Source organism: Ranitomeya variabilis, chromosome 4 (assembly GCF_051348905.1).
Source record: "Ranitomeya variabilis isolate aRanVar5 chromosome 4, aRanVar5.hap1, whole genome shotgun sequence".
NCBI lineage: Eukaryota > Metazoa > Chordata > Amphibia > Anura > Dendrobatidae > Ranitomeya > Ranitomeya variabilis.
In genome coordinates, this window is record NC_135235.1 from 390685528 (window position 1) to 390825366 (window position 139839).

At 45.1% G+C, this 139839-nt stretch overlaps 1 protein-coding gene across 6 annotated transcripts; it reads left to right on the plus strand.

The window, feature by feature from the left end:
• The first annotated feature begins 14424 nt into the window (after positions 1 to 14424).
• Positions 14425 to 97980, plus strand: LOC143767172 (gastrula zinc finger protein XlCGF66.1-like). 6 transcript variants are annotated; one of them, XR_013213677.1, is made up of 8 exons: positions 14425 to 14546; positions 29990 to 30110; positions 30215 to 30403; positions 75525 to 75648; positions 75721 to 75809; positions 75922 to 76030; positions 95082 to 96783; positions 97489 to 97980. XR_013213677.1 is itself a non-coding variant. In XM_077255258.1 (8 exons), the coding sequence occupies exons 1-8, from the start codon at positions 14518 to 14520 to the stop codon at positions 95834 to 95836; spliced, it is 1494 nt and encodes a 497-aa protein (XP_077111373.1). In that variant the 5' UTR covers positions 14425 to 14517; the 3' UTR covers positions 95837 to 97005. The 6 variants fall into 6 exon arrangements, 5 of the variants coding, with proteins under 5 accessions (XP_077111373.1, XP_077111375.1, XP_077111372.1 ...); XM_077255258.1 differs by lacking the exon at positions 97489 to 97980 and adding an exon at positions 89548 to 89625 and having other exon boundaries at positions 95082 to 97005; XM_077255257.1 differs by lacking the exon at positions 97489 to 97980 and adding an exon at positions 89548 to 89625 and having other exon boundaries at positions 14439 to 14546; positions 30212 to 30403; positions 95082 to 97005.
• Positions 97981 to 139839: the final 41859 nt, after the last annotated feature.

Here is a 139839-nt window from a genome sequence, read left to right on the forward strand (position 1 = left end):
GACTTTCGCTGCCCCATTGTAATGTCCGGGGAGGAGGGGGCGGAGTAGATGTAACTTTTTTTGTGCCAACGGTCCGCCAAAACACGACGTACCCCTCGCACGACGGATGCGACGTGTGACCATACTGTACGTCGCAATGCGTCACAAATGCAAGCCTATGGATAAAAACGCATCCTGCGGGCAACTTTGCAGGATGCGTTTTTTCTCCAAAACGACGCATTCCGACGTACAGCAAACAATGCTAGTGTGAAAGTAGCCTTAATGTTTTCGCCGACTGATCTAAGATCTAAGCTGTGTTACCACCTTCATCATGGAGTTTATATGCTCCTGCATGTCTTTCCTTGAACTTAATCTCATCTTGAAAAGTTTTCTTAGCAGGAATAGATTGTGATTTAAGCCAGCTTTCATGTAGCTTTCTCAATGCTTCCCACATTCCCTTTGATGTATTCCCTCATTCCTTATGTGGATTAACTGATCATCCTCAACTAATAAGCTGATAGTAGCTCTTGCTTGTCTGTTTTTCTTATCCCATATCTGATTATCATTGGGTCTATCTTTAGTGATTAATTCCCATAAATCATTTTTAGACAATAACATCTCCACTTTGAACTTCCATAACTGATAGTTCTCATTGTTCAGCTCAGCTACTGTAAGTCTCAGCTCTGAACTGCTGCTCATCTTTTACTTATCTTACTTGTTTGGAGAGAATTGCTCTTAAGTATTCTTTTGCATTCACCAAGTCCTTTTTGTCTTCCATGCTGGGCCCATAATCTGATGCATAGTTTGGTTGCAGAAGAAACTTGTGAGAGAAAATTATATGGGGTAATTCAACTTTTATCTTCACAGAACATGAGGTACATGCATCAGCGTCATAATACAGCATAACAGAAAGTCTAAAGGACCTCTTACCAGAGAGAAAGTAAAAGAAAAGTACAACAAGTGTATGCATTACGTTCAACAAAGCATATAACAGTAACAACATCGCCATCTAGTGTCAGAAAAGTGTAAACTCCTGCACAAAAATAAGTATCTTTTGCATATCTGCCAACACAGACTAGATTTTTGACTGCAGGCTGAAGACATCCCTCTAAGGCTACGTTCACATTTGCGGTCAGCGCCGCAGCGTCGGGCGCCGCAGCGGCGCCGCATGCGTCATGCGCCCCTATATTTAACATGGGGGCGCATGGACATGCGTTGTGCTGCGTTTTGCGCCGCATGGCCGCAAGCGTTGGACGCAAGAAACGCATCAAGTTGCATTTTTTTTGCGTCCAACTTTCGGCCAAAAAGGACGCATGCGGCGCAAAACGCAGCGTTTTAGCGTGCGTTTTGCCGCGTTTTTGTTTGCGTTGTGCGCTGCGGCGCCGACGCTGCGGCGCACAACGCAAATGTGAACGTAGCCTAGAAGCTCCATTATACCCAGCTCCGTATTGTACAGACTAGATTATTGACTACAGGCGGAGGACGTCCCTCTAAAAACTCCATTATACCCTGCTATATACTGTACAGACTAGATTACTGACTGCAGGCGGAGGACGTCCCTCTAATGACTCCATTATACCATGCTATATACTGTACAGACTAGATTGATGGCTGCAGGCAGAGGACGTCCCTCTAATAACTCCATTATCCCTGCTCTGTACTCTACAGCCTAGATTACTGACTGCAAGCAGATGACCTCCCTCTAATAAATCCATTGTACCCTGCTCTGTACTGCACAGACTAGATTACTGACTGCAGGCAGAGAACGTCCCTCTAATAGCTCCATTGTACCCTGCTCTGTACTGTACAGACTAGATTACTAACTACAGGCAGAGGACGTCCCTCTAATAACTCCATTATACCCTGCTATATACTGTACAGACTAGATTACTGACTACAGGTGGAAGACATCCATCTAATAACTCCATTATACCCTGCTATATACTGTACAGACTAGATTACTGACTGCAGGCGGAGGACGTCCCTCTAATAACTCCATTACACCCTGCTATATACTGTACAGACTAGATTACTGACTACAGGCGGAGGACCACCCTCTAATAACTCCATTATACCCTGCTATATACTGTACAGACTAGATTACTGACTGCAGGCGGAGGACCTCCCTCTAATAGCTCCATCGTACCCTGCTCTGTACTGTACAGACTAGATTACTGAATACAGGCGGAGGACCTCCCTCTAATAACTGCATTATACCCTGCTCTGTACTGTACAGACTATATTACTGACTACAGGCGGAGGACCTCCCTCTAATAACTCCATTATACCCTTCTATATACTGTACAGACTAGATTACTGACTGCAGGCGGAGGACCTCCCTCTAATAACTCCATTATGCCCTGCTATATACTGTACAGACTAGATTACTGACTAGAGGCGGAGGACGTCCCTCTAATAACTCCATTATACCCTGCTATATACTGTACAGACTAGATTACTGACTGCAGGCGGAGGACCTCCCTCTAATAACTCCATTATACCCTGCTATATACTGTACAGACTAGATTACTGACTGCAGGCGGAGGACCTCCCTCTAATAACTCCATTATACCCTGCTCTGTACTGTACAGACTAGATTACTGACTACAGGCGGAGGACCTCCCTCTAATAACTCCATTATACCCTGCTATATACTGTACAGACTAGATTACTGACTGCAGACGGAGGACCTCCCTCTAATAAGTCCATTATACCCTGCTATATACTGTACAGACTAGATTACTGACTGCAGGCGGAGGACGTCCCTCTAATAACTCCATTATGCCCTGCTATATACTGTACAGACTATTTTACTTACTGCAGGCGGAGGACGTCCCTCTAATACCTCCATTATACCCTGCTATATACTGTACAGACTAGATTACTGACTGCAGGCGGAGGACGTCCTTCTAATAACTCCATTATACCCTGCTATATACTGTACAGACTAGATTACTGACTACAGGCGGAGGACGTCCCTCTAATAACTCCATTATGCCCTGCTATATACTGTACAGACTATTTTACTTACTGCAGGCGGAGGACGTCCCTCTAATACCTCCATTATACCCTGCTATATACTGTACAGACTAGATTACTGACTGCAGGCGGAGGACGTCCTTCTAATAACTCCATTATACCCTGCTATATACTGTACAGACTAGATTTCTGACTGCAGGCGGAGGACGTCCCTCTAATAACTCCATTATACCCTGCTATATACTGTACAGACTAGATTACTGACTGCAGGCGGAGGACGTCCCTCTAATAACTCCATTATACCCTGCTATATACTTCACAGACTAGATTACTGACTGCAGGCGGAGGACGTCCCTCTAATAACTCCATTATACCCTGCTATATACTGTACAGACTAGATTACTGACTGCAAGCAGATGACCTCCCTCTAATAAATCCATTGTACCCTGCTCTGTACTGTACAGACTAGATTACTGACTGCAGGCGGAGGACCTCCCTCTAATAACTCCATTATACCCTGATATATACTGTACAGACTAGATTACTGACTGCAGGCGGAGGACCTCCCTCTAATAACTCCATTATACCCTGCTATATACTGTACAGACTAGATTACTGACTGCAGGCGGAGGACCTCCCTCTAATAACTCCATTATACCCTGTTCTGTACTGTACAGACTAGATTACTGACTACAGGCAGAGGACCTCCCTCTAATAACTCCATTATACCCTGCTATATACTGTACAGACTAGATTACTGACTACAGGCGGAGGACGTCCCTCTAATAACTCCATTATGCCCTGCTATATACTGTACAGACTTTTTTACTTACTGCAGGCGGAGGACGTCCCTCTAATAACTCCATTACACCCTGCTATATACTGTACAGACTAGATTACTGACTACAGGCGGAGGACCTCCCTCTAATAACTCCATTATACCCTGCTATATACTGTACAGACTATTTTACTTACTGCAGGCGGAGGACCTCCCTCTAATAACTCCATTATACCCTGCTATATACTGTACAGAATAGATTACTGACTACAGGCGGAGGACGTCCCTCTAATAACTCCATTATACCCTGCTATATACTGTACAGACTAGATTACTGACTGCAGGCGGAGGACCTCCCTCTAATAACTCCATTATACCCTGCTATATACTGTACAGACTATTTTACTTACTGCAGGCGGAGGACCTCCCTCTAATAACTCCATTATACCCTGCTATATACTGTACAGACTATATTACTGACTACAGGCGGAGGACCTCCCTCTAATAACTCCATTTTACCCTGCTATATACTGTACAGACTAGATTACTGACTGCAGGCGGAGGACCTCCCTCTAATAACTCCATTATACCCTGCTATATACTGTACAGACTATTTTACTTACTGCAGGCGGAGGACCTCCCTCTAATAACTCCATTATACCCTGCTATATACTGTACAGACTAGATTACTGACTACAGGCGGAGGACCTCCCTCTAATAACTCCATTATACCCTGCTCTGTACTGTACAGACTAGATTACTGACTACAGGTGGAGGACCTCCCTCTAATAACTCCATTATACCCTGCTATATACTGTACAGACTAGATTACTGACTGCAGGCGGAGGACCTCCCTCTAATAACTCCATTATACCCTGCTATATACTGTACAGACTAGATTACTGACTGCAGGCGGAGGACGTCCCTCTAATAACTCCATTATACCCTGCTATATACTGTACAGACTAGATTACTGACTACAGGCGGAGGACCTCCCTCTAATAACTCCATTATACCCTGCTATATACTGTACAGACTAGATTACTGACTACAGGCGGAGGACGTCCCTCTAATAACTCCATTATACTCTGCTATATACTGTACAGACTAGATTACTGACTACAGGCGGAGGTCCTCCCTCTAATAACTCCATTATACCCTGCTATATACTGTACAGACTAGATTACTGACTACAGGCGGAGGACGTCCCTCTAATAACTCCATTATACCCTGCTATATACTGTACAGACTAGATTACTGACTGCAGGCGGAGGACGTCCCTCTAATAACTCCATTATACCCTGCTATATACTGTACAGACTAGATTACTGACTGCAGACGGAGGACGTCCCTCTAATAACTCCATTATACCCTGCTATATACTGTACAGACTATTTTACTTACTGCAGGCGGAGGACCTCCCTCTAATAACTCCATTATACCCTGCTATATACTGTACAGACTAGATTACTGACTGCAGGCGGAGGACGTCCTTCTAATAACTCCATTATACCCTGCTATATACTGTACAGACTAGATTTCTGACTGCAGGCGGAGGACGTCCCTCTAATAACTCCATTATACCCTGCTATATACTGTACAGACTAGATTACTGACTGCAGGCGGAGGACCTCCCTCTAATAACTCCATTATACCCTGCTATATACTTCACAGACTAGATTACTGACTGCAGGCGGAGGACCTCCCTCTAATAACTCCATTATACCCTGCTCTGTACTGTACAGACTAGATTACTGACTACAGGTGGAGGACCTCCCTCTAATAACTCCATTATACCCTGCTATATACTGTACAGACTAGATTACTGACTGCAGGCGGAGGACCTCCCTCTAATAACTCCATTATACCCTGCTATATACTGTACAGACTAGATTACTGACTGCAGGCGGAGGACGTCCCTCTAATAACTCCATTATACCCTGCTATATACTGTACAGACTAGATTACTGACTACAGGCGGAGGACCTCCCTCTAATAACTCCATTATACCCTGCTATATACTGTACAGACTAGATTACTGACTACAGGCGGAGGACGTCCCTCTAATAACTCCATTATACTCTGCTATATACTGTACAGACTAGATTACTGACTACAGGCGGAGGACCTCCCTCTAATAACTCCATTATACCCTGCTATATACTGTACAGACTAGATTACTGACTACAGGCGGAGGACGTCCCTCTAAGAACTCCATTATACCCTGCTATATACTGTACAGACTAGATTACTGACTGCAGACGGAGGACGTCCCTCTAATAACTCCATTATACCCTGCTATATACTGTACAGACTATTTTACTTACTGCAGGCGGAGGACGTCCCTCTAATAACTCCATTATACCCTGCTCTGTACTGTACAGACTAGATTACTGACTACAGGCGGAGGACCTCCCTCTAATAACTCCATTATACCCTGCTATATACTGTACAGACTAGATTACTGACTACAGGCGGAGGACGTCCCTCTAATAACTCCATTATACCCTGCTATATACTGTACAGACTAGATTACTGACTACAGGCGGAGGACGTCCCTCTAATAACTCCATTATACCCTGCTATATACTGTACAGACTAGATTACTGACTGCAGGCGGAGGACGTCCCTCTAATAACTCCATTATACCCTGCTATATACTGTACAGACTAGATTACTGACTGCAGACGGAGGACGTCCCTCTAATAACTCCATTATACCCTGCTATATACTGTACAGACTAGATTACTGACTACAGGCGGAGGACCTCCCTCTAATAACTCCATTATACCCTGCTATATACTGTACAGACTAGATTACTGACTGCAGGCGGAGGACGTCCCTCTAATAACTCCATTATACCCTGCTATATACTGTACAGACTAGATTACTGACTACAGGCGGAGGACCTCCCTCTAATAACTCCATTATACCCTGCTATATACTGTACAGACTATTTTACTTACTGCAGGCGGAGGACCTCCCTCTAATAACTCCATTATACCCTGCTATATACTGTACAGACTAGATTACTGACTGCAGGCGGAGGACCTCCCTCTAATAACTCCATTATACCCTGCTATATACTGTACAGACTAGATTACTGACTGCAGGCGGAGGACTTCCCTCTAATAACTCCATTATACCCTGCTATATACTGTACAGACTAGATTACTGACTGCAGGCGGAGGACCTCCCTCTAATAACTCCATTATACCCTGCTCTGTACTGTACAGACTAGATTACTGACTACAGGCGGAGGACCTCCCTCTAATAACTCCATTATACCCTGCTATATACTGTACAGACTAGATTACTGACTGCAGACAGAGGACCTCCCTCTAATAACTCCATTATACCCTGCTCTGTACTGTACAGACTAGATTACTGACTACAGGTGGAGGACCTCCCTCTAATAACTCCATTATGCCCTGCTATATACTGTACAGACTAGATTACTGACTGCAGGCGGAGGACCTCCCTCTAATAACTCCATTATACCCTGCTCTGTACTGTACAGACTAGATTACTGACTACAGGTGGAGGACCTCCCTCTAATAACTCCATTATGCCCTGCTATATACTGTACAGACTAGATTACTGACTACAGGCGGAGGACCTCCCTCTAATAACTCCATTATACCCTGCTATATACTGTACAGACTAGATTACTGACTGTAGGCGGAGGAAGCCCTCTAATAACTCCATTATACCCTGCTATATACTGTACAGACTAGATTACTGACTGCAGGCGGAGGACGTCCCTCTAATAACTCCATTATGCCCTGCTATATACTGTACAGACTAGATTACTGACTACAGGCGGAGGACCTCCCTCTAATAACTCCATTATACCCTGCTATATACTGTACAGACTAGATTACTGACTGCAGGCGGAGGACGTCCCTCTAATAACTCCATTATGCCCTGCTATATACTGTACAGACTAGATTACTGACTACAGGCGGAGGACCTCCCTCTAATAACTCCATTATACCCTGCTATATACTGTACAGACTAGATTACTGACTGCAGGCGGAGGACGTCCCTCTAATAACTCCATTATGCCCTGCTATATACTGTACAGACTAGATTACTGACTACAGGCGGAGGACCTCCCTCTAATAACTCCATTATACCCTGCTATATACTGTACAGACTAGATTACTGACTGCAGGCGGAGGACCTCCCTCTAATAACTCCATTATACCCTGCTATATACTGTACAGACTAGATTACTGACTGCAGGCGGAGGACCTCCCTCTAATAACTCCATTATACCCTGCTATATACTGTACAGACTAGATTACTGACTACAGGTGGAGGACCTCCCTCTAATAACTCCATTATGCCCTGCTATATACTGTACAGACTAGATTACTGACTGCAGGCGGAGGACGTCCCTCTAATAACTCCATTATACCCTGCTATATACTGTACAGACTAGATTACTGACTGCAGGCGGAGGACCTCCCTCTAATAACTCCATTATGCCCTGCTATATACTGTACAGACTAGATTACTGACTGCAGGCGGAGGACGTCCCTCTAATAACTCCATTATACCCTGCTATATACTGTACAGACTACATTACTGACTGCAGGCGGAGGACGTCCCTCTAATAACTCCATTATACCCTGCTATATACTGTACAGACTAGATTACTGACTACAGGCGGAGGACGTCCCTCTAAGAACTCCATTATACCCTGCTATATACTGTACAGACTAGATTACTGACTGCAGGCGGAGGACCTCCCTCTAATAACTCCATTATGCCCTGCTATATACTGTACAGACTAGATTACTGACTGCAGGCGGAGGACGTCCCTCTAATGACTCCATTATACCCTGCTATATACTGTACAGACTAGATTACTGACTGCAGGCGGAGGACGTCCCTCTAATAACTCCATTATACCCAGCTATATACTGTACAGACTAGATTACTGACTACAGGTGGAGGACCTCCCTCTAATAACTCCATTATACCCTGCTCTGTACTGTACAGACTAGATTACTGACTGCAGGCGGAGGACCTCCCTCTAATAACTCCATTATACCCTGCTATATACTGTACAGACTACATTACTGACTGCAGGCGGAGGACGTCCTTCTAATAACTCCATTATACCCTGCTATATACTGTACAGACTAGATTACTGACTGCAGGCGGAGGACCTCCCTCTAATAACTCCATTATGCCCTGCTATATACTGTACAGACTAGATTACTGACTGCAGGCGGAGGACCTCCCTCTAATAACTCCATTATGCCCTGCTATATACTGTACAGACTAGATTACTGACTGCAGGCGGAGGACCTCCCTCTAATAACTCCATTATGCCCTGCTATATACTGTACAGACTAGATTACTGACTGCAGGCGGAGGACCTCCCTCTAATAACTCCATTATGCCCTGCTATATACTGTACAGACTAGATTACTGACTGCAGGCGGAGGACCTCCCTCTAATAACTCCATTATGCCCTGCTATATACTGTACAGACTAGATTACTGACTACAGGCGGAGGACGTCCCTCTAATAACTCCATTATACCCTGCTATATACTGTACAGACTAGATTACTGACTACAGGCGGAGGACGTCCCTCTAATAACTCCATTATGCCCTGCTATATACTGTTTAGCAGAACGGAGAAAAATAGAGTCAAAATACCAATAATTGCAAAATTTAGTAGAAACTTTATTAAATAATTGATACAAACATAAAATCAATGTTGTGCACACAATGTGCACATAGCCGTGAGCAATACAGTAATAATGTAACACCTATAAAGTGATAAAAACGACACTCCAAGGAAAAGAGAGCAAACGGTACACCTAGTCAGTATATATGGGTTCTATTGTAAATATGGCTTCTGTATATATATATATATGTATCCAACTTAGGGCACACAAAATAAATAGGGCGCTACATGGGATTAGTAAGTGGTTGTATATAGGGCAGGCTATGCTACAAGACAATGTACTGGTTGATCACATATAATAATAGCCTAGCACCTGCCACTGACAGCCAGATGGATACACTGGCCAGAGACCTACAACCAATACACACAGTAGCTAATGAGTAATCCCCTAGGTGCCAAAATGGAACAATGCTAAACAATAGAGTGAAGTAAACAAAGCCTAACACAAATATTTACCCTTGATGTGTCATAGACCGGCGCAGCCGTGCTCTCACCCCTACGCACGTTTCGGTGCGGGATCACCTTCTTCAGGGGGCGTGGTTTTACTTGTAGGAAGTACCCACCTTATATGTCCGGTGTAGCGAATCACCTGACATAAATATACCAATGGGGAAGAGTCCACGGCACAAGCGCTCCTGCCGGTGTCCAGATCGCAAAATCCCCTCCATAGCCCCACCTCCCAGTGATAGTCACGTGGTGCGGCCGGCGCCAGCTCGCACACGCAGCAAGACACAGCAGGAGGGGCATCGGAACAGGAGCGATCATCTGATGTAGCAAGGACACAGGCACATAAGTAACCCAGAAACGGAAAAGAAAAGGCTATAGACATTTAAAGTGGCATATGCGGATGATACAATATACTTCTAAAAATAACAAATAACACATATACAGAAATAACCAATACAATCAAAAAATAACCAGAAAATACATAGTACATAACATACAGATTTGTGTGCATGATAAACTCTACCCAATAGAAAGGATGCCCCTGACATATCTAGGTCCCGCAGTCAGTCCAACAGACAGTGGCCGGCGCCAGGTCACCGCTGCAGACAGACAATCAAGACACATGATAGCAAGGGCATACATAAACTATGGGGATATAGGCCGCCAAATACATTAGTGCCTGCACAATGATTAGTAAATGTAGCCCAAAAGTAAACAAAAACTACAAAGTGCATTATATAGAGGGCAAACATTGTACAGGCACCCAGGCGCATGGATAATATGCACAATGTATGTACGCAAAATATACAAGATCACTACTGTATTTATGCTAAAAATCAGCAAGTATAGAGTCTTAAACCTAGTAAATATCCACCCAGAAGGGTAGGAAAGATTTTCCATATATGTCACACAAACACATTTTTTCTCTCTCTCTTCTTCCTTCTCTGGATACTGGATATCTTCCATGGAAATAGAACGAGGATATGCGAGCAGTTACTTATGGATAGATGCTAGGAGAGCGATGGACATAGCTCCTCCACACGAAACCACCGGTACAAAAAACGGGAAAGGGTACATCACTATATTACATGTAATCACTATAAATACAAAAAAGAGATAAAAACAGTAAGTAAACAGCACTTTAAGACAACAGATAAAACCAACTAAAACATCAGACAGCGATAGCAGATAATCGGGATAGCATGGTACAACTAAAAGACGCTCAAGGTCAGAGGAAAGATGCAAACCCCTGTGACTCATTGAGTCCGTGGGGGGACATGGTGCCCAGGATAGTGATCCATCTACATTCCTTCTGGGCCAACACCCGCTTAATGTCCCCACCACGGATCCCAAGCTGGATATGCTGGATACCCCTGACCATAAACGTCCTTGGATCACTTTGATGAAATACTCTAAAGTGCCTAGGTATGGTCTTAAGCAGAGACAGGTCTTCCACCGAGGCTGCAGCTAGTATATCCCGCACGTGCTCTCGAGTGCGTATTCTCAGCTGGCGTGATGTCAAGCCTATATAGATTTTGTGACAGCCGCAGGTAGCATAATAAATAACCTGTGTAGTTGCACAGGTTATGTATTGCCTGATACTAAAACTACGCATACCGTCCGAGGTGACAAAGGTAGATGTTCTTAGTGTGTTCCTACAGGACAAACACTTCCCACAGGGAAAACAACCCTGTGGTGGTCCACGGGAGTTAAAGGGATTACTCATTTCAGGAACGTAATGACTACGCACAAGCATATCTCCCAGATTTTGACTTTTTCTCGCTGTCATAAGTGGGTCTTTGGGTAGATGTTTTGACAGGGCAGGATCCGTTTGTAGCACATTCCAGTGTCGTTTAAGGATTTCCCTCATCTGTGCCCAACGGCTGTTGTAAGTAGAAATAAATCTAATCTGATCACTACTCTGTCTAATTTTAGCTTGGCCATGTAGCAAAGATGGACGACTATTACTCTTTGCCCGCAGATAGCCCCGTTTTATGCAGCGTTCGCTGTATCCGCGCATCCGAAACCTGTCACGGAGGTCCGCCGCCTGAACTTCGAAGAATTCCTCAGATGAGCAAATACGCCTCATTCTGAGGAATTGGCCCACTGGGATGGCCCTAATGGTGGATCCAGGATGGCTCGAACTCGCATGCAGCAGTGCATTGACCGAGGTGGGCTTTCGGTAGACGTCCGTCTGTAGATGTAAATTTCCATCAACCGATATTTTGACGTCCAGGAAGTCCACCTCGGTCCTGCTGTATTTATACGTAAGTCTGATGTTAAAATGGTTCGAGTTCAACCCATCCATAAAATTCCGGAGCTGCTCCTCACTATGCTATATACTGTACAGACTAGATTACTGACTACAGGCGGAGGACCTCCCTCTAATAACTCCATTATACCCTGCTCTATACTGTACAGACTAGATTACTGACTGCAGGCGGAGGACGTCCCTCTAATAACTCCATTATGCCCTGCTATATACTGTACAGACTAGATTACTGACTACAGGCGGAGGACCTCCCTCTAATAACTCCATTATACCCTGCTATATACTGTACAGACTAGATTACTGACTGCAGGCGGAGGACCTCCCTCTAATAACTCCATTATACCCTGCTATATACTGTACAGACTAGATTACTGACTGCAGGCGGAGGACCTCCCTCTAATAACTCCATTATGCCCTGCTATATACTGTACAGACTAGATTACTGACTACAGGTGGAGGACCTCCCTCTAATAACTCCATTATGCCCTGCTATATACTGTACAGACTAGATTACTGACTGCAGGCGGAGGACGTCCCTCTAATAACTCCATTATACCCTGCTATATACTGTACAGACTACATTACTGACTGCAGGCGGAGGACGTCCCTCTAAGAACTCCATTATACCCTGCTATATACTGTACAGACTAGATTACTGACTGCAGGCGGAGGACCTCCCTCTAATAACTCCATTATGCCCTGCTATATACTGTACAGACTAGATTACTGACTGCAGGCGGAGGACGTCCCTCTAATGACTCCATTATACCCTGCTATATACTGTACAGACTAGATTACTGACTGCAGGCGGAGGACGTCCCTCTAATAACTCCATTATACCCAGCTATATACTGTACAGACTAGATTACTGACTACAGGCGGAGGACCTCCCTCTAATACCTCCATTATACCCTGCTATATACTGTACAGACTAGATTACTGACTGCAGACGGAGGACCTCCCTCTAATAACTCCATTATACCCTGCTATATACTGTACAGACTAGATTACTGACTACAGGTGGAGGACCTCCCTCTAATAACTCCATTATACCCTGCTCTGTACTGTACAGACTAGATTACTGACTGCAGGCGGAGGACCTCCCTCTAATAACTCCATTATACCCTGCTCTGTACTGTACAGACTAGATTACTGACTACAGGTGGAGGACCTCCCTCTAATAACTCCATTATACCCAGCTATATACTGTACAGACTAGATTACTGACTACAGGTGGAGGACGTCCCTCTAATAACTCCATTATACCCTGCTATATACTGTACAGACTAGATTACTGACTGCAGGCGGAGGACGTCCCTCTAATAACTCCATTATACCCTGCTATATACTGTACAGACTAGATTACTGACTGCAGGCGGAGGACCTCCCTCTAATAACTCCATTATACCCTGCTCTGTACTGTACAGACTAGATTACTGACTACAGGTGGAGGACCTCCCTCTAATAACTCCATTATACCCTGCTATATACTGTACAGACTAGATTACTGACTGCAGGCGGAGGACGTCCCTCTAATAACTCCATTATACCCTGCTATATACTGTACAGACTAGATTACTGACTGCAGGCGGAGGACGTCCCTCTAATAACTCCATTATACCCTGCTATATACTGTACAGACTAGATTACTGACTGCAGGCGGAGGACCTCCCTCTAATAACTCCATTATACCCTGCTATATACTGTACAGACTAGATTACTGACTGCAGGCGGAGGACGTCCCTCTAATAACTCCATTATACCCTGCTATATACTGTACAGACTAGATTACTGACTGCAGGCGGAGGACGTCCCTCTAATAACTCCATTATACCCTGCTATATACTGTACAGACTAGATTACTGACTGCAGGCGGAGGACGTCCCTCTAATAACTCCATTATACCCAGCTATATACTGTACAGACTAGATTACTGACTGCAGGCGGAGGACGTCCCTCTAATAACTCCATTATACCCTGCTATATACTGTACAGACTACATTACTGACTACAGGCGGAGGACCTCCCTCTAATAACTCCATTATACCCTGCTATATACTGTACAGACTAGATTACTGACTACAGGCGGAGGACGTCCCTCTAATAACTCCATTATACCCTGCTATATACTGTACAGACTACATTACTGACTGCAGGCGGAGGACGTCCCTCTAATAACTCCTAACTATGATCATTTGTGTTGTTGGAGCTTTGTGTAGTTGATAACTGTAGGACCTTTGGCGATGTCATGTGATCAGTCACATGTGGGAGGGGAAGCCATCTGTGCTGTGGGAGATTTGTGCAGTGTGTGCTGTGCCTGCAGGACCTGTTGTGATGTCATGTGCTGAGTCACATGTCTGGAGCTCGGAGGCTTAAGATCAGGTAGTGTAAAGGTACCGTCACACTAAACGACTTTATAACGATATCGCTAGCGATCCGTGACGTTGCAGCGTCCTCGCTAGCGATATCGTTTAGTTTGACACGCAGCAGCGATCAGGATCCTGCTGTGATGTCGCTGGTCGCTGAATAAAGTCCAGAACTTTATTTGGTCGTTTGATCGCTGTGTATCGTTGTGTTTGACACCAAATGCAACGATACCAGCGATATTTTACACTGGTAACCAGGGTAAACATCGGGTAACTAAGCGCGGGGCCGCGCTTAGTAACCCGATGTTTACCCTGGTTACTAGCGTAAAATGTAAAAAAAACAAACAGCACATACTCACATTGCGTCCCCCTGCAGTCTGCTTCCTCCTCTGACTCAGCGCCGCAAAGTGAAAGTGAAAGCAGCACAGCGGTGACGTCACCGCTCTGCTCTCACTGTACGGCGCTCAGTCAGTCAGGAAGTGGACGCAGGGGGACGTGAATGTAAGTATGTGCTGTTTGTTTTTTTTACATTTTACGCTGGTAACCAGGGTAAACATCGGGTTACTAAGCGCGGCCCTGCGCTTAGTTACCCGATGTTTACCCTGGTTACCAGGGGACCTCGGCATCGTTGATCGCTGGAGAGCGGTCTGTGTGACAGCTCTCCAGCGATCAAACAGCGACGCTGCAGCGATCGGCATCGTTGTCGTTATCGCTGCAGCGTCGCTTAATGTGACGGTACCTTAAGGCTTCTAGTGCGGTGTTAGTGACTGTTCATCTGTAGGGCTGAGTGTCTGTGCATCTGTAGGGCTGAGTGTCTGTGCTGCGGGTCGGGGCCTGCTGTGGGGACAGTGTGGCTGTGCTGGCATCCCTGCATGGCATCACCATCATCAGTCATCTTTCCCATTGTCTGTTCCTCATGTCGTAGTATTGTGGCTGCTTTCTGTGGTCAGTGAACCCTTCCTCTATAGGAATAATCCCTGTCATCCACCACTGCTTGGATTTGTTCTCCGTACGGTTCCCTGAGGCCATAGAATAGATTATTGAAAACTACTTTGATTTTATAATAAGTTTCTCAACTGTTTTTCACATATTTAACTCTTTAACATCGAGCTTGTTTTCACCTTCCTGACCAGGTCAAATTTTACAATTCTGACCACTGTCACTTTATGAGGTAATAATTCTGGAATGCTTCAACGGATCCCACGTATCCAACGTAGTGTTAAAATTTCTTCCTTATGACTTGTGTTTATTTGTGAAAAAAATGGAAATGTAGCAAAAATTAAAAAAAATTTAAATCTCTTAACTTTTATGCCATTAAATCAGAGACATATGTCCCACAAAATAGTTATAAATAACATTTCCCACATGTCTACTTTACATCAGCCCAATTTTGGAAACATAATTTTTTTTGCTAGGAAGATATAAGGGTTAAAAGTTGATCTGTGATTTCTAATTTTTCCAACAAAATTTACAAAACAATTTTTTTAAGGACCACTTCACATTTGAAATTACTTTGAGGAGCCTATATGACAGAAAATGCCCAACAGTGACACCATTCTAAAAACTGCACTCCTCAAGGTGCTCAAATCCACATTCAAGAGGTTTATTAACCCTTCAAGTGCTTCACAGCAGCAGAAGCAACATGGAAGGAAAAAATTAAGTTTTGACTTTTTTTCTCTAAAATTTTAAATTAGATTCAATTTTTTTTTTATTTTCACAAGGGTAACAGGAAAAAATGGACCCCAAAATTTGTTGTGCATTTTCTGAAGAGTGCGTTGATATCCCACATATGGGGAAAAAACTACTGTTTTGGTGCATGACAGGGCTTGAAAGGGAAGGAGCAACGTTGAACTTTTGGAGCACAAAATTTCCTTGAATCATTGTCACACGCCATCTCGCATTTGCAGAGCCCCTGATGTGCCTAAACAGTGGAAACCCCCCACAAATGACCCCATTTTGGAAGCTAGACAACTCATGGAATGTATTTAGATGTGTAGTGAACACCTTGAACCCCCAGGGGCTTAACAGAAGTTTATAACGTAGAGCCATGAAAATAAAAAATCTGCTTTTTTTTCCACAAAAATGTTCTTTTAGCCCAAATTTTTTTATTTTCATAAGGATAGCAGGATAAAGTTGATTCCAAAATATGCTGTGAAATTTCTTCTCACTATGCAGATAACCCATATGAGGTCGAAAACTACTTTTGAAGCACAGGGCAAAGCTCAAAAGGGAAGGAGCACCATATTACAATGCAGGTTTTCCTGTATTGGTTTGAGGAGGCCATGTCACATTGGCAGAGCCCCTGAGGTGCCAGAACAGCAGAAATCTCCCATAAGTGACCCCATTTTACAAAGTACACCTCTCAATGAATTCATCTAGGGGTGTAGTGATCATATTGACTCCACCTGTGCCTCACATAATTTTATACCATTGGACAGTGAAGAATGAATACATTTTTACCACTAAAATGTTGTTTTAGCCCCAAATTTTTAATTTTTTTAAGAGCTAATAGGAAAAAATGGATCTCAGTTGTAAAAATTTCTCCTGATTTTGCCAATACCCTACATGTAATCGGGAAATACTTTTTAGGCACAGTGCACAGCTCAGAAGGGAAGGAGCTCCATATTATAGTGCAGATTTTACTGTTATGGTTTGCAGATGCCATGACACACTGGGAGAGCCCCTGAGGTGCCAGAACAGCAGAACCCCCCAAACGTGTAAACTAACTTCATCTAAGATTACAGTGCTCATATTGACACCACATGTGTCACAGAATTTTATACCATTGGGCAGTGAAGAAAAAATAATTACATTTTTAACATCAAAATTGTGGTTTAGCCCCAGATTTTACATTTTCACACTGGGAAATTGGTAAAAATGGCACAAAAATGTGTCCCACAATTTCTGCTGAATGTAGCAATACCCCATATGTGGCTGTACAGTACTGCTTAGCCATACAGAGAGACTCGGGAGTAACGGAGCGCTATTTGCCTCCTGCAGCACAGATTTTCCTAGAATAGTTTGCGGACTCCATATAAAGGGCCCTTAAGAGCTAGAAGAGCAGAATCCCCCTCAAATGACCGCATTTTGGAAATTATACGTTATATAGTACGTTGTAGAGACCAGCTCATACTTCTGTAGACATGTACTCGTAAATTATGCAGGCTCTCATCATTACAGAAATGCCAAACACGTGGACACTAAATGTGATTTAGGCACACTGGGGCTCAGAAGGGAGGAGGGCCATTTGGATTTGGGAGCGCAGAATTTACTAAATTTCTTTTAGAGGTTGAGGAGCCATTTTATTTTCCAGAGCCTATATACTACCATTAATGTGGAGGCTCCCTATATTGGACCTGAGTGGGGACTTATTTTTTTGTGGGTTGATTTGAAGCTTTTATTGGGAATATTTTACATAATATTTTGGATCACATTTATCCTGCACTCTATGTTAAGCACTTACATCAGGGTTTCCGTGTTTATCTCCGAGTGAGGTGACTCATAACCCCTGAGGGATCCATTCACTATAATGAGGCAGCAAAGTTACTTTGGCCTCTATTTAGCAGTGTCCTTTTTAGAAGTGCAGAAAACGGTGATCGACCGTGCTTTTATGCATGCCTAAAAAGATGGACACCTGCCGGATCATAGGCCAGACGGTGGCCACAGTGCCTCCATCTGCCTCACTAGGGAATCTTTTTCTGGAGGTCCCATCTGAATCGCGAATTTCAGAGAGTTACACCGAAACCATGGTGTAAACGCTCAGCGCAGAATAAACGTGAGCCAAGCCTTACTGTGATCTGTGGGAGGCAGAATGAACAAATCAACAGTACGTGAATAATTGTGTTAAGAAAATATATAATCAATAAGGGAAATCATAATAGCAGTAGAGTTACATTTAGTTGACAAAAGGGTGATACTGGAAATAGTACTGTAAGCACAAAGGGGCTTTTGCTGGAGGTGGCATACCTTTCACCTTAGCATCTATATTCTGAGCTTCAGAAGGATTAGCAAATGGTCTGTACTTGGCACAATATTTCCTATTGTCTGTATTGGGGGGACACATGATATTTGAAATGCCACAGCTTAGCCAGTCGTCCACTCACAAACAGCATCTTTTAAAAGGGCCAATCCAGGTCATCCTGGAAATATGAGCCTATGGTCAGGAATATAAAAATCTGGATGACACAAAAAGAAGTGTTCATATGTGAGGTCCTCATATACGGATGTGCTCCATAATTCACTTCTCCTTTCCTCAAGGAAACCACGATAACTGCAGGCGGAAATGTTAAGATATTTCTGTTCTTTCTCCCTTTTTATTTTATAACTGTTTTGCATATATGTGTGTTGTTTTTTTTAATCTTTTATATATTTATATTTTAAGCACTGTAAATTTTATTTTAAAGCTAAAATCTTTAATAAGTTTGATGCTTGTATGCCCTAAAATAATCTATAGCCCTTTTAGAGAGCCTTTTAGAGCCCTTTTGATTGACAGTAGCATATTTTGGGGACTCATCACCTCGTGTGTTTGATCAGTGGTTGCAGCGTTACATAATTGGAGTGTGACTTATGCTCATTTTATAGCCTAAAACAGATGTTGAGAGCTGGATTGAGTGAGAGGAGATAAATTAACCTGTGCAAGCGCACTCCGCGTGCTGCGAAGTGTGTGCGTGACAAATTGGTTTTATTTTTTATGCTATGTCTCAAAATGGTGTCGGCTGCACCTGGGCAGAAGCAGCTATTGGCAATCTGATACATGCTACTGCACAGGTGTCGGTGGCGCCCTCTTGCTAGAGAAAAAAATTGTCTCCACTAAGATGGCTCTGGCCGCGCCTGCGCAGTAGCATCTATCGGTGATCGCCGATAGCTGCTACTACTCAGATGCAGGCAGCGTCATCTTGGAGGAGGCAATTTTCTTTGTTCTCTAGCAAAATGGTGCAGCTGGTTCCTGCGCAGTAGCAGCTATCGGATCGCCGATAGCTGCTACTGTGAAGGTGCAGCCGCCACCATTTTGAGACCCTTTTTTTTAAATTAATTTATTTATAGTATCAGGTAAAATAATTAACTGCACATTACACATGCAATCATGCTGCATCGCCGCTGCCTGCCTGCTGCAGGTCATTTTTTTTTTCTCAATATATGTAATATTTATTATGTAAACTAGGGGGCAGGTCACTGAGGGATCAGTGACCTGTCAGAAGCTATACAGATGAATAGCTGAGCAGAGCACCACATGATCCCCCCCACAGGCCGCCCCGGAGCATGAGCATATCTTTAACTCAAAACTGAAAATAAAGATTAAACAACAACCACAAGACAGATTTCATCACCCAAGGTATCATTTTAATCAGTATAACGGCGCCAACCTGACACTGTCTGTAGGTTACTCAGCACAATCCTGCTGATAGTTTCCCTTTATTCTAGTTGGAGATGAAATGATTAGTGTTGCGCTAATGTGCTCAGATAATGTCTTATCCAAGCATGCTCAGGTGTTATCCGAGTATCTTGTAGTGCTTGTACATTATGTTCGCATCCCCATGGTTACATGGTTTGCAGCTGTTAGACAGCCTCAACACATGCAGAGATTTGCCTGTTTGTTAGGGTATCCCCACGTGTTGAGGGTTAATGGGCAGATGCAAAAATGTTGACAGCTTGCATGGTTAGTATCTAGTAGCACTACATTTTGATAGTATTATTGCATGTAAAACCTTTTTTGTAGTGAGACATGAGTCTTTCAATTCTTATTTGAGGGATTTTCATCCATTCTTCCTTGGAAAATTCTTCTCTTTATTCAGAACAGGGGACTGTGAGGGCCATTGTAAAACCTTCAACTTGCACCTTGTGAGCTAGTCTATTGTGGATTTTGACGTGTGTTTGGGATAATTATCCAATTGTAGAAGCCATCCTCTTTTCAACCATTTTTTTTTACTGATGGTGTTATGTTTGCATCAGTAATTTGTTGAAATTTCATTGAATCCATTCTTCCCTCTACCCGTGAAATGTTCCCAATACCATTGGCTGCAACACAACCCCAAAGCATGATTGATCCACCCCCATGTTTAATGCTTGTCGAGATGTTCTTTTCCTGAAATTCTGTGCCCTTTTTTCTCCACAAATATCTTTGATCATTGTGGCCATAGAGTTCTATTTTAACCTCATCGTTTCATAAGACTTGTTTTGAAAATGCATCAGGCTTGTTTAGATGTTCTTTTACATACTTCTGATGCTGCATTTTATGGTGAGCACGCAGGAGAGGTTTTCTTCTGATTACTTTTCCATGATGGCCATATTTGTGTAGGTGTCTCTGAACAGTAGAACAATGTACTACAACTCCAGAATCTGCTAAATCTTTCAGAAGGTCTTTTTCAGTCAAGTGTGGGTTATGATTTGCCTCTCTAGCAATCCTACAAGCAGCTCACTGAAATTTTGCTTGGTTTTCCAGATCTTATCTAGACCTTCATTGTTCCTATTAACTGCCTTTACCCAATCAAATTTAGAACTGAGGAAAGGGGAACTTGAAACCGCTTTGCTATCTTTCTATAGCCTTCTCCTCCTTTGTGGGCCTCCATCATTTTCATTTTCAAAGTGCTAGGCAGCTGCTTAGAAGAACCCATGGCTGCTATTTTTTGGCAAAAGGTTAGAGGAGGTTGGGTTTTTATAACACTGGGAAATTTGCATCACCTGGCCTTTCCCAACGATGATTGTGAACAAGCCATAACCCTAACAGGCTAATTAAAGTTTGAAACCTTGGTCAAAGCTACCTGAGCATACAAATCTCCAAACTTTTGCTTCAGCCCATTTTCTTTTTTGTAACTTTTAAATTGTAAAAGATAAAATATATATATATTTATTTATACATTACAGAGTATACAGTACAGAGCAAAGTTTGGACACACCTTCTCATTTAAAGATTTTTCTGTGTTTTCATGACTATGAAAATTGTAAATTCACACTGAAGGCATCAAAACTATGGATTAACATGTGGAATTATATACTTAGCAAAAAAGTGTGAAGCAACTGAAAATATGTCTTATATTCTAGGTTCTTCAAAGTAGCCACCTTTTGCTTTGAAGACTGCTTTGCACACTCTTGGCATTCTCTTGATGAGCTTCAAGTGGTAGTCACCGGAAATGGTTTTCACTTCACAGGTGTGCCCTGTCAGGTTTAATAAGTAGGATTTCTTGCCTTATAAATGGTGTTGGGACCATCAGTTGTGTTGTGCAGAAGTCTGGTGGATACACAGCTGATAGTCCTACTAAATAGACTGATAGAATTTGTATTATGGCAAGAAAAAAGCTAAGTAATGAAAAAGGATTGGCCATCATTACTTTAAGAAATGAAGGTCAGTCAGTCCGAAAAATTAGGAAAACTTTGAAAGTGTCCCCAAGTGCAGTTGCAAAAACCATCAAGTACTACAAAGAAACTGGCTCACATGAGGACCGCCCAGGAAAGGAAGACCAAGAGTCACCTCTGCTTCTGAGGATAAGTTTATCCGAGTCACCAGCCTCAGAAATCGCAGGTTAACAGCAGCTCAGATTAGAGACCCAGTCAATGCCACACAGAGTTGTAACAGCAGACACATCTCTACAATAACTGTTAAGAGGAGACTTTGTGCAGCAGGCCTTCATGGTAAAATAACTGCTAGGAAACCACTGCTAAGGACAAGCAACAAGCAGAAGAGACTTGTTTGGGCTAAAGAACACAAGGAATGGACATTAGACCAGTGGAAATCTGTGCTTTGGTCTGATGAGTCCAAATTTGAGATCTTTGGTTCCAACCACCGTGTTTTTGTGTGACGCAGAAAAGGTAAACGGATGGACTCTACATGCCTGGTTCCCACCGTGAAGCATGGAGGAGGAGGTGTGATGGTGTGGGGGTGCTTTGCTGGTGATACTGTTGGGGATTTATTCAAAATTGAAGGCATACTGAACCAGCATGGCTACCACAGCAACTTGCAGCAGCATGCTATTCCATCCAGTTTGCGTTTAGTTGGACCATCATTTATTTTTCAACAGGACAATGACCCCAAACACACCTCCAGGCTGTGTAAGGGCTATTTGACCAAGAAGGAGAGTGATGGGGTGCTACGCCAGATGACCTGGCCTCCACAGTCACCAGACCTGAACCAAGCCAAGATGAGATGGTTTGGGGTGAGCTGGACCGCAGAGTGAAGGCAAAAGGCTCAACATGTACTAAGCATCTCTGGGAACTCCTTCAAGATTGTTGGAAGACCATTTCCGGTGACTACTTCTTGAAGCTCAAGAGAATGCCAAGAGTGTGCAAAGCAGTCATTAAAGCAAAAGGTGGCTACTTTGAAGAACCTAGAATATAAGACATATTTTCAGTTGTTTCACACTTTTTTGTTAAGTATATAATTCCACATGTGTTAATTCATAGTTTTGATGCCTTCAGTGTGAATTTACAATTTTCATAGTCATGAAAATACAGAAAAATCTTTAAATGAGAAGGTGTGTCCAAACTTTTGCTCTGTACTGTATATGTATATATATTATTATTATTTATTATAGCGCCATTTATTCCATGGCGCTTTATATGTGAGGAGGGGTGTACATAATAAAAACAGCTGCAATAATCTTGAACAATACAAGTCACAACTGGTACAGGAGGAGAGAGGACCCTGCCCACGAGGGCTCACAATCTACAAGGGATGGGTGAGGATACAGTAGGTGAGGATAGAGCTGGTCGTGCAGTGGCTTGGTCGATCGGTGGTTACTGCAGGTTGTAGGCTTGCCAGAAGAGGTAGGTCTTCAGGTTCTTTTTGAAGGTTTCGATGATAGGTGAGAGTCTGATATGTTGTGGTAGAGAGTTCCAGAGTAGGGGTGATGCGCGAGAGAAATCTTGTATGCGATTGTGGGAAGAGGAGATAAGAGGAGAGTTGAGAAGGAGATCTTGTGAGGATCGGAGGTTGTGTGCTGGAAAGTACCGGGAGACGAGGTCACAGATGTATGGAGGAGACAGGTTGTGGATGGCTTTGTATGTTATGGTTAGGCTTTTGTACTGGAGTCTCTGGGTAATGGGGAGCCAATGAAGGGATTGACAGAGGGGAGAGGCCGGGGGAAAGACAATGAATTCTGTTTTGTCCATGTTAAGTTTTAGAAATCTAGCGGAGAAGAAGGATGAAATAGCGGATAGACATTGAGGGATTCTGGTTAGTAGGGTGGTGATATCTGGTCCAGAGATGTAGATCTGTGTGTCGTCAGCATAGAGATGATACTGAAAACCGTGAGCTTCTATGAGCTGTCCCAGGCCAAAAGTGTAAATGGAGAAGAGCAGGGGCCCTAGAACTGAACCTTGCGGGACTCTGACACATAGGGGGCGAGGTGAGGAGGTGGTGTGTGAATGGGAGATGCTGAATGTTCGGTCAGTTAGGTATGACGAGAACCAGGATAGGGCCAAGTCTGTGATGCCAAGGGATGAGAGGGTCTGTAGTAATAGGGAATGGTCCACTGTGTCAAAGGCAGAGGACAGGTCCAGGAGGAGGAGGACAGAGTAGTGTCGCTTGCTCTTAGCGGTTAATAGGTCATTGGTGACCTTAGTTAGGGCAGTTTCAGTGGAGTGGTGTGACCGGAAGCCTGATTGTAAGCGGTTGAAGAGGGAGCAGGAAGATAGATGGGAGGACAGTTCAAGATGGACGTGTTGTTCCAGTAGTTTTGAGGCATAGGGGAGGAGTGATATAGGGCGATAGCTAGATACGGAGGATGGGTCAAGAGAGGGCTTTTTGAGGATAGGTGTGATTGAGGCATGTTTAAATCTTGAGGGGAAAACACCAGTTGTTAGTGATAGGTTGAAGAGATGAGTTAGAGTTGGGATGAAGACTGTGGCGAGGTTTGGGATGAAGTGGGAAGGGATCGGGTCAAGTGCACAGGGGGGTGAGATGCTATCTTGAGAGTAGGGTGGAGAGTCCATCTTCTGTAATGGTGGAGAAGTTGGTTTTGGAGGTGGAGGGCTGGGTAGTTGGGAGGAAGGGCTCTGGGGGTTGTCCACTAAAACTGTCTCTGATGTTCTCAATCTTCTGCTTGAAAAATGAGGCAAAGTCTTCAGCTGAGATGAGTGGGGAGGGAGGAGGTGCTGGGGGATGGAGGAGAGAGTTGAAGGTGTTGAATAACTGTTTAGGGTTGTGAGACAGTGAGGATATGAGAGATGAGAAGTAGGTTTGTTTTGCTGTGGCGAGTGTGGTCTTGAAAGTAGTGAGGGACTGTTTGAATGCGATGAAGTGCTCGTTGGAGTTGGATCTTTTCCATCTCCGCTCAGCAGCCCTAGAAGCTCGCCTCAGTTCTTTGATCAGGCTGGTGTGCCAGGGCTGTCTGTTGATTTTGCGAGCTTTGGTATGTGTGAGAGGGGCAAGAGATTCCAAAGCTGCAGCTATTGTGGTTTTATATAGAGCGGCAGCGTCATCCGCATTGTGTAGGGAACTTATGTCTGTGAGAGGGAGGAAGGATTCAGAGAGTGAATGTAGATCAATGTGTTTAAGATTTCTGCGAGGGTGTGCAAGTTTGTGGGGTGGGGATTGTAGACAAGGAGTGGAGAGGGAAGAGAATGTGAGTAGATTGTGGATATCTATATAATTGTCTAAGGGGTACTTCCGTCTGTTTGTCTGTCTGTTGCGGAAATCCCGCGTCGCTGAGTCCGGCCACAAATTGGCCCCTCCCTACCCTCCTCAAGTCAGTGCCCCCTCCCTGCTCCCCTCCAGTCAGTGCCAGTGTGTCGCCCCATCCCGGACCAACTTTTTATTATTGATGCTGCCTGTGCAGCATCAATAGTAAAAAGATATAATGTTAAAAATAATAATAAAAAAAAAATTGTGCTATTCTCACCTTCTGCTGTCCACTGATGCGCGTGATGCTGTCGCCAGCTTCCGTTCCCAGTGATGCATTGCGAAATTACCCAGATGACTTAGCGGTCTCGCGAGACCGCTAAGTCATCTGGGTAATTTCGCAATGCATCATTGGGAACGGAAGCTGGCAGCAGCATCGTTCGCATTGAGACAGCTTTGGTGGACTCCGGAGGGTGAGTAATAGTATATAACTATTTTTTATTTAAATTTTTTTTTAACAGGGATATGGTGCCCACCCTGCTATATACTACGTGGGCTGTGTTATATACTGCGTGGGCTGTTATATACTGCGTGGCCTGTTATATACTACGTGAGCTGTGCTATGTATTACATGGGCTGTGTTATATACTGCCTGGCTGCTTTATACTACGTGGGCAGTGTTATATACTGCGTGGGCTGTTTTATATACTATGTGGCCTGTGTTATATACTGCGTGGGCTGTGCTATATATTACTTGGGCTGTGCTATATATTACGTGGGCTGTGTTATATACTATGTGGCTGCTATATACTATGTGGCTGTTATACTACTTGGCTGTGTTATATACTACGTGGCTGTGCTATATACTACGTGGCTGTGCTAAGCGCGACGTACATACATACATATTCTAGAATATCCGATGCATTAGAATCGGGCCACTTTCTAGTATATATATATATATATATATATATATACAGTATATACACATATTTTACTTAAAATACAAAGGAAATGTGTAATTTTTAACTTTAGCCCTTTTAGAGATCATTTCATCTTCAACTTGCTTAACTGTTAACATTAATTTTGACCAGGGGTGCCCAAACGTTTGCATGCCACTGTATGTGTAATAATAAGAAATGACACAGGGAAAAAGTATTGAACACATGAAGAAAGAGAGTTGCAAAAAACCATGTCACTAGCTGAAATCTATCGGTAATTAGAAAGCAATCCTGCCACACTTAGTTAAAAATAGTATCAGCTAGGGATGAGCGAGCAATAAAATGCTCAGATACTCATTACTCGAACCAAGCAATTCTTAATGCTTGGATGCTTACTTCGAGTAACAAGTATAATGGCAGTCAATGGGAAATCCAAGCATTTTTCCAGCAGACTCGTCAAGGAGGTCTGGGGGGTAATGAAAATGTAGAAATGGATGGAAAATGTGCTGAATACAAGGAGAACAGCATGGGGAAGACCCCTGGAAGCATCTCTGACTCCAAGTTCGCTACTGAGAATAATGGTGTCACACTTTTACTCCACTTTAAGGACTGACAATAAAACTTTCAAAATCGAAGAGAAATTGGAGTTTACAGGAAAAAAATGTTAAGAAACCTTTCCTGTATAATGACTTGCAGATAAAGCAACATTTAAAAGGGATTTTAAAAAATAATTAAGTAAACAAAAATTGAAATTTTTATTAAAAAAATAGAAGAGGGACTCAGATACACCCTGTATTAGACTTAGAGGGCCTCATACACATTCCGTTGAAAATGTCATGTAGTGGTACTCATAGACTCCTAAAGGTTATGCACTAATTACAAAGCCTGACAAAAATTGCGAGCACGGTCATCCATACACCCTTCAAGGCACCAACTGTAGTACCTCATTCAAATATTATGAATATTGTATAGTTGTGGTACTTCTACACTCATAAAAGCTCTGCACAGAGTGCAAAGCCTGCCAAAAGTTGCAAGCAGGGTCATCCATACACCCTTCAGGGCACCAACTGGAGTACCTCATTCAAATATTGTGAGCAAAGTACAGTTGTGGTACTCCTACACTCATAAAAGCTCTGCACAGAGTGCAAAGCCTGCCAAAAATTGCAAGCAGGGTCATCCATACACCCTTCAGGGCACCAACTGGAGTACCTCATTCAAATAATGTGAACAAAAGTGTAGTAGTGGTATTCCTACACTCTTAAAAGCATTGGCGTGTTGGAGTTGGTATTCCTCAACTGGCCTCTGCTGCTCACAAAGCCTTGCCAGCATGTGCAGTGTGGAGTTCCACCGCAGTCGGTGAGATGGCATTTGCATGCGCTGTAGCTGTCTGGCGAAAATGGATGCTAACGTGACGTACCTTGACCAGAAGCTCTGGCAAATCTAGGTAGGTTTTCAGAAACAGCTGAACTACCAAGTTAAGAATGTGGGCCAAGCTTGGTACGTGTGTGAGCTTGCCAAGCTTCACAGCCACTACCATCTTACGGCCATTATCACACATGACCATGCCTGGTTGTAAGTTCAGCGGCGTGAGCCACAGATCTGTCTGGTCTGTTATTCCTTTCAATAACTCTGCCTCGGTATTCAGTTTGTCTCCTTGACAAATTGGCTTCAGGAGAACCTGTTGCTGCTTCGATGAGGCAGTATGGCAGAGTTTCCAGCTGATGTGGACTACGTACACTGACATAACACATCAGAGATGGATGATGAGGGGGTGCAAGAACTAGTGTAGGAGGTGGAGGAAACCCTGATAGAATTAGGGCCAGAAATCTTTGGCGTCGGTAGCATATGTGCCATGCCAGGGTGGGACTCTGCCCCGGCCTCCACAATGTTCACATAGTATGCCGTTAGAGAAATGCGCGTCCCTGGTCAGAAGCACTTCTCCATGTGTTGGTAGTTAAGTGGACAGTCCCAGTAAGTACGTTGGTAAGGGCATGGGTAATGTTCCGGGACACGTGCTGGCGCAATGCGGGGTTGCCACTTCGTGAGAAATAGTGGTGACTGGAGACCGAGGGACGGTTTCCGCCATGTGTCGGCAGAATTCCTCCATGTCTACAAGCCTAAACGGCATCAGTTCCATGGCACGCATCCTGGAAATGTGCCCGTTTAGCATTTGGGCCTGTGGGTGGATAGTTGGGAACTTTCGTTTTTGTTCCAAGGCCTGGGGTAAGGACCACTGAATGCTGTGCTGCGACAAGGATTTGGAAGTGGCTGATGATCGTGCCTCAGAATGTACAAGGACAGGTGCAGAACGGTAGGCATCTGCACCAGTGTCATGGACAGGGGATTGACAAGCACTAGCACAGGGGAAGAGGCAGTGGTGTCACCCGCTGGCACCAACTGTGAACCCAGGTGTTCGGCACACCAAGTCGGGTGCTTAGATTACATGTGCCTGATCAGGCGGGTGGTGGTTAGGCTCTTAGTGGTCAGGCCCCTCCTGATCTTGGCATGGCATAGGTTGCAAATTATCTTTTATCTATATATTTTTTTGTCTCAGAACTCTCTTTAAAAAAATGTCCCAGACCGGGGAACACCTAACTTTTTGACAGAGAAATTCAGAAGTGTCTATGCTCTGTGGAACAGTTGCCCCACTTCTCCCTCTGGCCACCCCACTGCCTCTTCTTGCCTGTTTCGGTGCTGCCGATATCTCCCCCTCAGCGCTGCTGGCCTCGCTCTGCATGCTAGCTTCCCAGGTTGGGTCAGTGTACTTCGTTATCCACCACCTTGTCTTCCACCACCTCATTCTGGACCTCCTGACTTGGTGATTTAACAACAAACTAACTTATCGGCAACTGTGTCTCATCATCATCTACCTCCTTAGACAAAATTTGCCATTCCTCACCGTAATCTTCTTGTGACTGGGGCTGCACAAAGTTTTGTGCATCACTAAACAGCATGTCCTCCTATCCCTCTTGGAACATGCAGGATGAGAGGCCACAATCAAGAAGTGATGATATAAAGAGCTCCACAGAGTGTGCTAGCAGGGTCGGACTGGCCCACTGGAGAACCGGAGGATGCTGGTACCCTGTGTTAGGGGCAGATAGACTAGGCAGCTGCCTAGGGCCCACGCTGCCCCCAGCCAGTGGTGCGTCACTAATAACAGAACACCATGCAGCCGCAATGTGGCCCGTGAGTCAGGGTGCCAGCGGAGCAGCAGCGGATGACAGGAAGCAGGAGCCAGCTGCTGTGGCTAAAGCCTGTGCTTGCTGCTAAAGAGAAATTAAGAGATGTGTCTTAATCTTAAGAAATTATGAAATTCACAGCTTTTACGATATCGTTGCCCCTTAGAATCACAGGCACGAGATCTCACTATCATCTTTCCTATCATGATCATATTTGTTCATAGATGACAATATCTATGCCACGTCTCCTACCTGGCCGAAATACATTTGGCGGCATGCCAGCCAGCGACGTGAAGCCATGCTTTGAGTTCACCATTTCATCACTTTTACAAAAACATGACTTTCCTTGCCCGACATTCACGAAGATCACTTGACCTGCCCCATTCACTATTATTTGTACAAGTGCCATGGGTGAAGATCGAAAAAAATGGCCATGTGAATTAACCCGAAAGGAGCAAGAGGATGAGAATTTAATTATCTAATCTTTGTCGACTCCATGACAGAGAAATGTATCAGAAATGTATTCACTCATCTGTTTTTTTTTTTAATTTTGTGAAGATAAGCTAAAAATTGCCAATGTCAGCAATCACTTCACACATCTTGAACTTTTATATTCTGTCTATTTATGTATATAATTTTTCTAATTAGACCACAATATTGCATAAAGTTTGGGTGGCATTGTCAAAATTTGCCAGGTGCTTACATTCAGGAAATATCTGGGTGTAGTGATATGATTATTCTTTTGGTTTTTTTTTCCTCGTGTTCTTTTAACAAATTATTCTCTCCACAGAAAACTTCTTTACAAAACGATGGTGGCCTCCTTGACTGGTGAACTAGATACAGGAGGATGCAAGATGGCTGAAAACATATTAAAACTCACTCTGGAGATTATTTACTTGCTGACTGGAGAGGTGAGGGATTCTGGGGCAATGTAACAAGAAAGTAGAGGGACACGACTAGATAGGTGAAGGATTCTGCCCATCTGGTATTTATTACTGTCTCCCTTCATAAGCAGGATTATATTGTAGTGAAAAATACACCTGGTGAGGGTGTGACCTCTACAAAGCATCCCTATGTGACAGAAATATGGAACGGGACCCAAACCCCCCATCCGGGGTCTACATGTCACCCACTGATAAATGAGAACAAGATCCAAAACATCCTAGAACTCACCAACAAGATTATTCAGCTGTTGACCAGAGAGGTGAGTGCTTCTGGAAGTATTGGGATATTATAAAAGAAAGTGGAGGTGTGTATAGTTGCCCACAATTCTTGATTTGGCATGATTTCCCCATTTTTTGTAATGTTTATCCTGAGCAATGTCTTGTAAAAGCTGCTGTTATGTCTGTCAGAGGCCACAAGCTCAAAAAGGCTACCATGGACAGACTAGGCACAAGTCACTCCTTCTGACAGATACCAGAGGAATCCAGGCCTTCAACCTTTAACATCTGTACAGGCATCTGGTCTTACAACACTAGATTGCTTCCAAAGAAGGGCTGCTGTCCAGAGGAACAAACCAGGGCAAGAGAATGGTCTGGTAGCCAGGTCAGAACCAGGAGGTGGGTATAGGGAGAAAATCATAAAGCAGGAGAATAGTCAATTAACGAGCTGAGGTAAAAAATCAGGAATATACACTGGGAATATAGGAAGACACAAGTAAGTCATATTATGACTGGCAGTAGAGCGCAACGAAAACGCTGTGCCACCCGGTGTCAGACAGGAAGGGCAAGCACTGATACATTGCCTAAAAGTAGTATTCAACCCCCTGCAGATTTAGCAGGTTTAATAAGATGCAAATAAGTTAGAGCCTTCAAACTTCAAACAAGAGCAGGATTTATTAACAGATGCATAAATCTTACAAACCAAAAAGTTTTGTTGCTCAGTTAAATTTTTATAAATTTTAAACATAAAAGTGTGGGTCAATTATTATTCAACCCCTAGGTTTAATTTTTTGTGGAATAACCTTTGTTTGCAATTACAGCTAATAATCGGCTTTTATAAGACCTGATCAGGCCGGCACAGGTCTCTGGAGTTATCTTGGCCCACTCCTCCATGCAGATCTTCTCCGAGTTATCTCGGTTCTTTGGGTGTCTCATGTGGACTTTAATCTTGAGCTCCTTCCACAAGTTTTCAATTGTGTTAAGGTCAGGAGACTGACTAGGCCACTGCAACACCTTGATTTTTTGCCTCTTGAACCAGGCCTTGGTTTTCTTGGCTGTGTGCTTTGGGTCGTTGTCTTGTTGGAAGATGAAATGACGACCCATCTTAAGATCCTTGATGGAGGAGCGGAGGTTCTTGGCCAAAATCTCCAGGTAGGCCGTGCTATCCATCTTCCCATGGATGCGGACCAGATGGCCAGGCCCCTTGGCTGAGAAACAGCCCCACAGCATGATGCTGCCACCACCATGCTTGACTGTAGGGATGGTATTCTTGGGGTCGTATGCAGTGCCATCCAGTCTCCAAACGTCACGTGTGTGGTTGGCACCAAAGATCTCGATCTTGGTCTCATCAGACCACAGAACCTTGAACCAGTCAGTCTCAGAGTCCTCCAAGTGATCATGAGCAAACTGTAGACGAGCCTTGACATGACGCTTTGAAAGTAAAGGTACCTTACGGGCTCGTCTGGAACGGAGACCATTGCGGTGGAGTACGTTACTTATGGTATTGACTGAAACCAATGTCCCCACTGCCATGAGATCTTCCCGGAGCTCCTTCCTTGTTGTCCTTGGGTTAGCCTTGACTCTTCGGACAAGCCTGGCCTCGGCACGGGAGGAAACTTTCAAAGGCTGTCCAGGCCGTGGAAGGCTAACAGTAGTTCCATAAGCCTTCCACTTCCGGATGATGCTCCCAACAGTGGAGACAGGTAGGCCCAACTCCTTGGAAAGGGTTTTGTACCCCTTGCCAGCCTTGTGACCCTCCACGATCTTGTCTCTGATGGCCTTGGAATGCTCCTTTGTCTTTCCCATGTTGACCATGTTTGAGTGCTGTTCACAAGTTTGGGGAGGGTCTTAAATAGTCAGAAAAGGCTGGAAAAAGAGATAATTAATCCAAACATGTGAAGCTCATTGTTCTTTGTGCCTGAACTACTTCTTAATACTTTAGGGGAACCAAACAGAATTCTGGTGGGTTGAGGGGTTGAATAATAAATGACCCTCTGAAAAAACTTTTCCCAATTTTACAAAAAAATAAACAAAGAATTAACATTCTTTTTTGCTGCAGTGCATTTCACACTTCCAGGCTGATCTACAGTCCAAATGTCACAATGCCAAGTTAATTCCAAATGTGTAAACCTGCTAAATCTGCAGGGGGTTGAATACTACTTGTAGGCACTGTACATATGACACAGCTACACCTAACTTAACTACCCCAGAATCTCTTATTAAACCTGATTGCAAATAGCTGATGTTACATCCTAATTATAGCTTCCAGCTTTAGGCACAAGCTCACACTTTGAGGGAGATTTATTGACGCTGTCTTCTTAATATACAGTGGGGCAAAAAAGTATTTAGTCATTCAGCAATAGTGCAAGTTCCACCACTTAAAAAGATGAGAGGCGTCTGTAATTTACATCATAGGTAGACCTCAACTATGGGAGACAAACTGAGAAAAAAAAATCCAGAAAATCACATTGTCTGTTTTTTTTATCATTTTATTTGCATATTATGGTGGAAAATAAGTATTTGGTCAGAAACAAAATTTCATCTCAATACTTTGTAATATATCCTTTGTTGGCAATGACAGAGGTCAAACGTTTTCTGTAAGTCTTCACAAGGTTGCTACACACTGTTGTTGGTATGTTGGCCCATTCCTCCATGCAGATCTCCTCTAGAGCAGTGATGTTTTTGGCTTTTCGCTTGGCAACACGGACTTTCAACTCCCTCCAAAGGTTTTCTATAGGGTTGAGATCTGGAGACTGGCTAGGCCACTCCAGGACCTTGAAATGCTTCTTACGAAGCCACTCCTTCGTTGCCCTGGCGGTGTGCTTTGGATCATTGTCATGTTGAAAGACCCAGCCACGTTTCATCTTCAATGCCCTTGCTGATGGAAGGAGGTTTGCACTCAAAATCTCACGATACATGGCCCCATTTATTCTTTCATGTACCCGGATCAGTCGTCCTGGCCCATTTGCAGAGAAACAGCCCCAAAGCATGATGTTTCCACCACCATGCTTTACAGTAGGTATGGTGTTTGATGGATGCAACTCAGTATTCTTTTTCCTCCAAACACGACAAGTTGTGTTTCTACCAAACAGTTCCAGTTTGGTTTCATCAGACCATAGGACATTCTCCCAAAACTCCTCTGGATCATCCAAATGCTCTCTAGCAAACTTCAGACGGGCCCGGACATGTACTGGCTTAAGCAGTGGGACCCGTCTGGCACTGCAGGATCTGAGTCCATGGTGGCGTAGTGTGTTACTTATGGTAGGCCTTGTTACATTGGTCCCAGCTCTCTGCAGTTCATTCACTAGGTCCCCCCGCGTGGTTCTGGGATTTTTACTCACCGTTCTTGTGATCATTCTGACCCCACGGGGTGGGATTTTGCGTGGAGCCCCAGATCGAGGGAGATTATCAGTGGTCTTGAATGTCTTCCATTTTCTAATTATTGCTCCCACTGTTGATTTCTTCACTCCAAGCTGGTTGGCTATTGCAGATTCAGTCTTCCCAGCCTGGTGCAGGGCTACAATTTTGTTTCTGGTGTCCTTTGACAGCTCTTTGGTCTTCACCATAGTGGAGTTTGGAGTCAGACTGTTTGAGGGTGTGCACAGGTGTCTTTTTATACTGATAACAAGTTTAAACAGGTGCCATTACTACAGGTAATGAGTGGAGGAAAGAGGAGACTCTTAAAGAAGAAGTTACAGGTCTGTGAGAGCCAGAAATCTTGATCGTTTGTTTCTGACCAAATACTTATTTTCCACCATAATATGCAAATAAAATGATAAAAAAACAGACAATGTGATTTTCTGGATTTTTTTTTCTCCGTTTGTCTCCCATAGTTGAGGTCTACCTATGATGTAAATTACAGACGCCTCTCATCTTTTTAAGTGGTGGAACTTGCACTATTGCTGAATGACTAAATACTTTTTTGCCCCACTGTATACCGTACTTGCCTTGTAATGTCTTCACATCCTGTTCCGTCCAGATGTGTGCGGATCCCAGTATTCCAAGCGGCGGAAGTTCACTGACTGCCATATTGGGACACCCAAGTGATGGGTGTCTCAATATGGAAACTGCTGGTGGTACCAGCCTCTTGCGCGGTACCACCAGCGGAACACCGTTGCGAACACGCTCCCGCCGGGATCAGCCGAATGATTTACTGACCGCTGCCATCTTTGTACAGGAGGAGTGCATACGCAGTTTTAATGTAACCGCCGCTATCTGTCTGCACAGAGATGGCAGCAGTCTGATTTACTGCGCCTGCTTGAATTCCGCGCAGGCGCAGTGAATCATTCGGCTGATCCCGGCAGCAGATGCGCGACGTATCTACAGGCAGAGGAAGCCGGTCACATTAAAGGGGATGTTCCCACTAACAAAAGTTAATTTTAAAAATTGTCTGTGTCTGAGCGTGTACGGAGCTTACCACATCTCCTTGGCAGGGGAGGAAGCAAAAGACAATACTGACATTACAGCAGGGGATCACAGAGGATTCATTTTATTAGGTAAAATATTTCACTGACTGTTTTTAAACAATATTTTACCTCACAAAATGTATCCTTTGCGATCTCCTGCTGTAATGTCAGTATTGTCTTTTGCTTCCTCCCCTGCCCAGGAGCTGTGGTATGTTCTGAACACGGTCAGTTTAAAAAAAAATGTACGTGGTCGACATGACCCAGGTGATGCGTTTCGACTGCACTAGGCAGTCTTACTCATGACTGAGTCATGAGTAAGGCTTCTTTCACACTTCCGTCGGGACTCTCCCGTCCTGCTGCGTCGCCGAGACGTAGCGACGGACATGTGTCAAAACGTATGTGACGGGTGCACTGGGCCCGTCTTTCTGATGGACCCGTCGAGGCTATGTGCACCTGTTGTGTGCGTCTTCGCAGCGGTTTTCCGCTGCGAAAACGCATACACAACACAAACCAGGTTAAAAATAATAATAATAAAAAAAAATCGCAATATTCTCACCTACCGCGAGACCGCGACTTCTCGCGAGATTTCGCAATGTATTACTAGGTAACCTGCGCGGGACGCTGGTAGGTGAGAATATTGCGATTTTTTTATTTTTGTTTATTATTTTTAACATTATATCTTGTTACTATTGATGCTGCATAGGCAGCATCAATAGTAAAAAGAGAAAGAGAGCGAGAGAGAATTTCCCTGACGGGAAATTCTTCCACGCATGCTCAGTTTGAAAAGACGGGACCCGCCCATAGGCTTCCATTGTAGCTAGTGACAGGCAGCGCAGGATGCGTCGCTGACCGATTTTCCGACGTGCAGAAAAAACGTTCCTCTGAACGTTTTCTCTGTCCGACGGACCGTTTTTTTACGCAGGATCCAGTGCACAACGGATGAAACGGATGGCCATCCGTCACAATCCGTCGCTAATACAAGTCTATGAGAAAATGCAGGATCCTGCAATTTTTTTTGCAGGATCCTGCATTCTCAAAAATCGACGTATCTCGACGGGAGCTGAAAGACGGAAGTGTGAAAGAGGCCTAAGACTGCCTAGTGCAGTCGAAACGCATCGACTGGGTCATGTCAACCATGTAAATTTTTCTTTTGTACGCACCATATTTTCTTTTGAAAAATAAAAAGAAAAGGAAAAGCCAGTCCTGTTGAGCTGGACTCCAATTTTTTCTATTTTTCTTGATGTGAGACCAGGGCGAGGCCGGTGTCTGAGCCCCAGGTGGATGAGCATAGAGCAACTGGGTGAGCTGGAATCAGGTTTTTATAATTAAAATTGTAACACCAAAAAGGAAAAGTTGTGGAATTATGGAAATCACAGGATGGACAGTTGCGTTAGTGATAGGGAAATGGGAAAAATGGAGACAAAATTTTCAAAACATCTTGATTTATTCAGTATCGCGTATAAGTGCCACATGCAGAAATTCTCGCACTTGCTCACATTTACTGCTATCAATTAGGTTACAAATGGTTGTCTGAGGGATTTTCTGCCACGCTGAATGCACTTAGGCATATCATCATCAAGATCCACTGCTGGCAGCTCCCCTCACAATTGTCTACCAATGAGATCCGACATGTGCTCACTGGAAGATGAGTCTGGGGACATTGCAGGCCATGGTGGCTGGTATAGGCCATGCAGACTGTTCACTGTAATGCGAGCATCATGCAACCTGGAACAGTTTCATGTTCCCTCGTGAAGGCTTCTTCATGGCAATCTCCATATGATCTCTAGAACAATCTACAGCTATTATTACATCCATGACAAAAGTGGGACTCATCGCTGAAGAGAACAGACCTGCCATATTGCACTGCACTCTGATAGCTTTTGAGAGCGGTTGCGTGAGGTCAATGTAACATCTGTAGCTGGACATCTGGCTCATAGGCCAATGTCGTGCAAAAGCCATCTTCTGTTTTATGTAGACACTAACACCTTAGGCTTGGTATGATATCTAATTTAATTTGCAGTAAAAGAATGGATCACTAAGTGCCATTCTTTGAATCTGATGAGACCATGTGGGGAACAAAGTGGTGTGAAGAGGACACGAATCTTACTCCCACAATTATAGTGTAGGGTGGCACAGTGTTCATTAACCAGACTCCTCTAGTTTTTATTCCAGGTAAAACATCTTGGTGTTATGTTTGATTTGAGTTGGTGGTGGAACCAGTGATGCGGTCATTTTTTCAGAGTGTCCCTGGAGCCATTATTCAACAAAACAATGTCAGACCACATGTTGCTTGTGCTACAGTTAGCAGTTTGTGTGGCCTAAATGTCTTACCATGGCCTCTGTAATTCTCTCCCGTTGAGCACATCTGGGTTGTCATTGCAAATGGAGCTGCCAGCAGTGGATCTTGATGATTTTACCAGATGCTTTCAGCGTGACATTCCTCAGACACCCTTCGCACTTTTGCACCATAGTCTGTTTTCGCATTCCTGCCCAGGCCAGTTTTTTCAATACTGACCAGTGTCACTTTACGAGGTAATATCTCTATAATACTTCAATATATTGCAGTGATTCTGAGATTTTTTATTTTTTTTTATGACACGTTGTACTTCATGTTAGTAGTAAGTTGTAGTTTATACGATTTGCGTTTATTTTTTAAAATATTACAAAAATTTGCAATTTTAAAATTTTGGAAATTTTTTTGCCCTTTACCACCTTGGGATTTTCCATTTTTCTGTTTTCATTTTTTGCTCCCCTTCTTCACAGAGCCATAACTTTTTTTTATTTTTCCATCAATATGTACTTTTGAACAACACCATTGATTTTACCGCATAGTGTACCGGAAAACGTGGAAAAGTGCGTTGAAATAATTAAAAAAAAGAAAAGTGCAATTCCATAATTGTTAATTATTTTTTCAACATGTTCACTAAATGCTAAAACTGACGTACCTTTATGATTCTCCAGATCATTATGAGTTTGTAGATATCAAGCATGTCTAGGTTCTTTATTATTTATCTGGTGAAAAAAAAAAAACATTCCAAAACGCAATTTTTCCCGAGAAGCCATAGCATATTCATTTTTCATGATCTGGGGCTGGGTGAGGGCTTATTTTTGGTGCCGAGCTGATGTTTCTGTTAATACCATTTGGGCGTAGATTCGATGTTTTGATCTTCCATTATTGCATTTTATTGCAATGTTGAGGTGACAAAAAAGCGTAATTTTGCAGTTTCGATTTTTTTTTTCCTCATTATACTGTTTACCGATCAGATTAATTATTTTTATATTTTGATGGATCGGGCATGTCTTAATGCGGCTATACTAGATATGTGCATTTTTTTATTTTGTTTTTATTGCCGGCATCACGTGTCAGCTGCGGTCTATCAGTGGGCGCTGGTCGGCTACAGCCTTCACATGAAACTGATTGAACTGTGAGGGTATGTGCACACGTCAGGATTTCTTGCAGAAATTTCCTGAAGAAAACCGGAAATTTTCTGCAAGAAATCCGCATGTTTCGTTTTGCGTTTTTTTTGCGTTTTTTTTAGCATTTTGCAAGCGTAATTAGCTTGCAGAATGCTAAAGTTTTCCAAGCGATCTGTAGCAACGCTTGGAAAACTGATTGACAGGTTGGTCACACTTGTCAAACATAGTGTTTGACAAGTGTGACCAACTTTTTACTATAGATGCAGCCTATGCAGCATCAATAGTAAAAGATAGAATGTTAAAAATAATAAAAAAAAATAAAAAAAATGGTTATACTCACCTTCTGCAGACAGCCGATCTCCTCAGCGGCTTCCGTTCCTATAGATGGTGTGTGCAGGACCTTCGATGACGTAGTGGTCACGTGACCGCGACGTTATCGCGGTCATGTGACCGCGACGTCATCGTAGGTCCTTCACACACACCATTGATAGGAACAGAAGCAGCAGCGTGCACCGCTGAGGCGGGAAGACTGCGGGGGCCATCGAAGGTGAGTATATGACTATTTTTTATTTTAATTCTTTTTTTTTTACCAATTATACGGTGCCCAGTCCGTGGAGGAGAGTCTCCTCTCCTCCACCCTGGGTACCAACCGCACATGATCTGCTTACTTCCCGCATGGTGGGCATAGCCACATGCGGAAAGTAAGCAGATCAGTGCATTCCTAGGTGTGCGGAATCCCCGCAATTCCGCAAATTTAATGAACATGTTGCTTTTTTTTCGCGGAAAAAAAGGCAACATTTGCACAAGATATGCGGAATACACTGAAAATAATGAGAGGCATATGTAAGCGTTTTTTCGCGTTTTTTTCGCGTTTTTATAGCGAAAAAACGCAAAAAAAATGCAAAAAATACTGAACGTGTGAATGCCGCAGCCCGTATTAGCACACGCTGATTGGCTCCAGCTGTCATGTGACATCAATATATATGTATCAGTATATATATATATATATATATATATGTATATATAATATATATCAGTATATATGCATGGTATGTGTATCTAGGTATGCATGGTATATGTGTATGTATGTATGCATGGTATATGTATATGTATGTATGCATGGTATATGTATATGTATGTATGCATGGTATATGTATGTATGTATGCATGATATATGTATGTATGCATGGAATATTTATATGAATTGTGATGCAGTAACCCCTGTTACAGGTAGGGGGTACTGCATGGTCTTCCCAAAAAACACATGGAGGCGTATTGAGGCCACAGCAATGTATGGCAAGTACAGGCATAGCTGTGGTGATGAGTCAAAGTCTGGCATTATTGTGAATGGCCGGTATGTGTGTTGCAGAGGAAGATAATCAGCCTGAAGTAAGGGTGTTCTGGGACCTGTAGTCCCACAAGTAATTATGTTGTTTTAGAGGGAGGCTGGCAGGGCTAGTTCTGAGAGCTGGGCGGGTTGAACTAGCCACACACACACACCACCCATCTATGGGAGTGGTTACAGCTTGATAATGTGACCAGGGTGTGGGTCACATGGCTTTAATGTGTATGGTTCCTGTGTAAGGACATGAATGCTTCTGGGCTGGAAGGTCCTGTGTAAGGAAAGATATGGGTGTTGGGAGGTCCAGAGTGGGGACCAGATCCCTAAATAGCACCTGGTGAGGCCGTGATCTTGAGTGGCCTGGGTGATAGGAGGTCCAGAGTGGGGACCGGATCCCTGAATAGCACCTGGTGAGGCCGTGATCCTGAGTGGCCTCTGTGTTAGGAGGTCCTGGGTGTAGGACTGGATCCCTAAAGAGCATGAGGAGAGGCCATGGATCTACAGAGCCGGTGATGGCTACTGTGTGGGGGAAGCTGCCGTCCTTCGGTGGGTCTGGAACCGACTAGTGTATGTCTGTCAGGCAAGTTGGAGATCCCCGTTAGGCAGCTTCTCCAGGGGATATAATGAACTGTTCGGCATGTGGTCTCTTGCGGAAACTGGGCAGAGAAGTCTGGCGTATTTAGAGACCCCGTATTAACCCCTTCCCGACCGGTGACGCCACGTAGGCATCATGAAAGTCGCTTCCAATCCGACCTGTGACGCCTATGTGGCCTCATGGAGGGATCGCTGTTGTGAATTCTGCTTTTGGGCTCCCACCGGTGGTTGTAGGTGGTAATGCAGTTGCCCCTGAGTTGCAGTCCTGGTCAGGTGTATCTGCTGATTGCAGTTCTGACTGGGGTATTTAGGCGTGCAGGATTCATTAGTCCTTGCCAGTTGTCAATTGTTGTTGGGAGGTGTAGGACCTCTGCCTGGTTCCTCCTGCCTTTCTGCCAAATCAGCAAAGATAAGTGTCTGTTTTTTTTTTCCTGTGGCACACATGTTGTGTGCTTCACAATTCAGTGCTATTCTTTGTGTTTTCTTTTCCAGCTTAGATTGTGTCAGTATTTTCTCAGTCTTGTTGGATTCTCTGGAGTGGCAGATATACATTCCATGTCTTTAGTTAGATTGTGGAACTTTTTGTATTATCTGCTGTGGATATTTTTGGAAGGGTTTTAATACTGACCGCCTAGTAATCTGTCCTATCCTTTCCTATTTAGCTAGAGTGGCCTCTTTTGCTAAATCCTGTTTTCTACCTGCGTGTGTCTATTCTTCTCCTACTCACAGTCATTATTCGTGCGGGGCTGCCTATCCTTTGGGGGTCTGCTCTGAGGCAAGGTAGCATTCCTATTTCCATCTTTAGGGGTATTTAGTCCTCCGGCTGTGTCGAGGTGTCTAGGGTATGTTAGGCACACCCCACGGCTACTTCTAGTTGCGGTGTTAGTTCAGGATTTGCGGTCAGTATAGGTTCCACCGACTCCAGAGAAAGTTTCATGCGGCTCCAAGGTCACCAGATCATAACAGTACAACTGGCCCATAATGAGTTAAATGCATCTCAGAAGAAGGGAAGAAAGGTGTTGAGCCATTTTTTTTTCTGCAGTCTGTTTTGTCTTTTTTTCCCTCTTTATTTATGGGTGGCTGAGGAGTCTTGTGCCAGCATGGATGTTCAGGAATTAGCTTCTCGTGTAGACCAGCTTGCTGCTAGGGTACAGGGTATTTCTGATTATATTGTTCAGACTCCTGCTTTAGAGCCGAAGATTCCTACTCCTGATTTGTTTTTTGGTGATAGGTCCAAATTTTCAAAAATAATTGTAAACTGTTTTTTGCTCTGAGACCGCGATCCTCCGGTGATTCCATTCAGCAGGTTAAAATTGTCATCTCCCTGCTGCGTGGCGATCCACAGGATTGGGCATTTTCCCTGGAATCTGGGAATCCGGCCTTGCTTAATGTAGATTCCTTTTTTCAGGCTTTAGGATTATTATATGATGAACCGAATTCTGTGGATCAAGCGGAGAAAACCTTGTTGGCCCTGTCTCAGTGTCAAGAGGCGGCAGAATTGTTTTGTCAGAAATTTAGAAAATGGTCTGTGTTGACTAAATGGAATGATGATGCTTTGGCGGCAGTTTTCAGAAAGGGTCTTTCTGAATCCGTTAAAGATGTTATGGTGGGGTTTCCCACGCCTTCCGGTCTGAGTGATTCTATGTCTCTGGCCATTCAGATTGATTGGCGCTTGCGGGAGCGTCAAACTGTACGCGCTGTGGTGTCGTCCTTAGAGCAAAGTCATTGTGGCGACGCTTCTCATGTCATTTCAGTCTGCCCTAAGCGGACAAAAAGGATCGCTAGTTCATTTACTATCAGTACTGTACAACCTAAATTTCTGTTATCGGTGTCCTTGATCTGCTCATTGTCATCATTTTCTGTCATGGCGTTTGTGGATTCAGGCGCCGCCTTGAACTTAATGGATTTTGAGTTTGCCAGGCGCTGTGATTTTCCCTTGCAGCCTTTGCAGAACCCTATTCCTTTAAGGGGGATTGATGCTACACCTTTGGCTAAAAATAAGCCCCAGTTTTGGACACAGGTGACCATGCACATGGCGCCAGCCCATCAGGAAGATTGTCGATTTCTGGTGTTGCATAATTTGCATGATGTTATCGTGCTGGGTTTCCTGTGGTTGCAGGTACATAATCCTGTGTTGGATTGGAAATCTATGTCTGTGACTAGTTGGGGTTGTCAGGGGGTTCATAATGATGTTCCTTTGATGTCAATCTCCTCTTCTTCCTCTTCTGAAATTCCAGAGTTTTTGTCTGATTTTCAGGATGTATTGGATGAGCCCAAGTCCAGTTCCCTTCCACCGCACAGGGACTGTGATTGTGCGATTGACTTGCTTCCAGGCAGTAAGTTTCCTAAGGGCCGACTTTTCAACCTGTCTGTGCCTGAACATACCGCCATGCGGAGTTATGTTAAGGAGTCTTTGGAGAAAGGGCATATTCGGCCATCTTCTTCACCGTTGGGAGCAGGTTTTTTTTTTTGTTGCTAAGAAGGATGGCTCCTTGAGACCTTGTATTGATTATCGCCTCTTGAATAAGATCACGGTCAAGTTTCAATACCCTTTACCTTTGCTTTCCGATTTGTTTGCTAGGATTAAGGGGGCTAGTTGGTTTACGAAGATTGACCTTCGGGGGGCATATAATCTTGTTCGTATTAAACAGGGTGATGAATGGAAAACTGCTTTTAATACGCCCGAAGGCCATTTTGAATACCTTGTGATGCAATTCGGGCTCACTAACGCTCCATCTGTTTTTCAATCCTTCATGCATGATATCTTCCGGACTTATATTGATAAATTCTTGATTGTATATTTGGACGATATTTTGATTTTTTCCGATGATTGGAAGTCTCATGTGGAACAGGTCAGGATGGTATTTCAGATCCTTCATGACAATGCTTTGTTTGTGAAGGGGTCTAAGTGTCTCTTTGGGGTGCAGAAGGTTTCTCTTTTGGGCTTTATTTTTTCTCCCTCATCTATGGCGATGGATCCGGTTAAGGTTCAGGCCATTCATGATTGGATTCAACCCACATCCGTGAAGAGCCTTCAGAAATTTTTGGGTTTTGCAAACTTTTATCGCCGTTTCATTGCTAACTTCTCCAGCATGGTTAAACCCTTGACTGATTTGACGAAAAAAGGCGCTGATGTGGCGAATTGGTCCTCTGCGGCTGTCTCTGCCTTTCAGGAGCTTAAACGCCGATTTACTTCTGCTCCGGTGTTGCGCCAACCAGATGTTTCTCTTCCGTTTCAGGTTGAGATTGATGCTTCTGAGATTGGGGCAGGGGCCGTTTTGTCTCAGAGGGATTCTGTTGGTTCTTTGATGAAACCGTGTGCCTTCTTCTCCCGCAAGTTTTCGCCTGATGATCGCAATTATGATGTCGGCAATCGGGAGTTGTTGGCTATGAAGTGGGCGTTTGAGGAGTGGTGACATTGGCTTGAGGGAGCTAAGCACCGTATTGTGGTCCTGACCGATCATAAGAATTTGATTTACCTTGAGTCTGCCAAACGGCTGAGTCCTAGACAGGCTCGATGGTCCTTGTTTTTTTCCCGTTTTGATTTCGTGGTCTCGTATCTTCCGGGTTCTAAGAATATTAAGGCTGATGCCCTTTCTAGGAGTTTTTTGCCTGATTCTCCTGAGGTCCTTGAACCGGTCGGCATTCTGAAAGAAGGGGTGGTCCTTTCTGCCATTTCCCCTGATTTACGGCGGGTTCTTCAGGAATTTCAGGCTGATAGACCTGACCGCTGTCCTGTGGGGAAATTGTTTGTTCCTGACAGATGGACTAGTAGAGTGATTTCTGAGGTTCACTGTTCTGTGTTGGCTGGTCATCCTGGTATTTTTGGTACCAGAGATTTGGTTGGTAGGTCCTTTTGGTGGCCTTCGTTGTCACGTGATGTGCGTTCTTTTGTGCAGTCCTGTGGGACTTGTGCGCGGGCCAAGCCTTGTTGTTCCCGTGCTAGTGGGTTACTTTTGCCATTGCCGGTCCCTGAGAGGCCCTGGACGCATATTTCTATGGATTTTATTTCTGATCTTCCGGTTTCCCAGAGGATGTCGGTTATCTGGGTTGTTTGTGACCGGTTTTCTAAGATGGTTCATTTGGTGCCTTTGCCTAAATTGCCTTCCTCTTCAGAGTTGGTTCCATTGTTTTTTCAGCATGTGGTTCGTTTGCATGGTATTCCGGAGAATATTGTGTCCGACAGAGGTTCCCAGTTTGTTTCTAGGTTTTGGCGGGCCTTTTGTGCTAGGCTGGGCATTGATTTGTCTTTTTCTTCTGCATTTCATCCTCAGACAAATGGGCAGACCGAGCGAACTAATCAGACTTTGGAGACTTATTTGAGATGCTTTGTGTCTGCCGATCAGGATGATTGGGTGGCCTTTTTGCCATTGGCCGAGTTTGCCCTTAATAATCGGGCTAGTTCGGCTACTTTTGGTTTCGCCTTTTTTTTGTAATTTTGGTTTTCATCCTCGTTTTTCTTCTGGGCAGGTTGAGCCTTCTGACTGTCCTGGTGTGGATTCTGTGGTTGACAGGTTGCAGCAGATTTGGGCTCATGTGGTGGACAATTTGGTGTTGTCTCAGGAGGAGGCTCAACGTTTTGCTAACCGTCATCGGTGTGTTGGTTCCCGGCTTCGGGTTGGGGATTTGGTTTGGTTGTCTTCCCGTCATGTTCCTATGAAGGTCTCTTCCCCTAAGTTTAAGCCTCGGTTTATTGGTCCTTATAGGATTTCTGAGATTATTAATCCGGTGTCTTTTCGATTGGCGCTTCCGGCCTCTTTTGCTATCCATAATGTCTTCCATAGATCTTTATTGCGGAAATATGTGGTGCCCGTTGTTCCCTCTGTTGATCCTCCGGCCCCTGTTTTGGTTGATGGGGAGTTGGAGTATGTGGTTGAGAAGATTTTGGATTCTCGTTTTTCGAGGCGGAGGCTTCAGTACCTTGTCAAATGGAAGGGTTATGGCCAGGAGGATAATTCTTGGGTTTTTGCTTCTGATGTCCATGCTGCTGATTTGGTTCATGCTTTTCATCTGGCTCGTCCCGATCGGCCTGGGGGCTCTGGGGAGGGTTCGGTGACCCCTCCTCAAGGGGGGGGTACTGTTGTGAATTCTGCTTTTGGGCTCCCACCGGTGGTTGTAGGTGGTAATGCAGTTGCCCCTGAGTTGCAGTCCTGGTCAGGTGTATCTGCTGATTGCAGTTCTGACTGGGGTATTTAGGCGTGCAGGATTCATTAGTCCTTGCCAGTTGTCAATTGTTGTTGGGAGGTGTAGGACCTCTGCCTAGTTCCTCCTGCCTTTCTGCCAAATCAGCAAAGATAAGTGTCTGTTTTTTTTTTCCTGTGGCACACATGTTGTGTGCTTCACAATTCAGTGCTATTATTTGTGTTTTCTTGTCCAGCTTAGATTGTGTCAGTATTTTCTCAGTCTTGTTGGATTCTCTGGAGTGGCAGATATACATTCCATGTCTTTAGTTAGATTGTGGAACTTTTTGTATTATCTGCTGTGGATATTTTTGGAAGGGTTTTAATACTGACCGCCTAGTAATCTGTCCTATCCTTTCCTATTTAGCTAGAGTGGCCTCTTTTGCTAAATCCTGTTTTCTACCTGCGTGTGTCTATTCTTCTCCTACTCACAGTCATTATTCGTGGGGGGCTGCCTATCCTTTGGGGGTCTGCTCTGAGGCAAGGTAGCATTCCTATTTCCATCTTTAGGGGTATTTAGTCCTCCGGCTGTATCGAGGTGTCTAGGGTATGTTAGGCACACCCCACGGCTACTTCTAGTTGCGGTGTTAGTTCAGGATTTGCGGTCAGTATAGGTTCCACCGACTCCAGAGAAAGTTTAATGCGGCTCCAAGGTCACCAGATCATAACAGATCGCGTCCCTGCAGATCGGATGAAAGGGTTAACTCCAATTTCACCGGATCTGCAGGGACAGGGGGAGTGGTACTTCAGCCCAGGGGGGGTGGCTTCACCCCCTCGTGTGTTATGACCTGGTGGTTAAGAGGCCACACTGATATGACCTGGTGGCTAAAACGCAACATGGGACGAGCTCTGAGAAGGTGGTATCTCTACTGACCGCAGTCCCTAATCCTAACAACAACACTAGTAATAGCCGTGGGATGTTCCTGACTCTCCCTAGACACCTCTTCACAGCCTAAGAACTAACTACCCCTAAAGAAGGAAATAGAAAGCTATCTTGCCTCAGAGAAAACCCCAAAAGGAAAGACAGCCCCCCACAAATATTGACTGTGAGTGAAGAGGGAAATGACGTACACAGAAATGAAATCAGATTTCAGCAAAGGAGGCCAATACTAAACTTGATAGACAGAGAGAAAAGGATACTGTGCGGTCAGTATTAAAAACTACAAAATCCACGCAGAGTTTACAAAAATGAACTCCACACCGACTCACGGTGTGGAGGGGCAAATCTGCTTCCCAGAGCTTCCAGCTAGCCTGAATATGACATAGTGACAAGCTGGACAAAAAGAGACATATTTGCAGAGCAATAGAGTCCAGGAAAATGGACAAACAAAACTAGCAAAAACTTATCTTTTGCTGACAAGGACAGGCCATATGAGAAATCCAAGGAGAGAACCAAATCCAACCAAGAACATTGACAGCTGGCATGAACTAAAGCCCAGAGCAGGTTTAAATAACAAACCCAGGCAAGGCGATTAGTGAAGGCAGCTACCACAGCTACCTAAAGGAGCAGCAGTTCCACTCGAAACCACCAGAGGGAGCCCAAGGGCAGAACTCACAAAAATACCATTAGCAACCACAGGAGGGAGCTTCAGAACGGAATTCACAACAGTACCCCCCCACCCTTGAGGAGGGGTCACCGAACCCTCACCAGAGCTCCCAGGCCGATCAGGACGAGCCAAATGGAAAGCACGAACCAAATCGGCAGCATGAACATCGGAGTCAACAACCCAAGAATTATCCTCCTGGCCATAACTCTTCCACTTGACCAGATACTGAAGCTTCCACCTCGAAAAACGAGAATCCAAAATCTTCTCCACCACATATTCCAATTCCCCCTCAACCAACACCGGAGCAGGAGGATCAACGGAGGGAACCATAGGTACCAAATATCTCCGCAACAAGGATCTATGGAACACATTATGAATGGAAAAGGAAGCTGGAAGGGCCAAAGAAAAAGACACCGTATTGATAATTTCAGAAATCTTATAAGGCCCAATAAAGCGAGGCTTGAACTTAGGGGAAGAAACCTTCATAGGAACATGACGAGAAGACAACCAAACCAAATCCCCAACACGAAGCCGGGGACCAACACACCGACGACGGTTAGCAAAACGTTGAGCCTTTTCCTGAGACAACGTCAAATTGTCCACCACATGAGTCCAAATTTGCTGCAACCTGTCCACCACAGAATCCACACCAGGACAGTCAGAAGGCTCAAGCTGCCCCGAAGAAAAACGAGGATGAAAACCAAAATTACAAAAGAAAGGCGAAACCAAGGTAGCCGAACTAGCCCGATTATTAAGGGCAAACTCGGCCAACGGCAAAAAGGTCACCCAATCATCCTGATCAGCAGACACGAAGCATCTCAAATAGGTTTCCAAGGTCTGATTGGTTCGCTCCGTTTGGCCATTTGTCTGAGGATGGAATGCTGAAGAAAAAGACAGATCAATGCCCATTCTAGCACAAAAGGACCACCAAAACCTAGAAACGAACTGGGAACCTCTGTCAGACACAATATTCTCCGGAATACCATGCAAACGAACCACATGCTGAAAAAATAATGGAACCAAATCAGAGGAGGAAGGCAACTTAGGCAACGGTACCAAATGGACCATCTTAGAAAACCGGTCACAGACCACCCAGATGACAGACATCTTCTGAGAAACAGGAAGATCAGAAATAAAATCCATGGAAATATGCGTCCAGGGCCTCTCAGGAATAGGCAAAGGCAAAAGCAACCCACTGGCACGGGAACAGCAAGGCTTAGCCCGAGCACAGGTCCCACAGGACTGCACAAACGAACGCACATCCCGCGACAAGGAAGGCCACCAAAAGGACCTAGCCACCAAATCTCTGATACCGAAAATCCCAGGGTGACCAGCCAACACCGAACAATGAACCTCAGAAATTACCCTGCTAGTCCATCTATCAGGAACAAACAGTTTCCCCACAGGACAGCGGTCAGGTTTATCAGCCTGAAACTCCTGAAGTACCCGCCGCAAATCAGGGGAGATGGCAGAAAGAATCACCCCCTCCTTGAGGATCCCAGCCGGCTCAAGAACTCCCGGAGAATCAGGCAAAAAACTCCTAGAAAGGGCATCAGCCTTCACATTCTTAGATCCCAGAATATACGAGACCACAAAATCAAAACGTGAGAAAAACAGAGACCACCGAGCTTGTCTAGGATTCAACCGCTTAGCAGACTCGAGGTAAATCAGATTCTTATGATCAGTCAAGACCACCACGCGATGCTTGGCTCCCTCAAGCCAATGTCACCACTCCTCAAATGCCCACTTCATAGCCAACAACTCCCGATTGCCAACATCATAATTACGCTCAGCAGGCGAAAACTTTCTGGAGAAGAAAGCACATGGTTTCATCAAAGAGCCATCAGAATTTCTCTGAGATAAAACGGCCCCTGCCCCAATCTCAGAAGCATCAACCTCAACCTGAAAAGGGAGAGAAACATCTGGCTGACGCAACACAGGGGCAGAAGTAAAACGACGTTTAAGCTCCTGAAAGGCCTCAACAGCCGCAGAGGACCAATTCATCACATCAGCACCCTTCCTCATCAAATCGGTCAGAGGCTTCACCACACTAGAAAAATTAGCAATAAAGCGGCGATAAAAATTGGCAAAGCCCAAAAATTTCTGAAGGCTCTTTACAGATGTAGGTTGAGTCCAATCTTGAATGGCCTGGACTTTAACAGGGTCCATTTCAATAGCCGAGGGAGAAAAAATGAAACCCAATAAAGAAACCTTCTGAACTCCAAAGAGGCACTTAGACTCCTTCACAAACAACGCATTAGCACGAAGGACCTGAATTACCATCCTAACCTGCTTCACATGAGACTCCCAATCATCGGAGAAAACCAAAATATCATCCAAATACACAATCATGAATTTATCCAGATAATTCCGGAAGATATCATGCATAAAGGACTGAAATACCGATGGAGCATTAGAGAGCCTGAATGGCATCACAAGATATTCAAAATGGCCTTCGGGCGTATTAAATGCTGTTTTCCATTCATCACCTTGTTTAATACGCACGAGATTATACGCCCCTCGAAGGTCGATTTTAGTAAACCAACTGGCACCCCTAATCCGAGCAAACAAATCAGAAAGTAAAGGTAAAGGGTACTGGAATTTGACAGTGTTCTTATTGAGAAGGCGATAATCTATACAGGGTCTCAAGGAGCCATCCTTCTTTGCAACAAAAAAAAATCCCGCTCCCCACGGTGACGAAGACGGGCGAATATGTCCCTTCTCCAAGGACTCCTTTACATAACTCCGCATAGCGGCATGCTCTGGCACAGACAGATTGAAAAGTCGGCCCTTAGGGAACTTACAGCCAGGAATCAAATTAATTTGAAAAAACTGACCGTCACATCCAAACATAGATCAAGTGTGAACAGGTGCTGAACCTTAGAGTCACCAACTCCTATACAGTCAAGCAAAAAAGAGAGATGTCGTAAAGTGGCTACCAGGTACACATAAAATTGGCCTTTTTAATGCGCTAAACGCTCTCATTTTTCATATTTTTAGTGCAGTAATGCAGTTCAATTTCTGTGTTTCATTTTTGCATGTGTTAGCGCTGCAGTGTGCTGCCTTTTTTGCTTGACTGTATAGGAGTTGGTGACTCTAAGGTTCAGCACCTGTTCACACTTGATCTATGTTTGAATGTGACGGTCAGTTTTTTCAAATGTATTGTCTAGCCTTCTGACCGAGCACTCCGCCTCCTAGTCACAAGTGTCTTAATTGCAGCAGGTCCAGTACCCCTCCACAGAGAAAGAGAATGTTAGTCTCATGAGAGGTTTTCATAGGTGCCCATTCACATGGAGACGTTTATTCTCAGCGAGGAAGGATAGCGCAGGACCTGGTATAAGAGAGATGCCGTAAAGTGGCTACCAGGTACACATAAAATTGGCCTTTTTTATGCGCTAAACGCTCTCATTTTTCATATTTTTAGTGCAGTAATGCAGTTCAATTTCTGTGTTTCATTTTTGCATGTGTTAGCGCTGCAGTGTGCTGCCTTTTTTGCTTGACTGTAGAGGAATCAAATTAATGGCACAATCGCAGTCCCTATGAGGAGGCAGGGAACTGGACTTGGGCTCATCAAATATATCCTGGAAATCCAACAAAAACTCAGGAACTTCAGAAGAAGGGGACGAGGAAATGGACATCAAAGGAATATCACTATATATCCCCTGACAACCCCAACCAGTTACAGACATAGATCTCCAATCCAGCACTGGATTATGTACCTGTAACCATGGAAAACCCAGCACAACAACATCATGCAAATTATGCAACACCAAAAAGCGAATATTTTCCTGATGTGCTGTAGCCATGTACATGGTTAACTGTGTCCAGTACTGAGGTTTATTCTTGGCCAATGGCGTAGCATCAATCCCCCTTAAGGGAATAGGGCTCTGCAAAGGCTCCAAGGAAAAACCACAGCGCTTGGCAAATTCTAAGTCCATTAAGTTCAGGGCAGCGCCAGAATCCACAAATGCCATAACAGAAAAGGGCGACAATGAGCAAATCAGGGTAACAGACAAGAGAAATTTAGGCTGTACAGTACTAATGGTAACAGACCTAGGGACCCTCTTAGTACGCTTAGGGCAATCAGAAATAGCATGAGCAGAATCACCACAGTAAAAACACAGGCCATTCTGACGTCTGAATTTCTGCCTTTCTGCTCTAGTCAAAATCCTATCACATTGCATAGGCTCAGGACTCTGCTCAGAGGACACTGCCATGTGGTGCACCACCTTGCGCTCGCGCAAGCGCCGATCAATCTGAATGGCCTAAGACATTGACTCATTCAGACCAGAAGGCGTAGGAAACCCCACCATAACATCTTTAAGGGCTTCAGAAAGACCCTTTCTGAAAATCGCTGCCAGGGCATACTCATTCCATTTTGTGAGCACAGACCACTTTCTAAATTTCTGGCAGTATACTTCTGCTGCTTCCTGACCCTGACACAGAGCCAGCAAAGTTTTTTCTGCCTGATCCACAGAATTTAGTTATATAACAACAGTCGCACTCAAAGAAAGATTTTCAAAGATATTAACTGAACAAACGTGGTTTTCTTTATTACTAACACCAAAATAAAGTATCACCGCAGTGTTTCAAGGTAGGTAACGTTTCGACCCACAGGGTCTTTTTCAAACCTTAATGAAACAAATAAAAATACAAGGTATCACTAAATCAAAATATACAATATTTACAAAAATGTACAGTAAATTATAACAAATAAATAAACAAAAAATCCCTATAAATTAGAGGTACAAGCTATGTCATTTTGAGCAGACTCTAAGACAAGGCGACCTACTAGGACTAGAGGGGTGTACAGGTGTATAGCTTCAGGATAAACCTAGACCAATGGTCTAGGGATGAGATAACATAAATAGATAATCGAAAGGCGGAGGGCTGTAGGAGTGAGATACGTCATGGCGGCACTGGCGTAAGGAAGCAGGAGTTAAAATAAAGTATATCCGGATATCACATAGCACAGCAAATAGATAATGTACAGCATAATACATAAACATGATAAATTGGTACAGTTTTGTAGAATGACAAATGAGACTGAACTACCCAGGTGGTGGACTTTCTAAGAGGCAGACGACTAACCTTTAGACTGTAGGAGCAGAGTGAAGGGTAAAGGTCCCTGGATCAGTGCAGGAGTCCCGTTTGGGGCTATGAAAAAAAGAGAGAGGAGGAGGGGCCACCGCATTAAGATGGCAGCGTGGAAATACAGAAGGCTCATGAGGACAAGAAAAAGACAGCGGTACTGTATATTTACCTATGGCAGCGGAGGAACTGGTGTCTGCGGTGGTGGTGTGTGGAGAGCCAGGGAAATGAGCGCCCTTAAATGCAGGGCGACAGGAAGTGGAAAATGCGCAGATGCCTGGAGTGTGCGGCAAGGACGAGGTGTGGAACGCATGGAGCCAGGTGGCGCAGGCGCGGTGTATACGGCATAGAAGAGCCGAGAAGAGCGCCTGAAGCAGTGAGCAGGGTGGGAGCGCCGAGAGCCGTGCCGCGCATGCGCACTGAGGGAAGAGCTGCGTTGAAGGAGTAGGGACAGGAAAAGTAATCTGCACTAGAGCAGGAGGCACAGAGGAGTCTAGGGGAGAGCCCTGAAATTCAAGTGTGGGCTGGAGTATGTGAGAAATACTTGTATGGGTAAAGGGAAGGGACAAACTGGGGGCCCGGTGGGGGCTCAGTTAATGACATGGTATATGGTCCAAATGAAGGGCTGAAATGCTAGAAGGTAACATTGTGCATAAATTAAAAAGAATAAATCCTGAGATAAGTACCACAGTAAAAGGATTGTGAGAACTTAAATATAAAAATATGAAAAATAAAAATAAAAGTAAAATGGAATGATGAGTGGAACATGAAGATTCAACGAAAATGTGAAAATAAATAAATGAATAATGAAAAAATGCAAAAATGAAGACAATTAAATGAACTAAATGGAAAAAAGGAAAATTGATTAAAATGAAAAAATTTATGAAATGAAATAAATAAAAATGAATAAAAAAATGAAGTAAAAATTAAGTAAAAATTAAGAATAATAATAAAATAAAATAATAAAATAAAATTAAAATAAAAATAAATATAAATGGAATGAAAAAATAAATGAAATAAAAAGATGAAAAAATCAAAAAATAAAAATAAAATGAATGAATGGAAAAAATGAAATGAATGAAATAAAAAAATTAAAATTGAAAAATGAAAAAATTAATTGCACAATGTACCATACTCACCCCCCGGGCAGGCAAAGGGCTAATGTGTCTGAAAGAATAAAGTATTAGTTAGTAGGGTAGAAAATACAAATCCACCACCTAAATGGGTAGAAAACAAGGGTTATATGCATATAATCATTTTCTGACACACAAGATAGGTATATGATTACTTGAATGTGAGATCCAGTTCTCTGTTAAGGCCTCGTGGGGCCAATGTTTGGAGGGTGTAGATCCAATAGGCCTCTCTCTCCTTCAATAGTTTGATGTGATTTCCGCCTCTTCGGGGCCTCTCGACCTGTTCAATCACTTGCACTCTCAGTTGCGATACACTGTGGTTCGCACTGACGAAGTGGTGTGGAACTGGTAACCAAGTCTTCTTGCAGCGTATGGTGGACTTGTGACTGGACACTCTGTCGCGTAAATGCTGGGTGGTTTCTCCCACATAGAGTAAGCCGCATGGGCATTTCAGGAGATATACTGCATAGTTGGTATCGCATGTGTAGAAGCCTTTAATGTTGTAATGTTTTCCCGAGTGGGGATGAGTGATTCTATCACCCTTGATAATGTTGGAGCAACATGCGCAGCTGAGGCACGGGAATGTGCCTCTGCGTTCCGTGCCGAGGAAGGTCTGTTTAGGGATCCTGGAGAGACTCCCTATGTCTGCTCTGACTAGGCTATCTCTGATGTTCTGTGGGCGTCGTTTGCACATAAGTGCTGGAGTCTTGAAGGCCTCAATATTGGGGTAGGATTTGGTCAAGATGGACCAATGTTTATGAATGGTAGTGTAGATCGCGGGCATTATCGGATGGTGTGTGTGGACGAACGTAACCCTCTCTCTAGCGGGGGTAGTAGGTGTTTGCAGGGGTTCCAAGGCCCTGGCTTTCTCCTTAACAAGGAGTTCCTGGGGGTATCGTCTGTTTTTAAATTTATTGGCCATCTCGTCAAGGCGAGTGGGGACAAGGTTCCTGTCGGATACTATCCTCTTGATGCGTGCGAACTGGGAGCGGGGTAAACTGTTTTTAGTTGAAGCAGGATGGCAGCTGGTATAGTGGAGTAGATTGTTGGTATCAGTGGGTTTTGTAAATATGTCAGTAGAGAGGGTACCCATGTCATTCTTAATCACCAGGGTGTCTAAGAACGAGATTTGTGTCATATGCCAATTTAGTGTGAATTGTAATTCTGGTCTGACGGAGTTGAGGACCTCGGTGAAAGAGACCAGGTCCTCCGGGGACCCTACCCATAGGCAAAAAATGTCATCAATAAAACGTAGCCAGCACTTGCTGAACTGTTGGAAAAGAGTGTTGGTGTAAACATGGGAACGTTCAAAATTGTCCATATAAATATTAGCATAGGCGGGCGCCATGTTTGCGCCCATAGCGGTCCCGCGTATCTGCCGGTAAAATTGATCCCCAAACAGGAAGTAGTTCTCCCTCAGTACAGTAGACAGGAGATCAAGGCACAATTGGGTGGAGTTACTGCTGAGGTGTGATGACCGAAGAAACTCAGTAACTGCATTGATGCCTAAATCGTGTTCTATTGAGGTATATAAACTCTTCACATCGAAAGTTGCCAAAATACAATTAGAGGGGATGTTAGTAATCTGACTGATAGAGTGGAGGAAATGGCCTGTGTCCAAAATGAATGATTGGGTTTTTTTGGTTAGGGGTGTCAGTATTTTCTCCAAAAAAACGGAAAGTGGGGCTAAAATGGAATCAGTGGAAGCCACAATTGGACGGCCTGGAGGGTTAGTTAGGGATTTGTGAACTTTAGGCAGGGTGTAAAAAACTGGGGTGACAGGGTTCTGGTTAACTAAGAATGTGGCAGTTTTGGAATCAATGGTATTCAAGGCTATGTATTTAGAGAGCATCTGTTGTATTTTAGATTTTATAGTAAGCACCGGGTCTTGGGGGATGGGTAAGTATGTGGTGGTATCAGACAGTTGGCGACGGATTTCATTGGTGTAGTCAATGTGGTTCTGAATTACAATGGCACCGCCTTTGTCCGCAGGTTTTATGACTATATGTTTATTATCTTTGAGTGATTTAATGGCCTGCTTCTCAATGGGTGAAATGTTGTTGCTTGTAGGTAGGCGGCCCTTTTGGTGTTGGTCTAGAACCTTATTGATATCTCTCTGGACTAAATCAATAAATGCTTCTGTAGCATTAAATGATCGGGGTGGACAAAAATTGCTTGGGTTTCGTAGACCCAGCTCCGTAATGGATAGATCGGGGATAGGATTCCCAGTGAGAGGAGGGACTCCATTCCCTCTGGAATCTTGTTCTTGTCCAAAGTACGTTTTTAGACGAATATTTCTATAGAAGTGTTCTAGGTCTTGGGATAATTGGAATTTATCCCATGGGGGGGTGGGGCAGAACGACAGCCCTCGTTGCAGGATAGCTAGTTCAGTCGGGCTGAGTGTGTATGTAGAGATGTTGAGAATGGAGGTAGAGGGATTACCTGTGATCTGGTCGTCATCCGATCTGCGGTGTTTGGGGGCGGACCTCCTTGTGCGTCTCCTCCTGTCTGTCGACCACGAGCTTTTGTGGGGGGTCGCTTCTGAAAAAAACGGTTCTGCGAAAAAGTGCCAGTGGAGCTGTCGCTGTCCGTACTGTGTGAACCGGTGAATCTTGGATTGTAGCTGTAATTTCGTCGCCAGGAGCCCGTATTGGTTGAATCTTTCCATCTGTATACCCGGTCTTGAATATAATCGTCGGAGTCTCTTTGGAATTTAGATCTTTTCTTGTCCTGTAGGGCCTTACGGTGGTCCTCGATGATTTTGTCTGTTTTGGATTTTAGATTTTGCCAGTCAGTGCCAGAGAGGGTGGAGCAAAGTTGTTCCTCAATAGAAGTGATTTTCTGTGATGATTCAGTAATAGCAGTCTGGAGGGCTTCTATGGTAAGTAATATGATATCCAGTGAACACTTGTTGAGTATTGACTGGAATTTCTCGCAGAATTCTGGTTTATCTGAAAACAAGGTGGGTCTCAGGTGGCACCGCAAGCCTCGTGGTATTCTGCTGAGCTTGTGGTATTCAGCTAGGGTAGTAGCGTGTAGATCGTATGAAGTCAGCCGTTTCCGTTCTCTCTCATAGTCCCTGGTCCGTACTTCTTGTGCAGGAGTTTTCAAGAAATCACCTGATGTAGTAATTTTAGAGAGTATCCTAGATGCTGTCGTCTCATCAAAGGCGAAGGTATTAGTCGTCATCGAGGGGGCGGGTGCAGTCGTCAACTCAGAATCAAGTTTAAAGAACAAGACGAGCACTCTCGCTAATGGTGGTGCAGACTGTACATGGAGGGATACTCCAGACTGTAGTTATATAACAACAGTCGCACTCAAAGAAAGATTTTCAAAGATATTAACTGAACAAACGTGGTTTTCTTTATTACAAACACCAAAATAAAGTATCACCGCAGTGTTTCAAGGTAGGTAACGTTTCGACCCACAGGGTCTTTTTCAAACCTTAATGAAACAAATAAAAAAACACAGTACCGCTGTCTTTTTCTTGTCCTCATGAGCCTTCTGTATTTCCACGCTGCCATCTTAATGCGGTGGCCCCTCCTCCTCTCTCTTTTTTTCATAGCCCCAAACGGGACTCCTGCACTGATCCAGGGACCTTTACCCTTCACTCTGCTCCTACAGTCTAAAGGTTAGTCGTCTGCCTCTTAGAAAGTCCACCACCTGGGTAGTTCAGTCTCATTTGTCATTCTACAAAACTGTACCAATTTATCATGTTTATGTATTATGCTGTACATTATCTATTTGCTGTGCTATGTGATATCCGGATATACTTTATTTTAACTCCTGCTTCCTTACGCCAGTGCCGCCATGACGTATCTCACTCCTACAGCCCTCCGCCTTTCGATTATCTATTTATGTTATCTCATCCCTAGACCATTGGTCTAGGTTTATCCTGAAGCTATACACCTGTACACCCCTCTAGTCCTAGTAGGTCGCCTTGTCTTAGAGTCTGCTCAAAATGACATAGCTTGTACCTCTAATTTATAGGGATTTTTTGTTTATTTATTTGTTATAATTTACTGTACATTTTTGTAAATATTGTATATTTTGATTTAGTGATACCTTGTATTTTTATTTGTTTCATTAAGGTTTGAAAAAGACCCTGTGGGTCGAAACGTTACCTACCTTGAAACACTGCGGTGATACTTTATTTTGGTGTTTGTAATAAAGAAAACCACGTTTGTTCAGTTAATATCTTTGAAAATCTTTCTTTGAGTGCGACTGTTGTTATATAACTACAGTCTGGAGTATCCCTCCATGTACAGTCTGCACCACCATTAGCGAGAGTGCTCATCTTGTTCTTTAAACTTGATCCACAGAATTAGGCTCGTCATACAGCAATCCGAGCGCTTGAAAAAATGCGTCAATATTGAGCAATGCAGGAATTCCTGGCTCAAGGGAGAATTCCCAGTCCTGCGGGTCGCCACGCAGCAAAGAAATAACAATCTTCACCTGCTGAATGGGGTCACCAGAGGAACGGGGTCTCAGAGCAAAAAACAATCTGCAATTATTTTTAAAGTTCAAAAATCTAGATCTATCCCCAGAAAATAAATCAGGAATAGGAATTCTAGGCTCTAATACCGGAGTCTGGACAACATAATCTTGGATACTCTGTACCCTTGCAGCGAGTTGATCCACATGCAAGGACAGACCCTGAACCTCCATATCAGCACCAAAATCCTGAACCACCCAGAGATTAAGGGGAAAAAAAAAGACAAAACAAGCTACAAAGGAAAAAAAAAAGACTCATAACTTTCTTTTCCCTCTTTTGAGATGCATTTAACACATTGTGGGCCAGCTGTACTGTTATGACCTGGTGGTTAAGAGGCCACACTGATATGACCTGGTGGCTAAAACGCAACATGGGACGAGCTCTGAGAAGGTGGTATCTCTACTGACCGCAGTCCCTAATCCTAACAACAACACTAGTAATAGCCGTGGGGTGTTCCTGACTCTCCCTAGACACCTCTTCACAGCCTAAGAACTAACTACCCCTAAAGAAGGAAATAGAAAGCTATCTTGCCTCAGAGAAAACCCCAAAAGGAAAGACAGCCCCCCACAAATATTGACTGTGAGTGAAGAGGGAAATGACGTACACAGAAATGAAATCAGATTTCAGCAAAGGAGGCCAATACTAAACTTGATAGACAGAGAGAAAAGGATACTGTGCGGTCAGTATTAAAAACTACAAAATCCACGCAGAGTTTACAAAAATGAACTCCACACGACTCACGGTGTGGAGGGGCAAATCTGCTTCCCAGAGCTTCCAGCTAGCCTGAATATGACATAGTGACAAGCTGGACAAAAAGAGACATATTTGCAGAGCAATAGGGTCCAGGAAAATGGACAAACAAAACTAGCAAAAACTTATCTTTTGCTGACAAGGACAGGCCATATGAGAAATCCAAGGAGAGAACCAAATCCAACCAAGAACATTGACAGCTGGCATGAACTAAAGCCCAGAGCAGGTTTAAATAACAAACCCAGGCAAGGCGATTAGTGAAGGCAGCTGCCACAGCTACGTAAGGAGCAGCAGTTCCACTCGAAACCACCAGAGGGAGCCCAAGGGCAGAACTCACAAAAATACCATTAGCAACCACAGGAGGGAGCTTCAGAACAGAATTCACAACACTTGTGGCTACGATCGCTCTGATTGGCTGTTGAAAGTGAAACAGCCAATCAGAGCGATTTGTAATATTTCACCTATGAAAATGGTGAAATATTACAATTGCAATATCATCGGCCATGGCTGGAAACCCTGATCTGCCCCCCCCCACCGCCACCAATCGCCTCCCCAGTCCTCCGTCCTGTGCTCTGCTCCCCTCCGTCCGCCTGTCCGCTTCCTCGTCCTCCTGGCCGCTCCCCCCGTGCTCCGATCCCCCCCCCCCCCCCGTGGTCCGATCCCCCCCGTGCTCTGATCCCCCCCCCCCCCTCATACTTACCGAGCCTCCCGGTGTCCGTCCGTCTGCTCCATGCGCAGTGCGCCCGCCGAATCTGCCGGCTGGCACATTTGTTTACAGGTACATTTTGATCACTGTGATAAAACCTATCACAGTGATCAAAATAAAAAAAATAGTAAATGAACCTCCCCTTTATCACCCCCATAGGTAGGGACATTAATAAAAATAAAGAAAATATATTTACTTTTATTTTTACACTAAGGTTAGGGTTAGAACTAGGGTTAGGGCTAGGGTTAGAATTAGGGTTAGAATTAGGGTATGTGCACACGCTGCGGATTTCGCAGCAGAACCGCAGCGTTTCCCATAAGTTTACAGTACAATGTAAACCTATGGGAAACTAAATCCGCAGTGCACATGCTGTGGAAAAAACCGCGCGGAAACGCAGCAGTTTATATTCCGCAGCATGTCAATTCTTTGTGCGGATTCCGCTGCGGGTTTACACCTGCTCCAATAGAAAACTGCAGGTGTAAACCCGCGGCGGAAACCGCACTAGAAACCGCGATAAATCCACAGTAAAAACCGCAGCGGTTTTGCACTGCGGATTTATCAATTCCGCTGCGGAAAATTCTGCAATGGAATCCGCAGTGTGGGCACATACCCTAAGGCTATGTGCACACGGTGCAGATTTGGCTGCGGATCCGCGGCGGATTGGCCGCTGCAGATTCGTAGCAGTTTTCCATCAGGTTTACAGTACCATGTAAACCTATGGAAAACCAAATCCGCTGTGCCCATGGTGCGGAAAATACCGCGCGGAAATGCTGCATTGTATTTTCCGCAGCATGTCAATTCTTTGTGCTGATTCCGCAGCGTTTTACACCTGTTCCTCAACAGGAATCCGCAGGTGAAATCCGCACAAAAAAACGCTGGAAATCCGCGGTAAATCCGCAGGTAAAACGCAGTGAATTTTACATGCGGATTTTTCAAAAATGGTGGGGAAAAATCTCACACGAATCCGCAACGTGGGCACATAGCCTTAGGGTTAGGGTTGGAATTAGAGTTAGGGTTGGAATTAGGGCTAGGGTTGGAAATAAGGTTAAGATTAGGCTTGTGGTTAGGGTTAGGGGTGTGTTGAGGTTAGGGTTGTGGTTAGGGTTGGGATTAGGGTTAGGGGTGTGTCGGGGTTAGGGTTGTGGTTAGGGGTGTGTTCGGGTTAGGGTTGTGGTTAGGGTTATGGCTAGAGTTGGGATTAGGGTTAGGGGTGTGTTGGGGTTAGTGTTGGAGTTAGAATTGAGGGGTTTCCACTGTTTAGGCACATCAGGGGTCTCCAAACGCAACATGGCGCCACCATTGATTCCAGCCAATCTTGCGTTCAAAAAGTCAAATGGTGCTCCCTCCCTTCCGAGCCCTGACGTGCGCCCAAACAGTGGTTTACCCCCATGTCACGGGTTCCTTCTCCGGTATCACACAATCAACAGAGCCAGCGAAGAGTGAACAATCCCAAGACATTTATTTAGGCAAAACATGAAAGGTCCATATATACGATCCATCACACAAAGGATAAAATATTCCAGAACACAAATGCATTTCAGTAACAGGATAAAAGTCCAACAATCCAGCACAGAGGATAACAGTCCATATTCTCTTCTTTCTCTCTGATATGCTCTTCACATCATGGTTCCACATCAGACTGATCTCTGTGTCTCACCTCCCTGATATTATTTACAAGTCTCCCCCCTCATTCACAGGCCAGGAGGGGGAAGGTCTCAGGGGCTCATTGTTTCAACAAGCTAGGTCAACATGTCATTAGCATAATAGCAAACAACATTATTCACTGACACTGTGGAGAGATAACAATACAGAACTGTGGGGAGAATATCAGATGGCAAATAACAACTCATCCTACAAGATACAGTACCACCATGATAATCAGTAAAATAGAAATATACACAAAAATGATACCCACATAGCATATCACCCCATCACAACCTCTCCCCCCTCATAGTAAGTGAGCACGCCATTAGGTCTACACAGACCTCTGTCCTGCTCACTTTAGTCCACTTTGCTTCACTGTTTATAGTGCCTTGTACAGTGGCAGGGGTTGCAATAATCATGAGCACTTGTCCATAAATTCCCGGGTCCTGGCTTTATGGTCATACCAGGCTTTTTGACTGGGCTGGGCCTTTCGCTGATGTTCATTAGCCAAGGTAGCTAGCTGGGCGAGACAGTCTCTGAACTTTAGATCGTAGGGAATGATGGGCGTTACGGTATCTGCGATATCTCCCTCCAATTGTTCTTTCAGAAGAAGGAGAGGCCCACGGACCTTCTGCTCCCACAAAATGACTTGGCAACTCCCCAATGACATTTCCAAGGAGGATATCTGCAGGAAGTCCTCCCGTAACGCCAATCCAACACAGTTTTTCTCCAAAACCGAAATCCAAACGTACCAAAGCTCTCTGTATATATTTGTGGACACCCCCGCCAGGACAATGGGAATTCCCGGGCCATGGTGAATTGCCTCGGGTCGAACCACACAGGGGTTAGCGATAGTCAGGAATGCCCCTGTGTCTCTAAATCCCGACACTTTGTATCCATCAATTAAGACATCCTGCAGGTGGCAATGCCGTTGCTGTGTATTTCTGATGGAGAAAGGTCGGAGTCCGTACACTCCAGGAGGGGTATCTATGGTGTCGTGGTCGGTGGTCCACTCTGGTGGGGGGGTTCCTCTTCCTCAGGGGGGATGGAGTGCACAAGATGCACTGGACGAGGTGGGGCTGCGTGGGGCTCCCTCCGAATCCTTGAGGGACAGCCAGACTGCAAATGTCCAGGTTGCCCACACCCGTAACATCTCCTCTCTGTGATACCCCCAGGTTGTGGTTGGAACTGTTGGGGCCCAGGATTGTGAGCTGTGATTGTCATCGGCCTGCGGCTGGTGGAGGGGCAGATATAATCGGAGGGGGATGGGGCGCGGTCGAAGGCCGTGGTTCATTGTCCAGAAGCCTCCTCCATTGCGGTCGGATAGTAAGGGCTTCATCGGCCAGGGCTGCAGCTCTATCCACTGTGCACGGCGTGCGCTCTGGACCCATTCCCGTACCTCTGCGGGGCAATGGCAAGAAATTGTTCTATAAGGAACGCCTGTATAACATCTTCCACAGTAAAGGCATTTTCTGCTTCCAGCCATCTCCGACATGCCTGGGACATCTCATGTGCATACATCCTAAACGACCCCCCCGTAGTGCATGGGAGGTCTCGGAACTTGGCCCTATATGAGTCTGGGGTGATAGCATGGTAATCCAGGATATTCTGCTTTACAATGTTATAATCCCGATTCCGCTGTGAGTCAATGGTTCGGTAAGCCTCCGCCAGGCTACCGTTCAGGAGTCCCACTAACAAACGCATCCAGCCAGAGTGGGGCACCTCCATCACAGCACACTGCTGCTCAAAGTCCTTGAAGAACCCCTCCACATCTCCGGAAGCCTCATCAAATGGCTTAAACTCTGTCCGGGTGATCCGTACAGGCTCCCGGATCGTTGGGTTTACATTCCACATTGCGTTACTCCCTCTTTCAAGCTCCATTGCTTCTTGTCTCCGCTGTGCCCAGCAGGCAGCCTCCTCCTTGTACTCCTGAGAGAGGCCTGGGCCCAGAACCGCCATCTCTTCTTTGTACCACACCACCCACTGGCTTTTTGGGGTGGGGGTCCTCGTCTCCAGTGCTCGTCCTTCAGACATATGGAAGTAGGTGGTCTGGCTAGCACCCACCAGTAGATCGATTGAGGCCTCTTTAGTCAGTCCCTGGTAGTTCAGGCCCAGGTCTCTGGCTCTCTCCTCTAAACTGGATACAGTCCAATTTCTGTACTCACTCTGTGTGTGGTTCTCCATTAGGTTACGCTCTGTTGATTCCGCTGCTTGCCACCAGTTGTCACAGGTTCCTTCTCCGGTATCACACAATCAACAGAGCCAGCGAAGAGTGAACAATCCCAAGACCTTTATTTAGGCAAAACATGAAAGGTCCATATATATGATCCATCACACAAAGGATACAATATTCCAGAACACAAATGCATTTCAGTCACAGGATAAAAGTCCAACAATCCAGCACAGAGGATAACAGTCCATATTCCCTTCTTTCTCTCTGATATGCTCTTCACATCATGGTTCCACATCAGACTGATCTCTGTGTCTCACCTCCCTGATATTATTTACAAGTCTCCCCCCCTCATTCACAGGCCAGGAGGGGGAAGGTCTCAGGGGCTCATTGTTTCAACAAGCTAGGTCAACATGTCATTAGCATAATTAGCAAACAACATTATTCACTGACCCTGTGGAGAGATAACAATACAGAACTGTGGGGAGAATATCAGATGGCAAATAACAACTCATCCTACAAGATACAGTAACACCATGATAATCAGTAAAATAGAAATACAGTATACACAAAAATGATACCCACATAGCATATCACACCCCACATATGGGGTACCAGCATACTCAGGACAAACTGGGCATCAACTATTGGGGTCCAATTTCTCCTGTTACCCTTGCGAAAATAAAAAATTGCTTGCTAAAACATAATTTTTGAGGAAAGAAAAATGATTTTTTATTTTCATGGCTCTGCGTTATAAACTTCTGTGAAGCACTTGGGGGTTCAAAGTGCTCACCACACATCTGGATAAGTTTCTTGGGGGTTCTAGTTTCCAAAATAGGGTCACTTGTGGGGGGTTTCTACTGTTTAGGCACATCAGGGGCTCTGCAAACGCAACGTGACGCCCGCAGACCAATCCATCAAAGTCTGCATTTCAAAACGTCACTACTTCCCTTCTGAGCCCCGACGTGTGCCCAAACAGTGGTTTACCCCCACATGTGGGGTACCAGCATACTCAGGACAAACTGAGCAACTATTGTGGTCTAATTTCTCCTGTTACCCTTGTGAAAATAAAAAATTGCTTGCTGAGGAAAGAAAAATGATTTTTTATTTTCACGGCTTTGCGTTATAAACTTCTGTGAAGCACTTGGGGGTTTAAAGTGGTCACCGCACATCTAGATTAGTTCCATAGGAGGTCTAGTTTCCAAAATGGGGTCACATGTGGGGGAGCTCCAATGTTTAGGCACACAGGAGGGGCTCTCCAAACACGACATGGTGTCCGCTCACGATTGGAGCTAATTTTTCATTCAAAAGTCAAATGGCGCTCCTTCCCTTCCGAGCCCTGTTGTGCGCCCAAACAGTGGTTCCCCCCCATATGGGGTATCGGCGTACTCAGGACATATTGTACAATAACTTTTGGGTTCCAGTTTCTCTTTTTACCCTTGGGAAAATAAAAAAAATTGTTGCTAAAAGATCATTTTTGTGACTAAAAAGTTAAATGTTCATTTTTTCCTTCCATGTTGCTTCTGCTGCTGTGAAGCACTTGAAGGGTTAATAAACTTTTTGAATGTGGTTTTGAGCACCTTGAGGGGTGCAGTTTTTAGAATGGTGTCACTTTTGGGTATTTTCAGCCATATAGACCCTTCAAACTGACTTCAAATGTGAGGTGGTCCCTAAAAAAAATGGTTTTGTAAATTTCGCTGAAAGAATGAGAAATCGCTGGTCAAATTTTAACCCTTATAACTTCCTAGCAAAAAAAATGTTTCCAAAATTGTGCTGATGGAAAGTAGACATGTGGTTAATGTTATTTATTAACTATTTTGTGTCACATAACTCTCTTGTTTAACAGAATAAAAATTCAAAATTTGAAAATTGCGAAATTTTCAAAATTTTCACTAAATTTCCATTTTTTTCACAAATAAATGCAAAAATTATCGACCTAAATTTACCACAAACATGAAGCCCAATATGTCATGAAAAAACAATCTCAGAACCGCTAGGATCCGTTGAAGCGTTCCTGAGTTATTACCTCATAAAGGGACAATGGTCTAAATTGCAAAAAAGGCTAGGTCATTAAGGTCAAAATAGGCTGGGTCATGAAGGGGTTAAAGCCGAGTACTAAGAAGCGTTATGAACTGTGCTTTACAGTTCACATTTTACAGTTACATTTTAATGTAATGTCCTGATACAGTGTGTAATGGACTGTTTGTGGTACGGTTTATGACTTGATAATAAACCGCATAGACTGTTATGTGCAAAAAGTGTTCCTGTGTACCTTGAATCCCATTGCTAAGCGAGTATTGCCTTACCCGTTAGTGATCGCAACGTTACATATGGTGCTAAACTGCGAGCAACGGTCCAGGGAGCACGTGTGGACGTAATTGCTGTGGCTCGGCAGGGCCACGAAGATTGCAAGCGTCTGGCTGTGGCTCGGCGGGGTTACGAACTTTTGCTGTGGATCAGCGGGTCCACGAAGCCTGCGGTGGAGCCATGCAGAGCCTTGCGGACTGTACCTGCAGTCGCAGCAAGAGGTTCTGCAGCAGCCGGAGCTGCAGTGGCAGCAGCAGCGGCTTGTGATCGTCAGCCGCTGACATTGTGGTCCAGGTCGTACAAACTCTTAAAGGGCCAGTGCAAGCCCAGAAACATAGTGTTGTACTGTGTGAACTGGGGCCTGAGGGCACCGTGGGGGAGTCCACGGGGTGTACCCCAGGGAAAGGGTGGTGTCCCTAAAAGAGGTGGTATCCCCAAAAGGGGTGGAGACCCAAAAGGGGGCGATAACCCGAACAGGGATAATTGCCAAAAAGGGGTGGAATCCCAAAAGAGGGTGGTAACCCAAACAGGGATAGTGGTCCAAAAGGGGGTGGAGTCCTGGGGAATAGTATTTTCCCAAAAGGGGCGGAGTGTCCTGAAGGGATGCCGCAGACTAACTGTTGCCCAGGGCAAATGAATTATGTGTGTCCAGTCTGCTATGTGAGCTATCCACCCGGCGAGAGTTTACGGGGGTGTGCCCTGCTTATGCATGAGAAAGAAATGTGCGGACTGGTCGATTCTGGGAGCCCGGTGACTCTAGTGAGGGTTGCACCCAAGGGATTTGAAATACCCAATAGGAGGGTCAGGGTCACCTGCATCCATGGGCGCACAAAGGACTATCCAGTGGCCAGGGTGGTCCTCGAGACAGCCAGGGACAGTGCAATCCATGATGTCGCCATAGTCTTAAACTTACCCTGTCTGGTGATAATAGGCCGGGACTCTGGGCTGTTCACAGACCTGTGGGACAGACCTGTCTACAGCAGGAGAATGGAGGGCTCTCTACTGATGGGGATGCGTACTATAAGGCGGTAATGCCTCCCAAAATTGACAGGTCAGATGTCGGGTTGACCAGTGGGAAGGGGTCCTCTGCCCAACTTACGGACCTGATTTCACCAGACGTGTACCCCAAAATGACTGTTAGTGATGTCATAATTAAAACCTGTGGAGCTGACACCCGGTTAGAAAGCAACTGGAGGGTTCACCGTGTTAGGGGTGTGACACAGACTCCGGGGGTTACTGTCACATGTCATTGCCAGTAGCAACCGCTAGAGCTGAGTACGATGTTGTGCTGTCAGAAATACTGACACAGGGGAACGACAGCGCTCCACAAGGTGAAGTCAGGAAGGCGGGGGCAGCCATATCAGAAAATATGACCTGTTTACATGGGGACTGCTAGTTCCAGGATGACCGATTGGGTGGTGGTGACTCCCATTCAGATGATGACACCAGTGGAAAAGAGTGCAGTAAGGCTGACTCGGGTACAAACGGCAAGTCTTCCTCCCATCGCCGTAGACGTAAAAGAGGCAAAGGGGCTGAACCAGTTGCACCTTGTGAAGATTTCAATAAAGGTGAGGTGATGGAAGATGGTGAAGGCTCCAGAAAACCTGATGCTGAGGACCTGGAGTGTGTGAGGTACTCTAAATCCCAGAGAAATGGGACAAAGCTAAGAATGTCGCCGCTGAAACCCAAGCGAGGGCTGAAGGTGACAGTGCTGAGTCCAAGGGTGCAGAGGTGAAGGAAACCACCAAAGGTGTGGGGCCTGAGGCAGATACCTTCTTGCATAATGAAAACTCAACCCAACCAGAGGGTGAAAGAAGTGAGTTAAGGAGAATCCAGGAGGCAGTAGAAGCCCGGCTGAAGAAAGAGGAGCTTCGGAAACAGGCTGCTGAGTGCCGAGTGGGTGCCTTGGAGAAAGAGGTGGGGGAGCTCAGAGGTCACCTGTCAACATGGCAAACTGTGACCAAGGCCCTAAAGGAAGACGTGGAAGTGCTCAGAGAAGCACTAAAAGGCCCTCTACAAGAGAAAGAGGTGGTGGTCACAGACTTCTCGTGCCGGTACCAGAGTGGTAACGAGGTGAAGCTGCTAATGCAAATCTTGGCCAGGGGTCTGGAAGAGTGTAAAGTGGAGGAAGAATTGGAATTAAAACAGAACAAGAGTCACCCGATCGTGGCAGATGTCTTGATGAAAAGGTCCATGGTAAAGCAGGAGCCGTCCGTCCATGAAGAGACTGAGACCCCGCTTTTCAAGAGCATAATAGAGGTACCTGAAGACATGCGAGAAGCATGTGCTAGTAAGGATGTGCATGAGGCCTTTAGAAGGGCAATAGAGGCGTGTAGCGTGTACTGGGCCCCAGAGACTCAGCAGTTGGTCATACTGTCGACTAGGGAAGTCACAGTGAAGCAGGTGGCGGTCGTGAGTGACATGCACCTATACTTCCTCCGCACAAAACAGAGGATCATGTTGAGGAATAAGGAAGCCGCTCGACGTTTGGAGCGTGCAAGGAAAGCTCAAAGTCGACTGGGCTTAGTGGAAGACATAATCCAAGTACCCAAAGTTCTGGTGGCGAAAGTCATTGGGAGACTTGGAAAAGTGATGGAGGAAATCGTGAGTAAATTCGGTGTGGCGACGGTTAGGATTCCGGCTGATGATGAGCCCAAGTAGAGGGTGTAGATGGGATGGTTCCATTCTTCGTGGTCGGGTCAACTGAGAGCCTTAAGAATATCTGCATGCTCCTAGAATATCGCATGGCGTACCTAAGAGAGGTAGAGCAGCTGAGACTTGAGGGACTGCAAGTTAATAAACAGCTGCAGGAAAGGCGAAGAAGATGGCTGCCACTTTTGACCCGAAATGTGGACTAACAAAGGGGTGGAAGTACCCAGCCTGAAGATAAATGGAATGACTGCTCTCTGGGTAACAAAGACAATAAAAGAGATTGCCAACAGAGAGACAACCGAAGGTGGCCTGATGAAAAAGTTAGAAGTAGTGACTCCTCAGTTAGCTCAGTGCTGAGTGACCAAGGCGGGAGACCTTGTAGCAAATATAGTGACAAACGGTCAAACTCCGACCAGACAGTAGCCTCAACTGTAAGTGGGTCTCATGACCGCACCAACCGTGGGTGGCGGCCATGGAGAGAAAGGTTGGGTAAAGGGACATACTGGGAAAATGTGGTGACTAAAGGTCTGTTGACACAGACAGGTGGTGACTTGAAAACTAAAATTCAAGACCTACATGTTGACCGCTGGAGGCGGGAAAAACCTAACAAGGGTGTGATGATGAGGGGTGCTCAAACCTGACTGAGAGGGCCCGCTCAACTAGTAGGGCAAGGTGACTTAGGTACCCGGTCTCAAGACCCCTGGTGTGTGACAAATGTTCAACCCCACAGGATTGAACAGGGGGGGGGGGGATATGTGATGCAGTGACCTCTGTTACAGGTAGGGGGCGCTGCATGGTCTTCCCAGAATACGCATGGAGGTGTATTGAGGCCACAGGAATGCATGGCAAGCACAGGCATAGCTGTCAGGGCTAGTTCTGAGAGCTGGGCAGGTCGAACTAGCCGCACACACACCACCCATCTATGGGAGTGGTCGCAGCTTGATAATGTGACCAGGGTGTGGGTCGCATGGCTTTAATGTGTATGGTTCCTGTGTATGGATCTGAATGCTTCTGGGCTGGAAGGTCCTGTGAAAGGAAAGGCCTGGGTGTTGGGAGGTCCAGAGTGGGGACCGGATCCCTAAATAGCACCTGGTGAGGCTGTGATCCTGAGTGGCCTGGGTGTTGGGAGGTCCAGAGTGGGGACCGGATCCCTGAATAGCACCTGGTGAGGCCGTGATCCTGAGTGGCCTCTGTGTTGGAAGGTCCTGGGAGTAGGACTGGATCCCTGAAGAGCACAAGGTGAGGCCACGGATCTACAGAGCCGGTGACGGCTATTGTGTGGGGGAAGCTACCGTCCTTCAGTGGGTCTGGAATCGACTAGTGTATGTCAGCTTCTCCAGTGGATATAATGAACTGTTCGGCGTGTGGTCTCCTGCGGAAACTGGGCAGAGAAGTCTGGCGTATTTAGAGACCCTGTATTAAACCTGAGTACTAAGAAGCGTTATGAACTGTGTGGTCACCCATGGTAACTAGACGGACTGAGGTCCAGCATGATTAGTGACCGCAACTTAATGTGATGTGTGGTACGGTTTTTGACTTGATAATAAACTGCATAGACTGTTATGTGCAAAAAGTGTTCCTGTGTACCTTGAATCCCGTTGCTAAGCGAATATTCTACCCGTTAGTGAGCGCAACGTTACAGTATGTACAGTGGGGCAAAAAAGTATTTAGTCAGTCAGCAATAGTGCAAGTTCCACCACTTAAAAAGATGAGAGGAGTCTGTAATTTACATCATAGGTAGACCTCAACTATGGGAGACAAACTGAGAAAAAAAAATCCAGAAAATCACATTGTCTGTTTTTTTATCATTTTATTTGCATATTATGGTGGAAAATAAGTATTTGGTCAGAAACAAAATTTCATCTCAATACTTTGTAATATATCCTTTGTTGGCAATGACAGAGGTCAAACGTTTTCTGTAAGTCTTCACAAGGTTGCCACACACTGTTGTTGGTATGTTGGCCCATTCCTCCATGCAGATCTCCTCTAGAGCAGTGATGTTTTTGGCTTTTCGCTTGGCAATACGGACTTTCAACTCCCTCCAAAGGTTTTCTATAGGGTTGAGATCTGGAGACTGGCTAGGCCACTCCAGGACCTTGAAATGCTTCTTACGAAGCCACTCCTTCGTTGCCCTGGCGGTGTGCTTTGGATCATTGTCATGTTGAAAGACCCAGCCACGTTTCATCTTCAATGCCCTTGCTGATGGAAGGAGGTTTGCACTCAAAATCTCACGATACATGGCCCCATTCATTCTTTCATGTACCCGGATCAGTCGTCCTGGCCCCTTTGCAGAGAAACAGCCCCAAAGCATGATGTTTCCACCACCATGCTTTACAGTAGGTATGGTGTTTGATGGATGCAACTCAGTATTCTTTTTCCTCCAAACACGACAAGTTGTGTTTCTACCAAACAGTTCCAGTTTGGTTTCATCAGACCATAGGACATTCTCCCAAAACTCCTCTGGATCATCCAAATGCTCTCTAGCAAACTTCAGACGGGCCCGGACATGTACTGGCTTAAGCAGTGGGACCCGTCTGGCACTGCAGGATCTGAGTCCATGGTGGCGTAGTGTGTTACTTATGGTAGGCCTTGTTACATTGGTCCCAGCTCTCTGCAGTTCATTCACTAGGTCCCCCCGCGTGGTTCTGGGATTTTTGCTCACCGTTCTTGTGATCATTCTGACCCCACGGGGTGGAATTTTGCGTGGAGCCCCAGATCGAGGGAGATTATCAGTGGTCTTGAATGTCTTCCATTTTCTAATTATTGCTCCCACTGTTGATTTCTTCACTCCAAGCTACTTGCCTATTGCAGATTCAGTCTTCCCAGCCTGGTGCAGGGCTACAATTTTGTTTCTGGTGTCCTTTGACAGCTCTTTGGTCTTCACCATAGTGGAGTTTGGAGTCAGACTGTTTGAGGGTGTGCACAGGTGTCTTTTTATACTGATAACAAGTTTAAACAGGTGCCATTACTACAGGTAATGAGTGGAGGAAAGAGGAGACTCTTGAAGAAGTTACAGGTCTGTGAGAGCCAGAAATCTTGATTGTTTGTTTCTGACCAAATACTTATTTTCCACCATAATATGCAAATAAAATGATAAAAAAACAGACAATGTGATTTTCTGGATTTTTTTTTCTCAGTTTGTCTCCCATAGTTGAGGTCTACCTATGATGTAAATTACAGACGCCTCTCATCTTTTTAAGTGGTGGAACTTGCACTATTGCTGACTGACTAAATACTTTTTTGCCCCACTGTATGCATGGTATATGTATGTATGTATGCATGGTATATGTATATGTGTATATGGTATAACTGTATGTATGTGTATGTATATGTGCGTGCGCGTATGTCTAAGTGTGCATGTCTGTGTATGCATTTCTGTGTCTGTATGCACATGTCTGTGTTTACATATGCATTTTTGTGTGTATGTCTTTGGGTGTCTGCATGTGATTGTCTGTGTAAGTGTGCGTGTCTCCCTGGGTGTGCTTGTACGAGTCTGTGTGCATTTCTGTGCAGATGTGTCTTCACACGTGTGTGTTTGTGGACGCATGCTTCCCTGTGTGTATGTGCGTGCGTGCGTGTCCACATTTCTGTGTGTGTGATTCTCTGAGCATGAATTTCCGTGTGCATATCTGTGTGTATGAGCATCACTGCGTGTTTTCTGCGTGTGTGCAATCTGCAAGTGTGTGTGTGTCTGCTAGTGCATATCTGTACGCACGTGTGTGTGTGTCTTCGTGTGTGTGTATGTGTGCTTCTGACTGTCTGTGTGCTTCTGACTGTCTGTGTATGTCTTTGTGCTCTTCCAAAGATTTATTATAGTTGGGGAGGAGAAATTTTAGGAGACAGTATGGGGAGAATGTGTGAAGAAACAGCATGGTGAACGAGGGGAGTGGGGAATGGGTGTGTGAACAGAAGGGGGATGTATGAAGAGACATTATGGAGAGTAGGAGGAATGTGAGAGGAGACAGCATGGGAAGAGAAAAGTGTGAGAGGACACAGAACAGAGACTACATAGTGTGGGGGATGTATATAGATGCGGCAGTATGGGGGACAGGGTGAGGGCACAGCAAGGTGGAAATAGTATGCTGATGAGAGGTAGTGTGATGAGGGGGCACAGTTTAGAAACTGGGCAGTGTAGGGGGGACACCATGTGAGCGTACAGTGTGAAGAAGAGACCCCCTATAGAAAAGAGAGGACAGTGTGGAGGGCATGTACCATAAGAGGGACAGTGTGGGTCATATTTTTTCAGGGAGCATTGTGAGAGTAATAAGTGTATATAGGGGCTTAGCGTGGGCAGATATTTCTGTTCAGGAGCATTATAATGACACTGCTATCTTTAAGGCTATGTGCACACGTCCGGAATTGCCACGGAAATTTCCGCTGCAATTCCGCAACTGTGTCGCTGATAAAACGTATGCGGAATTGGCATGCATATTCCCGCTAAACACTAGCGTTTTGCAAGCGTAATTAGCTTGCAGAATGCTAGCATTTTCCAAGCGATCTGCAGCCTCGCTTGGAAAACTGATTGACAGGTTGGTCACACTTGTCAAACATAGTGTTTGACAAGTGTGACCAACTTTTTACTATTGATGCTGCCTATGCAGTTAAAAATAATAAAAAAAATAAAAAATCGTGATATTCTCACCTTCCGGCGTCCACTGCAGCCTTCCCGATCCTCACGATGCTCCCGTTCCCAATAATGCCTAGCAGCAATGACCTCAGATGACGTAGCAGTCTCGTGAGACTGCTACGTCATCACAGGTCATTGCCGCAAGGCATCCCTGGGAACGGAAGCATCGTGAGGAGCGGGAAGGCTGCGGGGGTTGCCAGAAGGTGAGAATATCACAATTTTTTATTTTAATTCTTTTTTTTTTTTACAGGTATATGGTTCCCAGGGCCTGGAGGAGAGTCTCCTCTCCTCCACCCTGGTTACCAACCGCACATAATCTGCTTACTTCCCGCATGGTGGGCATAGCCACATGCGGAAAGTAAGCGGATCAATGCATTCCTATGTGTGCGGAATCCCCGCGATTCCGCACAAAGAATGAACATGCTGCATTTTTTTTCCGGAATGCAATTCCGCCGCGGAAAAAAACGCAACATATGCACAAAAATTGCAGATTGCATTCTAATAATAGGATGCTTAATGTATGTGGGTTTTTTTCACGGTTTTATTGAGTTTTTATAGCAAAAAACCATGAAAAAAATCGAAAAATCCTGAACGTGTCATGTGGGGATGTGCTGCAGAAGACCGGAGAAGATGGAAGTCGGCGGAGAACAGCTGTGGATGAGAAGAGTCATCGTGGAGTCTGGACAAGATGGAGATGAAAAGGAAGAGAAAGGTATATGGGGCTGACCTGACATTACAATTGAGGAATCATGTGCTGATGGTGGTTCAGATGATGTATTCATGTAGTAGCATGTTTGTGCCTGTCTGCATGTTCGTGTGTGTCTGCCTGTGTCTGTGTATCTGGAATTATATGTATTTTTGTAAGATGCATATGTAACAATGTATTGTGGTGTATAAAAACATTCATATATTTGGGCAGATTACTAAAGCTATTAGGGTTCTTTCACATGTGTTAGGGAATTCCATTTGTCTTTCCATGTTTAGAAACAGCCAAGTGACATTTTCTAACCCTGACATAACTGTCACCTGAGGGATGTGCTTGTATGGAGCAGGTTCAGGAGCTGAGTCTGCTCCATACCAGGCACATGTCAGCTGTGATACATAGCCGGCATCTGCCTGTAATAGCAGTGATCTGAGCCCGCCTTGATTGTTGCTGTTTTAATTATTTAAGTGCCCTTGTCAATGACTGACAGCGGCATTTAGATGACACGATGGCCGGTGCCTGCACTCACCTGCACCCATCAGCCTCCTGTGATGGTGCAGTTGTAGGTTGCTGATGGTTGCCATGTGTTGCTGCCATGTTAGTCATTCCGTGAAGCCCAGCCTGAGGATGGGCTCCCTGGACGCTGTCGCCATCACAGTGTTGGGACGTTATTACAGCGCGCTCACTTTGTAGTTAGTGGTGACTGTAATTTCTCCCTCCTTCCACTGACCCCATCATAGGAAACGACTGGCGGAAGGGAGAATAAAGCTTAATTTTCTCCCTGCAGCCAACGCTTTCCTATTAAGCCAGGTAACCAGGCTTTAAACCCCATTTACCTGCAGATTAACCCTATATCTGCAGATAATTAGCATTTCTCAAAGTGACAAGTTACCCTTAAAGGGTCTCTGTCAGTACAGAATGACTGTTCAAGCTAAGTCCTGCCGCTCGGTCCTTCACCTTCCCGCCTCTTTGTATTCCATCATTCTCCACCTCCACTAATTTAATTGACAGCTCTGGCTTCTTAAAGTCAGAGAAGGATGGACATGGATGGAAAACAAACAGGTGGGAAGGTGTATATAAATGATTGGCCACCATGATGGTCTGAGCGCTTCCGCTTGGTTTGAACAGTCACTTTATTTTCCTAATGAGGTTTATTACAAATACATTTAACATTCCTGTTCTTATATAATCTAAAAAAAGTTTATAGTAGCTGCAGAGTGGGCCCCTAGAGTTAATGACCCTGGTGGGCCCTAGGCACCCCAGTCCGACCCTGCATGTATTCATGCATGACACCTGTCAGCTTTACATTGGCAGATCTCCTGTTAGACCCTGCGTCTGGCAGAGTGTAACATACCAGCATAGCTGGAAGACCCGTAGGTCATCATTGACCATAAGCTGCCATGACAGCCTTTGGTTCCCCTGTGATCAAGTCGCACGGGTGCCGGAGATGTGAGGGAGGAAGCCCACTCTCTCTCACAATCTCTTAAATGCTGCAGTCGCTATTGATTGCGACATCTAGAGGATAAAACATGGTTAACATCATCAGGACCTGAGCCAACCAGATGCCGATGATGTCGCCAGTCAGAGCTATCACTCTGCATCGGAATCCCAGTGCTTGCAGCACTCTGGGGGGTCCCTTGCTCTGCAAGACCGCTGACTGTAGAGAGACATATTGGCACTGCACAGAGCCCAGCAAGCGCCGATGTTTATTTAATGTCACCGATCAGAAGCAGGGTAATAAGCTCACTGATAGTAGCCATCATTTACATAGAAGTAACATATCTATCCCTCAATCTACAACTTTTCCTTCTTGGTGTTGTAAATTCATGGTTGAGGAATTTAGATGAGAGAGGCAAAAGCTGCTCTAAATTTATCATAATTGCACTCCTAGTTTAAAGCCTCTTGCAAGACGTGTTGCACACTATTGGGGCATGTTACATTAATGAGGTGGAAAACTTATCATAAACACAAATCTGGCATTTGTAAAGGGTTTTTTGTGCAAATTTCTGGCTCATTTTGCTTGGTAAATCTCAACCAATATTCTGATGCTGAATGTCATTTGGACTCTGTGGCAGCCTCCAATCTGATGAGGAGTCTAGAGCAAGACGTGAGTAATAACAGGCGTCTGAAATTTGGCATCTGGCCTGTAGTCTAAAACATCAAGTCTGAATTTTTGGGGTCTGATTTGGCTTAAATGGGTTATCTAGGCTTCATAAAAAATGGTAGCTTGAACAACAAATGATCTCTAAGGTGGCTGTCGTCCATTTGTACTATACGTTTTCATTGTTTTATCTTCTGAAAAATTAATATTTTAACAATCTATGAAAAGCTAAAGTGTTCATATCACAAAATTCTAAATATTGGCATGAATGATTTATGGCTGTAATGTTTTCTGTGTCAGGTTCCTATAAGGTGTCAGGATGTCGCAGTCTATTTCTCCATGGAGGAGTGGGACTACATAGAAGGACACAAGGATCTGTACAAAGGAGTCATGATGAATAATCACCAGTCGCTCACATCACCAGGTAAGAGGAGACTTTCATCAATTGCAAAGTGCATATAATCTTATTTAACCACTGATTTGTCTCCTCCATTAGACGAATGCAGTAAGAAAAATCTAACCGCGAAGTGTCGTCATCATCGCAGTTGTCAAGAGGAAAATCATTACGTCAAAATGGATCATCAGGTACACTATGGCTATGTAAATCCTCTATATCATGCAATAAGAGTAAAACTTTCTACCGGACTTCTCCAGCAGCCTTCTCAGTTTTTATTACTTGTTCTGCATGTTGAATCAGAGTGAAGATCTCATTAATTTTAACATTGACGTTATAAATGAAGAGGAAATCTATAAGTGGGGAAATCAACAGTATAAGGAGGAAGAAAAGTATGTAAACTCCAGTCTCGGTAAGTACTGATCACTGCAATATACTTTATGCATTAAGCTCATTAATGTGCCTACTATGGTGCCGCCAACTAGAGAGATCAACTGCTTAAAGGGAATCTGTCAGCATGTTTTTTGCTAGGTTATCTGGCAGCAGTATAATATAGAGACAGAGACCCTGATTCCAGTTATGTATCACTCAGTTTACTGGGTGCAGCAGTTGTCAGAATCAGAGTTTTCTCCTGCAGATCTAGCAGTGCTCAGAATGCTGAGCTGCGTATAACCCCGCACTCACTGTATATTAACACAAAGCTGCTAATCAGTGCTGGGAGCAAGGTTGCGCAAGGAGGCAATAGGCAACTTGTCTTGTAGTGATAACGTCCTATTGATAAGACACTGATTGTATTGAAACAGCGAAACACAGTTCTGTAAGTGACACATCACTAGAATCAGGGTCTCTGCTACTACATCATTTTGCTTTTAGATTACTTGGCAAAAACTGGTGACTGTTTCCCTTCAAATCATATTTACCGAGGGACAAGTAAGTGCATTGTCTACAGAGGTCGAGATGAAATCTGCTTTAGTCCAATTATCCAGTCAAAAACAGTTTTACACTACTTTCCTTTTTTATTTAAATTCCTGTGTTCATAGGCCCCCTACACACATTTGATAATAGTTGTCCAAATCCAGCTCAGTGGGACCTACTAACCATCTGATGTGCTTGGGGGTAATCGCTGCCCTTCTAGGTGATGTCAGGGGAGGCATAGATCAGACCTATTGAATGCAATAGTCTGATCCTTCCGTAGGTAGAGTAGAAGGTGACCGGCGTCATTGGAACAAATTGTCTGGTATCAGCCTTTATCCTCAGGGAAAGCTGCAACCGGCCATATATTTATGAATAAAGAGCAAACAGTATGTCATAGTCAGGATTAAAAGTTTCTATCAAGTTTACATCACTCTGATATTTGACTCTGACAACTGAGTATGTCCTAACGTGGACTGTTGATGTAGTGGGTGCCCCTAGTCTTAGCCCAGTAGAGGAAGAGCACGATACAGAATTTTGTGCTTACATGCGTGACAGTTTTTCATTATTAAGCAAACGGAACCTTCCTTAAATTTGTGTAGGGGACACAACTATGCTGGATTAAAAGAAGTTATAAAACAGCATTCACTCCTCGCCAAGATTCATCTGGGCCGTACTGCAGTGGTAGAAACTCAAAATGCCCTGGTTTTTGGTACACTGGGCATGTGAAGTCAGCATTAGCTCTGCTGTTCAGGGCATCAATCAAGGCAGAATTGGCGTGCTACCCATCAGGTCTTCATGACTTCTTCACCCTTCCACCACCGCACAGATGACCCTTGATGAATGGCGCACACTGTTTCATACGTTTTTTAACAAGCCTAATGAAATTTTAAGCACTCTGAATCTCATTAACATATACAGAATCAACATGATCTGACCTTATAACATGATCTAGACAAATATATCAACAAGGCCATATGTCAAAATACAGGCTCAACTTAGTCACAAAAATGGACCCTCCTAACATGGAATATCCTACAAAGACATGGAGTCCGCCCAATTAAATATTCAAAAGTTTGTTTGGATTTACTAAAAAATGGCATAAAAACAAACATTAAGCGTAAAAAGTCAGCAACGAAGACAGGGCAGTATAGATCCAAATTGCATATAGTTATTTACATGAACTGTAAACACATATCTTACTATATATCATCATACATGTAGATAGCATACAGTAAATGCATATAATCAGAAGGGGCCAGAGCCCTACTTGTAGGCAGGAGGCCCACATGATGGTGATTGGGCCCATAGAGAAAAGTTTGAATTGGGGCTATGGTATTGGATCACTATGGGGAGGGAGAGGACAGTAAAGGGGAGTATAAAAGGAAAAGTGTGGGAAAGGGGGCCATTCTTGGGGAGATCCCAGCAAGAAGAGTCCATCCCCACACCCTCCCTTACCTGCTTACCGGATTGTAATGGTTAACCTGGAGACCCTCCTGGGACAGCTGATGCGAGAGGTGAGGCCTGGCTGGAGGAGCAGTTGTACAGGCTGCTGGGAGGATCAGAGCCACAACCTCTTCCTGAAGGGTCCAGATGGCTGTCTAGAAGGACGAGGCCGCCGGAAAGGTTGAGCCTCGATGTAACCCCTTGCTCCAGTTGTTGGCTCAGGAGCCACTCCAGGCAATGGGAACCTGATCACCACATTCGGATGGCACCCGCTTCCCTTGAGGAATCCTGGTAGCCAGCCCGGGTCTGCGGGATGAAGTAGGCCAAGACGCAAGTAGGCCGCATGGCCTGCTTCTCCTCGAAGTCTGGAAGTGATAATCCTGTTGCAGGGCCTGCTTGTCGATTTATTGGAGCGGCGACAACTTGTAGCAGATATAGATGTTGCAGGTGGAAGGATGGCTGGTGCTGGAACTACACAATAAGAGGAAAAAGGGCAGGAGGCATCCTGGTGCTGGGGTTCCTGGTGCAGGACCTGCTGGTGACATCATGGACTGGGGACAGAAGAGGTGGGGTGCAGGAAAAGAAAAGATGGGCTACAGTGTAAGTAAGTCATCAGCCGGGCAGAAGGTGCGTGAATGGTCAACAATACACTGGCCTGGATAATGAGGAGATGGCAATTGGATTACAAATACCCCAATACCCCCTGCCTCCACAGAGGTACGTGGTGAGGGTTGAGTAGAAGACAAGAATGGGAGAGAAAAATCAAGACCGAGAGCACCTATCGAATAATAGCTGGATTTAGATCTGCGGCTGGTAGGATTACAGCAACTGGTGAGTATGGCTCAACGTTTTGTCCGTTGCAGAATGTTATAGTAGATTCTCACGTTTGGGGATGGGAGGGCAGGTAGAATCCCCCTCAGTGGCCCCAAGCGGTGGGGGCGGTGTAAGGTAGAAATTCGTACGGTTAGGTAGTTATTCGGTAAAGGAGCTTTTGTCATGTTTGGAGCGGGGATATGGGAAAGGGAATATGGTATCCCAACTTCGGCACGGGTAGCAGATCCTGACCGGAATAGTTAGCATTGGCAGTAGCATTTGCCCAGGAAGTGAGTCGGTGCAGGGAGGGGTGTCGGTGTCAGTTCAAACAGAAAATGAAAAAACGGATGCAGTTAAACTGGATGATAAAGCAAAAGGGAAGGTATACGTATGTTTTGAAGGGCCACAGGGGGCTCATTTAAGGAAGGAGGTAAAGGAAAAAATTTGGAAGGATGAATACATGGAGATATTTTCCCTGCTACCATTAGAGAAATTGAATCTTGACAAGGGTAAAAAAAAAGACAATGGCAAAAAAAGAGGAGGAGGAAAAGCTTAGATGGCGTCTGATCCCACAGGCTTTCATAAACTGGTTTTGCGATTTTGGCAAGCGTGGTCGGTGAGAAGGCACCAGAGAACTGTTCTCCGCTTTTTTTCTATATGGATCCTATAGGGGAGGCACATAGGACATATGGGGGGCAAGCTTTGCTTCATTAGGAAGGATCACAAAAATATTGGAATTTGGTTAAAGGTGATGGTGCCATAGAGATATGGACAGTCCTTTCTTGGGGGCACAAGTGGAGTGAACCAATACAGAACTGGGGGAGGCAGTGATCAGGGGTCACAGGGAGAAAAATAAAAAAAAACAGGTGCATGTTGGCAATTTAATGAGGGGTAATGTAAATACGGGTGCAGTTGTAAATTTAGCCGCATTGCAATGGGTCATCACATGGGGCAGCTAGACGTTTCTAAAAAGGAAAGCAAAAAGGTGGTACCAATAATAAAAAGGGGGCTACGCTAGAGAGTCTTCCCCCTTTCTAAATAGATTCCTGGACAGGGTAAGGGAAGATTGTATTTTTCAAGGTTTTAAGGAGGGTTGTAAAATTCCCCAGCCACACCATCAAGTTCCGTTTTTATGAAAAAATATAAGGTCGCCTCTCTTGTACCCACTGGTTGTTTCAGAATAATAGAAAAATAGGGGTACAGTTTTGGCATATGGAGGGTGTGATGAACCTGCACCTCCCCACCCCACCTGATGTCACTATTACATCAGAGGCATCACGGCGTACGGTCTGCTCACTTGCACCAACATGACGTTCTGCACCCCTGGGGACATGTAACGTCAGCTTGGCACAGTTTTACACAGACACCCCCTGTCCACATGGGCCCAGGGAGGCACGGGGAGTGAGAGAAGGTGACCCACGCAGTCGCTGACGTGGCACCACACACTCTCAACCCTGATAGGTTGAGAGGCCCCTTTCACTAACACCAGTGAAACCAGGCCAGAAGGAGTGCCATCAGCTTCTCGTTAGACAGTGATGTATCCAGGGGGGAAAAGCCGGGGCATGTGCCCCGGGCGCAGCCGACGGGGGTGCCAGCGGGCCGCCTGATGATGCGGCGGTCCAAGGAGGGGGTTGGCAGGGCCAGGGAGCAGGGGCTGTCTAATTATACTCACCTACTCCTGGCGCGATCCCTGCAGGTCCCTGGCTGCCTGGCGCCCCGGCTTCTTCCTGTACTGAGCGGTCACATAGTACCGCTCATTACAATAATGAATATACGGCTCCACCTCCCATAGGGGTGGAGCCGCATATTCATTACTGTAATGAGCGGTAACGGTGACCGCTCATTACAGGAAGAAGCAGCAGCGCCGGGGAAGCAAGGACTGCACAGCGCCAGGAGCAGGTGAGTATAACGGGAAGGGGAGCGCTGCGCGATATTCACCTGCTCCTCGTTCCAGCCGCCGCTCCGTCTTCTGCAGTGACGCTGAGGTCAGAGGGCAAGATGACGTAGTTAGTGCGCACCTTCTACCTGAACGTCAGTGCAGAGGAGGCGGAAGATGGAGCGGCACATGGAACGAGGAGCAGGTGCATATTGAAAGTGCCGGGGGCCTTCTTATGTGTGGTAATGGGGTGGGGGGGCAGGATTATGTGTGGTAATGGGGTGGGGGGTGGGATTATGTGTGGTAATGGGGTGGGGGGGCGGGATTATGTGTGGTAATGGGGTGGGGGGGCGGGATTATGTGTGGTAATGGGGTGGGGGGCGGGATTATGTGTGGTAATGTGGGGGCATGGGATTGTGTGTAATGTAAAATAGATCAACTGACCGAACAATATATATATATATATATATATATATATATAATTTGTAGCCAAAAAAAGTCAAATACAAAAATAGATCAATGGCCACATTCGTCTGTGCTAAAAACTAAGGAAATGTGAAATATGTGAAATGTGACTAGCATACTGGCTTATGAACTTTATGAACAAACACATGAGATTTTTAGCACAAGATTTGCAAACGTTGTGAGCCCATTCACCAAAACGTCAAGGTAATCTCAGATCGAATGGGTAACTACACTGACTGCCTGGTGTGAACACTTACCTATGGTCTCTGAGCTGACTGCCTAATGTGAACACTTACCTATGGCTAATAACAGAATAAAGCCTACTTATATAGGAGGCTCAGAACCAACTGTGTTGAGATGTAATTAAAACCTGGAGAAGGGCGGGACGTTCAAGTCAGAAAATAGTATATAGTAAAATAGATCAACTGACCGAACAATATATATATATATATAAATAATTTGTAGCCAAAAAAAGTCAAATACAAAAATAGATCAATGGCCACATTCGTCTGTGCTAAAAACTAAGGAAATGTGAAATATGTGAAATGTGAATAGCACACTGACTGCCTGGTGTGAACACTTACCTATGGTATCTGAGCTGACTGCCTAATGTGAACACTTACCTATGGCTAATAACAGGATAAAGCCTACTTATATAGGAGGCTCAGAACCAACTGTGTTGAGATGTAATTAAAACCTGGAGAAGGGCTCACACCAGGCAGTCAGTGTAGTTACCCATTCGATCTGAGATTACCTTGACGTTTTGGTGAATGGGCTCACAACGTTTGCAAATCTTGTGCTAAAAATCTCATGTGTTTGTTCATAAAGTTCATAAGCCAGTATGCTATTCACATTTCACATATTTCACATTTCCTTAGTTTTTAGCACAGACGAATGTGGCCATTGATCTATTTTTGTATTTGACTTTTTTTGGCTACAAATTATTTATATATATATATATTGTTCGGTCAGTTGATCTATTTTACTATATACTATTTTCTGACTTGAACGTCCCGCCCTTCTCCAGGTTTTAATTACATCTCAACACAGTTGGTTCTGAGCCTCCTATATAAGTAGGCTTTATCCTGTTATTAGCCATAGGTAAGTGTTCACATTAGGCAGTCAGTGTAGTTACCCATTCGATCTGAGATTACCTTGACGTTTTGGTGAATGGGCTCACAACGTTTGCAAATCTTGTGCTAAAAATCTCATGTGTTTGTTCATAAAGTTCATAAGCCAGTATGCTATTCACATTTCACATATTTCACATTTCCTTAGTTTTTAGCACAGACGAATGTGGCCATTGATCTATTATTGTGTGTAATGTGGCGGGGGGCGGGATTATGTGTGGTAATGTGGTGGGGGCGGGATTATGTGTAGTAATGTGGTGGGGGGCGGGATTATGTGTGGTGGGGGGCGTGATTATCTGTAGTAATGTGGGGGCGGGATTATGTGTGGTAATGTGGTGGGGGGGCGGGATTATGTGTGGTAATGTGGGGGGCGGGATTATCTGTGGTAATGTGGGGGTCGATATTATGTGTGGTGATGTGGTGGGAGGGTGGGATTATGTGTAGTGATGTGTTGGGGGTGCAGGATTATATGTAGTGATGTGGTGGGAGGGCGGGATTATGCGTGGTAATGTGGGGGGGGGCGGGATTATCTGTGCTAATGTGGTGGGGTGGCGGGATTATGTGTGGTGATGTGGTAAGGGGGCAGGATTATCTGTAGTAATGTGGTGGGGGTGGGATTATGTGTGTTGATGTGTTGGGGGGCGGGATTATGTGTGGTGATGTGGTGGGGGGCGAGATTATGTGTGGTGGGGGGCTGGATTATGTGTGGTGATGGGGTGTGGGGGCTGGATTATGTGTGGTGATGGGGTGGGGGGGCGGGATTATGTGTGGTGATGGGTGGGGGGCGGGATTATGTGTGGTGATGGGGTGGGGGGCGGGATTATGTGTGGTGATGGGGTGGGGGGCGGGATTATGTGTGGTGATGTGGTGGCGCGGGGTTATGTGTGGTGATGTGGTAGAGGGCGGAGCTACTGTGCAGGGGCGGGATTAGCGAGTAATCACGATGCCTCTTATATATATATATATATATAGATATTCTAGGTTCTTCAAAGTAGCCACCTTTTGCTTTGATGACTGCTTTGCACACTCTTGGCATTCTCTTGATGAGCTTCAAGAGATAGTCATGAAAATACAGAAAAATCTTTAAATGAGAAAGTGTGTCCAAACTTTTGGTCTGTACTGTACAATGGTCAGTTATGCAAATACAGGTGAAGTACAAAAGATATAAGCAGATGAATCATGTCAGCTACCGGTTTGATGTTTGCCCGTGCGTGCTGGGCCACATGGGGGCATGGGCTACCAGCTGGTTCCAGTTCCTTCCAGTATGTTACTCGACATGGCCCCCCCTTTAGAAGTAGAGAATTTGATTATATCACCGTTGGGAATGGTGCCTAAAATAGAGTTGAATACATTTTTGTCTTATTCATCATCCTTCGTACCCGAAAGGATTGTCAGTTAACGATGGAATTGACCCAGAATTGGGTTCAATGGCTTACACATTATTTGATGAGGCTGTTAGATTGGTACGACGTTATGGGCTGGGGACAATAGACATTGAATCAGTGTTTAGACTGTTTCCAGCTGATATGTTTATTGGGTGGGGTGCTTGCTGATGGGACTCTCAATTTTTTTTTTCACTTTTTGAAACGTTTAGTTCCTTTCTGGAATGGGTGGTGAGGGATATTTCTAACATTCAGTCGTTCACTAATTATTTGCATGACTTTTTGTTTATAGGTCCGCCTGGGTCAGTAGTGTGTGAGAATTTTACCGTATTTGGAAACATATTTTGGATTGCAAAGTGTTTTTGAGTGCCTTTAGCTTGGGGAAAAATGGAGGAACTTATCACACAGCTGAGTTTGCTGGGCATTATGATAGATTCAGTGGTTATGGAGTGTCGGTTACCCGAAGACAAGCTGGTGTCATAAAGCAAAGCAGGAAGTGGACAGGGTGTAACCTTTGCATAAGTTGACATTGAGACAGTTGCAGTCATGACAAAGCCTAAGGCAGTGAAATGCGTGTTGAGGCTCCTGTGTGTCTCACTGGCATCCCTGCAGATGGCACTCACAATGTTCCAAGGTAATACTCTACCACACTTCATTTGATTTGTATATCTTCACCTCAGGGGCTTGTTTGTACGCAAAATCTTTTTTTTCTTTCACCTGTGACCATTTAGCAACAGTGATTTACTCTTTGAGCTATACTCACTATATACCCATACTTATCTGACTTTAGCCCTTTTTATACTAGGATAAGCGCTTAGTATATTTTATTGTTAAATGGTTAAATTTAGCGAATCAATACATACTTCTTTTTTCTGTGGCAGATGCGGTCGTGCCATGTGGGACACATGTGTTTTACTGTCCGGTGTATTACCGGTTTTTGTTATAATTTTCATCTAAACACCGGCGTCTTTAGTTGCTATCTCCTCACCTGTATACCCTTGTATTTTTGTCTGCGATTTAATATGTGCAATAAAATGTATACAATTTTTTTTTTATGATTAAAACCCTTAATTCTTTATTTTGATCTTTAATGTACAGTTAGGTCCATATATATTTGGACAGAGACAACATTTTTCTCATTTTGGTTATAGACATTACCACAATTTAATTTTAAACAAAACAATTCAGATGCAGTTGAAGTTCAGACTTTTAGCTTTCATTTGAGGGTATCCATATTAAAATTGGATGAAGAGTTTAGGAGTTTCAGCTCCTTAACCTGTGCCACCCTGTTTTTTAAAGGGACCAAAAGTAATTGGACAATTGACTCCAAGGCTATTTCATGGACAGGTGTGGGCAATCCCTTCATTATGTCATTCTCAACTAAGCAGATAAAAGGCCTGGAGTTGATTTGAGGTGTGGTGCTTGCATTTGGAAGGTTTTCCTATGAAGTAAACATGCGGTCAAAAGTGCTCTCCATGAAGGTGAAACAAGCCATTCTTAAGCTGTGAAAACAGAGAAAAAACCCATCCGAGAAATTGCTACAATATTAGGAGTGGCAAAATGTTCAGTTTGGTACATCCTGAGAAAGAAAGAAAGCACTGGTGAACTCATCAATGCAAAAAGACCTGGGCGCCCACAGAAGACAACAGTGGTGGGTGATCGCAGAATAATCTCCATGGTGAAGAGAAACCCCTTCACAACAGCCAACCAAGTGACCAACACTCTCCCGGAGGTCGGCGTATCAATATCCAAATCTATCATAAAGAGAAGACTGCATGAAAGTAAATACAGAGGGTTCACTGCACGGTGCAGCCACTCATAAGTGTCAAGAATAAAAAGGCTAGACTGGACTTTGCTAAAAAACATCTAAAAAAGCCAGCACAGTTCAGGAAGAACATTCTTTGGACAGATGAAACCAAGATCAACCTCTACCAGAATGATGGAAAGAGAAAAGTATGGCGAAGGCTTGGTACAGCTCATGATCCAAAGCATACCACATCATCTGTAAAACACGGCGGAGGCAGTGTGATGGCTTGGGCATGCATGGCTGCCAGTGGCACTGGGTCACTAGTGTTTATTGATGATGTGACACAGGACAGAAGCAGCCGAATGAATTCTGAGGTATTCAGAGCCATACTGTGTGCTCAGATCCAGCCAAATGCAGCAAAACTGATTGGTCGTCGTTTCATACTACAGATGGACAATGACCCAAAACATGAAGCCAAAGCAACCCAGGAGTCTATTAAAGCAAAGAAGTGGAATATTCTTGAATGGCCAAGTCAGTCACCTGATCTCAACCCAATTGAGCATGCATTTCACTTGTTAAAGACTAAACTTCAGACAGAAAGGCCCACAAACAAACAGCAACTGAAAACCACCGCAGTGAAGGCCTGGCAGAGCATCAAAAAGGAGGAAACACAGCGTCTGGTGATGTCCATGAGTTCAAGACTTCAGGCAGTCATTGCCAACAAAGGGTTTTCAACCAAGTACTAGAAATGAACATTTTATTTAAAATTATTGAATCTGTCCAATTACTTTTGGTCCCTTTAAAAACAGGGTGGCACATGTTAAGGAGCTGAAACTCCTAAACCCTTCATCCAATTTTAATGTGGATACCCTCAAATGAAAGCTGAAAGTCTGAACTTCAACTGCATCTGAATTGTTTTGTTTAAAATTCATTGTGGTAATGTCTATAACCAAAATGAGAAAAATGTTGTCTCTGTCCAAATATATATGGACCTAACTGTATATGTCATCTCATAGCATGATCTGATGATTCTTTTGGGATATTTTTTTTCGGTATTATGTTTTAGGCCCAAGGGGTGAGTCCCGTTCGGCCACGGTGACATTTTTATAGGTTTACAGTTGGAGTCATTGTTGGGAAAATTGAATTTTGCTTGTAAAATTATGCCAGTGGGCACTATTTTCTGTAGGAGTTTAGGAACAGCAGCACAGGTGCGAGCTCCTCACCATTATGTGTGCTTAAAAAAAGCATAGAGATGACTTAGTGGTTTAGGGTATGTTTTTGAGAAATTATAACAGGCGATTCATGATTCAGAACAAGGTTTAGGACAATGTTAATCTTGAGATTAATGCAGACGGTGCATGGTTTGGGGGCCTATTGTAAGGGGCAGTGATGCGCAGGCAAATGGCCCAATGAGTGAAAAGAGCAAGTGTCACGGGTTTACCGCAACAGAGAGGAGAAAGACCTCAGCGTCTGATTAGAAGCACTTCACCTTCATATTAAACTGTGCAAATGTCTTTTAGCAGTACAGGGGTTAATTTGCTCAGTTGAGAGCTCCTGGAGCATTAAGGCTCTCAGCTGTGCACTGTTGCCCACTGCCATGTCCTATATACTGTAATCTGGGTCCTGACCAGCACTCATTGTCAGAGTAAGCTTTTGTTGCATCGCTGGTGGTTGTTGGTGGTTATTCTTGGAGATGGCGTTTGGTTAATTTATCTGTGACTGTTGCTAGGTATTGTGTGTGATAATTCCCTTACTTCTCCAACTTTCATTTAACCCCATCCTCCACTCCCGAATGCATTCTTCTGTTGTATGTGTGAGTATACTGTATTTGTATGTTTGGTATTTTTCGTTAACCCTGGTTGTATTACCTTGTTAATCTGGTTGGTGTATTATGGTAAACTACTACTCCCCTCTTCCCTGGATGCGGGAAGAGTACAGACTGAGGACAGATTGAGGAGCTAAGGCAAGGTACGTGGCCCTCACCATCAGAAGTAATCCAGGGAACAGGGCAAGCTAGGGTGCTCCTACCTTTAGGGACAGGAAAGGAGCCCCTGGTCCCAGGACACCTGACAACAGAGTCGTGACAACAAGGTTTCATGAAGAATTTGGTGTTATTGGAGCTATTTCCAATTGTGCTAACGGTGGCCATTTGGGGAAAAAGAATTTATGAACCACAAGATTAGGTTTCATTCTAATAACATGGGGTGGTAGCTATTATTAATAATCTCACGGCTTCATATTTTATTAGGGGAAGAAGTGCACCTCTAAGGCCAGACGCAGGGAGTGTGCGGTTTGCGGGGTTCCGCTGCCAGACCACCATTTGAAAAAGCTATACGAGCCCTGCATCCAGCAGATGGTGGCGGAGGAGTCTCCTGACTTTTCTACCACGTTGAGGGAGATGGTTAGAGCGGAGGCCAGGGGGTCGGTGAGGTCCCTTTCCTAGGAGATATCCCTTAAAAAGAGAAGACCCAGGTCTCCAGTGTCAAAGTCTGACAGTGATTCGGGAGAGATTGTCTCGGATTCCTCCCCTTCATCCTCCTCATTGTCAGAGACCCGGACAGGCCATTCCTGCCTTCCGCTGGACCAAGTAGACCGACTGGTAAAGGAGGTTAATAACACAATGGGTGTTGTGGAACCCCGTCCAGAAAAAAAACATGCAGGATGTAATGTTCAGGGGTTTGGATTGGAAGATTTGTAGATCCTTCCCCACTTAGGCCTCTTTCACACATCCATTTTTTAGAATCAGTCACAATCCATCGTTTGTAGAAAAAAACGGATCCAGCAAATGTTGCTGCTGGATCCGTTTTATTCCCATAGATTTGTATTAGCAACAAATTGTGATGGATAAGCTTCCGTTTCATCCGTCGTTTGACGGATCCGTCATAAAGTCTTTGTCTGTCGGTCAGAGACAACGGACATAGTAATGTTTTTTGTGTATGTCGAAAAGTCGTACAGGGACGGATTCCGCGCCGTCCGTCGTTGGCTATAATGGAAGCCTATGAGCGCAGGATCCGTCACTGTTCGCCAGAAGACGGAATACAGTGACTGATTCCGTTTTTTGAAACCAAGCATGCCCGGAAGAATTTCTATTTCTTTAATTTAACCCATTTTAAAAAAACGGATCCAGTACATCAGTGTTTTACAATCGGCACAGGATCTGTCTTTTCAACACTTTGACGGATTGTGACTGATTCTAAAAAACGGATGTGTGAAAAAGGCCTAATGATAACATCAGAGCATTAACAGCTCGGGAGTGGAAGGAGCCTGAAAGGAAGGGATCTCTGCCTCCGGCCTTTAAGATGAGATATCTGTTTGAGGAGTCAGCATCGTCCTCGTATGATAAGGCCCCAAAAATCGACTCAGCAATTGCTAAGGCATCTAGGAAAGCCTAGCTGCCCTTTGAGGACATGGGAAGTTTAAAGGACCCGTTGCACAGGAAAGCAGAGATCTTTCTAAAGGGCACCTGGGGAAAATCAGCAAGGTCCCTTAAGCCTGCAGTGGCGGCTACCTATACAGCTAGATCGCTGATGGTCTGGTTAGACCGATTGGAGGAACAGCTTAGGGAAAAAGCTTAAAGAGACAGCATCCTGTCCTCACTCCCCATAATTCAGGGGGCGGCAGCCTTTCTTTTGGACACTTTGACAGACTCAGTAAGGCTGGCAGCAAGAGCTGCGGCCCTTTCTAATGCGGCACGCAGGGCCTTGTGGCTGAAGTGCTGGCCTGAGGATATTCGAGCAAGGTCTAAGTTGTGCACTATCCCTTGTGAAGGAGGACACCTGTTTGGGCCAGTATTAGAGGGGCTCTTGGAAAAGGCAGGGGACAGCAAGAAAAGGTTCCCGAGTTTGGTGGGTCCTTCACATAGCCGTGATTTCCATAGGAGGTGGTCCAGCCTTAGGAGATCATCTAGAGACAAAGCTATATGGGACAGTAAGAGGAAAGGTAGCGGCTACATGCTCAGTTCCTCCCTAGATGCTAAGAAGCCACCCCAATGACTGATGGACCAGGTGGGGTGGAGGCTTTCGGCCTTCTACCTGGCCTGGGAAAATATTTAGGACTGTGCATGGATTCATGGCGTCAACTGTACAGGACTTAAGTTTGAGTTCCTGAAAGTTCCTCAGGAGAGGTTTATGTTGACTCCTATTCTCTCTTCCCCAACAGAACAGCAGGCGCTGGAATCAGAGGTCCAGGAACTACGTCAGAAGGCAGTCCTGACAGACGTTCCTACATCAGAGAGAGGTAAAGGGTTCTATTCCCCCCTCTTCTTGATTAAGAAACCAGATGTTCCTATCGGACCATTATTAACCTGAGAGGTCTGAATAGGTTATTATTGATCCGATTCTTTAAAATGGAGTCAGTAAAGTCAGCAATAAAGCTGCTCTTTAAGGACTGCTTCATGGTTGTATTAGCTCTCAAAGACGCCTACTATCACATCCCGATACATGCAGGGTTCCAGCAGTATCTTAGAGTGGCAGTATCCCTGGGGGGTGTGATACATAATTTCCAGTTTAGAACCCTTCCATTTGGCCTCGCCATTGCTCCTTGGGTTTTTAGTAAAGTGATCGCAGAGGTGATGGCACATCTTCATGAGGGCATCCTGGTAGTCCCCTATCTGGATGACTTTCTGATTGTGGGCCGGTCACTCCAGCACTGCAGTACTCAATTAGAGGCGGTAATATCAGTTTTACGAAATCTAGGGTGGCTTATTAATTTTAAGAAGTCACGGTTGCAGCAACGGAGGGTACAGCAGTTTATTGGTCTCATCCTGGACTCTGACTCTGGTAGTCAGCATTCCTGGATCTCAAAGGTGGTCGGTATTCGGTTTCAGGTGCAAAAATCGGTTAATAACACATCCATGTCGCTTAGGGGGGCAATGTCACTTTTAGGCTCACTCACGTCCTGCATTCCGGCCGTATGTTGGGCCCAATTCCATACTAGAACCCTGCAGTGGGATGTGCTCCACAATGATCATCAGCTGCAATGAGGTCTAGAGAGGAAGTTTTGTTTGTCCCCCACTACTATACAGTCCCTACATTGGTAGTTACACTAGCTAAACCTTTATAAAGGGGTTCCCTGGATAAACTGAATCTCCCGAATTGTTACTACGGATGCTAGCCCCAGGGGTTGGGGGGCGCATATGGGGGAGGAATGGGTCCAGGGTGTGTGGTCAGATCTTGAGCAGGATGTGTCATCTGACCTGAAGGAGCTGTTAGCGGTGGAGCGGGCATTAAAAGAGCTCCTTATATCCCTGCAGGGCCATCATGTCAGAGTGTTTTCCGACAATCAGGTAACTGTGGCCTATATTAACCACCAGGGAGGATTACGATGCAGGTCATTGATGGAGGTGACGGATCGTATTTTTCAGATGGCCGAAACTCATCTGTTGTCATTAACATCTCTTCACATAAAAGGGAAGGAGAACGTCAGAGCTGATTTTTTTTAAGCCACTACAAGCTCAGGCAGGGAGAATGGGTCTTGAATCAGACTATGTTAGACCAGAATGTACAGATCTGTGGGTCCCCAGACATAGACTTGTTCACCAACAGGGGGGAACAGGAAGGTGCGGCGGTTTTGTTCTTTAAATCCCACATGCAGTGGATGCCCTCCTGATCCCATGGGACTTCAGGTTAGCATATGCCTTCCCCCCAATAGCCCTGATCCTGTTGGTCCTAAGGAAGATACGGGAAGACAGGGCATCTGTAATACTGATCCGTTCTGGCCCAAAAGACCATGGTTTCCCTGGCTAAGAAACATGTCTGTATCCAGACCATGGGTTCTCCCGGAGCTCCTAGATCTCCTCTATCAGGGACCGATCTTCCATCCACAAGTGTCCAACCTTTACCTGACGGCGTGGAGTATGAGAGGGCACTGTTGAAGAGAAAGGGTTTTCTGAGGCCTGGTAGAGACGTTGCTAAAAAGTAGGAAAGCTTTTACAACTAGAATTTACGCCAGAAGCTGGAGAAAGTTCCTGGAAGTCTCGGGGGCGGAGATTGGGGGAAAAGTTAAGATAAACCAGGTGTTGGAGTTCCTACAGAGAGGCTTGGAGCTGGGTCTGGTCACAAGCACTCTTAAAGTCCAGGTGTCGGCATTAGCAGCCCTGTATAATTGTGATCTTAGACAGTTACTGGGTTTCCAGGTTTATTAGAGCAGTGGCTAGGTCTAGGCCCATCCTTAATCAGAACTTGGTACCGTGGGACTTGAACCTGATATTAACAGAACCCCTTTTGAGGAAGCCCCGATAAAAATTCTATCACTCAAGACTGCCCTTTTAGATGCGCTGACGTCGGCTTGAAGGGTTGGGGATATGCAGGCCCTATCTAGACAGCCTCCATATACCCAGTTTAGGGATGATAGGGTTGTTTTGAAACCAGATCTCTTGTATCTGCCAAAAGTCGTGTCCAAATTCCACAGACTGCAAGAGATAGTCCTTCCTTCCTTTTGCAATAACCCCACTAATCAAAAGGTAAAGAAACTCCATTCGTTAGATGTTAGAAGGTGTCTTCTTACTTATATTTCATCAACTGACCCGTGGAAGAAGGAAAATTCTTTGTTTGTGGCCTTTCAGAGAGTTAGGAAAGGGCTTAGAGTTTTCAAAAGCACCTTAGCCAGGTGGATTAGGGAGGCAAGTTCTTTGGCATACACGGCGATTGGCACTGCGGTTCCGAAGGGCTTAAAGGCGCACTCCACTCGAGCCATGGTGACATCCTGGGTGGAGAGGTCAGAAGTGTCGATTGAGGACATATGTAAGGCAGCTATGTAGTCTTCTTCATCCACGTTCTTCAGACACTATAGACTGAATTTTGGTGGCTCTTCTGATCTCACATTTGGAAGAAGGGTGCTTGAGGCAGTAGTCCCTCCCTAGTTTCTTTACATCTCTGTAATTCTCTCGTGGTGCTGTCATGGGAGACTGAATAAATGCTTAGCTACTTACCGGTAGCGGTGTTTTTCGGTTACCATGACAGCACCCTTATATTCCCTCCCTTCAGGTCTGGGTAAGCACTTTTAGGGGCTTGAAGTTTCTACATGTGTGAAAGTTGTATTTAGTTTAAAGATGTTGTATATTTTGCTACTAACCTGGGAGGTGCTCTCATGCTCTGTAATCCAACTGATGCAGGAGAGAGGTGCCGCCCTTTTATGTCTGTAGGTTTCCTGTCCCTGAAGGGTGGATCCTCTCTCGTGGTGCTGTCATGGTATCTGAAAAACACCGCTACCGGTAAGTAGCTAAGCATTTTCCGTTAACAGATGACAGACCTGAGTGAGGACTTGCTTTTTTTGGATTGAGTTGAAGCTTTTATTGGGAACATTTTACATAACGTTTGGAATCACATTTATCTGGTGCTCTACGCTGAGCACTTACTTTGGGGTTTCCATCTAAATCTCTGAGTGACGTGTTTCAGATAAAACCCCTGATGGATCCATTCACTAAAATGAGGCAGCAGAGTTACTCAGGACTCTGTCTAGCCTCTGTTCAGCGGTGTCCTTCTTTTCAGAAGTGCCCAAAACTGTGGCTGACAGCACTTTAATGCAATCCTAAAAAGACGCACGCCACTGGATCACAGGTCAGTCGGCGTCCACAGTGCCTCCATGTGTCTCATTATATGGAATCTTCAACTAGAGGTTCCGTCTAAATCACATATTTCAGAGATTTACACGAAAATCCCGTCGTACGGGCTCAACACGGAGCACAGGCTAAATGTGCGCCGAGCCTTATTATGATGTTTGGAAGAAAGAATGAAAAAATGAACAGTAGGTGAAGAATTAGTTTTATTGATTTTTTACGCCGCTCCTTGTGCGGCAAAACTGATTAGACAACTTCATTCTTCGGGTCGGTGTGATTGCAGCGATACCAGATTTATATCGTGTTTTTATGTTTGGCAGCGGTCACACACTAAAAGATTTGTTTTGCACATCACCACATTTTGAGAGCTATAATTTTTCCATATTTCGGTTGACAATTCATGTTATGGTTTGTTTTTTGCAGGACGAGTTGACGTTTTTATTGGTACCATTTTCGGGCACATGACATTTTTTGATCGTTTTCTATTCTGATTTTTGGGAGGCAGAATGAAAAAAAACAGAAATTCAGGAATTTCTGTTTTGGGGGGGTTATGCCATTCTATTTGTGGTAAACTTGATAAGGCAGTTTTATTCTTCAGGTCAGTACGATTATAGCGATACCTCATTTATATCTTTTTTTATGCTTTGGCGCTTTTACACAATAAAGACTATTTTAGAGAAAAAAATAATTATTTTTGCATCCCTTTATTATGAGAGATATAACTTTTATTTTTTCACTGATGGAGCTGTATGGCAGCCTGTTTTTTGGGGGACAAGATGATATTTTCAGCGGTACCATGCTTATTTATATCCGTCTTTTTTTATCACATTTTATTCCACTTTTTGTCCGGCGGTATGATGATAAAGCATTGTTTTTTATTTTTTTTTATGGTGTTCACTAAAGGGGTTAACTAGTGGGACAGTTTTATAGGTAGGGTCGTTGCGGATGCGGCGATACCAAATATGTGTACTTTTATTGTTTATATTTTTCAAATATTTATTTGTAAATACAATATCTTTTATTTTTATATATATTTTTACAATTATTTGAAAAAAAAAGTTTTACTTTTTTTTTACTTTTTTACTTTGTCCCACTATGGGACAATCATTTATTGCCGGCTAATCGCTTCTGCAGCATGGAGGTGCAGCAGCATCCCCATACTGTAGAAACAGTCAGCTCTGCACTGACAGAGAGACTTGCTGATCATGCACTGCGCATGATCAGCATGTTTCCTAGCTCTGGTGACCCGGATGTCGTCATGATGACATCCGGTCACCATGGCAATGATCGGGAAGTCGCAGGGTCTCCGATCCAAAGGCAGAGGGGCTGTGCATTCATGATGTAAACCTAAGTGGACATATAACCTGTGATCACATGTGACTGACTGCTAAAGTTAATCATCCCATCTACTAACACCCACAGATCTTTTTCCATGTCCATTTTCTAACCTGTTCATTAGATATGAGCAGACAGGCAAAATTTAAATTTGCCTTTTCGCATGGTTCTTCCTGGGAGCTCTGATTCGCTGAGATGTTATTCTGTGAAAATTTAATTTCCCTTATTATGCTCTGGTGTCGCTTGAGACCCCATAGTATATTAAACATTCTAACTAAAAAACAAAAAAAAATCTTCTAATTTTACTGTTCCCCTCTCCCACCCTTCCATTTTGCACCGTGAGCCGTCCGGTCCTCGCGGCATCTCCAGTTCGTCACGGCTTGTGCTGAAATTCCTTGGCATCTCACAGTTGGCCAGGACTTCAGGCTATGATGAGGCCCAGGCAGGTTCATTACAAGTGTGTGAAAAGTCACAGTGTAATGACGTCAAGGTATGTACCGTGACCTTGCGCACACATGCGCAGAGCCCTCCCAGCCCTCATCAAAGCCAGAAGTCCATACCCAGCGTGAAAGGCACTGAAGTTTCAATGCTTGTGATGGTGATCAGAACATTCAACTGCCAGTTTGCTGAATCTGCACAAATTAAGAAAATATCTGCATTTTGGTAAATTCAGACATTTATAAAATTCAATTTTTCTCAAGTGTATTTGCTCATGTGTACTATGTATCAATTATTGTATAGTGGTGAAATTTCTTCTCTTAAAATACCATGCATCCTTAAAATCTGATTTTTTTTCCTGCAGATGACTGTGTCAAGCTCTCAGAAGAACATCTCTTATTTCCACACTATATCTCAGAAGAACATCGCTTATTTCCACATTATGAACCAGAACTTAAAGAAATTCCTCACCATATGTATTCTGAAAACTCCATTAACCCAAATACAACCTCAGTTCTTCACAAAATCGATGCATCATCTGATCCAACTAACCACATGGAAACTTCATCTGATCAATCACAAACTAATAAACAACGTGCTGGTTATAGAAGAGATACAATTTTTACTTGTTCTGAATGTGGAAGACATTATAAAACTATCTCTAATCTTTCCATGCATATGAGAATGCACAGAAATGAAAGACCATTTTCTTGTTCGGAATGTGGGAAATGTTTTACCAAGAAATCAATTCTTGTTGATCATCACAAAGTACACACCGGGGAGAAACCGTTTTCATGTACAATATGTGGAAAATGTTTTGCCAAGAAATCAGCTGTTATTGAACACAAGAGAACTCACACAGGAGAGAAGCCTTTTTCATGTTTAGACTGTGGGAAATGTTTCTCTAGGAAATCTATTCTTGTTGAGCATCAGAGAATTCACACAGGGGAGAAGCCATATTCATGTTCAGAATGTAGGAAATGTTTTATGGCCAAACATCATCTTCAAAGACATCAAATAACTCACACAGGGCAACAGCCATTTTCATGTCCAGAATGCGGAAGAGGCTTTTCCAGGAAATGGTTTCTTAAAAGACATTTGACAACTCATGTAGAGTAAATTCAGTTTTCATGATCAAAACAGGGAAACATTTTTATTCTTAAATGGGGTTTTGCTGAACAATAGAGATATCATACAGAGCAGAAATGTTGATGTTCAGACTGTAGGAACTGTTTTATGCAGTAGTTTTTCAGGTATGTCAGTTGGATATTCAAGGCCTATGATTAAACTAATTTGTTGGGGCGTGTTGTGTCATATCTGAAAAGATTAGTGAGTGTTTTTGCCCAAATTAAGTTGCTGGCCATTGTACTGCATAGAGTATTCAATTGATGAAGCTTAACCAGTTCATGTTGTGCTGTATTTGTTCTCCTTCTTGACCAGGCATATTTTCAGATTTTATAGTACATGCACTTTTAACAGCTCTAAAATAAATTCTCATTCAGATATTTGAATAACTTTTTACCTCTTTATTTAATACATTTCTTGCAATGTAATTTTTAAATATTTTTTTCTTCTCTTGGTGACATTTGGGAATTTTCTGTACAAATGCAAAGAATCACTAAAAATATTTTATATTGTGTTCCCCTTTCTGTAGAAATGAATTTTATACTGTATATAGGACTTATTTTGTATGTCAATGAAGGCGGGGCTATAAACAGCGATTCAGAGATAATATCTGTGTTTTTTCATTTTACTTATACTTTTTTTCTATTTTACTTTTACATTTTTTATGTATTTTTTTATTTTCACACAATGTGCCCCACATGAGGTCTTAAAAGACCTTTGGGAGAACATTTTAACATATGGTACTTTTTCTTGCTGGTTTCCCTTGTAACTGCCTGAGGCTGCTTGAAAAGCAGAGCTGAATGGATCTCCTAGGAACCAGCAGCTCCTGTTACCTACATGCACCCAGCAATCACTGGATCAAGAGGAGGAAGCACAGTCAGTGCTTCCATATCTACAGTATCTACACAAATGCTATTTTATGTTTTATCTGGACAGTTAGGGTACTGTCACACGGTGCAATTTTGATCGCTACGACGGTACGATTCGTGACGTTCTAGCGATATCGTTACGATATCGTTGTGTCTGACACGCTACTGCGATCAGACATCACGCTGAGAATCGTACGTCGTAGCAGATCGTTTGGAACTTTCTTTCGTCGCTTGATCACCCGCTGACATCGCTGGATCGTTGTGTGTGACACCGATCCAGCGATGTGTTCGCTTGTAACCAGGGTAAACATCGGGTAACTAAGCGCAGGGCCGCGCTTAGTAACCCGATGTTTACCCTGGTTACCAGCGTAAACGTAAAAAAAACAAACAGTACATACTCACATTCCGGTGTCTGTCCTCCGGCGTCTCAGCTTCTCTGCACTGTGCACGTCACCGCTCTGCTTTCCGGCTATGGTGCTTACACAGTGCAGAGAAGCAGAATGCCGGGGGACAGACACCGGAATGTAAGTATGTACTGTTTGTTTTTTTTACGTTTACGCTGGTAACCAGGGTAAACATCGGGTTACTAAGCGCGGCCCTGCACTTAGTAACCCGATGTTTACCCTGGTTACCCAGGGACTTCGGCATCGCTCCAGCGCCGTGATTGCACCGTGTGACCGCAGTCTACGACGCTGGAGCGATAATCATACGACGCTGCGACGTCACGGATCGTGCCGTCGTAGCGATCAAAATTGCACTGTGTGACAGTACCCTTAGTCTATGGGCAGACCAGAAGTAGTGAAAGTAAGCCTGTCACAAATGGTCAGTTTTTGCTGTAATTTTATTCCTGCTGCTCTGCTGAGAAAACTGTAATGAATTTATGTGCATGTCCCTTGAGCTACACATTCTTTGGGAGACTCATAAGCGATTGATGGGGTCTCAGAATACAAATAAAATGTGTGCAACATATGTAAAAAAAAAAAAAAATAGCCTGTTGAAAGTTTAGTCCTTAACTTTTGACAAATTTAAGAAGGCTATTGTAACTCCTATGTATAATTGTCTATATCTTTCCATGCCCGAATGTGATACTGGGCTATAGAGATAAAATTTTAAATATTATTCAAGGTATACTTAATTTGACACTGATATTGACCAGTGGAAAAGCATGAAAATACTTAAATTTTGCTAATAAGATCGCAATAGAAAAACCTTGAGATGTTTTGATCCAGGAGATATAGAGATGATGAACCTGCAACATTTATGTTTATATATTTGACAAACACAAAGTTGGATTTCTAAAATTGTGAGCATATAGTTGTCCAAACTGTATTACACAAATAAAACAAAAAGTCCTTTAATGATTGTGGTCATTTATTCCTTATGTGGGCGAATCGAGAGCATCTGCATAATTTCGAAAGATAAAACAAACTCCATACGACCAGCTACTTCTACTCAATAGTATTATTGACACTGTTTGTCAATAAGAACAGTCGAGAGATCACGCAGATCCCACCGATGCCACCAATTTGTCAAGGAATCAACAGGGTGAATCACACAGACCTCTAGGCCGGTACCAATACGTCAGAGAACAACACTCTGCTGCCTTCAATCGTCCAAAGAATTATACAATTGACCGACAAGCGATGAACGAGGCTGCAGCTGTTTCCACTACTAGGCCAGTTATTGGGGAACTCACAGTGAGCCTTTGGTTTGTACACATCTGATTCCAACTCCGTGAATATATACCCCAGTACGGTCACTGCCAACTTCCACAGTAGGTTTACCAAGACACAAACAGTAGGGGAATATATAAGTTTCACAAAAACAGTACCCTAAAAAATGAACTCTTTTAAAATAATCGCTAAAGACTAACACTGCACACGTGAAATATCAAAACATAATTAAAAGGATATTACCTATATCTATATAAAGGACACTCTCCCTGTTAAATCAGTATCATTCCTTCCATACCTATCCACGGAGGTTGACACCCTAACTCACTTGTGGACATTGGGCCCTCATACCACCCTCCTCTGTATCCGACAGTTTGAGCAGATACATGGATGTTAGTGGCCTGCTGGAGGTCATGTTGCAGAGCTCTAGCACTCATACTCCTGTTCCTCCTTGCATAAAGGAGGAGGTAGTGGTCCTGCGGCTGGATTGTTTCCCCTCCTATGGCCCCCACCATGTTTCCTGGTGTACTGGCCTGTCTCCTGGTATCTGCTCCATACTCTGGACACTGTGCTGACAGACACAGCTACCCTTCTTGCCACAGCTCGCATTGATGTGCTGTCCTGGATGAGCTGCACTACCTGAGCAACTTCTGTGGGTTGTACACACCAACTCATGCTACTGTATAGATCCTGTAGGGGTGAGAGCAATGAGAAAATGCAAAAGTGACAAAAACAGCCAAAACGGATGAGAACAGAGAAATTGCCTGTGGTCACCCTCTGCAGAACCACTCCTTTTATAAGGGTTGTCTCGCTAATTGCCTATCATTTCTACCTGTTGTCTGTTCTATTTGCACAACAGCAGGAGAAATTGATTATTTTGTGTTGATTCATAACTGAACAGGTTTATTTCACAGAATTGTGATGGACTTGGAGTTACATTGTGCTTAAGTGTTCCCTTTCTTTTTTTTGAGCAGTGTATTACCACCACATAGTGACTGGATAATACCACATACAAGGGACAAATATCATCACACCATGACCAGATCACATATTACCACCAAACAGTGACCAAATAATACTACATACGAGGAACAAATACTGTCACATGATGACCAGATCACCTATTACCACCACATAGTGAACGAATACTGCAGTACTGATCATTAATTTAAAAAAAAAACACAATTATTACCATAAGTGGCATACACAGAAGCTCTGCACATAGTATACAGTATATAATGTAAGTGTACAGGTAATACAGGAAAAAAAAAAGTGTACAGGTAATACAGGTATCAACAGTGGCATTATACACAGGAGATCTGTATATAGTTTACAGGGATTACCAGTGATATACACAGGAGCTTTGTATGTAGTGTAGAGGTAATTCAGGGATCACCAGTGACATATTAAACTTAGGCGCTCTGTATATAGTGTATAGTGTACAGGTAATACATTGATCGCCAGTATAGATGTGCGAACTTGTTCGGAAAGCCAATCTCAAATTCGGCATGAATGAAGCACATTCTGATTTGTGTTCGGCTTTCCGAGCATTTTTACTCAAAGTTGGCAAAATTCGGTCACAGTTCGGTAAATCATTGCGTTTCCGCTAAAGCTTTTGTTATGAGTTTGGCAAGGATACGGGGGAGGGGGTGTGGACAGGTTAGAGGAGTGGCAGACTTTTTTTTCCCCTTAACCTTATATGTGGATATTCTGGCAGCCAATCAGGTCGCAGAAACCATATACAACGTCCAGACACAAACACCGATCCACCAAACCGCTACATGACCAGCTCTACCCTCACCTACTGTATCCTCGCCCATCCCTTGTAGATTGTGAGCCATCACTGGCAGGGTTCTCCCTCCTCCTGTACCAGTCGTGACTTGTATTGTTTAAGATTATTGTACTTGTTTTTACTATGTATACCCCTTCTCACATGTAAAGCGACATGGAATAAATGGCGCTATAATAATAAATAATTAGCTGCCGAAGTCATGTGTCCCTCTCCACATAAAGAGTGGACATGTTGTTTTGGCACCATTTTGACAGTGTAGCAGCACAGCAAGGCTGCTGCTGCTGCTGCTGCTGCTGCTGCTGCTGCTGCTGCTGCTGCTGCTGCTGCTACTGTATAGTCAGAAAGTTATATAGGCAGTTGATTGTCAGTCAGCTAGTTTAGATACCTGTGTGAATGTGAAATCGACCTTCCAGCAGATCAATCGTTTTTGCTCATTGTGTGTGACACCAGGGCACATTTTTAGCATATAACTCTTGTGCTGCTAATACTATGCTTGAGCCAGGAGTCCACATTTGAGAACCTAGTTTGTTGTAATACTGTGCATCATATAGCAGGGCATATTTCAGTATCTAATAATTTTGTGCTGATATTTTTGGTCCATCCAGGAATCCACTTTTTAGAATCAAAATTGTTTGTTCTAATAGGGTGCTGCAGAAGGCATGATACATTTCTGCAGAAAAACTATTTTGTGCTGGTAATATTTTGGCCTAGGCAGGAGTCCACATTTGAAAAACAAAGTCTTTGTGCTAATACCGTGGTCCTGAAACAAGGCCACATTTCAGTATATAAATATTTAGTGCTATGCAAACATGGCAACAACATACAAACTCCTTGGAGATGTTGTCCTTTGTGGGATTTGAACTCAAGACCCCAGTGCTGCAAGGCTACAGTGCTAACCACGAATGATGGTCCCAACCCCATTTATAAGGCAAGAAATCCCACTTATTAAACCTGACAGGGCACACCTGTGAAGTGAAAACCATTCACGGTGACTACCTCTTGAAGCTCATCAAGAGAATGTCAAGAGTGTGCAAAGCAGTCATCAAAGCAAAAGGTAGCTACTTTGAAGAACCTAGAATATAAGACATAATTTCAGTTGTTTCTCACTTTTTTGTTAAGTATATAATTCCACATGTGTTAATTCATAGTTTTGATGCCTTCAGTGTGAATGTACAATTTTCATAGTCGTGAAAATACAGAAAAATCTTTAAAGGAGAAGGTGTGTCCAAACTTTTGATCTGTACTGTATAGACCGCCATAACTCCACGATAAACCCACACTACTTGCTGCCACAACCAAACTTTTATTTAAAAAAGTTAATATAGGCCGATTGGACGCCACTACTCTTTTGAGGTTCACACCATCAGGCTCTTACATCCCCTCTCCCTCAGAGTAGCGGTCATACATATATTCACCAAGGCTCACCCACCTACTTCCTTGACCACTGCCTGGCTGCCACACTTCATGTCTTCACAATTGCCGACTGTTATCCTGCCAGACTTCAACATTCCCATAAACCACCCCACCTCTCCAACTGCATCCCAGCTTCTATCTCTAACCACTTCTCTTGGCCTCTCGCAACTTTCAACCTGAGACACACAAAGACAGTAAGACCCTTGATCTGGTCTTTGTCCCGCTATGTTCAATCTCCTACCTAGACAACTCACCTCTTCCCCTCTCTACCCCAAGCTATTAGGACTAACCACAACCTACAAAGTTTTAGGAGCTCCCTAAAAACACATCTGTTTATAGCTACCTATCACTTTCCCTAATCAAAGTCCTTTTTATATATAGCCCATTCTAACTAGCCATTAAACTCAACCGCACCCAAAAGCACTACAAATATTGACTGGTGACTACCTCAGGCAGTCTTTATTTACCCCCCATTTCCAATTAGATGGCTGGACCATCATTGTAAATAAGCACCTGTACTTTGTGTCACCCCCACCTGACTGTAGATTGTAAGCTCTTATTTTATGTTTCTTCCCTGCTAGATTTCTAAAACATAACATGGATAAAATCAAACTCATTATCTTTCCACCATCTCATTCAACTCACCCAACTGACCTATCCATCAAAGTCAATGGCTGCCCACTGTCCCCAGTCCCGCAAGCTTGACTCTGATCTCTCCTTCAAACTTGAGATCCAAGTACATTTCTCTTCTTGCGAACTCCAAAATATCTCCTAGATCCGCACATTCCTCAACCATGACTCTGCAAAAACACTAGTGCACACTAGTGCATACCCTCATCATTTTCCACATCGCCTACTGCAACCTCCTGCTCTGTGGCCTCCCTTCTAACACTCTCGCACCCATTCAATCTAACCTAAACTCTGCTGTCTGACTAATACATCTGTCACCCCGCTATTCCCCGGCTTCTCCCCTCTATCAATCCCTGCACTGGCTCCCCATTGCACAGAGACTCCTCTTCAAAACCCTAACTTTGGCATACAAAGCATTCATAACCTGTCTCCTCCTTACATCTGTGACCTAGTATTTACCTGCACGCAACCTCCAATCCTCACAAGATCTCTTCTCTTCTCCCCTTTTATTTCCTCTTCCAACAATCAACAGATTTCTCCCATAGATCCCTTCTACTCTATACTCTCGCCTATCATGGGAACCTTCAAAAGGAACCTGAAGAACCCCCTCTTCCAACAAGTCTACAACCTACACTAACTATCGCTCCACTATACCCTTGCACAAGCAGCTCTATTCTCACCTATTGTATCCTTATCCATTCCTTGTAGACTGTGAGCCCTCATGGGCAGGGTCCTCTCTCCTCCAATACCAATTGGTGACTTATAATGATTATGTTTAATCTGGTGACTTATATATGTTTAAGATTATTGTTCTTGTTTTTATTATGTATACCCCTTTTCACATGTAACGCGCTATGGGATAAATGGTGCTATCAGGGCTGCCACTAGGTATTTCGGGGCCCCATACTGGCAAAAATTTGGGGGGCCACTTGAAACTCTGCCCAGGCTCCACCCTAACCCCGCCTCCATTCCTCGAACCTTCCACAGTCCCACCACCCTCTCTTGGAAAAACTCCACTTCTGCACCATGTCCTCACCAATCACACATTAACAGTTCCCATCACCAGATCACATACAGGTGCTTCTCAATAAATTAGAATATCATCAAAAAGTTAATTTATTTCAGTTCTTCGAAATACAGAAAGTGAATCTCATATTACATAGATTCATTACAAACAGAGTGATCTATTTCAAGAGTTTATTTCTGTTAACGTTGATGATTATGGCTTACAGCCATGAAAACCCAAAAGTCATTATCTCAGTAAATTAGAATACTTTATAACACCAGCTTGAAAAATGATTTTAAAATCTGAAATGCCTGTGACACTTCCGAGGTGTTATGGAAGCCCAAGGTACTTTGATCGCAGCCTTCAGCTCATCTGTATTGTTGGGTCTGGTGTCTCTCATCTTCCTCTTGACAATACTCCATAGATTCTCAAAGGGATTAAGGTCAGGCGACTTTACTGGCCTATCAAGCACAGTGATACTGTTGTTTCTAACCAGGTATTGTACTTTTGGCAGTGTGGACAGATGCCAAGTCCTGTTGGAGAATGACAGTTTCATCTCCAAAAAGCTTGTCAGCACAGGGAAGAATGAATTGCTCTAAAATTTCCTGGTAGATGGCTGTGCTGACTTTGCTCATGATAAAACACAGTGGACCTACACCAACAGATGACATGGCTCCCCAAACCATCACTGATTGTGGAAACTTCACACTAGACCTCAAGCAGCTTGGATTGTGTGCCTCTCCACTTTTCCTCCAGACTCCAGACCTTGATTTCCAAATGAAATGCAAAATTTACTTTCATCTGATAATAACACCTTGGACAACTGAGCAATAGTCCAATTCTTTTTCTCCTTGGCCCAGGTAAGACGCTTCTGGCGTTGTCTATTGGTCATGAGTAGTGTTGAGCATTCCGATACCGCAAGTATCGGGTATCGGCCGATATTTGCGGTATCGGAATTCCGATACCGAGATCCGATACTTGCCGCATATCGGATACCGGAATCGGAAGTTCTCAATTCAAACAGCACGAATTCAGCCAATGAGGACTGATTACAAGTGTGGGCACATCCTGTTCAGCATGGTGGGCATGAAACTACTGGCAAGGCTGTGATTAACTGCTGAAATGATGTCATGCTGCAGTTTAAAAGTCGCTGGCGCCATTTTGGGCTCACTCTGCTGTGAATTCAGTTAGGCATAGGATGCTGTGTTCTGACTGAGGGCCAGTTGAGATAGCGATTTGCTTCTTTGTGCTTTTCCCAGGCTAATTTAGCAACCGCTGTGTGTTCACCTTGCTTTTGCCTTGCAGCGCTGTTTTCACAGCGATCTGCAAGGTCTCTGTGTGTGTGTGTGTGAGTGAGTGCAGCCCACTCTGTAGTCTGTGTGCAGCCATAGCCGGTTGTATCCAGCTCAGGGTGGTTCACTGACTCATACAGTTCTATCCATTCCATTGTCCTTTTTTGCAAATAGTGCAGGCTGCTGCACATTTTTTCAAATAATTCCTATTAGTGGCTTTCCACCCGTATCCAGCTAAATTGTGGAAAAACACTACATAGGATAACGTAGAGGAGGTTTTTGGGGCCTTGCAGCACCGTTTACGGCTGTCTGCATGGTCTCCGTGTGAGTGCAGCTCGCCCTGTAGTCTGTGTGCAGCCACAGCCGGTTGTATCCAGCTCAGGGTGGTTCACTGACTCATACAGTTCTATCCATTCCATTGTCCTTTTTTGCAAATAGTGCAGCCCGCTGCACATTTTTTCAAATAATTCCTATTAGTGGCTTTCCACCCGTATCCAGCTAAATTGTGGAAAAACACTACATAGGATAATGTAGAGGAGGTTTTTGGGGCCTTGCAGCGCCGTTTACGGCTGTCTGCATGGTCTCCGTGTGAGTGCAGCTCGCCCTGTAGTCCGTGTGCAGCCACAGCCGGTTGTATCCAGCTCAGGGTGGTTCACTGACTCATACAGTTCTATCCATTCCATTGTCCTTTTTTGCAAATAGTGCAGCCCTGTCATGATTCTCAATGGCGAGAGAACATAGCCCAGCATATATGAGAACTAGCTCTTGGAAGATGGAAACTATACTGACCATGAACTAAACCTGCCGCACAACTAGAAGTGGCCGGGTAGCATGCCTACGTTTTTTAACCCTAGATGCCCAGCGCCAGCCGGAGAACTACCTAATCCTAGCAGAGGAAAAGACAGTCCTGGCTCACCTCTAGAGAAATTTTCCCAAAAGGCAGACAGAGGCCCCCACATATATTGGCGGTGATTTTAGACGAAATGACAAACGTAGCATGAAAATAGGTTTAGCAAAATCGAGGTCCGCTTTCTAGATAGCAGGAAGACAGAAAGGACACTTTCATGGTCAGCAGAAAACCCTATCAAAATACCATCCAGAAATTCCTTTAAGACTCTAGCATTAACTCATAACACCAGAGTGGCAATTTCCGATCACAAGAGCTTTCCAGACACAGTAACGAAACAGCAGCTGTGAACAGGAACAAAATGCAAAAACACACAAGGACAAAAGTCCAACTTAGCTGGGAGTTGTCTAGTAGCAGGAACAAGCACAGAAGGCTTCTGATTACATTGTTGACCGGCAAGAAACTGACAGAGGAGCAAGGTTATATAGCGACTCCCACATCCTGATAGGAGCAGGTGAACAGAGGGGATGATGCACACAAGTTCAATTCCACAAGTGGCCACCGGGGGAGCCCAGAATCCAATTTCACAACAGTACCCCCCCCTCAAGGAGGGGGCACCGAACCCTCACCAGAACCACCAGGGCGATCAGGATGAGCCCTATGAAAGGCACGGACAAGATCGGAGGCATGAACATCAGAGGCAGTGACCCAAGAATTATCCTCCTGACCGTATCCCTTCCATTTGACCAGATACTGGAGTCTCCGTCTGGAAACACGAGAGTCTAAGATCTTTTCCACAACGTACTCCAACTCACCCTCAACCAACACCGGAGCAGGAGGCTCAACGGAAGGCACAACCGGTACCTCATACCTGCGCAACAATGACCGATGAAAAACATTATGAATCGAAAAGGATGCAGGGAGGTCCAAACGGAAGGACACAGGGTTAAGAATCTCCAATATCTTGTACGGGCCGATGAACCGAGGCTTAAACTTAGGAGAAGAAACCCTCATAGGGACAAAACGAGAAGACAACCACACCAAGTCCCCAACACAAAGCCGAGGACCAACACGACGACGGCGGTTGGCAAAAAGCTGAGTCTTCTCCTGGGACAACTTCAAATTGTCCACCACCTGCCCCCAAATCTGATGCAACCTCTCCACCACAGCATCCACTCCAGGACAATCCGAAGATTCCACTTGACCGGAGGAAAATCGAGGATGAAACCCCAAATTACAGAAAAACGGGGACACCAAGGTGGCAGAGCTGGCCCGATTATTGAGGGCGAACTCCGCCAAAGGCAAAAAAGCAACCCAATCATCCTGATCCGCAGACACAAAACACCTCAAATATGTCTCCAAGGTCTGATTAGTCCGCTCGGTCTGGCCATTAGTCTGAGGATGGAAAGCAGACGAAAAAGACAAATCTATGCCCATCCTAGCACAGAATGCCCGCCAAAATCTAGACACGAATTGGGTCCCTCTGTCAGAAACGATATTCTCAGGAATACCATGCAAACGAACAACATTTTGAAAAAACAGAGGAACCAACTCGGAAGAAGAAGGCAACTTAGGCAAGGGAACCAGATGGACCATCTTAGAGAAACGGTCACACACCACCCAGATGACAGACATCTTCTGAGAAACAGGCAGATCCGAAATAAAATCCATCGAGATGTGCGTCCAAGGCCTCTTCGGGATAGGCAAGGGCAACAACAATCCACTAGCCCGAGAACAACAAGGCTTGGCCCGAGCACAAACGTCACAAGACTGCACAAAGCCTCGCACATCTCGTGACAGGGAAGGCCACCAGAAGGACCTTGCCACCAAATCCCTGGTACCAAAGATTCCAGGATGACCTGCCAACGCAGAAGAATGAACCTCAGAGATGACTCTACTGGTCCAATCATCAGGAACAAACAGTCTACCAGGTGGGCAACGATCAGGTCTATCCGCCTGAAACTCCTGCAAGGCCCGCCGCAGGTCTGGAGAAACGGCAGACAATATCACTCCATCTTTAAGGATACCTGTGGGCTCAGAATTACCAGGGGAGTCAGGCTCAAAACTCCTTGAAAGGGCATCCGCCTTAACATTCTTAGAACCCGGTAGGTACGACACCACAAAATTAAACCGAGAGAAAAACAACGACCAGCGCGCCTGTCTAGGATTCAGGCGCCTGGCAGACTCAAGGTAAATTAAATTTTTGTGGTCAGTCAATACCACCACCTGATGTCTGGCCCCCTCAAGCCAGTGACGCCACTCCTCAAAAGCCCACTTCATGGCCAAAAGCTCCCGATTCCCAATATCATAATTCCACTCGGCGGGCGAAAATTTACGGGAAAAAAAAGCACAAGGTCTCATCACGGAGCAGTCGGAACTTCTCTGCGACAACACCGCCCCAGCTCCGATTTCAGAAGCGTCGACCTCAACCTGAAAAGGAAGAGCAACATCAGGCTGACGCAACACTGGGGCGGAAGAAAAGCGGCGCTTGAGCTCCCGAAAGGCCTCCACAGCATCAGGGGACCAATCAGCAACATCAGCACCCTTCTTAGTCAAATCAGTCAATGGTTTTACAACATCAGAAAAACCAGCAATAAATCGACGATAAAAGTTAGCAAAGCCCAAAAATTTCTGAAGACTCTTAAGAGAAGAGGGTTGCGTCCAATCACCAATAGCCTGAACCTTGACAGGATCCATCTCGATGGAAGAGGGGGAAAAAATGTATCCCAAGAAAGAAATCTTTTGAACCCCAAAAACACACTTAGAACCCTTCACACACAAGGAATTAGACCGCAAAACCTGAAAAACCCTCCTGACCTGCTGGACATGAGAGTCCCAGTCATCCGAAAAAATCAGAATATCATCCAGATACACAATCATAAATTTATCCAAATAATCGCGGAAAATGTCATGCATAAAGGACTGGAAGACTGAAGGGGCATTTGAAAGACCAAAAGGCATCACCAAATACTCAAAATGGCCCTCGGGCGTATTAAATGCGGTTTTCCACTCATCCCCCTGCTTGATTCGCACCAAATTATACGCCCCACGGAGATCAATCTTAGAGAACCACTTGGCCCCCTTTATACGAGCAAACAAATCAGTAAGCAGTGGTAACGGATATTGATATTTAACCGTGATTTTATTCAAAAGTCGATAATCAATACACGGTCTCAAAGAGCCGTCTTTCTTAGACACAAAGAAAAAACCGGCTCCTAAGGGAGATGACGAAGGACGAATATGTCTCTTTTCCAAGGACTCCTTTATATATTCTCGCATAGCAGCGTGTTCAGGCACAGACAGATTAAATAAACGACCCTTAGGGTATTTACTACCCGGAATCAAGTCTATGGCACAATCGCACTCCCGGTGCGGAGGTAGTGAACCAACCTTGGGTTCTTCAAAAACGTCACGAAAGTCAGACAAGAATTCAGGAATCTCAGAGGGAATAGATGATGAAATGGAAACCAAAGGTACGTCCCCATGAGTTCCTTTACATCCCCAGCTTAACACAGACATAGCTCTCCAGTCGAGGACTGGGTTATGAGATTGCAGCCATGGCAATCCCAGCACCAAAACATCATGTAGATTATACAGCACCAGAAAGCGAATAACCTCCTGGTGATCCGGATTAACACGCATAGTCACTTGTGTCCAGTATTGTGGTTTATTACTAGCCAATGGGGTGGAGTCAATCCCTTTCAGAGGTATCGGAGCCTCCAGTGGCTCCAAATCATACCCACAGCGTTTGGCAAAGGACCAATCCATAAGACTCAAAGCAGCGCCAGAGTCGACATAGGCGTCCGCGGTAATAGATGACAAAGAACAAATCAGGGTCACAGATAGAATAAACTTAGACTGTAAAGTGCTAATTGAAACAGACTTGTCAGGCTTCTTAGTACGCTTAAAGCATGCTGATATAACATGAGTTGAATCACCACAATAGAAGCACAACCCATTTTTTCGTCTAAAATTCTGCCGCTCGCTTCTGGACAGAATTCTATCACATTGCATATTTTCTTGCGTTTTCTCAGTAGACACCGCCAAATGGTGCACAGGTTTGCGCTCCCGCAGACGCCTATCGATCTGAATAGCCATCGTCATGGACTCATTCAGACTCGCAGGCACAGGGAACCCCACCATAACATCCTTAATGGCATCAGAGAGACCTTCTTTGAAAATCGCCGCCAGGGCGCACTCATTCCACTGAGTAAGCACAGACCATTTGCGGAATTTTTGGCAGTATATTTCAGCTTCATCTTGCCCCTGAGACAAGGACATCAAGGCCTTTTCCGCCTGAAGCTCTAAATGAGGTTCCTCATAAAGCAACCCCAAGGCCAGAAAAAACGCATCCACATTGAGCAACGCAGGATCCCCTGGTGCCAATGCAAAAGCCCAGTCTTGAGGGTCGCCCCGGAGCAAGGAAATTACAATCCTGACCTGCTGTGCAGGGTCTCCGGCAGAGCGAGACTTCAGGGACAAAAACAATTTGCAATTATTTTTAAAATTTTGAAAGTGAGATCTATTCCCCGAGAAGAATTCAGGCAAAGGAATTCTAGGCTCAGACATAGGTGCATGAACAACAAAATCTTGCAAATTTTGTACCTTTGTGGCGAGATTATTCAAACCTGTAGCTACACTCTGAAGATCCATTTGAAACAGGTGAACACAGAGCCATTCAAGGATTAGAAGGAGAGAAAGAGAGGAAGGCTGCAGTATAGGCAGACTAGCAAGTGATTCAATTAAGAGCACACTCAGAACTAGAGGAAAAAAAAAAAAAAATTGTAGCAGACTTCTTTTTTCTCTCCTTTCTCAGCCAGTAATTTAACCCTTTTTTGGGCCGGTCAAACTGTCATGATTCTCAATGGCGAGAGAACATAGCCCAGCATATATGAGAACTAGCTCTTGGAAGATGGAAACTATACTGACCATGAACTAAACCTGCCGCACAACTAGAAGTGGCCGGGTAGCATGCCTACGTTTTTTAACCCTAGATGCCCAGCGCCAGCCGGAGAACTACCTAATCCTAGCAGAGGAAAAGACAGTCCTGGCTCACCTCTAGAGAAATTTTCCCAAAAGGCAGACAGAGGCCCCCACATATATTGGCGGTGATTTTAGACGAAATGACAAACGTAGCATGAAAATAGGTTTAGCAAAATCGAGGTCCGCTTTCTAGATAGCAGGAAGACAGAAAGGACACTTTCATGGTCAGCAGAAAACCCTATCAAAACACCATCCAGAAATTCCTTTAAGACTCTAGCATTAACTCATAACACCAGAGTGGCAATTTCCGATCACAAGAGCTTTCCAGACACAGTAACGAAACAGCAGCTGTGAACAGGAACAAAATGCAAAAACACACAAGGACAAAAGTCCAACTTAGCTGGGAGTTGTCTAGTAGCAGGAACAAGCACAGAAGGCTTCTGATTACATTGTTGACCGGCAAGAAACTGACAGAGGAGCAAGGTTATATAGCGACTCCCACATCCTGATAGGAGCAGGTGAACAGAGGGGATGATGCACACAAGTTCAATTCCACAAGTGGCCACCGGGGGAGCCCAGAATCCAATTTCACAACACAGCCCGCTGCACATTTTTTCAAATAATTCCTATTAGTGGCTTTCCACCCGTATCCAGCTAAATTGTGGAAAAACACTACATAGGATAACGTAGAGGAGGTTTTTGGGGCCTTGCAGCGCCGTTTACGGCTGTCTGCATGGTCTCCGTGTGAGTGCAGCTCGCCCTGTAGTCCGTGTGCAGCCACAGCCGGTTGTATCCAGCTCAGGGTGGTTCACTGACTCATACAGTTCTATCCATTCCATTGTCCTTTTTTGCAAATAGTGCAGCCCGCTGCACATTTTTTCAAATAATTCCTATTAGTGGCTTTCCACCCGTATCCAGCTAAATTGTGGAAAAACACTACATAGGATAACGTAGAGGAGGTTTTTGGGGCCTTGCAGCGCCGTTTTCGTCTGTCTGCACGGTCTCCGTGTGAGTGCAGCTCGCCCTGTTGTCAGTTCAGCCCCCAAAAAATAAATAAATAATAAAGTTCACCAAACACACCACTTCACAGTTGTGTAGGCCACATTAGCTCATATTAAAGTCTAGTCCACACTTTAGAAAATTAGTGTTTCTTATACCTGTTAGGAGCTGTTCAGGAATAAGCACACTAAGCCGTTAGTACTTTTCTGCTTATCTTTATCAGTCAACCAAGATGAAGAAGGCAGGGAGTAAGGCACGTGGGCGTGGGCGCGGAGCAGGGAGAGGACATGGGGATTCTATGCCTGCTGCGGGCACCGGTGACTCATCATCACCCAGTTTCAGCAGGGAACAGTCCTTCATGTGCAGCTTTGTCGGAGAGCGCCGTACACCGCTGCTGCGTGAAGACCAAATTGAAGCCGTTGTCGGATGGATGGCAGCTAACGCATCGACTTCAATTAGTGCCACATCCTCTCAGACACAGAGCACTGGAGAGCACCCATCTGTCTCTTCGCCACCTGCCAAATTGCCCAGGCAGACAGAGAGCCCAGGACAGGAGCCGTCTCTACTTCTGTTCTCTGAATCTCTTGGCTTGGAAACGGGGCCAGCCAAGCAGCATTGGAAAAATGGAAGAAGAGGCAGTGTGCAGTGATGCACAACAGCTTTTTCTCTCTGAGTCTGAAGAGGCGGGTGGGCCAGTGCCTCCGGTCACCACACCGCAGAACGCATCCGCTGATGACACTCAGGTGCCACTTTCTGGTGCATGCTGTGCTGCTGAGACTACCCAGGAGGAGCAGTTGGTGGCAGAGGGTAGTGTAGATGATGAGGTCCTTGACCCATCGTGGCGTGAGGGACATGAAGGTGGTTGGAGCAGCTCTGAGGAAGAGATTCCCCGAACGGGCCAAAGAGGGAGAGGGAGGGGGAAGACTGCGAATCCTGTAGCCTACACTTTGGCACCCATTAGGAGCATGTCTCTTCCAAAAGCCAAAAAGGGCGCTCCCAAGACTTGCAGTGCCTGGTCCTTTTTTGACACAGTTGCAGATGGCATTTGCTATGTCAAATGCAAGGTGTGTCATCATAAAATCAAAAGAGGGAAAAATGTCAGCAACCTCAATACCTCCAACATGTGGAAACATGTGCGGACCAGGCACGCGGCGGAGTTACAAAAACACACTGAAGACCTAGGCTAACCAACAGCGGCAGCTACCACTTCTTCAGCTCGTGTTGCCTCTTCCTCCAGCTCACACACAGCTGGTTCGGCTTCCTCCCAGGATCGCCATGGAAGAACCTCTGGCACTGTTGTCCAGAGACCCACTGTAATTCCACCCGCAGCACCACGTTCCCAGTCATCCTCACACTTCCAGCCCAGTCTACAGCCATCGGTAGTACAGGCATGGGAGAAAAGGCAGCCTTTCTCGGCAAACCACCCACGAGCACAGGCTCTGACTGCAGGCATTGCCAAACTTCTGTCACTGGAAATGCTGTCATTCAGGCTGGTGGAGACTGACAGCTTCCGTGTCTTGATGTCATTGGCAGTCCCACAGTACAATGTGCCCAGCCGCTTTTATTTCAGCAGGCAAGCCGTCCCTGCCCTGCACAAGCATGTGGAGGGACACATAAAACACGCGCTACTGAACGCCGTCAGTAGCAAGGTCCACCTCACCACCGAGGCGTGGACCAGTCACCATGGACAGGGGCGATACCTTTCCCTCACTGCCCATTGGGTTAATGTTGTTGAGCCGGGTACAGATCGTGCGAGTGGCGCAGGACGTGTCCTGCCCACTCCAAGGATTGCAGGAATCCAGTCTGTACGCATTGACTCCTCCTCTTACACAAGTTCCTCAGAATCATCGCTGCAGGAGCCGTCACAGTCCACCTCCACATGGGCCCGTGAACGTTTACCTGTTACGACCGACATGAGCACAGCCGTGGCCAAACGTCAACAGGCAGTCTTGAAATTAATTTCTTTGGGGAATCGAAGCCACACAGCGCAGGAGCTCTGGAATGCCATCAAGCAGGAGAGCGATGTGTGGTTTGTGGCAGCGAATCTCCAGCCAGGCTTGGTAGTGTGTGATAATGGCCGAAATCTGGTGGCAGCTCTGGGCCTCGGCAACCTCACTCACATCCCATGTCTGGCACATGTGCTCAACTTGGTCGTGCAGAGTTTTTTGAGGGACTATCCGGATCTTGATGCACTGCTGCACAAGGTCCGCCTAGAGTGTGCTCACTTGCGGCGTTCCAGCACGGCAAAATCACGCATTGCGGCTCTGCAGCGCCGATTCCGCCTTCCGGAACATCGCATCATATGTGACCTACCTACCAGGTGGAATTCCACGTTACATATGTTGGAGCGGTTGTGTGAGCAGCAGCAAGCAGTAATGGAGTACCAGCTGCATCAGGCGCAAAGAAGTCGCACTTCGCGCCGTTCAGACTTCACAACCACAGAGTGGGCTACTATGAAGGACGTCTGCCAGGTTTTGCGTCCCTTCGATTATTCCACGCGGATGGCGAGTGCAGATGATGCATTAGTCAGCATGACTGTCCCCCTTATCTGCCTGCTTGAAAAATCACTGCAAGCGCTAAGGGATGATGTTGTGGAAGAGGTGGAGGATGAGGATTCACCATTTCCATCATCTTCTGGACAGTCAGCGCCACGTGGTTCCTCACAAACGTGTAGGCAGGGGACACTTTGTGAGGAGGATGAGGAGGAGTCAATGGAGGAGGAAGACATCGTTCCAGAGGAGGGAGTTACACAATTGTCCAGTAGTCAGTGTGTACAGCGAGGGAGGGGTGATGACGAGCGGGCAGAGATCACGCCTCAAGCAGGGGACAGCGTTTCTTGGCCAGTTGGCAGTCTGCAGCACATGGTTGATTACATGTTGCAGTGCCTGAGAAACGACCGCCGCATCGCCCACATTCTCAACATGTCTGATTATTGGGTGTTCACCCTCCTCGATCCTCGCTACCGCGACAACGTACAAAGCTTCATCACACCGTTGAACCGGGAGCGTAAAATGCGGGAGTACCAAGACACACTGATGAATTCCATCATCTTCTCCAGTCCAACTGAGAGAAGTGCTGCTAGTGCTTTACAAAGCAGCTCAGTGCGTCCAGGCAGTGGAGGAGGCTCTGCACAAAGAGGGAGCAGAAGCTGTGCCTCTGCCCAAGGCAAGACCAGTATGGCCCAACTGTGGCACAGTTTTTTGTGCCCGCCACAAATGTCTACACCATCACAGACGGCTCCAGTCAGCAGGAGGCAACGGTTCCGTCAGATGGTGACAGACTACATGTCTTGCCCTCTTGCTGTACTCCCAGACGGCTCTTCCCCTTTCAAGTTTTGGGTCTCTAAGCTGGATACATGGCCAGAGCTAAGCCAGTATGCATTGGAGGTGCTGGCTTGCCCTGCGGCTAGTGTATTATCGGAACGCGTCTTTAGTGCTGCAGGTGGTGTACTAACAGACCGTCGCATGCGACTCTCCTCCGATAACATTGACCGGCTTACTTTCCTGAAAATGAACCAGGCCTGGATCTCGCAGGAATTTGCCACTCCTCTTCCTGATTAAATAATTGGGTGACTGTCTACAGTATCCAGGTTTCCTGTTGTGTTCATCTTTCTACCACCTGAACTGTAATTCCTGGGCTCCAACACCGCCAGTTGAGGCTCAGAAGTGCCGTCTGCACAGTCAAAACATACGACCCAGTGTTATTGGGTGTCAGTAACGTCAGCTGATCCCCAGCTGTGTAGCCGGCAATGTGTCCTGTGACCGCCACGCTGACACAACAACTGAAATGTAAGGGAACCTGTCCCCCCCCCAGGCGTTTGTTACTGAAATAGCCACCTTGTACGGCAGTAATGCTGCACAAGGAAAAGGTAACTATTTTTGTTTAGCTCCTTGCACACGCAGAACTTAACACTTTTAAAGTGTGTCCACTGATACCGTAAAACCATCCCGGAGGTGGGACTTTCCTTTGTAATGTGACGCAGCACACCCGTCATTCCTACCCCCTTAGCGCCGCGCGCCGCCTCCTCCGCATTGTTTAATTCTGTCCCGGAGCCAGCGCTGTTATGTTATATCCCTTGGCCAGGCACACTTTGCGGTGCCCGTCTTCTGGCATCATTTGGTGTCAGGCTGGCTGCGCCTGTGCGGCCGCGCTGGCCGAGATCCCGCCTCGCAGTGTTTTCTGATTTAATCACACTGCGGGCCTGGGATCCATGGGCATGCGCAGTGCATATCTTCGCCTCAGGCTGTCACTCATCTCCCTCCGCCTTCTTCAGACTGTGCGCCGTCAGCTGATCCCTAATAGCATGCCACGGCCGTGACACCGCACAGTCTGAAGCAGCCGGTGGGAGGGGAGTGAGAGGCGAGGATATGCACTGCGCATGGCCACGGATCCCAGGCCCGCGGTGGGATTACATTAGACGACACTGCGAGGCGGGATCTAGGCCAGCGCGGCCGCACAGGCGCAGCCAGCCTGACACCAAATGATGTCAGAAGATGGGCAGCGCTAAGTGTGCCTGACCAAGGGATAACATAACAGCGCAGGCTCCGGGACAGAATCAAACAACGCTGAGGAGGCGGCGCACGGCGCCAAGGGGGTAGGAATGACGGCTGTGCTGCATCACATTACAAAGGAAAGTCCCACCTCCGGGACGGTTTAACAGTGTGAGGGGCACATTTTATAAGTGTTTAGTTCTGTGTTTGCAAGGAGCATAATGAAAAGAGCCAACTTTTCCTTTGGCATCCTTTGTGATGCAAAAGCTGGCTCTTTCAGCTAGAAACGCCTTTTGGGGGGGGGTTAAAGGTTCCCTTTCGACTTGCTCCAATCAGGCTTCGGCCTAAACGGTGTTCCTCTGCTCCTCCTGCTGTCCCTGGGCTCCAACACCGCTAGTTGGTGCTTGGAAGTGCTGTCCGCACAGTCAACAGTCGCTCCTGTTTTTGGGGTTCAGTAACGTCAGCTGCTCCCCTGCTGTGTGTGCTGCAATACCTCCTATCTGATCCTCCTGCTGTCCCTGGGCTCTAACACCGCTAGTTGGTGCCTGGAAGTGCTGTCCGCACAGTCAACAGTCGCTCCTCTGTTATTGGGGTTCAGTAACGTCAGCTGCTCCCCTGCTGTGTGTGCTGCAATACCTCCTATCTGATCCTCCTGCTGTCCCTGGGCTCCAACACCGCTAGTTGGTGCCTGGAAGTGCTGGATGCACAGTTAACACTTGCTGCTGTGTTATTGGGGATCAGTAACGTCAGCTGCTCCCCTGCTGTGTGTGCTGCAAAACCTCCTATCTGATCCTCCTGCTGTCCCTGGGCTCTAACACCGCTAGTTGGTGCCTGGAAGTGCTGTCCGCACAGTCAACAGTCGCTCCTCTGTTATTGGGGTTCAGTAACGTCAGCTGCTCCCCTGCTGTGTGTGCTGCAATACCTCCTATCTGATCCTCCTGCTGTCCCTGGGCTCTAACACCGCTAGTTGGTGCATGGAAGTGCTGTCCGCACAGTCAACAGTCGCTCCTCTGTTATTGGGGTTCAGTAACGTCAGCTGCTCCCCTGCTGTGTGTGCTGCAATACCTCCTATCTGATCCTCCTGCTGTCCCTGGGCTCCAACACTGCTGGTTGCTGCCCGGAAGTGCTATTTGCACAGAGCCAAACACCTCGCCAATGTGTTATTGGGGTTCAGTAACGTCAGCTGCTCCCCTGCTGTGTATCCGGCAACGTGTCATGCGACTGCCACGCTGGCACAACTAAAACTTAAGGTAACCTGCCCCCCCCACCCCCCCATGCTTTTGTTACTGAAAGAGCCACCTTGTGCAGCAGTAATGCTGCAGAAGGAAAAGGTGGCTCTTTTAATTATGCTCCTTTCAAAGGCTGAACTACACACTTATGAAATGTGTCCCCTCACACCGTTAAACCGTCCCGGAGGTGGGACTTTCCTTTGTAATGTGACGCAGCACAGCCGTCATTCCTACCCCCTTGGCGCCGTGCGCCGCCTCCTCAGCGTTGTTTGATTCTGTCCCGGAGCCTGCGCTGTTATGTTATCCCTTGGCCAGGCACACTTAGCGCTGCCCATCTTCTGACATCATTTGGTGTCAGGCTGGCTGCGCCTGTGCAGCCGCGCTGGCTGAGATCCCGCCTCGCAGTGTCTTCTGATTTAATCACACTGCGGGCCTGGGATCCATGGGCACGCGCAGTGCATATCTTCACCTCAGGCTGTCACTCATCTCCCTCCGCCTTCTTCAGACTGTGCGCCGTCAGCTGATCCCTAATAGCATGCCACGGCCGTGACACCGCACAGTCTGAAGAAGCCGGAGGGAGGGGAGTGAGAGGTGAGGATATGCACTGCGCATGGCCACGGATCCCAGGCCCGCGGTGGGATTACATTAGACAACACACAGGCGCAGCCAGCCTGACACCAAATGATGTCAGAAGATGGGCAGCGCTAAGTGTGCCTGGCCAAGGGATAACATAACAGCGCAGGCTCCGGGACAGAATCAAACAACGCTGAGGAGGCGGCGCACGGCGCCAAGGGGGTAGGAATGACGGCTGTGCTGCGTCACATTACAAAGGAAAGTCCCACCTCCGGGACGGTTTAACGGTGTGAGGGGACACATTTTATAAGTGTGTAGTTCAGCCTTTGAAAGGAGCATAATTAAAAGAGCCACCTTTTCCTTTTGCATCATTAGTGCTGTACAAGATGGCTCTTTCAGCAACAAACGCCTGGGGTGGGGGTTAAAGGTTCCCTTTCAACTTGCTCCAGTGCAGGCTTCGGCCTACACTCTGCTCCTCCTGCTGACCCCGGGCTCTAACACCTCCAGTTAGCGCCCGGAAGTGCTGGCTGCACAGAGCCAAACACCTCACCAATGTGTCAGTAGGGTTCAGCAACGCCAGCTGTTCCCCTGCTGTGTAGCCGGCATCGTGTCCTGCAAACGCTACGCAGACACAACAGACCTAAAACTGCCTCCAGTGCAGGCTTCGGCCTACACTCTGCTCCCTCTGCTCCTCCTGCTGACCCTGGGCTCTAACACCGCCAGTTGGCACCCGGAAGTGCTACATGCACAGAGAAAAACACCAGCCAATGTGTCAGTGGGGTTCAGCAATGCCAGCTGCTCCCCTGCTGTGTAGCCGGCAACGTGTCCTGCAAACGCCACGCAGACACAAGAACTGAAATTGAAGGGAACCCGTCCCCCCCCCAGGTGTTTGTATGTATAACAGCCACCTTGTACAGCAGTAATGCTGCATTTGTACAAGGTGGCTCATTCAGTTATTGTCCTTGCACACGTCGAACTCAACACGTATAAAATGTGTCCTCTGAGACCATTAAACCGTCCCTGAGGTGTGACTTTCCTTTGTAATGACACGCAGCAGCCCCCTTGGTAGCGCTGCCCATCTTCTGACATCATTGGTTGGCTCTGCGGCCTCCCTGCCCGACACAACGCCCCTCAGTGTCTTATTTATTTTGACTGCGAGGGTGTGATTGATGGGCATGAGCAGTGCATATGTTCGCCTGTCACTCATCTCCTTCCGCCTTCTTCAGACTGTGCGGCTTCATGGCCGTGGCATGCGATAAGGGATCAGCTGACGCCGCACAGTCTGAAGCAGGTGTAAAGACCCGAGCGAGAGGCGAACATATGTACTGCGCAAGGCCATGAATCCCAGCCCCACAGTGTGAATTAAGGAAAAGACACTGCGGGGCTGGGATTCATGGGCATCGCGATCCGCACCGGCCGACATGAAATGATGTCAGAAGACGGGCAGCGCTAACAGCACAGGGCCAAGGGATAACACAACAGCGCAGACTCCTGTACAGCAAAATGCGACGCTCAAGAGGCCGCGCCAAGCACCAAGGTGGATTTTTTGACAGCTGTGCTGCGTCTCATTAAGAAGGGAACTCACGCCTCCAAGACAGTTTTGACTGTATAAGGGGCTAAATTTTATACGTGTTTCATTCAGCGTGTGCAAGGAACAAAATTAAAAGAGCAACCTTTGACTTGTGCAGCATTACTGCTGCACAAGGTGGCTCTTCTAGTTTGTAACACCTGAGGGGGGGTTAAAGGTTACCTTTAAAATTGGTTCAATTAGGCTTCGGCCTACACTCTGCTCCCTCTCCTCCTGCTGACCCTGGGCTCTAACACCGCCAGTTGGCGCCCGGAAGTGCTAGCTGCACATGGAAAAACACCCGCCAAGGTGTCAGTGGGGTTCAGCAACGCCAGCTGTTCCCCTGCTGTGTAGCCGGCAACGTGTCCTGCAAACGCCACGCAGACACAAAGCTGCCGCCAGTGCAGGCTTCGGCCTACACTCTGCTCCCTCTCCTCCTGCTGACCCTGGGCTCTAACACCGCCAGTTGGCGCCCGGAAGTGCTAGCTGCACAGAGAAAAACACCCGCCAATGTGTCAGTGGGGTTCAGCAACGCCAGCTGTTCCCCTGCTGTGTAGCCAGCATCGTGTCCTGCAAATGCCACGCAGACACAACAGACCTCCAAATGCCTCCAGTGCAGGCTTCGGCCTACACTCTGCTCCCCCTGCTGACCCTTTGCTCCAACCCCACTAGTTGGGGCTCTAAGAAGACAAGCTTGAATAGGTCCCCATCCTGGTTCCAGTACCGTCAGCTGGTTCCGGGTAGAGCCTTTGGCTTAGGTGCCTCCCTCTGGGTATCCGAGTTCCACCAACGTCAGGTGGTCCTTGGTAGTGCTTTCAGGCACGGGTACCTCCTGCTTAGTAACCGGGTTCCAGTAACGTCAGCTGGTCCTCAGTAGTTACATTGGCTCTTGGACCTTCGGCTACCCATCCGGGTTCCAGTACCGTCAGCTGGTTCTCGGCAGTGTCTTTTGCTCTTGTACCTTCTGCTCCCCATCCTGGTTCCAGTACCGTCAGCTGGTTCCGGGCAGAGCCTTTGGCTTAGGTGCCTCCCTCTGGGTATCCGAGTTCCACCAACGTCAGGTGGTCCTTGGTAGTGCTTTCAGGCACGGGTACCTCCTGCTTAGTAATCGGGTTCCAGTAACGTCAGCTGGTCCTCGGTAGTTCCATTGGCTCTTGGACCTTCGGGTAGCCATCCGAGTTCCAGTTCCATCAGCTGTTTCTCGGCATTTTCTCAGCCTTCTTGTACCTTCTGCTACATTTCCAAGTTCAAGACCCTAAAGACGACGACCCGGAAGACCGAGAAGCAGAAGAACAAGAGGCTGCAGAACAAAGAGCAGAAGAACATTAAGCATAACACTAAATATCAGAGCAAAAGATATTATCTAAATTATAAGCAGAAGAAGACTAAGCAGTGTATGGGGGTGAGTCCGTTCCTCCTCGTGGTGCCCCTGGATAAAGCCTGATGCTGTAGGCCAAACTGAACGCGGACAAATGTAACGCTTTTGTGACAGGCAGAACGGAAGGTGTAATCTTCAAACTTTTATAGATAACAACTACGGGAATGCCTGTCACAAATAAGAATATGATGAAGAAGTTGAATATGAAGAATAATAATAGTTAAATAAAAAGAATATGAACAATGTAACAAAAAAAATAATAGGTAGAAGATGAAGAAGAAGATGAATAAGGTGAAGAAGAAGTTGATGTCAAAGATGCTGATGATGATGAAGAAGAAAGTGTGGGAGAAGTAAAAAAGAGGGTGAAGGGCGTGGAAGTAGTGAAACATCAATATCTGACAAAATAAAAAAAAACTTAACATAGTCAATATCTTTGTAACTCCGAACGTATTAAAAAAAAAATAAAATTCCTGCTATTCTATGTGATTGGGCTAAACCTCTATGCCTTTAATGTCTCCGCCACCTCCCCCAATACATCCTACATTATTCTTAGTTGTTTTCCTTCATGTAGAATGAACCTACAAGGAAAGAAAGGGTTTATTTTAATTCCGATATTTTTGGCCCATTGACTTGCATTGGTATCGGGTATCGGTATCGGCGAGATCCGATATTTTGCCGGTATAGGCTGATACTTTCCGATAAAGATACTTTCCGATATCGGAAGGTATCGCTCAACACTAGTCATGAGTGGCTTGACACAAGGAATGCGACACTTCCAGCCCATGTACTGGATACGTCTGTGTGTGGTGGCTCTTGAAGCAATGACCCCAGCAGCAGTTCACTCCTTGTGAATCTCCCCCAAATGTTTGAATGGCCTTTTCTTAACAATCCTTTCAAGGCTGCGGTTATCCCGGTTGCTTGTGCACTTTTTTCTACCACACTTTTTACTTCCACTCAACTTTCCATTAATATGCTTGGATACAGAACTCTGAACAGCCAGCTTCTTTAGCAATGACCTTTTGTAGCTTACCCTCCTTGTGGAGTGTGTCAATGACTGCCTCTGGACATCTGTCAAGTCAGTAGTCTTCCCCATGATTGTGGAGCCTACTGAAACAGACTAAGGCCTATTTCACACATCCGTCGGTACGGGTGCGTCGCAAACCGTCGGCCCGACGGACTTTGTGCACAATTGTGCACAACGTGGGCAGCGGCTGCAGTCTTACGACGCATCCGCTGCCCATTGTGAAGAGCGGGGAGGAGGGGGCGGCCTTCTGGCCACGCATGCGCGGTCGGAAATGGCGGATCCGACGGACAAAAAAAGTTCCATGGAACGGTTTCTTTGTCACGACAGTCCGCCAAAACACGACGCATCCGTCGCACAATGGATGCGACGTGTGTACATCCGTCGTCCATTGAAGTGTATGGCAAAAAAATGGATTCTGCGGGCACATTTGCAGGATCCGTTTTTTTGGCATACCGACGGATTGCGACGGATGCAAGAAAACGGAAGTGTGAAAGAGGCCTAAGGGACCTTTTTAAACACTTAGGAAGCTTAGGGGGACTAGACAGGGGTGTCCGCTGTCTCCATTGCTTTTTGCATTGGCACGTTGGCAGTGGAACCCTTGGTGGAGACAATCAGGAAAGCGGCCTCAGTTAGGGGGTTTAGATATGGACTAATAGAAGAAAAAATATCCTTGTATGCGGATGATGTGTTGCTTTTTTTAGAGGACTTGAGAGATTCGTTGCTGGGAGTGATATTATTATTAATATTATTAAGACATTTGGGACTATATCAGGCCTAGAAATTAATTGCGAGAAATCCAATTTTCTAGCTGTAGATTAATGTAGTGATGATCTACTGTTACCAGGGGAGGGTAGTAGGTTAGCAGTGGTGCGACAGTTTAAATATCTGGGCATTCAGGTATAACTTCCGCTTTCGAGTTATATAGACTTGAATCTGATTCCACTGCTGGGTAAGTTAAGGAGTAAAATAGGGGCATGGTGTAAACTGCATCTTTCAGTGGTGGGAAGAATAAATTTGATGAAGATGATTCTGACTGCCCCCATATGGTTTCCCAAAAGATGGTTCCGTACCATTGATTCTATATTTAGAGACCTTGTATGGGGGAAAAAAGCAGTTGAGGATTAGGCTTGAGATATTGCAGAGGCCCAAGGATGGAGGGGGATTGGCACTTCCAAACCCTTGGATTTATTATTTAGCTGCTCAGAGCCAACAGATGAGGGGGTGGACGGAAGTAGCTGGCTTGGGTTCAACACAAAAGTTGTTGATTCAGGTGCTGGGGATAGACCCATTGATTCAGAGGCTAGAGGCAGGTAGTTAGGAGGTTGGGATTGCTTTACCCCACGTTAGTGATGCTACATAAAGTTTGGGAGGCAATTAAAAAGATCAGGGGATTGGAGAATTTGACAAATTTTTCCCCGATATGGCAAAATGAAAGATTGCCAGAGTTCGATAAAATGGGGGAATTTAAAAATTGGAAGAGGCTGGGAATACAATACGTAGTTCAGATACAGGACAGCCAAGAACTAGTGTCTTTTGAAAAGTTACAGGGAGATTACAGGCTACCAAAGGTCTGTAGATTCCAGCATGGACAGCTTAGACATGCATATGTAGCTCAGAGCAAGATGGTTAGTTTGGAGATCCAGAAAGATATACTGGTGGACTATGTTTGCGCAGATGGGTGAACACAAGGGGTGGTATCAGACATTTATAAGGATTTACTGTATATCTTCTTAAATAATTATCCAATTAAAGCAAAAGGAAAATGGGAGGAGGAGTTGGGACGTCACACTCGTGGTAGCATGAGACAGACTCTACAACCCACACAAGTGGCTCAGGTAGTGCAGCTTCATCCAGGATTGCACATCAATGCGAGCTGTGGCAAGGTTTGCTGTGTCTGTCAGCGTAGTGTCCAGAGGCTGGAGGCGCTATCAGGAGACAGGCCAGTACACCAGGAGACATGGAGGGGGCAGTAGGAGGGCAACAACACAGCAGCAGGACCGCTACCTCAGCCTTTGTGCAAGGAGGAACAGGAGGAGCACTTCCAGAGCCCTGCAAAATGACCTCCAGCAGGCCACAAATGTGTATGTGTCTGCACAAATGGTTAGAAACCGACTCCATGAGGATGGTCTGCGTGCCAGACATCCACAGATGGGGGTTGTGCTCATAGCCCAACACTGTGCAGGATGCTTGGCATTTGCCACAGAACACCTGGATTGGCAAATTTGCCACTGGCGCCCTGTGCTCTTCACAGATGAAAGCAGGTTCACACTGATCACGTGACAGACGTGACAGTCTGGAGACGCCATGGAGAGCAATCTAGTGCCTGCAACATCCTTCAGCATGACCGGTTTGGCAGTGGGTCAGTAATGGTGTGGGGTGGCATTTCTCGCCAGATGTAGCCTGACTGCCATTAGGTACCGAGATGAGATCCTCAGACCCCTTGTGAGACCATATGCTGGTGCGGTTGGCCCTGGGTTCCCCCTAATGCAGAACAATGCCAGACCTCATGTGGCTGGAGTGTGTCAGCATTTCCTGCAAGATGAAGGCATTGAAGCTATGGACTGGGCCACCCGTTCCCCCGAACTGAATCCGACTGAACACATCTGGGACATCATGTCTCGCACCATTCACCAACGTCATGTTGCACCATAGACTGTCCAGGAGTTGGTAGATGCTTTAGTCTGGTCTGGGAGGAGATCCCTCAGCAGACCATCCGCCGCCTCATCAGGAGCATGCCCAGGCGTTGTAGGGAGATCATACAGGCACGTGGAGGCCACACACACTACTGAGCATCATTTAGTGTCGTGAGGCATTTCCATTGAAGTTGGATCAGCCTGTAACTTAATTTTCCACTTTGATTTTGAGCATCATTCCAACTCCAGCCCGCTGTGGGATTTTAGTTGTGATTTACGTTGATCATTTTTAGGCTTTATTGTTCTCAACACATTCCACTATGTAATGAATAAAGACTTACAACTGGAATATTTCATTCACTGATATCTAGGATGGATTGAAAAAGGATTTTGTATCCGAAACGTCGCCACGCCGTTCAGGCATTAAAGTCCACTTTTTTATTTGATTTGTGCTGCTTTCCTTTTTTTTATTATATATATATATATATATATATATATATATATATATATATATATATATATACTTGGAACTTGGAAAAGTGGAATATCTTTGAGAACTAACCACAGACAGTCTGTGGATGTAAGCTTGAATGAATTCTTCTGTAATTCCAATCTCTTCATGTAATCCCAGACAGACTCGATTACAATGAGATCAGGCCACCATGAGGACCATATCATCACCTCCAGGTCTTGTATTTCTTTACACTGAACATAGTTCTTAATGACATTGACTGCATGCTTGGGGTTGATGTTCTGCTATAAAATACATTTCCTAATGGTATTGTATGACGTACTGTATAACTATTTGCCTATATTTCTGTAGATACAGCTATCAGCCAAGGAACCTTCGTGGAGCAGAGGAAACACATGATGCTTACAATCTTTCCAATTTGAAAGATGTCCAGCTTAGAACTGGCAATAACCAGTTGAACATTATTGTTTGGAGAAATCTGGCCAAAATTGGTCTATATGGAAGAATTGTAGCCAGAAACCATACATTGGACATGACCAACTTTCCCAAGTAAGCCAGAAAACATAGAAAATGAGGTGCAGAAAAACTGGCAGCATGTGCCCTGGATTGACAAGTCAAAATGTTAAATATTTGGTTGTTACAGAAAGCAGTTTGTTCACCAAGGGGCTGGAGAGTAGTACAATAATGGGTGACTGCAGACAGCAGTGGCCACTTGGCGAAGGCTGAGCGCCAAAGTGCGCGTCATGGTGGTTGCACATCTATAGAGGAACCCTGTCTTGTATAATTTAAAGGCAAACTTGCCACCCCAGTGTTCATATTTGATGTTCTGATAGTTCAGGTTATATTTATAGACCTAAGCACAACATGATATAATGGGGAGAAAATATTTTGTACAATTATGCAATTGTCACTATGTAATGTGCGTCTCTGTTCTTATGTGTAGGTATCCCATCCCTCCTCCTCCTCTTCTTTCAATAAATATTTAAAATATGGATTAATATTAAGGACAAGGACAATTCATTGTTGTTGTTTTTTTCTTTGTGCATAGTAGTGAAGAATGTTAGAGGTTCTTTGCAAGTTTGGGGCTGCATTTCAGTAAACTGAGTTGCCAATTTTGTCAGGATTAATGGTGTCCTCAATGCTGAGAAATAGAGTCAAATACTGATACATCATGCAATGCCTTCAGGGAAGTGCCTGACTGGCTTCAAATTTATTCTACAGCAGGTCAATGACCCCAAACATATAACCAATGTGACAGCACTACCAAGTCTACGTCGGATTACATGAAGAGACAGAAAGATTAGAAGTCGAAGAAGCTTAGAGCTCTGAGATAGATCTCCCTCAAAACGACAAAAACACACTATTGGAGGCATAATAACGATCCCCTTCGGACCCAGTCCGAAGGATCTATTCTCAAGCTTTCAAACAAGACCAGAATTGAGACTTTAGCGCACAGAAATCAGGAGATATTATACTCCTCTGCTCGCAGCTATTAACAAGCCGGACCCACCATTTTTGTGCCAAGTCTACAGACACCGGACTCTTCTATAACGGAGGACCAACTATAAATCCAGCACAGCTACCTGCAGTTAACATCACTAAAGAGCACGGATCAGGGTGACACCGCGCACTGGAGTCAATTCTGCTACTCAAATACTTTATCTACCTCGGACCAGGGCCGCCATCTTGGTGCCGAGAACAGCAAAGCCAGGACCCATCTCCCGGGATAGAAGAAAACTCCAGCCTGCAACTGCTGCTATACCGGGACCTCCCTTTGCATTTTTCAGTCCCGGTGAGTACATACTCGCTTTCCCCGAAGACACGCTGCTAAGTGTAAGCAGCTCCATATATAGAATAGCAGCCCTCCGACTCTGGGCGGGAAACCCCGGGAGCACGGGAAGAGAAAGAGCCGGCCATAACTTACTCAGAGCTGACAGAGGAAAGATATATATCTTGGTACCGTGTTAGCCTGTAGTTTGAAAAATATTTAGAATTGAGAGTCCTCAGTGGTTGATACCTTTTAATGGCTAACTGAAAAGAGGGTAACAAATTGCAAGAGAAAAACCCACAACACACACACAGAGAGAGAGCAAGACTATAACATTTATCAGATCCCTTCATAGGAGTATTATCTTAGGAAGGGGAAGGCAGTGCTGAGCCATAAGCTAATATTCTTAGAGCAGCACACCAATCTCATTACCGCTCTGGACACTGCACTATAAAGCACTGATATATTCACATAGGAGGAATCTCTCAGTGGGAAATATTTGGCCCAGTCACCTGACAAACAATATGATATGAATAATACATACTACCCAAAGGGGGAAACAAAAATTCCATTTTGCTGAGTCTAATTAATATGTCTAAAAATGAACCATACGGCGCTGCTTAGTTGCTCCAGGTGAATAAGCAGCAAATATATGGACGAAATCACTCCCAATCGTCCCAGAAGTGGTTAATCAAAGAAAACTATATGTGATATTTGCGCTAAATGCACCTATATGAAGCCATAAATAGTTAAAATACTGGGGAATGTCATAAACTAGGTTCCTCATACAGGACCAGGATTAACAAAATGTATTTACCTTAATATCAAAGAGAAGGAGATCTGTGTCCAGTGCTGGCATGCGGAAAGGTCCTTCACTCATGTGCTGAAAGGTTGGTGTCTGAAGCCTTCTCTGAATCTCTGTTCCAAAAATATCCAATGTGTTGCAGAGCAAATTGTAGTATAGGACAGTGATTTTCAACCTTTTTTGAGCCGCGGCACACTTTTTATACTTAAAAAATCCCGAGGCACACCACCAACCAAAATGGCACAAAATGGTGCGTCCAGGTTTGAGATGAAAGTCCGCAGTCATTCTATGTGACTGCAGGCTTCTGAATTCTCACAGCGCAAGCACTGCACACTTTCAGGATTCTCCCTTGCCGGTGGCCAGAGTGGACGGTCATGACAGCACAAGTATGTGATTTGGATACTTCTGGTCACATTCTAACTAGACGTGTCCGGCCTCAGTCAATTCATTTTCATTGAATGAGGCCACACATGTCTAGTCAGCACGTGACCGCATGTATGTAAATCACCAACATCAGAGAATTATGATAGCAGTGTGCACTGTGAGAATTCAGAAGTCTGCAGTCACATAGTATGACTGCAGACTCATCACAACCTTGGACATCCCCTTTAATGTTCCTAACAAATAAAAATGAGAATTAGTATCACAAAAAAAACACATTTACATCCAGGTACCTGATAGATGACGTTGTTTGTGGAGTCGCCTCTTTCTTTTCATCTTCACCTTGTCCAGATGCCATGATGACTCTTCTCATCCACCGGCAGAGCTCGTTTCTGCAGACTTCCATCTTCTCCTGTCTTCTGCAGCACATCCCGACACAACACCCTTAAAGATAGCAGTGTTATTATAATGCTCCGGAATAACAATATCTGCCCTAGGCTGAGCCTCTGAGTAAATAATTGCCCCTCACTTTATTCCCAGCACATAATATGACCCTCACTGTCCCTCTTATGGTACATGCCATCCACACTACCCTCTCTCTCTTTTCCATACTTCACACTGCCTTCTCATACGGTGTCCCTCATAGAGAGCCCAGTCTCTCTACTGTGCCCCTTCATTACACTCCTCCTACTTGGCATACTGTCTCCTCCTGGCTGTTATCCTCACACTACTCAGTATCTATTATGTGTCCACTCACACTTTCATCCCCCCATACTGTCTGCACACATTTCTAATAGCCTCCTCCTGTACATCCCCCCCCTGCTAACATACGCCTTTGCTCTCTCCATATTTCCTCCTCACACATTCCCCCCTCACACATTCCCCGACTCCCCATACTGTCCTCACACATCCCATCACCGTTGCTCCCAGTACTGTCAGCACACATTTTTCCCCTCGCTACTGTGTCCACCCCCATCTCCCCACTCACCCCCACAGAATATATCCACTGCCCTTCCGATAGAATAAATCCATCCCCTTCCACAGAATAAATGCACCCTGCCCCACACATGCTAAATAAATTCCAGCCCCCCCCACGTACACACTGAATAAATCCCCCACACACACTGAATAAATCCCCCCACACACTGAATAAATCCCCCCCCACACTGAATAAATCCCCCCACACTTAATAAATCCCCCCACACACTTAATAAATCCCCCCACACACTTAATAAATCCCCCCACATACTCCCCATAAACCCACCCCACGCTGAATCTTCGGTGTCTTCAGCTCCACAGCACAGGAGCACTTACCACCAAGTCTCTTCTTTCTCCTGCGCGCCGGATAGTGACGTCAGCAGCGTGATCACATGACTTGATCACGCTGCTGGCGTCGCTCTGACCCGGCAGTCAGAGCCTCAATTGTACTCGCAGCTGGTAGATGTCTGCGAGTACAATTGATCTCCGGGAGCCGGCGCGCTGCAGCTTCTCTGTGCCGGCTGTCAGCTTGACAGTCGGCACAGAGAACAGCTGAGTCCCGTTCCCCGCGGCACACCCGACCATGTGTCGCGGCACACTAGTGTGCCGCGGCACACTGGTTGAAAAACACTGGTATAGGAGACGCTGTCCCGGCCGGTGACTAGCGTACTCCCCCAGAGCTTGGTAACTGCCGTGCACAGGCAGTGGCGGCCGCGTGTATAGAGCTGAAGCCGACAATTATGAGTCTAATTAAGTCTACATAAAGACAATAATGAGAACCACTAGCAAATGAACTTGCATCTTCTAAAACCTATAAATTCATAATCTATAACAGCGCCTAAGATTACTGAAGGACATGAGCACCATCTTGTGGTGAGAGAGACTGATGGCAGTTAAGGTTTTTTCTATCTAATAGACAAGAATCTTGCTATCTCCAAGTTATTAATACCTAAAGTACTGCAGTCCTTGTAACTGACCTCAGCATAGAATTAGACTCTGCCTCATCAAGAACCAGAACTTAGCAGTATGGTCAAAATTGGACGTGCTACCGAGCCAACTAACAATTGTGAAACAGCCTTAAATAAAGACATGGAGAAATTTCTCACAAAACAAAAAGGTTTGGGACAGGAAATACGTTCTTGTATGGACCCACATGATGATCTGGAACTGGAAAATGAAGAATCGAAAGATCATGATTTAGCAGAAAATAATAAACGGGCAGCGACGACTACAGGGGCATCCGGAGTTTGCTATAATGAAAGCCTATGGCGCCGGATCTGTGAAATGATAAATCCGTCAACCGATTCCGTTTTTTTCAATTGAGCATGACCCATAGCAGCATTTTCTGTCATGATTCCCCAATGGCATGGGAACATCAGAAACACAAAATAACAGACTAGCCCTCGGGTGATGGAAACTCAAGCTGACCGTGACCTAAATCTACCACACAACTAACAGTAGCCAGGAAGCATTCCTACGGCTGCCTAGATGCCATGCGCCAGCCGGAGAACTAACTACGCCTGGAAGAGGAAGGAACAGACCTGGCTTACCTCTAGTGAAATTCCCCAAAGATGATAGTAGCCCCCACATATATTAACGGTGAGTTCAGAGGAAAAGACATACACAGTATGAAGGTAGATTTAGCAAAGCGAGGTCCACTTACTAGATAGAGGAAGGATACAAAAGAGGACTTCACGGTCAGCTGAAAAACCCTTTCAAAAACCCATCCTGAAATTACTTTAAGACTCCTGTGTCAACTCATGACACAGGAGTGGCAATTTCAGTCCACAAGAGCTTCCAGTAACAGGAAATGACAAACTGTAAACTGGACAAAAAATACAAAACAAAAAGGACAAGAGTCCACTTAGCTGATCAGCAGACTGGTAGCAGGAACATGCAACTGAAAGACTCAGGTTACAATGATGACCGGCAAGGAAGTGACTGGAGAGCAAGGCTAAATAGGGAACTCCCAAAACTGATGGAAGCAGGTGAGCTGAGGCAGAAAAGAACACACAAGTCTCCAGTACCACCAGCCACCACTAGGGGAGCCCAAAAAGCGGATCACAACAGTACCCCCCCCTTAAGGAGGGGGCACCGAACCCTCACAAGAACCGCCAGGGTGATCTGGATGAGCCCTATGAAAGGCACGAACCAAATCCGAGGCATGAACATCAGAGGCAGTTACCCAAGAATTATCTTCCTGACCATAGCCCTTCCATTTAACCAGATACTGGAGTCTCCGCCTGGAAATACGGGAGTCCAAGATCTTCTCTATAACGTACTCCAATTCACCCTCAACCAGCACAGGAGCAGGAGGCTCAGCAGAAGGAACCACCGGCACCTCGTATCTCCGCAACAACGACCGATGGAACACATTATGGATAGCGAAAGATGCCGGGAGGTCCAAACGAAAGGAAACAGGGTTAATAATCTCCAAAATCCTATAGGGACCGATGAACCGAGGCTTAAATTTAGGAGAAGAAACCCTCATTGGGACAAAACGGGAAGACAACCACACCAAGTCCCCAACACGAAGGCGAGGACCAACCCGACGCTGGCGGTTAGCAAACCGCTGAGTCCTCTCCTGGGACAAATTCAAATTGTCCACCACTTGTTCCCAAATCCGATACAACCGATCCACCACAGCATCTACTCCAGGACAATCCGAAGACTCCGCCTGACCAGAAGAAAAACGGGGATGAAACCCCGAATTGCAAAAGAAAGGGGAAACCAAAGTGGCCGAACTAGCCTGATTATTAAGAGCAAACTCCGCCAACGGCAAAAAGGCAACCCAATCATCCTGATCCGCAGACACAAAACACCTCAAATACGTCTCCAAAGTCTGATTAGTTCGCTCCGTCTGGCCATTAGTCTGAGGATGGAAGGCAGACGAAAAAGACAAATCAATGCCCAACCTGGCACAGAATGCCCGCCAAAATCTAGAAACGACCTGGGTACCCCTATCAGAAACGATATTTTCAGGAATACCATGCAAGCGAACCACATTTTGAAAAAACAAAGGAACCAACTCAGACGAGGAAGGCAACTTCGGCAATGGCACCAAATGAACCATCTTAGAAAAACGGTCACACACCACCCAGATAACAGACATCCTCTGAGAGACAGGAAGATCAGAAATAAAGTCCATCGAGATGTGCGTCCAAGGCCTCTTCGGAATAGGCAAGGGCAACAACAACCCGCTAGCCCTAGAACAACAAGGCTTGGCCCGAGCACACACATCACAAGACTGCACAAAAACACGCACATCTCGAGACAGAGATGGCCACCAGAAGGATCTAGCCACCAAATCCCTGGTACCAAAAATTCCAGGATGACCCGCCAGCGTAGAAGAATGAACCTCCGAGATGACTCTACTGGTCCAATCATCAGGAACAAACAGTCTACCAGGTGGACAGCGATCAGGTCTATCCGCCTGAAACTCTTGCAAAGCACGTCGCAGATCTGGGGAAATAGCGGATAATATCACCCCATCCTTAAGGATACCTGTAGGTTCCGAATCACCAGGGGAATCAGGCTCAAAACTCCTAGAAAGGGCATCTGCCTTCACATTCTTAGAACCTGGTAGATATGAGACCACAAAATTAAACCGAGAGAAAAACAACGACCAGCGCGCCTGTCTAGGATTCAGGCGCCTGGCAGACTCAAGATAAATCAGATTCTTGTGATCAGTCAAAACCACCACCTGATGTCTAGCACCCTCAAGCCAATGACGCCACTCCTCAAATGCCCACTTCATGGCCAAAAGCTCCCGATTACCGACATCATAATTTCTTTCGGCGGCAGAAAATTTTTGAGAAAAGAACGCACAAGGTCTCATCACTGAGCAATCGGAACTTTTCTGCGACAAAACCGCCCCCGCTCCGATCTCGGAAGCATCGACCTCAACCTGAAAGGGGAGAGAGACATCAGGCTGGCGCAACACAGGGGCAGACGAAAAGCGGCGCTTAAGTTCCCGAAAGGCCTCCACAGCGGCAGAGGACCAATTGGCAACATCAGCACCCTTCTTAGTCAAATCCGTAAGAGGCTTAGCAACACCAGAAAAACCAGTTATAAATCGACGATAAAAATTAGCAAAGCCCAAGAACTTCTGAAGACCCTTTAGAGAAGTAGGCTGCGTCCAGTCACAAATAGCCCGAACCTTGACAGGGTCCATCTCAACAGAAGAAGGGGAAAAAATGTACCCCAAAAAGGAAATCTTTTGAACCCCAAAAACACACTTAGAACCCTTTACACACAGAGAATTCTCCCGCAAGACCTGAAAAACCCTCCTGACCTGCTGAACATGAGACTCCCAGTCCTCAGAAAAAATCAAAATATCGTCCAAATACACAATCATAAATTTATCCAGATATTCACGGAAAATATCATGCATAAAGGACTGAAAAACTGAAGGTGCATTAGAAAGGCCGAAAGGCATTACTAAATACTCAAAGTGGCCCTCAGGCGTATTAAATGCGGTTTTCCACTCATCCCCTTGCTTAATTCGCACCAAATTATACGCCCCACGAAGATCAATCTTGGAGAACCACTTAGCCCCCCTTATGCGAGCAAACAAATCAGTAAGCAGCGGCAACGGATACTGATATTTGACAGTAATTTTATTCAGGAGTCGATAATCAATACAAGGCCTCAGCGAGCCATCCTTTTTACAGACAAAGAAAAACCCAGCTCCTAAAGGTGATGAAGAAGGACGAATATGTCCCTTTTCCAGGGACTCCTTAACATACTCTCGCATGGCAGCATGCTCAGGTACAGATAGGTTAAACAAACGACCCTTTGGAAATTTACTGCCTGGAATCAGATCTATGGCGCAATCACACTCTCTGTGGGGAGGGAGAGAACCAATTTTAGGCTCTTCAAAAATATCCCCAAAATCCGACAAAAATGCCGGAACCTCAGAGGGAATAGATGACGAGATAGAAACCAAAGGTATGTCCCCATGAGCCCCCCGACATCCCCAGCTTAACACAGACATAGTTTTCCAGTCCAGTACTGGGTTATGAGATTGCAACCATGGTAATCCAAGCACTAACACATCATGTAAATTATGCAACACGAGGAAGCGAATCATCTCCTGATGGTCTGGAGTCATACGCATAGTCACTTGCGTCCAGAACTGTGGTCTATTACAAGCCAGAGGTGTAGAATCAATACCCTTCAGAGGTATAGGAACTTCCAGAGGCTCCAAATCAAACCCACAGCGCCTGGCGAAGGACCAATCCATGAGACTCAGAGCGGCGCCAGAGTCCACATAGGCATCCACGGTAATAACTGATAATGAACAAATCAGAGTTACAGACAGAAGAAATTTAGACTGTAAAGTGCCAATAGAAACAGACTTGTCAACCTTCCTAGTACGTTTAGAGCATGCTGATATAACATGCGCGGAATCACCACAGTAGAAGCACAAGCCATTTTTGCGCCTATAATTCTGCCGCTCGCTTCTTGACAGAATTCTGTCACATTGCATTTTCTCTGGCGTCCCTTCAGAAGATACCGCCAAATGGTGCACGGGTTTGCGCTCCCGCAAACGCCGATCAATCTGAATCGCCATTGTGATGGACTCATTCAGACCTGTGGGCGTAGGAAACCCCACCATGACATCCTTAACGGCATCAGAAAGGCTTTCTCTGAAAATTGCCGCTAGGGCACACTCATTCCACTGAGTAAGCACAGACCATTTACAAAATTTTTGGCAGTATATCTCAGCTTCATCTTGCCCTTGAGACAGGGCTATTAAAGCTTTTTCAGCTTGAATCTCCAAATTAGGTTCCTCATACAGCAACCCTAAAGCCAGAAAAAACGCATCCACATTGAGCAACGCAGGATCCCCTGGTGTCAATGAAAATGCCCAATTTTGAGGGTCACCTCGCAGCAAAGAAATCACAATCTTAACCTGCTGAACAGGATCTCCAGAGGAGTGAGGTCTGAGAGAAAGGAATAATTTACAATTACATTTGAAATTCAGAAACCGAGATCTATCTCCGGAAAATACCTCTGGTGTAGGAATCTTAGGTTCAGAAATAGGAGTACGTATAACATAATCTTGTAAATTCTGAACCTTCGTAGCAAGATTATTTAAACCTGCAGCCAAACTCTGAGAGTCCATCCTTAAACCGGAGAGATCAGAGCCATTCAAGGATTAGAAGGAGAGAAAGGCAAGGCTGTAAATAAAGCAGAAATACAACTGAGCCAACTAAGTAGCAAACATGTGAGGGAAAAAAAAAAAAAAAATCTACAGACTTCTTTTACTCTCCTTTCTTCTGCCAATTACTTTAACAGTGGCCGGTCATACTGTCATGATTCCCCAATGGCATGGGAACATCAGAAACACAAAATAACAGACTAGCCCTCGGGTGATGGAAACTCAAGCTGACCGTGACTTAAATCTACCACACAACTAACAGTAGCCAGGAAGCATTCCTACGGCTGCCTAGATGCCATGCGCCAGCCGGAGAACTAACTACGCCTGGAAGAGGAAGGAACAGACCTGGCTTACCTCTAGTGAAATTCCCCAAAGATGATAGTAGCCCCCACATATATTAACGGTGAGTTCAGAGGAAAAGACATACACAGTATGAAGGTAGATTTAGCAAAGCGAGGTCCACTTACTAGATAGAGGAAGGATACAAAAGAGGACTTCACGGTCAGCTGAAAAACCCTTTCAAAAACCCATCCTGAAATTACTTTAAGACTCCTGTGTCAACTCATGACACAGGAGTGGCAATTTCAGTCCACAAGAGCTTCCAGTAACAGGAAATGACAAACTGTAAACTGGACAAAAAATACAAAACAAAAAGGACAAGAGTCCACTTAGCTGATCAGCAGACTGGTAGCAGGAACATGCAACTGAAAGACTCAGGTTACAATGATGACCGGCAAGGAAGTGACTGGAGAGCAAGGCTAAATAGGGAACTCCCAAAACTGATGGAAGCAGGTGAGCTGAGGCAGAAAAGAACACACAAGTCTCCAGTACCACCAGCCACCACTAGGGGAGCCCAAAAAGCGGATCACAACAATTTTCCATTCTGGGGTCTCTCTCTCTCCTCCCCCGACCAGCTAGTGCTCGGATATCAGCTAGTCGCATCCTGCAAAAAAACGGATCCGTCGCATCAGTTTTTCACAATTTGCAACGGATACATTTTTTTCAAAAGTAGCCGGATTCAACCTGACGGCGAAAACCTGATGTGTGAAAGTAGCCTTAGAAGGAGCACAAGCTAAACTGTCCATTTATGCAAATAAGTTAACAACAGGCTTGCAACTCCATGAAGACCATATTAATATTCTCCACACGTCACTGGAAGACATGGAAAATAGAAACAGGAGAAACAATCTCAGAATTCGTGGAATACCAGAAACTGCTGGACAGGAAGATGTTATAACAATTTTAACAGAGCTGTTTTCACCCTTGCTGGATCCCAGTGACAGACAACTAGACTTTCGAATTAAAGAAAACATTTTAAAAAAAGCGAGATCAATGAAAACCTTGGAATACAGGAATATCACAGTCCATATATACAGTGGGGCAAAAAAGTATTTAGTCAGTCAGCAATAGTGCAAGTTCCACCACTTAAAAAGATGAGAGGCGTCTGTAATTTACATCATAGGTAGACCTCAACTATGGGAGACAAACTGAGAAAAAAAAATCCCGAAAATCACATTGTCTGTTTTTTTATCATTTTATTTGCATATTATGGTGGAAAATAAGTATTTGGTCAGAAACAAAATTTCATCTCAATACTTTGTAATATATCCTTTGTTGGCAATGACAAAGGTCAAACGTTTTCTGTAAGTCTTCACAAGGTTGCCACACACTGTTGTTGGTATGTTGGCCCATTCCTCCATGCAGATCTCCTCTAGAGCAGTGATGTTTTTGGCTTTTCGCTTGGCAACACGGACTTTCAACTCCCTCCAAAGGTTTTCTATGGGGTTGAGATCTGGAGACTGGCTAGGCCACTCCAGGACCTTGAAATGCTTCTTACGAAGCCACTCCTTTGTTGCCCTGGCGGTGTGCTTTGGATCATTGTCATGTTGAAAGACCCAGCCACGTTTCATCTTCAATGCCCTTGCTGATGGAAGGAGGTTTGCACTCAAAATCTCACGATACATGGCCCCATTCATTCTTTCATGTACCCGGACCAGTCGTCCTGGCCCCTTTGCAGAGAAACAGCCCCAAAGCATGATGTTTCCACCACCATGCTTTACAGTAGGTATGGTGTTTGATGGATGCAACTCAGTATTCTTTTTCCTCCAAACAAGACAAGTTGTGTTTCTACCAAACAGTTCCAGTTTGGTTTCATCAGACCATAGGACATTCTCCCAAAACTCCTCTGGATCATCCAAATGCTCTCTAGCAAACTTCACACGGGCCCGGACATGTACTGGCTTAAGCAGTGGGACACGTCTGGCACTGCAGGATCTGAGTCCATGGTGGCGTAGTGTGTTACTTATGGTAGGCCTTGTTACATTGGTCCCAGCTCTCTGCAGTTCATTCACTAGGTCCCCCCGCGTGGTTCTGGGATTTTTGCTCACCGTTCTTGTGATCATTCTGACCCCACGGGGTGGGATTTTGCGTGGAGCCCCAGATCGAGGGAGATTATCAGTGGTCTTGAATGTCTTCCATTTTCTAATTATTGCTCCCACTGTTGATTTCTTCACTCCAAGCTGGTTGGCTATTGCAGATTCAGTCTTCCCAGCCTGGTGCAGGGCTACAATTTTGTTTCTGGTGTCCTTTGACAGCTCTTTGGTCTTCACCATAGTGGAGTTTGGAGTCAGACTGTTTGAGGGTGTGCACAGGTGTCTTTTTATACTGATAACAAGTTTAAACAGGTGCCATTACTACAGGTAATGAGTGGAGGAAAGAGGAGACTCTTAAAGAAGAAGTTACAGGTCTGTGAGAGCCAGAAATCTTGATTGTTTGTTTCTGACCAAATACTTATTTTCCACCATAATATGCAAATAAAATGATAAAAAAACAGACAATGTGATTTTCTGGATTTTTTTTTCTCAGTTTGTCTCCCATAGTTGAGGTCTACCTATGATGTAAATTACAGACGCCTCATCTTTTTAAGTGGTGAAACTTGCACTATTGCTGAATGACTAAATAATTTTTTGCCCCACTGTACCAGGACTTCGCTCCATCAACTTTAACCAAGAGATGCATATTGAAACCTTTTATAGATATTCTTAAAGAAAGGCAATTCATGTTTCGATGGCTCTTCCCATTTGGAATATTTATAACGGCAAATGGTAAAAGCTACATAGTCAGAACAGTGGATCTAGCTAAGATCTGAAAGGAACTTGAAATCTAGCTTAATCCGATCCCAGACCTGAGATCGCTAAGTACCAACCTCCAACTCCCAAGCCTGCCAGCACAAGATCAATGGAAGAAAGTAGGCAAATTTAACCCCTTCATGACCCAGCCTATTTTGGCCTTAATGACCTTGCCGTTTTTTGCAATTCTGACCAGTGTCCCTTTATGAGGTAATAACTCAGGAACGCTTCAACGGATCCTAGCGATTCTGAGATTGTTTTTTCGTGACATATTGGGCTTCATGTTAGTGGTAAATTTAGGTCGATAATTTCTGAGTTTATTTGTGAAAAAAACAGAAATTTGGTGAAAATTTTGAAAATTTCGCAATTTTCACATTTTGAATTTTTATTCTGTTAAACTAGAGAGTTATGTGACACAAAATAGTTAATAAATAACATTTCCCACATGTCTACTTTACATCAGCACAATTTTGGAAACAAATTTTTTTTTTGCTAGGAAGTTATAAGGGTTAAAATTTGACCAGTGATTTCTCATTTTTACAACAAAATTTACAAAACCATTTCTTTTAGGGACCACCTCACATTTGAAGTCATTTTGAGGGTTCTATATGGCTGAAAATACCCAAAAGTGACACCATTCTAAAAACTGCACCCCTCAAGGTGCTCAAAACCACATTCAAGAAGTTTATTAACCCTTCAGGTGTTTCACAGCAGCAGAAGCAACATGGAAGCAAAAAATGAACATTTAACTTTTTAGTCACAAAAACGATCTTTTAGCAACAATTTTTTTATTTTCCCAAGGGTAAAAGGAGAAACTGGACCACGGACGTTGTTGTCCAATTTGTCCTGAGTACGCTGATACCTCATATGTGGGGGTAAACCACTGTTTGGGCGCACGGCAGGGCTCGGAAGGGAAGGCGCGCCATTTGACTTTTTGAATGAAAAATTGGCTCCAATCTTTAGCGGACACCATGTCGCGTTTGGAGAGCCCCCGTGTGCCTAAACATTGGAGCTCCCCCACAAGTGACCCCATTTTGGAAACTAGACCCCCCAAGGAACTTATCTAGAAGCATAGTGAGCACTTTAAACCCCCAGGTGCTTCACAAATTGATCCGTAAAAATGAAAAAGTACTTTTTTTTCACAAAAAAATTATTTTAGCCTCAATTTTTTCATTTTCACATGGGCAACAGGATAAAATGGATACTAAATTTTGTTGGGCAATTTCTCCTGAGTACACCGATACCTCACATGTGGGGGTAAACCACTGTTTGGGTGCACGGCAAGGCTCGGAAGGGGAGGCGTGCCATTTGACTTTTTGAATGGAAAATTAGCTCCAATCGTTAGCGGACACCATGTCGCGTTTGGAGAGCCCCTGTGTGCTTAAACATTGGAGATCCCCTACAAGTGACCCCATTTTGGAAACTAGACCCCCCAAGGAACTTATCTAGATGCATAGTGAGCACTTATAACCCCCAGGTGCTTTACAGAAGTTTATAACGCAGAGCCGTGAAAATAAAAAATAATTTTTCTTTCCTCAAAAATGATTTTTAGCCCAGAATTTTTTATTTTCCCAAGGGTAATAGGAGAAATTGGACCCCAAATGTTGTTGTCCAGTTTGTCCTGAGTACGATGATACCCCATATGTGGGGGTAAACCACTGTTTGGGCGCACGGCAGGGCTCGGAAGGGAAGGCACGCCATTTGGCTTTTTGAATGGAAAATTAGCTCCAATCATTAGCGGACACCATGTCGCGTTTGGAGAGCCCCTGTGTGCCTAAACATTGGAGCTCCCGCACAAGTGACCCCATTTTGGAAACTAGACCTCCCAAGGAACTAATCTAGATGTGTGGTGAGCACTTTGAACCCCCAAGTGCTTCACAGAAGTTTATAACGCAGAGCCA

Excerpts from the sequence above, each read along its gene's own strand:
- LOC143767172 (XM_077255257.1), top strand. The coding sequence starts at position 14,518 with ATGTCTGGAGCTCGGAGGCTTAAGATCAG. Across the intron at positions 76,031-89,547 it reads GTATGTAAACTCCAGTCTCG|AACAGCAGGCGCTGGAATCA; the intron begins GTAAGTACTGAT and ends CTTCCCCAACAG. Across the intron at positions 89,626-95,081 it reads CGTTCCTACATCAGAGAGAG|ATGACTGTGTCAAGCTCTCA; the intron begins GTAAAGGGTTCT and ends TTTTTCCTGCAG.